The sequence below is a fragment of the Nuphar pumila genome, chromosome 2, assembly GCF_984573655.1.
Source record: "Nuphar pumila chromosome 2, dmNupPumi1.hap1.1, whole genome shotgun sequence".
NCBI lineage: Eukaryota > Viridiplantae > Streptophyta > Magnoliopsida > Nymphaeales > Nymphaeaceae > Nuphar > Nuphar pumila.
This window is the reverse complement of record NC_143250.1, coordinates 10787990-10929089: the sequence shown is the minus strand read 5'-3', so window position 1 is coordinate 10929089 and position 141100 is coordinate 10787990. Positions and strand designations below refer to the sequence as shown.

At 38.5% G+C, this 141100-nt stretch overlaps 5 protein-coding genes and 1 long non-coding RNA gene across 7 annotated transcripts; 4 read left to right on the top strand and 2 right to left on the bottom strand.

Moving 5' to 3' along the window:
* The first annotated feature begins 5118 nt into the window (after positions 1-5118).
* On the top strand, positions 5119-5526 carry LOC149844737 (calcium-transporting ATPase 1, endoplasmic reticulum-type-like). The gene has a single exon (XM_089986124.1). The coding sequence runs from the start codon at positions 5119-5121 to the stop codon at positions 5524-5526; it is 408 nt and encodes a 135-aa protein (XP_089842250.1).
* A 3334-nt stretch (positions 5527-8860) lies between these two features.
* Positions 8861-52581, top strand: LOC149844736 (uncharacterized). Its single transcript, XM_089995241.1, has 7 exons — positions 8861-10143; positions 10239-10304; positions 47176-47320; positions 47438-47656; positions 51423-51630; positions 51728-51923; positions 52057-52581. The coding sequence occupies exons 1-7, from the start codon at positions 8990-8992 to the stop codon at positions 52169-52171; spliced, it is 2103 nt and encodes a 700-aa protein (XP_089851367.1). The 5' UTR covers positions 8861-8989; the 3' UTR covers positions 52172-52581.
* A 7949-nt stretch (positions 52582-60530) lies between these two features.
* On the top strand, positions 60531-89173 carry LOC149844735 (Phospholipid/glycerol acyltransferase family protein). 2 transcript variants are annotated; one of them, XM_089997315.1, is made up of 7 exons: positions 60531-60906; positions 62216-62340; positions 62424-62489; positions 84618-84815; positions 86779-86897; positions 88212-88305; positions 88441-89173. In XM_089997315.1, exons 1-7 carry the CDS (start codon positions 60669-60671, stop codon positions 88990-88992), a joined length of 1392 nt encoding a protein of 463 aa, XP_089853441.1. In that variant the 5' UTR covers positions 60531-60668; the 3' UTR covers positions 88993-89173. The 2 variants fall into 2 exon arrangements, with proteins under 2 accessions (XP_089853441.1, XP_089853440.1); XM_089997314.1 differs by having other exon boundaries at positions 88212-88317.
* Positions 89174-90887: 1714 nt separating this feature from the next.
* On the bottom strand, positions 90888-104999 carry LOC149844734 (uncharacterized). Its single transcript, XR_016430410.1, has 4 exons — positions 104918-104999; positions 104019-104168; positions 91282-91444; positions 90888-91153 (listed from the first exon to the last, which is right to left on the bottom strand). It is a non-coding gene; the product is annotated as an uncharacterized LOC149844734 (long non-coding RNA).
* A 12754-nt stretch (positions 105000-117753) lies between these two features.
* LOC149844733 (uncharacterized) lies at positions 117754-118731 on the bottom strand. The gene has a single exon (XM_089986116.1). The coding sequence runs from the start codon at positions 118729-118731 to the stop codon at positions 117754-117756; it is 978 nt and encodes a 325-aa protein (XP_089842242.1).
* A 16582-nt stretch (positions 118732-135313) lies between these two features.
* Positions 135314-138068, top strand: LOC149844732 (putative pentatricopeptide repeat-containing protein At3g01580). The gene has a single exon (XM_089986107.1). It carries the CDS (start codon positions 135314-135316, stop codon positions 137492-137494), a length of 2181 nt encoding a protein of 726 aa, XP_089842233.1. The 3' UTR covers positions 137495-138068.
* The last annotated feature ends 3032 nt before the right edge of the window (positions 138069-141100 follow it).

Below are 141100 nucleotides of genomic sequence, written 5' to 3'. Positions count from 1 at the left end.
ATGATGGAGGAAGTACCTGACCAAGAGGCTGAGGTTAATGTGGACCCTCCTCTGGAAGTAGATGTAAGTGAGGGTCATGTGGTTGGGTCGGATACGAACACCGCTTAGGAGTCCGATGTTGTTCTCCTTACGCAGGAGAAAGTGCATGCTTCAACGAAGAGGTTGCAATGGGAAAAAATATTTGATGCCCGTGGACAGATAATATATATATATATATATATATATTGCTATTATACATGAATGCAATTGATTAGTTTGTCATGTATGTGTATAAAATGTAGAAATTTATCATAATTGTTTGAATTCATTGATTAAATTGATATATATATATATATCAATTTAAATTGCTACTATAAATCAATGCAAATGATTAGTGTGTCATATGTGTGTGCAAAATATAAAAATTCATGGAAATTGACTGATTTGAGTAAAATTAATTTGGATTACAGGATTCTGAGCCAATTGATTCAAAGGAGCCAACATCTTGCATGCACCAATTTTACTGGAACCAAGTACATCAATAGTTTTTAACACTAATAGAGGAAGCGAAGGAGTTGTTGGATCAAATGCATTTTCGTAAATTCTTGAAGATCACACCATGAAATATCAGTTATCCCCAATTAGAGGCCGTTGTCCAGTTTTAGAATCTGGCAACCAACACGTTTCAGTTCGAAGATCTTGAGATAACAATGACGTTGGAGGACGTGATATGAATAACTAGACTAAAAATTTCAAGCAGTTGTGTAATATTTATTTGCAAGCAGATGATGATGTGTTTGAAACAGATAAGCTGAAGTTTTCACGACTTAAGAGCAATTATGACTCTAACAAGGCGAGGAGAATAAAGGCAAAACTACTATGTGTTGGAGGGAAGGACGATAGTAGGGTTGACGATGGTGAAGACATTCTTGATATACTTCTTTGGCTCATGCTTATTCATCGATATTGGTGGAAAGTCGATCCATGTATTATGCATCAAATTGTTGAAAGACCTGGATCGTGTCGATTAAAACGCATAGAGAGCAACCACACTTGCATACCTGTATGCAAGTTTGAATAGCACAAGGATCAGAAGAAAAAACCTTGTCGGGATGTTGGTGTTGTTAGAGGTATTTATTCCTTTATTGTACTTAAACTTTTGATTTATAGTTATTTTTGTACTTACTTACTGTGTATTAATCTTTGTTAATCATTGTTATACGTGTTTGGATGCGAGAGTACATATCCATTGAAAGGCCCTAGATGCATACGTTGCTCATGAATTTTCTTGTGCCATAATGTGGAGTTGTCCATACAACAAAGAGGGTCATGATCGAAGATTGGTGGGTCATCGCATGTCATGTGTTGATTGTGTTGCATCGCTTCACATGCTTACTAAGGAAACATAAGTATTGTTGTTAATATTTCATATGTTTTTTAAATGAATGCATGTCTGTGGGCCCAACCATAAAGAAAATATAGGTAAATTGGTGTTCTATGAAGAGACATTAGAGGACGAGGAGAATGTCGATGTGGTTATGAGGGCGAAGGATATCGCCAGAAAGGATATTTGAATGCACAACATGAATGAAGTTGAACGCCAAATGGCTAGCCGAGTCATTCAACAATTTGGGTTTGTTTAGCAACCAATCAGTCACCTTCACGCAATTAACAAATTTCTATTGCATGCCATAAATTATTAGACGAAGGATTACCCTACGGTATTTCTCTCTGAACTTCAAAATTGGTGTGAGGGTGGCGAAAACATCGGCTTGTCATCGATGGAACATGCCACTTATGACGATTTTATTGCCGACCAGCAAGATACATGTTCTTCAATAACAAAGAGGGCTTTTCAATGGAGAAGAAAGTTGGAGAGAAGCCGAGAAAGACCGTAAGTGTATCAGAGGAAAAGTTGACTCTTGCATTTGAAGAAATTTGTATGCTTAAGAATATGGTAAATACTCAAGAGGATATAATACATACTCAAGTTGGTCTTCTGGAGAACGCAAATAAGGTTATTGAGGAGTTACGATCGTGACAATCACAACATTTTCAACCATAAAAATTTATTTGATTATTTTTTATTTTTTTTTGTATATATTTGAAGACCAACATTGTAACTCATTGATTTGTATATAATATCATTTGAATGTTTCTATGAATATATTTTTGTATAAAGTCGTTTGTTTGTCATTCAATTATATATTATGTCATTAATTGAATTTTTAAATTATTTAAATGTACAACTCAAACCATTGTTGAATGTTTAAATGATTTCAATGTAAAAGTAAAACCACTATTGAATGTTTAAATAATTTGAATGTTCAAACTAAAAGCGCTCTTGAATGATTTGCATATAACATCATTGTTTATATATTTTCAAATCATTTGAATGTTTAAATCGTTTGAATACCTATTTGCTTATATTCATTATTATTTAGTTTGTTATATTTAAAAATTTACATCGGATTTATATATGATTTGAGAAATTCGCAAAAAATAAATTTTTTCACATATTTATCATAATTTCGTAAATATGTAAGTATAATATTTCCGATATCTAGAGATTCACAAATAAGTTCATGCAAGAGCATTCTATATATGCAAAAAATAAGCTATTTACGAAATCAGAGTTAGGAGTTTCACAAATATATTTATGTGAAATATAAAATATATGTGAAAGATTATGATATTTGCGATTTTAGTGGTTTCAATTTCACCCAGATTTAACAAATAAATTTATGCAAGCGAGTTTATAAGGTCTAAATTCACATAAAAAACCTTCGATTCTGGATTTAAGTGGGTGTTGGACATAATCGATGGGCGGTACAATTTTATCACAAAAATGCCTAATTTTGTAGTTGCAAAAGGTAAAAGAATTCTAACGATGTTGGATATTTGTGATATTGAATAACAAAAGAATATAAAAAATTATAGAGTTTTTAGGAAATCACATCAAATTAATGGTCATTTTCTGTGACTTTTTCTCGTCCAACTCAATTGCAAATTAAAAATCTAGTTGTACATGGGGGTGAAGGTGTTGTCTCTCCCATCGGGTGTACAAGTGTCTTTTAACTATTGAGCTCTGGAAGGACCTGAGTGTTGGTGACTCCACCTAGGGTTTAACGCGCAAAGCGGTGGGCCCATGAAGTGATCTGTTTCTTGGTGAGGGTCTCTCGTCATAAAAAAAAATCTAGTTGTATGACTCTCTCTCTCTCAACACAGTTGCTGCTTGAGGCTATAAACTGGATTGGATCGATGTCACAAATATGGATGATAATTGGTAAATATTCTCATTTTCAAAGGCCGATACATTTAAAGAAAAACAGAAATTTTTGAGGTATCGTTTGTGTTTTTCATCCTGACTATATTTGATTAATGAGTTTTTATTATTGCATATTATATTTTTTTTAGATATACTGAGATTTTGCATTTTGCACCCACCGGATGAGCCTCTGCCTAGATTGGACTTGACATTGTGCTTGGAGACCAGATCCAAACTAGGGGTGGCAAAATCTGACACGACCCGCCAACCCGCTTCTTAGCCGGGTTCGGGTTTGGCTTAAACGGGTTTGTGTCGTAAACGGGTCGACCCACCTAACTCGTTTATTAAACTGGTCGGGTTCGTGTTAGGGGTATGCCAACCCGCCAACCCGGCTAACCTGTTTAATAAACGGGTTAGGCGGGCGGGTCAACCCGTTTACCCGACCCGCCAACCAGCCCTCCAACCTAGGGGTGGCAAAATCTGACACGACCCGCATACCCGACCTGCCAACCCGCTTCTTAGGCGGGTTCGGGTTTGGCTTAAATGAGTTCGTGTCATAAATGGGTCGACCCGCCTAACCCGTTTATTAAATGGGCCAGGTTCGTGTTAGGGGTATGCCATCCCGCCAACTCGGCTGACCTGTTTAATAAACAGGTTAGGTGGGCGGGTCAACCCGTTTACTCGAACCCGACCTGCCAACCCGTTTACCCGACCCCGACCCGATCGCCAACCCGTTTATCCGACCCAACCCGTTTATTAAATGGGTTAACCGTGTTGTGTCAGATTACCCGTTTAATAAATGGGTCGGGTTCGTGTTGAGGTATGTTGACCCGCCAACTCGACCCGATTGCCACCCCTACTCCAACCTGACCTGCCAACCCGTTTACCCGACCCCGACCCGCCAACCCGTTTACCCGACCCAACCCGTTTATTAAACGTGTTAACCGTGTCGTGTCGGGTTACCCATTTAATAAATGGGTCGGGTTCGTGTTTGCCACAGCCGACCCGTTTAATAAACGGGTTGGGTTCATGTTGATGTATGCTGACCTGCCAACCCGCCGACCCAAACTGATTGTCACCCCTAATCCAAACCATTGTGTGCCCATGGACCACCCATCAACCCAAGATCGAGGAGCATTGAGACAATGGTACGGGACAGACAGGAATCAATCGAATTTGAAAAAAAATATAGTCAGGTCTATTCAGATCTGCGTCAGAAATGGATAGGCAAATATGGTGGATCTAGACTAGAACAGGGTATATCCAGCTTGTTTTATGCTTTTCAGTTCTAGGTGAACAGATTTTTACCCGTTTTCAGCAGATCTGGTACCACACATGTTCTTGTCTCGGGCAACCCTGTGGTGGTTTCCCCCAAACATTATTTTGTTATCATCTTACAGTAGGTGCACGTTTGGAAGCAAGAAATTTTTTTATAGGAAAGGAAGTGTTGATACCAGAAGTTTTCCAAAAGAAAATTTTTAGCTTGTTTGTGTAGCGTGATCATAGCGACAAACGTTAAAAATGGCAAAATCTCATTTTTCAAAAGCTCAGGAGAATTTGAATTTTTTTCATAAACCTCCTATTTTTTTGGCAAAATCTCAAAAATAAAAAAAAATTTAAAAATGTAAAAATTATTTTTATAATAAAATATTAATAAAATTTATTTAAAAATAAAAATACACAGTTTTTCATGATAAATAGCCGTTTAAAACATAAATATCATGTTTAAATTGCGATATTTATGTTTTTTCATAAATCTTGCGATATTTTAAAAATCTTGCAAGAAATTGTCGTTTTAAACTTTTAGGCAAATTCTTGTGATATTTGTCACTATGAGCGTGATAAAAACAAAGTGGGAAAATCATGACAAAATGAGAGAGAGAAGGGTGGTGGTGGTGGAGTTTCTTGGAGGCGACCCCTTCTCGATGTGGGCGAGGGACGAGGCCAAGAGTGAGGCACACTACAAGGTGAGTGCTGAGCGGGGGCTATCCTGGGAGGAGGCAGACCACCGTCGGGCGATCTATGGCCCCAATGAGCTTGAGCGCCACAGTGAGCTTTTGGTGTGGCGCTTGATCCTGGACCAGTTCGAGGACACGTTGGTGTGGATCTTGCTGGTCGCCACTGTCGCTTTGTTCATGCTGACATGGTACGTCGAAGAGAGGGGAGAGATGGACATCACAACCTTAGTGAAGCAGCTGGTCATCTTCCTCGTCCTCATCGACGAGAGCATCACTAAGAATAAGATGCACCACCTGTGGGTGGTCAGTGGCCTCCCATGACAGACACTACAAGAAAAATGCTAATTAGCGACGAAACTTTGAGACGAATTTTTTTCATCGTAAAGTTGCGATAGATTAGGGAGAGAAAATCATCCATCGTAAACACTAAAAATATTTCCGAACTTAGCGACGAAAAAAAATTCGTTGCCAAATCCGTCGCTAATTAGCGACGACAAATTATGTCGCGAAACCCATCAGAATTTTTTGAGTGTTTACGACAGATGTAGCGACAGAATTTTTCCGTCGCTAGTTAGCAATGGCGTTTGCGATGGAAATATTTCGTCGCTAATTGCGCTCGCTAGGTAGCGACAGAATGTTTCTGTCACCTATCTGTCGCTAAATGTCGATGTAAAATGCCCATCTAGGGCACAAAATCGATCTTTTCCTCTCTCACCCGCGTCGCTCTTCGTCGATCGCCCCCTCCCTCTCTCTGGCTAGCGCCCCTCCCTCCTGCTCTTTGGCGACTGCCCCTCTCCTGCTCTCCGTCGACCACCCCCTCCCTCTCTCTGGCTGCTGCCCCCTCCCTCCCTCTCTCCGGCCGTCGACCACCGCCTCCTCTGCTCCCCCTCTCGTCTCTGGCCCCCTTCCTTGCGGAAGCCGGCCACTGAAGCCGCCAGTAGCCTCCCAGCTCGGCGACCCATCGCCTCCTCCCCTGTCCCCTCCCTCTCTCCGACGACCGCCCCCTTCCTCTCTGGCGTTCTTGTGCACGCCGACAGGAGCGCCTTTCGCCTTTTTTTTAACTGCAACAGGCCCGGTGAGAGCTCCTTTCACCGTTTCTCTCTGGTATTTTTTCTGACATAAATGTTGCTGCTTTTACATGGATGAGAAGGTCATGTAACAGAACCTTGCGTGTGTTTTGATTCTTGGATTGTGAATTTGGGTTCTTCCAATTTTGTTGTTTGGTTGGTTTGAAAAGGTGTTCACTTGAAATATTTGATTTTTGGGCTTCTTAGTCTTAAAAAGAGAAAATAGCATTCCTACACATTCGATGTTTGATGCTTGATGATTGTTATTTGATATTCGATACATTTTTTATCAAAATTGCTGCTCTCAAACAGTAGAATATAATGAACACTCAAATGTTATTAGCTTTAATTAGTTTTCATTTAATTACTAGCTTAAATTAGAAACCGGTAGTAGAAATCTTTATTTATTTTAATTCTTTTAATTCAGCTGAATAGATTAGAGTTATTTATTGTTCTTATTAGTTGGTTAAAATTAATATTGATTTCCAGAAATTACTTTTTATCAATCAGACAATTGTCGCTAAACATGTTAACGCCGGAATTTGCGACGGATAGCGGCCGTTGCTAATACACATTTTCTTGTAGTGAGACCTATGGTGGTGAGATGGATGGACGGTGGCGAAATGAGTGGTGGAGAGTAAAAATAAAATTTCTCTTGGTAGAAAACATTCCTCTAACCTTAATGTTTTCTATCAAAAAGTATACTTTTTAGGAAAACTCTCTTAGATAAAAAGTTTCTCTCGTGTGGAACGCATTTTTCATTTTGCGTCACTTTTCTTACATCTTTCTAGCTTCCATACGCGACCTTAAGGTGTAGTATTAGCCAAGTTCTTTGGCCTCCGAAGGGCTTTACTTAACTATTTAAATAAAGTTATCAGTAAGTGTGTAGAAATATATAAACATTTAATAATATTTCTTTTATGTATAGCGGTTTACTAAGACATCAATTTACTTTTCCAGTATCACCCGTTCGTAAGGACGGTCTGTTTCCAAATAATCTTAATATACTATGGATGGAGGGCATCATTGTGCAAAAGATTAACATAGTTATATCTTTTTTTTAATGACATGCAATGTATTAGGGTATACAGTGCACCCAGGTGATATCCCATGTGTGGTAAGCGGGGTCCTGTGTCAAGCCGAAGGCTCAGGATCGAATCCCTCTGCCACATGGGGCAGCTGTTCTTCGGTAGGGGGCCACCTAACCCCATCTTGCCTTTTAAAAATAAAAAAATACATTGCATTTACAATTTTTTTCAAAATGTTTTTTATTGAAGGGGAGATTAGGTTGTGTAGATATATGAAAGAGTTAGGTAGTTTAAAAAGTTATAAATATGTAGATATTAAATTATCAAAAAATAGAGAGAAAAGAAGACATGAAAATATATCAATAATAAAATTCAGTGAAATTATAAATAATTTTTAAGTTAAAGAGTGGGTCTTATGTGTATGTGTGTGACCCGTCTTTAGAATACACCTTTTCTCTCTCTCTCTCTCTCTCTATATATATATATATATATATATATATATATATATATAAAGAGAACATTCACCATAAGGTAAGACAGTCACAAACTAGAGAGAGAGAGAGCAAAAAGGTGCATCATTCGTCACATAGACCTAAAAAATCTGATTTTGGTTGGATGCAACGCGCAGGGGCACACATTTATTTAACGATGTTTTGCCTTTTAGAGGCGGTATCAGACCGCCACTAAAGGATCCAAAACTAAAAAAAAAAAGACATGCTGTCAACGACCGCGCCTCCAATTTCGACCAACTAAAGGATCCGATGATACCTCAGTGTATATATATATATATATATATATATATATATTTATATATATATTCACATCTCTTTTCTTGTTTTAGTTTTCCAACTTGTTTGTCATTTCTATTTTTCTTCTTGGCAACCTTGTAACGACGCATCATGCCAGTTCAAAATTTCTGAGAACAAGGACTTCAAAGCAAATATTTTTTAAATTTTAATTAAAAAAATATCTTTTGATATTTGAATATGTGAAACTATCAAAACACAATACTATTTATTTGTTTTAAATCTCGTTATTGGTTTTTTCTCAACCAAGGAAAATCTAATGATTAAAATTATTGTTTCTCTCGAAAAAAAATCTTAGGAAAATGCCATATAATTAAATTTAAAAAATATATAAAAAACATATAAAATACAAGAAAAATCATTAACAATAAAAAAATATAAAATATATAAATATTGCATTGATAACGTGATAAATGACGATACAAACACGATACTTAAAAAAAGAAGCTTTAATTTGGAAATATCGCATTTTTTAGGTTATCGGTCGCTGCGAATCTCGCGATTAAAACGGGAGATTCTAAAAAAGTAGCCGATATTTGTGACTATGCTTTGTCTTCCCCCAACCCGCGCGGTTCATTCGCATTTCTTTCTCTCTCTTGTGTTACCCGCCACCTGAGCTCCCCTCCTCTTTCCCCACCCCTGCGATAGTATAGTCGAGGAAATCTACGGGTTACATCTCTCCGCAGCACCTCTGCATCAGAATTTCCGCCCAAATTTCCGCTGGAGAATTAGGGCTTTCTGGTGGTTTTAGAGTTTTTCTTGGTCGTCTCAGTGTCTCTCAGTGAGCTAGGGTTTTCGTTCGGCGGATTAGCCCCTTTTTGGTGGTGCCGGTGTATTTTGCCGTTTCCGTGTCTGTGATAGTGGTAGGGTTTTTCGTCACGCGATGGCGATGAAGGAGGCCGACCCTTCGTTGGGTTACCTGACGAAGAAGGAGACGGAGGTGAAGCTGCCGAGGCCGACAAGGGTCAAGAACAAGACCCCCGCAACCATCCAGATCACCGCCGAGCAGATCCTCCGGGAGGCGCGGGAGCGGCAGGAGGCGGAGATTCGCCCGCCCAAGCAGAAGATCACCGACGCCTCCGAGCTCGCGGACTACCGCCTCCGGAAACGCAAGGAGTTCGAGGACCTCATCCGCCGGGTGCGATGGAACACCAGCGTCTGGGTCAAGTACGCCCAGTGGGAGGAAAGCCAGAAGGACTTCGCCCGCGCCCGCTCGGTATGGGAGCGTGCGCTCGAGGTCGATTACCGGAGCCCGACGCTCTGGCTCAAGTACGCCGAGGTTGAGATGAAGAATCGCTTCATCAACCACGCTAGGAATGTCTGGGATCGCGCGGTTTCGTTGCTACCCCGAATCGATCAGCTGTGGTATAAGTATATCCACATGGAGGAAATGCTCGGGAATGTGGCCGGAGCGAGGCAGGTTTTCGAGCGATGGATGGCTTGGGAGCCGGATCATCATGGGTGGGCAGCGTATATCAAGTTTGAATTGCGGTACAATGAGGTCGGTCGCGCGAGGGAAATCTACGAGAGGTATGTTCGGTGTCATCCGACCGTCAAGGCATGGGTGAGATTCGCGAAGTTTGAGATGAAGAATGGGGAGATTGGTAGGGCGAGGAATTGCTACGAGCGCGCGATTGAACGGTTGGGAGAGGATGGGCAGACGGAGGAACTGTTCGTGGCTTTTGCGGAGTTTGAGGAGCGATGCAAGGAGATGGAGAGAGCGAGGGTTATCTACAAGTACGCCCTCGATCACATCCCAAAGGGTCAGGCTGAAGAATTGTATCGGAAGTTTGTTACGTTCGAGAAGCAGTATGGGGATCGTGAGGGGATAGAGGACGTGATCGTGGGGAAACGGAGGTTTCAGTATGAGGAGGAGATTGCAAAGAATCCACTCAATTATGATTCGTGGTTTGATTACATACGCTTGGAAGAGAATGCTGACAATAAGGAAAGGATCAGGGAAGTATATGAACGAGCGATAGCAAATGTGCCTCCAGCTGAGGAGAAAAGATACTGGCAAAGATACATTTATTTGTGGTAAGCCTTTAGGATGCTGTTTTAAAGTATGATTGTATCGCGTTTTGTTAGTTATAGTCACTCATATATCTTTGTTTTTTTCGGTCTAAAAACAGGATTTACTATGCTGTTTATGAAGAACTTGATGCTCAAGATGTGGACCGGACACGAGAGGTTTACAGGTATTTTTTTTCAAATTCACTTAAATTTCCATAGTTATATTCCAGTTGAATGCTGTGTACATCTTATGCTGTTAGCAAGCGATGCAGATTTGTGATTTTTTATCTCTGATTCTTAAAACGGCACCATTTATCTCTAATTTAATATGCTATAATGCCACTTGCGATCTGGATTTGGAATTTAGCGCTATTTTCAAGGTCGAGAACAACTATGCATTGCAGGAGTGTCATATGGAGTAAGTCACGAACATGTGCACGTAAGAATAAGAAAAACCAAGAGATCAATACTTTATTTCTTTTGTGATGCCCGAGTACTTAAGGTTCTTGCCTGCTTATGTTGCTTTAGAAAAATATATTGATCGACCAAAAAGAGAGATAAGTGACAAGAAACTAATGTGAAGTTGGTTACTTTTAGCAACTTGACTTCTTATTTGATGCAATTGCAAAAACATGTGAAAATGATTTGTCCCAACTTACAAGATGTAAGCAGAGTAAAATTCAATGGATAAGTTGCTGCAGAAATGTTTAGGCGGAGTTTGAATCTGATGGTGCACGACTATGGGGGGTGGTCGTTGGCAAATGCACTCTAAACGTATGGTTTGAATGCGGAAGCGACTACTGTGTATGCACGATTCAAGACACTCAAAAACTTTCAACACCGGGATGCTGAAATAATATCAAAGAATGAGTGTTTCTGGCAAAAAAACAGTCATCGAAATGACTGTTTCTCACTGTTCAGGTCTGTTTTCAGAGGCTGTAGAGACAAAATCTGAAGATGGACTGAACATGTGAATTGTGGCTGTACTTGTATGCTTTCCAATGAACCTAAAAACGTGAGAAACAAAAGGAGATACAACTCTGTCACTGTGGCATGGTCTGACAGGACAAAAAACAGTCCGTCACAACGGTTTAACGATTTTCAGATTTTGTTTTGTTGGGTTTGAAACACAACTGCACAGGTTCAGTTTAACCACACAATGCTATACAAAATCTCTGAACACAAAACATCACTTAAATATCAATCTGATTCAAAATGAAGCACAATCCAAAACATCTCAAGATTCACAACAAAATCAAATTCAGTTCAAGAGAGAGAGAGAGAGACTGATTCGGGGATTAGCTCCTGCGGATCCGCCGGTCAAATCGTCCCAAACGTGTCCTCGGGTTTCTTAGCTCACACACGGTTAATCTTACTCTTACGGCTCAGCTGGGTCACACGGATCAGGCGTAGCAACTCCAACACGTCTTGGGTTCGACACCAAGAACAAGAAAATGGTGAAGGTGACGTCCTTCACTCTCTCACACTCCTTGAGCTCACTCCACTCACAAGGTTCATTCCATCATTGTTCCTTCCAGATTTTTTCTCAAATTTTCAGAAAAGTAGCAAAAGACCTCCACCACATTTTTTGAGATGTCTTTTAAAGGGAGATGAAAGAGCCTTGTCTTCTCATTGGCTCTCATGGGAGGTCACCTCTCTTGAGGGCCAATGAGAAGCAAGACTTCAAACTTTTTTTTGCCTTACTCTCTTCCTTTCTAGACCAATAAGGGACTTCTAGAAATGTAGGGAGTGACTCACTCAAGAGACGACCTCTCGCTTGGTCAATGAGAAGCCAATGAGTTGGCTTCTCTTGGATTGACTACTCCAAGAGGCTACATCTACCTTGGCCAATGTGAAGGATCCAATCTTGGGTGACTCATGAAATTGAAATCCAAGGTCTAGATCCATTGCTGGACCACAAAATAAAATTTATCCAAAATACCCTTATACGTTCTAGTACTGATAGTGGATCTTAACAAGTACTAGAACTATTCGGATCTGTAGAACCTGACACCTAAATAACAAAATACTAAAAATGTTTTTGTAGTTACAAAAATTTTCAAAATTGAAATTAAATTAGCTAAAGGGATTTATAAGATATTAACGTCAAAAAATCTCAGAAATGCAAAAAAGTAAAATGACAAAAATGCCCTTACACCCCAATTTGGTCCGAATGGGTCGTTTTGACTTGGGTATGCACGGGTATGATTTACCAGAAGGGGTCTTCAATGGTGGATCGTTCGGATCGACCTTCAGGTCCCTTTACATGTCAGATTGGTCCAGATGCACTGCATCAGAATCTATGTCACATGGGTGCGGGGGTGCGGCACTTTCAAAAAACTTAGGTGCGGGGGTGCAACAAAAATATAAAAAATTATATATATATAATTTTTAAGTTTTAACAATTAACAACAATAACACTAATGAAATAAAAAACAATTATCATAATATCATCAAATCAATTCATCATCATGCATGCATGCAATAAATCAAATTAACAATCTACAATTCTATTCTACATCATAAAAACCAACACCACAATTATAAAAACAATCAAATAAGTAAAGTAGAAAAGAAGTAAATTATATAGTATACTAACAAAAGAAGCAAAAAATGCATAATTATATATCAAAAGTATATCCTAGATAACGTATATGACGATGAGGTAATGTATCCTAATAATTTTCTTCTTCATCATCAAATGCATCATAAGAAAGAAGACTGAGCTCAGATAAATCCATGTGTGTAATGTTGAAATCATGCTCTCCCTCTAAGTCACACTCTTCTGGGTTTACATCACAAAATTTGGATGGTCCTTGTCTGCATTATAAACCCAATTTGAAAATGTTAAATGCAAGTATATTTAAATGAAAAAACTAAGAAATAGTCAAATAACTAAGAGAGTAAATTAGTACCTGTATTCATGGTTCGCGAAATTAGTTAAAGATTTGAATGGACATATACTAAATCCTCTGCACGCTTGCTGGTGAGTTTGTTTCTCTTTATGTTGTTGATTGGAGAATATGTGCTCTACTTTTTTGCATAATATTTTGGATTAAGAGAATGTGTCATGCAATGCAAATGAGTATTGCTCTTATCCCATCTTCTGACTAAAACTGAATGAATATGGTTAAAGAAATTTGAATCATCCAATGCAGGATTTTTTTCTTTCATGCTTGAAAGCTACAACTTGTATTTTTTCAATCATATTATCCCACATTTCATAAACTTTGTGAAGCATGAGCTCATCCTTATCAACTTCTCTCAACATTTCTCAAATAGGTTGCTTAAATTCAAGAAAATATACAACTCTGTCTCAAAACTCATCATCAACAATAAATTTCTTAATTTCTTGAGCCTTGACATCATCATTAGCATGATAGAACAATCACCATGCTAACCAAAGCATTATTCACTTCCTTAATCCTCTTCACCATCACAATGATGTACACAAAATGTGTTTCAGCGACCTTCAACAATTTCAGGTCAGAATGCGTATTAAATATAGCATTAGAATGATGATGGTTGACAACAAAATTCCTAATGCTTTTGATATTTTTTTCTAATTCTTCAATCCATGAATATAGAGCATATGCTGGTGAATTTTTTTCTTCTTTGGGGTTGCAGATGCTCATGAGGGTCAGATTCAAGCCCTGTGTGTAATGAAAAGAGGCGGAAGCACCAATAGAGCAAAAGGCACTCTTTAAGAGTGACCACTAGAGCCAAGAACACAAACACCAAATGTGCACACACAAAACTCTCAAAAATAGAAAATGACTTAAAGTCATAAGTTGGATATTATTGAAGAAAGGAAGAGAAGGGTGAAAAACTCATGCTTACAAGAGGAGAATACCTCCTCTATTTATAGAGGAGGGAGGCTCAAAGAAGGGACCACAAGGGGGCTCCCTTGTAGTCGTTGGGAGCCCCAACGGTCAGAAATCTGACCGTTGGGGCCCCAACGACTACAAGTGTGGGGCCCCTTGTGGTCTTACAAAATGGAAAAAATAAAAAGAAAAAAAGGTAAAAAGGAAAAAGGAAAAAAGTAAAAACAAAAAAATACATTGGTTGTTTTACAAGAATACCCCTATCGGGTATTTCACTAAAAGAGAAACAGTATATATATACATATATGTATATATATACTTATATATACGGATGTATATATATATATATATATGTATATATATATACATATTTTAACACGCCCCCTCAAACTTTACGGGGAGAAGACCGAAAGTTTGCTAAGGACAAACATAAATCGTGGAGTTGGGAGCGCCTTGGTGAAGAAGTCAACTAGTTGATACTCTGAAGTAACATATGGTAATGAGATAGTTCCTCTGAGGTATTCGTCTCAAACATAATGACAATCCATTTCGATATGCTTGGTCCGCTCATGAAAGGTGTGATTGCTGTCAATGTATATCGCACTTTTGTTATCACAGTAGAGCTTGGTGGGAGTGGAAATGGGGGCGCCCATGTCACCAAGGAGACTCCTAATGTCACCAAGGAGACTCCTGAGCCATACGATTTCCATAGTTGTCATTGCCATGGCCCGATATTCAGCTTCAGTGGATGACAGTGAAACCTTCTGCTGCTTCTTGCATCTCCACGAAATGAGGGATTCACCTAAAAAAATACAAAGACCCGTTATTGAGATACGATCATTGGGATTTCCTCCCTAGTCAGCATCAGTAAAAGCAGTTAAGTAAAGAGATGAGGAAGAGGATAAGAAGAGTCCCTTGGATATAGTATTTTTGATATATCGCACAATTCTCATTACGGCTGCCATATGAACCGAAGTAGGTGAATGCTGAAACTGGCTTGCTGCATGAACCACATGAGCTATATCTGGACGTGTGATGGATAGATAGGTGAGGGATCCGATTAATTGACGGTAGGGGGTTGGATCCTCAAGAAGAACACCATCTCCAAGTCTCAGTTTTGCATTAATAACTTCGAGAGTCTCAACTTTCTTTTCATCAGATATTCCTGATTTGGTACAAATTTCTGCAGCTAATTTCATTTGAGATAGGATGTATCCTCGCGGGGAATAAGCCACTTCAATCCCTAAAAAATATCTCAAATAACCAAGGTCAGACATATCAAAAGTTTCTTTTAACATAGACTTTACATCATTTACTCCCTTTTTGTCATTCCCGGTGATGATCATATCATCAACATACAGTAGAAGCATAATAATGGAGTCACCTGTCCTTTTAACAAAAAGAGCAATGTCAGTATAACAAGAAGAAAATCCTAAATTGATTAATACATTACTAAACCTATCATCACAAGTTTTAGGAGCTTGCTTAAGTCCATATAAATCCTTTTTTAATTTCAAAATTTTTCCATTTAAATTCATACCTGGAGGCGGTTCCATATAAACTTCTTCATTTAAATTACCATTCAAAAAGGCATTTTTGACATCAAGTTGAAAGATTGGCCATTTTTTAACAGAGGCTATAGCAATAAGAGCTCGAACACTAGTCATTCGAGCTATTGGGGCAAAAGTTTTATCATAATCTACCCCATACTCTTGGGCATATCTCTTGGCTACCAACCTAGCCTTATATCTTTCCAATGAACCATCACTCTTAGTTTTTACTTTAAAAACCCATCTACATCCAATGGGTTTCTTGCCATTGGGAGGATCAATGATTTCCCAAGTTTGTGCCTTTTTAAGAGCATTAAGTTCTAGTTCCATAGCTTCATTCCAATGAGCATATTGTTTAGCATCATTGTAATGAGATGGTTCATGAAAGGAGTGAAGAGCAAGTAGGCATGCTCGAAAGTTAGGAGAAAAAGAATCATAAGAAACAAATCTATTTGGTATTTTGGAAATCCGATTTGATTTTCTTTGAGAGGTCTCTTCGATTGACTCACTTTGGGAAAATTTTTCAAGGGCACAAGGATGATTTGTTTCATTCCTTCTAGAGTAGACTTGTATTTGTCTTGAAACATTTTCTTCTAAGTTTTGATCATCACTTGGATGTTCAAAATGATCTTCGCTAAGGGATTCACTAGGATCAATATGATCATCTATGATGTTTTCTTGAGGCAACAAGTCAAATAGAAAGGAATAATCAATATTTTCATTTGGTTGGTGCAAAAAACCATTTTCCTCTTCAAGGAATGTGACATCTTTTGAGATATAAAGTTTGTTCTTAAGTATGTCAAAACACCGATAACCTTTTTGTTTTTCGCCATATCTCAAAAAGATACATTCAATAGCCCTAGGAGAAAGTTTATCATTTTTGTGAGTTAGAACAAAACATTTACATCCAAAAATTCTTAGTCTTTTATAATCGGGAGACATATTGTAAAGTTTTTCAAATGGAGAAAGATTTTTCAAAGAGGATGAAGGAGTTCTATTGATAAGATATGTTGAGGTTAGAATCGCTTCGGCCCAAAAGGATTTTGGGATATTTTTTGAAATTAATAACGTTCTTGTAGTTTCTATTATGTGTCTATACTTTCTTTCCGCAAGACCATTTTGTTGCGGAGTGTTGGGACAAGAGCGTTGGTGACAAATTCCATTTTCTTTTAAATAGCTTTGAAAATCATTGGACATATATTCGCCTCCCGAATCAGACCTAAGAATAGATAGATTTCCCAAAATTTGTTTTTTAACCATTGCATGAAATTCTTTAAAGAAGGAGAAAACTTCGGATTTGCGACTTAGGAATTAAATCCATGTAAATCGAGTGAAGTCATCAATAAAGACCACGTAATACGAAAATCCTCCTTTAGACAAAATAGAGGAAGGTCCCCACACATCGGAATGAACAAGTTCAAATGGCCGAGTGGTAAAGTAACTTATTTGAGGAAATGGAGTAACTTTAGATTTCCCAAAAATGCAATCTTTACAAGTCATGTGATTGCCTTTACAAGTATTGTTCAAAAACGGAAAAAGAGACATTTTTACAAAATTTGGATGGCCAAGTCTCTCATGCCAAATTTCAATACTTTTGTCTTTTACAAGATTGCAAGATGACTTAGATGGAAGAGTCAAAAAGTCCATAAAATAGAGATCACCCCTTCTATGGCCTTGCCCATTCAACTTCCCTGACTGGAGATCCTGCACGGTGCAATCTTTAGGTGAGAAAGAGACTTGGCATCCATGATCGGTGATTTGAGAAACGGAAAAAAGGTTTAAATTAATTTTAAGAACGATTCTTACTTTAGGAACAAAAAAGTTTTTAAAATCAAGTGTTCCAATACTTTCAATTTTCAATGATGTTCCATCGGCCGTTGAAACACAAGAGGATATGGGTTCGGAAAAAACATTTGAAAGAGAGTTTTTATGAGATATCATATCCTCATACCTGGAGGTGATGAAGAATAGGCGATGGCGGCTCCGGAAGTTGAAGAAGAAGTCTTGAGAAGATGTTAGAGAACTTTGGAGATATGATTAAGAGTTTCTTTGATATCTCCCTCTTTGGCACTTTCTTCTTCCTTCTTTGGAGAATTTTCTCCAACCGCGGCTACTTTTTCCTTAAGTTTGGGACAAACCGGTCTAATGTGCCCCGGTTCATTACAATAATGGCATATTATTCCCTTTCTAGGCCCATTGCTATTTTTGTTAAAGTGAGGGGGTCTATATACTTTAACATTTGATCCGGGCCTAGTAACGGCCAAAACTTCATCAGTCTTAACACTTAAGCCAAGTCGAGTTTCCTCTTGGCATATTTCGGCAAGGGCGTCTTCAATAGGTAGAGCTTTGCTTCTATGGAGAAGTGATGCCCTAACTTGTTCAAATTCCGGGCGAAGACCATGAAGAAATTGAAAAAAATGCTCCTTTTCAATTTGTTCCCTTCTTAATTCAATATCTTCCGGAGCCACCCACTTAGGCTCAAGAAGAGCAAGTTCATCCCAAAGAGGGGTTAGAGAGCTAAAATAGTCCCGGACACTCATATCCATTTGTTTGGTGGAACGGATTTTTTCTTGACAAAAAAATTGTCGAGCAAGATCCTTTTGGGTATACATACCCTTAAGGAAAAACCAAGCCTCATTGGCCCTTCTAAATTTGGCAATATTAGCACAATTTTTAAGGTCTACATTGTTCATAAACCATGCCAAAATTTTGGCATGGTTACTTTCCCAATCCTCAATTTTGGATTGATGGTCATTAATAGCTTTGATGGGCTCATCGCCATCTAAAGCTTTTTCAACCTCATTTTCGATTTTGGTGAGAACAAGAGAGGGTTCGGGAGTAGTTCCCATAACAAAACCCCAAAGTTTCTTACCTCTTAGATGATTTTCCATAGCGGAGGCCTACATGAGATAGTTGGACCCATTTAGCTTAAAAGAAAGCTCCACTTTAGAGTCACGTTCCATCGACACCAAATATCCTTTCTTTTTTCAAAAATTTGAGAGGCACACGTTCCAAGATAACAAAGAAAAGCCCAATCACCAACCGAGCTCTAATACCATGTAATGAAAAGAGGCGGAAGCACCAATAGAGCAAAAGGCACTCTTTAAGAGTGACCACTAGAGCCAAGAACACAAACACCAAATGTGCACACACAAAACTCTGAAAAGTAGAAAATGACTTAAAGTCATAAGTTGAATATTATTGAAGAAAGGAAGAGAAGGGTGAAAAACCCATGCTTACAAGAGGAGAATACCTCCTCTATTTATAGAGGAGGGAGGCTCAAAGAAGGGACCACAAGGGGGCTCCCTTGTAGTCGTTGGGAGCCCCAACGGTCAGAAACCTGTCCGTTGGGGCCCCAATGACTACAAGTGTGGGGCCTCTTGTGGTCTTACAAAAGGGAAAAAATAAAAAAAAAGGTAAAAAGGAAAAAGGAAAAAGAAAAAAGGAAAAAAGTAAAAACAAAAAAATACATTGGTTGTTTTACAAGAATACCGCTATCGGGTATTTCACTAAAAGAGAAACAGTATATATATATATATATATATGTATATATATACTTATATATATACAGATGTATATATATATATATATATATATATATATATAAGTATATGTTTATATATATATATACATATTTTAACACTGTGCTACATAGGGAGTCCAAAAAATATGAGGATACTCACTCTCCAAACTCAATGCTGCACTTTTACAAACTGGAGCATTGTCTATGATGATTTGTACTACTTTCTGATCACCCACTTCTTTTATTACTTCTATAAACAACTCCTTCAAATACTTAACATTTTTATATTCCCTAGATGCATCAATTGCTTTCAAGAATATTAAACCATTAAGCGAAGAAGTAATGAAATTGATTAGTGGACGCTTTTGAATATCTATCCACCCATCAAAAACAATGGAAACTCCATTTTGCTGCCATGAATATTTTTTAATCTTTAGCAATTTCTCAACATTTGCTCTCTCTTCTGCAAGAAGTGTGATTCGTAGTTTTTCTGAGCTTCGAGGTACATAGCCACTCAAATTACAATTTGCCAAAGAAGTAACTAAATCCTTCCAATAAAGATTTCTAGCTGTATTAAATGAGAGTGAACTAGAATAAAAATACTTCGCTACTTTTCTATCCATCTCCTCCCTTTCATATGTATTGAATGATGCTTGTATAGTTCATCTTCCTTTACCTTCTACATTCACTTTTTTTTAGCATCTTTTTGGTGGCTTAAAAATGACGTACTAATTGCACAAGAATCACTCATTGTCTTCCTCTTCATACTATTCTTGTATTTTCTTGTATTGTTTTCGCATTGTCTCATCAACTCTTCTGCATCCTGAAATACCATGCCCTGGTATCTTCAACAAATGAGCCTTAACTCTTGTGTAAGACCCAACAAAATCTCTTTCACAAAGCTTGCATCAAAATCTCTTGTTTCCACCACCTCCTCTTTCAGTTTTTGCAAGCTTATCTACATGTACCCATAGTGACCTCACATCATCACTCCCACTACAACTATCAGCAATACTAGCAGCAGAACTCACATGTGGGGATGGGTATGGGGATGATGATGAGGATGACGTAAGTCCTTTCCCTTTATCAGTCATTTTGGTCCTGAAAACACAAAAAAAAATTATATTAAAATCAATTATATACACAATCAAGATTTATAATATTGAGTGCAAGGTCAATTACTTATATAATAAGTTCTAAAAAATATAGTAGTAGTACGTATAAATAAATACCGAAATGTTTGAGAAAAATATATAACAATAACATTAACGATAATCATTAATGCAAAGTGAACACTCCTAAGCATTGGATTATAAAAGATATGATGATCCTCTAAGTGGATTATAAAAACAGCAGTAGCATAAATATCTAATTGGATACACTTCTACACATGATCAAGAGTCTATTGGTTTTAAATTCAAGTGTGAAGCTTCAACATGAATTCAAATCTAATTGCTAATTGGATGCTCCTCACTTTATCAAATCCGAGTACACAGATTCGGGTTTGGTTTGGATATTTGACCCAAATCCAAACCATTGACATGCATACTCTCAAGTATGATAACTATTCATCTTGATGAATGGCATCCAATGAGTACAACAACAACAACAACAACAACAACTACGCCTTCATCCCAAAACAATTGGGGTCAGCGATATGAACCAAAAAAAGAAATTCATTTTGGGTCTTCCACATGAATCCTTTTCCTCCAATCATTTCTATCCAATGCCATGTCCTCGGTGAGGTTCAAAGCATTCATATCCTTTCCTATCATCTCCATCCAAGTCTTCCTAGGCCTACCCCGACCTCTTTTAACTAATATATTTTCCTATTTCTCCAACCTTCTAACTGGAGCATCATTAGGCCTTCGCCGAATATGTCCAAACCACCGTAAACGATTCTCTCGCATCTTATTTTCAATGGGTGCAACACCTACCTTCTTACGTATCTCCTCGTTTCGAATCTTATCTTTTATTGTATTTCCACACATCCATCTAAACATCCGCATCTCAGCTACACTCATTTTTTGAATATGATGTCTCTTGGCAGCCCAACATTCCGTACCATATAGTAAAGCGGGCCTTATAGTCGTCCTATAAAACTTTCCCTTCAACCGCAATGGCATTCTACGATCGCACAACACTCCAGTTGCACTTTTCCATTTCATCCACCCAACCTTTATCCTATGATTTACATCTCCATCAATTTCTCCATACTTTTGAATGATGGATCCCAAATATTTGAAATAATCATTCACCGGTATTTCTTGCTCACCAAGCTTCACTACACTCCCATCACTACTTCGTTGCTTACTAAACCGACATTCCATATATTCAGTCTACTTTTACTCAACTTAAAACCTCTAGCTTCCAATGTCTGTCTCCATAATTCTAACTTAGCATTAACCCCAGCTCTAGACTCATCAATCAAAACAATATCATCAGCAAACAACATACACCACGGTACATTTTCTTGAATTGATCTCGTAAGCTCATCCATCACTATCGCAAATAGAAAAGGGCTTAAAGCAGATCCTTGATGTAACCCAACCGTTATCGGAAAATTGGTTGTCACCCCTCCACAAGTGCGGACATTGGTTACTACTCCTTCATACATATCTTTAATTATACTAATGTACTTGAGAGAAACACCTTTCTTCATCATTGTCCACCAGAGAACGTCCCTAGGTACTCTATTGTATGCCTTCTCTAAATCAATAAAAACCATATGCAAATCTTTGTTCCTCTCTTTATATCTTTCAATAAGTTGTCTAAGAAGATGTATAGCTTCCATAGTTGATCTTCTAGGCATAAAACCAAATTGATTCTCCGATATCATGGCAACCTTCCTCAACCTAGACTCAATCACCCTCTCCCAAAGTTTCATAGTATGACTCATGAGTTTTATACCATGATAGTTTGTGCAATCTTGTATATCACCCTTATTCTTATATAAAGGCACCAAAGTACTCTTTCTCCACTCATTAGGCATCTTATTTGTTCGCCAAATCAAGTTAAAAAGATTTGTCAACCATTCTAAACCTTTCTCTCCCAAGCATTTCCAAGCCTCTATAGGTATACCATCTGGGCCAACTACCCTTCTTGATTTCATTTTCTTCAAAGCCTCTGCAATTTCTTTCTTTTGAATCTTGCGCATGAAGTCACGGTTTATCTCATGAAAAGGAATGGAGAAGTCTCCAAGATCTTGACCATGACTATCATTAAATAGCTAATCAAAATAATCTTTCCATCTCTCCTTAATCTCCTCATCTTTGACTAAAACCCTTTGCGTTTCATCTTTGATATATCTAACCATACCCAAATCCCTCGATTTCCTATCTCTCATCTTTGCAAGCCTATAAATATCCTTCTCGCCTTCTTTGGTATCCAACTTGTCATAAACCTCCTTATATACCTTAGCCCTCGCGTTTTGAACTACTTTTTTAGCTTCCTTCTTTGCTATTATATACTTCTCCATATTCTCATTATCACGACTCTTACTTAGATTTCTATAACACTCTCTTTTAACCTTAATAGCTAATTTGACATCCTCGTTCCACCATGATGTATCCTTACCTAGTGGTGCACCGCCTTTAGACTCACCCAATACCTCCTTAGCCACTTTTCTCATGCCACCCGCTATCTTATTCCACATTGATTCTGAATCCTCCTCGCGACACCAATCAACTTCCTTAACTACCTGCTCTACAAACATTCCTTGTTTAGCTCCTTTCAGTGCCCACCACCTAATTCTAGGATCTATCCTATGTCTATCCCTTGTGCGGCATTGTCTAATTCTAAGATCTAAAATTAAGACTCTATGTTGTGTAGCTACACTTTCTCCCGGTATAACCTTACAATCGATGCAACAACCACTATCTCTCTTTCTAAGTAGGAAAAAATCTATCTGACTCGTATTAACCCCACTTTTAAATGTTACTAGGTGAGACTCCCTCTTCCTAAACCAAGTGTTTGCTAAGATCATATCATAGGACAAACAAAAATCTAAAATCCTTTCTCCACTTTCATTTCTTTCTCCTATACCATAGCCTCCATGGATACTCTCAAATCCATCCCTACTAATGCCTACATGTCCATTAAGGTCACCGCCGATGAAAAGCTTTTCTCCATAAGATATCCCTTGTATTACTCCATCTAAATCTTCCCAAAATTGATGCTTAATGAAATCATCTAAACCTACTTGAGGTGCATAAACACTAATAATATTAATAATATTCGTACCTAATACTAATTTAATAAGTAAAGTTCTATCACCCTTCCTACGGACCTCAACTACATTATCTATAAACTGACGACTCATAACAATCCCTACTCCATTTCTATTCCTATTTATTCCTGTATACCAAATCTTATATCCCCAAGGTTCTATCACTTTTGCTTTCTCACCTACCCATTTGGTCTCTTGTAGACATAAAATATCAATCTTTCTCCTACACGTAACATCTATTAACTCTACCAACTTACCAGTTAAAGACCCTATGTTCTAAGTGGCTAACCTAATTTTATGGTCTTGGACTAACTTCTTTACCCCCACTCGTCCAACAAAGTGAGGGAACCCTTGCCTATTTGACACCACACCCGGGCGCCGGTGTGACGCGTCGCTTCTGGGCGACGACCTAGCAACCCTTGCCCATTTATCATTGCCTCTGGGCCTAGAGAGTACAACGCGTCGCTCAGTAGGGAACGCCCCAACGAAATTCTCATATTGGTTCATTGTCATAGGGTATGACTAAGTTTTTATGCTGGCTGTCACAGGCCTACCGCAACCCTCCTCCTTTATCCGGGCTTGGGACCGGCAGTGTATAACTAAACAATTATACACAGGCGGAGTTTGAATGGCATCCAATGAGTGCTTACTATTAATAAGTTAAAAATCTTTAATAGGTTCTTTAATTTTTCCTGTAATTCCAATGCTAGGAAGAAGGTAGGATTTATTTTTGCTCTATTTTCCTCCAAGTGCTCACAACATATGTGACCGTATGTGCCTATGCAAATAGAGCAAGATTTTGGTTACTAAATTATCTTAAGGAACTTCCCAATAGACAAGGGAGAGTACTCGTGGAGTTTGAACACACAAACAGGGCACGGTCAATGTGGCACCTTTTAGCAACTCAACAAATCGAAGGTTTCTCTGACATTTAAAAAAGAAGAAGAAAAGTCTACACTGAGGAACTACCATGGCCTTAACTTTTAGTGCATACTAAGAAATTAACTGTAGTGCCACTTTTTTTTAAATAGTAAGAGTTGTGCCTACATTGATGTAATATATAAAATCATAAAAAATGAAAATTAATAGCTTTGACAAATTCTCAATATATTGAAATGGATGATCTTTGAAGCTTGTTAAAATGGTGTCATGATTTTATCATTTTGGAAACTTTGTCATGATAATAAGCATGCATTGAGTTTTTTTTTTTTATTTACAAGGAGAAACCACTCTCAGGATCAGAGACCTCACCGCGCAGGCTTTGCCTGCCATACTTACACTTGCTGTCCTTAAAACTCTGTGGGCTTACCCCTTTCCCCCACGGTGAGACCCAGGCTGGAACGAAGGGGTCAACACCTTCTCCCCAGGCCGGTTGCCACTCAGGCTGACTGCGAGAGACAAAGAGATTGAGAATGAGAGAAGAGATAGAGATGGAGCGAGAGACAGAGTGAGAAGAGAGATGGAGAGATAGAGAGAGCGAGTGAGAGTAAGTGAGAGATGGAGAGAGCGAGAGAAGAGAGAGACGGAGAGAAGAGAGACAGAGCGAGTGAGAGAGATTACCTGAGGAGGATAGGTCCGGTGGAGTGGTCTTCGTCGGTGTCGGGGTCCGACGGAGAGGTCGTCGCCGGCTTCGGCTTCAGAAGGAGAGGAAGGGAGGATTAGGGCAAAAAAAATTTGCCCTAATCCTCCTCCCCGCAGCTCATTTCATGCATATTTTTTTTTAAGGTCCAAAAATTGGACAGAAATGACCCTGGGTGCGTTGATCGCACCCAGGGTCGGGTTGACTGCACCGGGTGCTGCACCCGCAGGCGCACCCACGTTGCATCGCGTCAACGCGGGTGCGACACCTGGTTGGCCGAATCCCTGTGACTTAGATCAGAATCATTTAATTACTTGACTCAATAGCTCTGTTAAAATTCTGTCTGATGATGACGAACAATGATCTAAAGTCTAAACATTATTGATGCCATTCATTTAGGTAACTAATCATTTCCTGCTGAGGTATATATGAATAATGTAACTGGCTGATGCTAATATCTGGTAGAAAACAGATCAGGAGCATTGCCTCGTGGGCATTATATGGAAATAACTCATATTTTTTAATGGGCTTAGACTTGTTTACGTACACTGGAAATCAGTTGGCTGTGCCGAGTTTTGTTTGATGCATGACATCGACACTTTATATTTTTCAGCACTTGCTATGTCTCATAGAAAAGTGAATTTCAGACTGCTATATGACTGGTTTCCGGACTGCAACATGACTGTTTCTTTAGGACTGCTTATATAACTATTCACATGACCTGAAACCCAATGATGAAGACGTCTGCTATTGGAGGCTTATGAGGCTGCATGACTACTTTCTGGCATTTTCTTTGTGACAGTGTGGTTTCATTATTATTGACATTTATTTGATTATGTTCTTAAATTCTAATTATTGATGAATAAAGTTAATTAGTTGATTGTTGGGTTAATATAAGATCCCTTGTGGTTTGGATTGTGCATTGTCTGTAAGGCAGGCCCTGGATCTCTGGGTATGGTTTCCACAATTGTTTAAAAAAAAATTCACTTTTCAATGGGGATAAGTTGGGGTCATTATAATAATGACACACAACAATAGCTAAAAAATGAGCAAGGATCACATGCAAAATTTTTCTACATATATATCACTGATAATTATAAAAGACCATAACAAAATTAGAGGTAAAGAATTATTCAACAAGTCTGTCTATGCATGCTTTCACAGAAAAATTAACTATGCATACAATAAAAGATAAGATTCGGAACGAGGAGATACGTAAGAAGGTAGGTGTTGCACCCATTGAAAATAAGATGCGAGAGAATCGTTTACGGTGGTTTGGACATATTCGGCGAAGGCCTAATGATGCTCCAGTTAGAAGGTTGAAGAAGTGGGAAAATATATTAGTTAAAAGAGGTCGGGGTAGGCCTAGGAAGACTTGGATGGAGATGATAGAAAAGGATATGAATGCTTTGAACCTCACCGAGGACATGGCATTGGATAGAAATGATTGGAGGAAAAGGATTCATGTGGAAGACCCAAAATGAATTTCTTTTTTGGTTCATATCGCTGACCCCAATTGTTTTGGGATGAAGGCGTAGTTGTTGTTGTTGTATGCTTTCAAAGAATTATTCAACAAAAATGAAGAGGGGAGAAAGAAGAAAGGAGAGGAAGAAGAGGGAGGAGGTGAGCTGAAGGTTGGAAGAACAGAAGAAGAAGAAGAAGAAGAAGAAGAAGAAGAAGAAGAAGAAGAAGAAACAATGGGGAAATAAGAGGCAGAGAAAGAAGGAGAAGAGAAAAATGAAGAGGGGGTGAAAGAAGGGATAGGAAGAAGAAGAGGTGTGGTGTGCCTTCTTTTTCTTCTGCTTTTTCCTTTTCTTCAGATGCTTCTTCTTCTTAGAGGCGAGGCACGAGAGAGAGGGAGAGAGAGAGAGAGTCGAGTAGCGATAGAGGAGGGAGAGACGAGAGAGAGGGATGATTGAGCAGCGAGAGAAGAGGGAGAGACGAGAGACGAGAAATGAGAGGAGTGAGAAAAAGATGAGAGGCCCGACCCTAATAAGGGTCAGGCTCGCCCTCAAATTTGGGTCAAATGGGGGCTTTGATCCCCATTTGACTTGAATTGAATGAGGCGCACCTCACCTTGAGGTTGTTAAAATATTATGTCTCTTTTAACTGTAATCTGAAATACCCATCAAGGGTATTTCAGTCCTTTTACTCAATAGGTGTCAGCCACCCTAATGGGCTAACATTTTTACTTTTTCTTTTTTTCTTTACTTTTGCCTTTTACACTTTTTTCTTTTTACACTTTTTTTCTTTTTGACTGTTGTGAAAGAGACAACTCCATATAGCTGTTGGAGCTGCACCCAACGGTCACAAAATGTGACCGTTGGGTGCAGCTCCAACAGTCATATTGAGCTGCACCTTGTGGCTTCTTTTTGCATTATAAATAGGCCTTAGTGGCCCTTGTAACCATATCCTTTTTTGTGAGTGCATATGTAATAACAATGCTTTTGTAAAGCCCCTCTTGGGAACTTATGAATTGAAGTTCATTTTGTTTCATGCTTTTGTGCATGTGTATTCGTGCCTTCGTGCACTTGTGAGTGTTCTCTTTTGTGCCTTTGGACACTCCTTGTATTTCTTGTATTGTGGTGTTACACACAATCTCTTTTTGTAGAGATTTTCACATGGTATCAGAGCAAGGTTGTTTGGAGAAAGAAATTGGTGTGATTCTTCTCAATATCAAGTGCCTTGAAAAACGTGCCTTCAACTTTTTGGTGATTGGAGTGAAGACTCTTCTTCATTCAATTTTTTAGAAGATTGCTACAACAAGAAAGATTTATAATCTTATTGTGGTACGTATTCTTTTCTTTCTTCTTTCCTCTTTAATGGGTGAGAAAGACTCTCATTTTTCTCTTGGTTTTAAGCTAACTGACTCAAATTATCACGTGTGGGCCGAAAATATGGAAGCTCACATCAAAGGGAAAGGACTTTGGGGTTACATTCAAGGCTCAATTGCGGAACCAGAGCCTAAAATTACTTTGGTTAAAGAAGGGGAAATCAAAATCCTTGAGGGAGATGAAAGAACTAATGCTCTTGAGGAATATAGTAGGAAACATGAGGAATGAAAAATGAAGAATTCCAAGATCTTGTCTTGGATTTTCTCTTCCGTTTAGACAAGGATTAATGCCAACATTATAAAGTTTAAAAAGGCTTCTCAAGCGTGGGAGTATCTTGAGAAGATGTATACTTCTAGGGACTTGTCCCATAAGTATTATCTTCAAAAGAGAGCGTTAACTCTTGTTCAAGGTGATATGTCTATAAGAGAGTATTTTGCGGAACTCTCTTCAATTTGGGATGAGCCTGCCATGCTTGAACTCAAGTGGAGTGGAGAAGCCATAGAGCTTCGTCATAAGCAATTAGAAGAAGACCGATTCTTCAATTTTTTGAATGGGCTAAGGCCCGAGTTTGTGCAAATAAGATATTCTCTCCTATCCTCTTTTACCTCTCCCTCTCTTGAAGATGTCTTAACTAAATTAAGTGGAGAGGAAACCCGTATGGGCATTAGCAAGCAAAATCCTAGTGTGCTTGCAATGTCCATAAATCAAGAAGAATGTGATGGTGTTAATGCCGTTTCTAGACCCGGTAACAATTTAAGAACATATAGACCTCCTCATTTTAAGAATCAAAATCAAGGAGGAAGAAGAGATTATAGCAAAATCTCGTGTCACTTTTGCAAAGAACCGGGTCATATCAAACCGGTTTGCCCAAAATGGAAGAAACTTTTAGCAATGGCAACTACATCTAAACCATCCAAAAGTCACCTTCTTTTGTTTCGACCACGGATGGTACTTCTCTCGAAATTATGGGAATTTGAAATTTTAAAACCCAAAACTTCTTTATTCCAAAAATTAGACTTATACCAAAATTAAATTTAAACTTGTTTTCCGTTTCTCAACTCACGGACCTTGGGTGTAACATTCAATTCTTATCTAATAAATGTTTAATACAGGATCACCAGTCCGGGAGATTGATTGGAGAAGGCTCTAGGAAAGGAGACTTGTACTATGTAGACTTTCTTCAAATTCCTAAAAACACCTTTTGTAATGTGGCCCAACATAAAGATATAAATGTTTGGCACAAGAGACTTGGTCATCCCAACATTACCAAGTTATCCTATCTACATTTTGTTAAAGATCTTTGTAAAAATACTTTCTCTTGTAATGATTGTATTCTTGGAAAAATGAGAAGTATACCTTTTGAACCAAGAACTATGTTTAGTAATAAACCTTTTGAAATTATTCACTCAAATGTTTGGGGACCGACACTTGTCATATCCAAAGGTGGTTTTGCTTACTATGTGATTTTTGTTGATGATTTCTCACGATATTGTTGGATATATTTTCTCAAACATAAGCATAAAGTTTTTTCATGTTTTAAAACATATCATATGATGATAAAAAATCAATTTAATAATAATTTAAAGATATTTAGGACCGATTTCAGAGGTGAATATCTCTCTAATGAGTTTTAGAAATATCTTGAGGATTGTGGCATTGTCCATCAAAGATCGTGTCCTAAGACCCCACAAAAAAATGGTTTGGCCGAAAGAAAGCATAGACATATCATTGAAACCACTAGAACCCTTCTCATTTCCCAAAATATTCCTAATTTTTGGGCCGAAGCGGCTCTTGCTTCAGTCTATCTTATCAACCGACTTCCATCCAAAAATTTAGATAAAATTTCTCCCTTTGAGATTCTATATGAAAAAGAACCCGATTATAATAGGTTGAGAGTTTTTGGTTGTAAGTGCTTTGTTCTTACCGATAAAAATGATAAACTCTCACAAAAAACCATTCCTTGTGCTTTCCTTGGCTATTCGAAAACTCAAAAAGGATTTCGATGTTATGACTCTAAGAATGATAAATTATATGTTTCAAGGAATGTAACTTTTTTGGAAAATGATAGTGGTTTTGAAAAAAATGAATCTCATTTACAAAATGCCGATTACTCCTTTCTTTTTTACTTTTTATCTAAGGATGATGATATCTCTAGTGATGATGAATCAATATATAATAGTGAAATTTAAATGGTTGTCATCAACAATAACTCTAACCCTTCTACCCCTCAAGAAGAAAATGTATCTAGAGAACCCATCACTTATTCTCATAGAGATAGAAGCACCTTTAGGAGTGCTATTGAACTATATAGTGAACCTAGTGAGACTATTTCCACTCATGATTCTCATCTTAGGAGAACTGAAAGAACTAGAAGGACTCCCTCTAGATTCGTATCTTTTGATTCTTTCTCTCCTAAATATCGAGCTTGTTTGAGTGCCATTCACTCTTATTTTGAACCAAAATTTTTTGGAGAAGCCAAACAATGTACTGAATGGAGAGAAGCCATGGAGAGTGAACTCAAAGTTCTTAAGAAAGCTAACACTTGGGAATTTCAATCTCTTCCTAATGGCAAAAAAACTATAGGATGTCGATGGGTGTTCAAGGTCAAGACTAAGAGTGATGATTCTCTTGAAAGGTATAAGACTCGTCTTGTAGCTAAAGGGTACAGTCAAGAATATGGGATTGACTATGAAGAGATATTTGCAGAGATTGTTATATGTTGATGATATGTTAATAACAGGTGATGATATCAAAGGAATCAAGAGCATTAAATCTATTTTGACTTCAAGATTTGAAATGTCAGACTTAAGATTTCTGACATATTTTTTGGGAATTGAGGTTGCCAATTCTCAGAGAGGCTATTTTTTGTCTCAAACTAAACTTGCTTGTGAGATTCTTGATAGATCAGGAATCACAGATGACAAGGTCTGCAAAACTCCTGAAATAGTAGGTTCAAAGATGAAGATTGTTGATGGGATTCTCGTAAAAGATCCCATACCTTACCGGCAACTGGTTGGATCCCTAACGTATCTCAGCATTACCAGGCCTGATATTTCTCATGCAGTACATGTTGCTAGTCAATTTCAACATGCACCTACTACAGTCCATATGAGCGCCATCCTTCGCATTATCAGATACATAAAGGGTACAGTAAACAAGGGAGTATTTCTATCTTCTACGTCTGAATTAAGTTTAATTGCTTCTACTGACTCTGATTGGAGAGGTGACACAAATAACCGTCACTCCACCACTGGTTTCTGTATTTTTTTAGGTGAATCATTAATCTCTTGGAGATGCAAGAAGCAACAAAAAATATCGCTTTCATCCACCGAAGCTGAGTATAGAGCCATGACATCTACTACCATGGAGATTGTTTGGATTCACAACTTGTTGGAAGATATGAATATTCAAGTTCAAGGGCCCACAAAATTATGTTGTGATAATAAAAGTGTAATCTACATTGCCAAAAATCACACATTTCATGAGTGCACGAAGCATATCGAGATGGACTGCCACTATGTTCGTGAAGAATATTTAAGAAAAACCATTGACCTTCCTTATGTTACATCAGAATATCAACTAACAGACTTCTTCACCAAGGCGTTGTGTTCTCCAAGATTTAACTTCCTTCTTGACAAACTTTCGGCCGTGACACCCTAAGTTTGAGGGGGAGTGTTAAAATATTATGTCTCTTTTAACTGTAAACTGAAATACCCATCAGGGGTATTTCAGTCTCTTTACTCAATAGGTGTCAGCCACCCTAATGGGCTAACATTTTTACTTTTTTTATTTACTTTTGCCTTTTACACCTTTTTCTTTTTACACTTTTTTTCTTTTTGACTGTTGTGAAAGGGACAACTCCATATAGCTGTTGGAGCTGCCCCAACAGTCACAAATGTGACCGTTGGGTGCAGTCATATTGAGCTGCACCATGCGGCTTCTTTTTGCATTATAAATAGGCCTTAGTGGCCCTTGTAAACATATCCTTTTTTGTAAGTGCATATGCAATAACAATGCTTTTGTAAAGCCCCTCTTGGGAACTTATGAATTGAAGTTCATTTTGTTTCATGCTTTTGTGCATGTGTCTCCGTGCCTTCGTGCACTTGTGAGTGTTCTCCTTTGTGCCTTTGTGCACTCTTTGTATTTCTTGTATTGTGGTGTTACACACAATCTCTTTTTGTAGAGATTTTCACAGAGGTGTACGTCTCATAACTCATGAGGCATGCACCTCAGCCTATGTTAGTGCGCATCAAGGCCCAGAGAGTTGTGCTTCAATGCTAGGCACGCCTTTTGCACCTTGAGACACGTTTTCAACAATACTGGTATGGAGTATAAATTTGCTACATATGTTTACACATGCAATCTAATAGAAAACATTACATTTTTCCACAAATTTTTCATTTTTTTGTAAATTGAACCTTACAAATGTGATCTATATAGTTTTTTTAGTAAAAAAATTCATTTTTTTGCAAAACTTAAGTTGGTTCTTCAAGGGCCTTAAAAAAATCAATAGCTCATAATGTACCAAAATCTCATGATTAGAGAAGGCAGTGGACCCGATGGAAACGGGGCTCGCCTCACCTCGCCTCGTTTGGACCAGGGATGAAGGACATAAAACGAGGACATGAAACAGGATTGGAGGCGGTGGTGGAGGTTAAAATCCAAACCCATGCGGGGATGGAGGTCTAGATTTTAAGACGGGGCGAGGGTGGAGACCTTGTCCCCCGCCCCATTCCCGGTCCATTGCCATCCCTACTCATGATTTATAAAATCTTATTTTTTTCATAAAAAAATGATCCATAGTGTGATGCCGAGCAAACAAACCATGCTAAACACATCTATGAGGTCAGATTATAAACATAGTAGTAGTAATATATATATATATATATATATATAGGCACCTGTATTGTTAAGGGTAATTTCTCAATGAGGGTATTTCTTGGGAGAGATTTTCAAAAGTTAATAAATCTTCGAAATATCTCGAAAATATCTCAGGAGTTTAAAAAATAAAAAATATATAAATAACAACAAAAAAGCTAAGAAAATAATAAGGTTTGCATTATTTTTCTTCCAAAGATATAAAGAAACATGTTTTAAAGGTTTTAAAATATAAAAGAAACAAAAGAATAGGAAATGCAAACTTAAAATAAAAAAGGAGTTTTTTCTCAAAAATAACATGAGATATTACCTTTAATATCGGCTAAAATATCGGTATTTCTTGCGAGATATCGGTGCCAGTGATATATGTATATATATATATATATACATACATGCTAAACACATCTATGAGGTCAGATTAAGTTGATGTTGTAATAACCACAATTTTTTAGGCATTTATTTAAATATATTATAATATAAATTTCATAACATTGTGATTTGGGCCTGGAATCCAAGTCTCGGATCCGGGACCCATAAAGGGATCTTTACGAATAAATTTATCTTGTATAATCTTATATGTATATATAAGCGCAATAATTTTAATTAATTAAATAATTCACGTGATAACAAATTAAGATGGTGCGTAGATGGGTTCGGGGTCCACCTTATGGATCCATATAAATATATAGTAATATGTATATATAAAATCATAATGAAATAAAGAAATGAACAATTAATATTAGTTATAAAATTAAAATTTCTGGTATAAAGGGGGACAAATCCATAGTTGGACCTAAATGGATCCAACCGAGGATCCGCTATTCAGGGGCGATCAGGATCTATTTTTAAAATGGACTCAATATCGCGGGGCTCGGACCCAGACCCGTGTAACTGTTTTTAAAAGAAAACAGAAATCGGAATCGTGCCTTATGCACGATTCTTGCAGGCAAAATCAAGAAAAGGAAAGAGGGGGGTACGCCCGGCGTAACCAACCCTTCTGATTTTCCGGAAGGAGGGGGAGCAGCGTCTTGCCATAAAAGGGGGAAAACCCCCTTCCCAACACTTTCTTCTCTCTCTCTCTCTCGATGTGCGCACACCGGAGGGCAGAACACCATCGTCAGACAACGTGGGCTACCAGCTGCCATTGAAGGCCACAGCGAAGCTTCGACCATCCACAACCGTCAAGGGCTCCTCGAGCATCTCCCTTCACGACAGTAGGGAGGAGCGTCACCAGTCTGCATCCCTCAGTGACGGCAGTCTCCGGCCACCGGAAAACCACCGTAAGAGGTACGGATCTTTTTGGAAATGGGGTGAGGGATCGAACAAGGGTTTGATTCCGTGTGTGTGATTTGAGGTAGTGTCCATAGAAAACCCCTATCGGCGAATGTGTTTCGTTTTCAAAAGGTGAAAAAGGGGGTTTCCAGTGGTCTTGGCACCCGATTTGGGAGTTCCCTGGTTGGGAACCCATGAATATGCATAGGATGAGAAAAAGAAAGGGGGAATCTGAATCTGAAGGTTCTTGAATGATTTTTTTTATATATAACCCTATTTGGTAGTAGGTTCGTAGAAAGATACATGAGTCTTTCCTGTGTGTTTCTGTTTTCTCTACCAAATGTTCTATCCTTGGATATAACATGGTAACGATAATTTAAAATCATGAATCCAGTTGATCTTGTGTGTGGATTTAGGTCTTGATACCGTTACTTACCGAAAATATGCTGAATTTGAATCTGAGTACTTGTAATCTTGAAAACCGAGTACATAAAGATTGTTTGGGGACTTGTAGTTGCTGTTGATAATGGGGTAAATAGGCCTTAGAAATTTACTGCAAAATCTTGACTTGCTATTTCCATAATGGAGCATTGTATTCTGGACTGAATGTTGGATTTCTAGAATTTGAAGTCATATTTTCGGTTTGCATTTGGTTATTGTGATATCAAAGGGGATGTCTATGCCTGTAATTTGAAAGGGGAGGAAAAGGGACTGTCCGATGATCTGCATATAGGCAATTTCTTGTTAATTGATTTCCTTTATTTTTGAAATCTTTCTATCCTCAAAATGGAACACTGCCCTGTATACCGAAACATGGGGTAGATGTGTTTGATGATGCAACACCATACGATGTTTTGAATTAGACTTAAAGTCAGTATGTGTTCCAATATATATATATGTCTTGGTTACTTTTGTCAGGGCTGATTTCCATACATTTTCGTAGTCAGCTGAATGATGTTAATTTGATTTCCTATTTTCATAAATGGATATACACAATCCTAAACCGTTAAAGCATGAATAGTGTGATACACTTCTGCTAGGTAAATGAATTATTAAGGTCTGACAGGATCTTGCATGTGTTACCTAATGTTTGGCTTTAGGATGTCTATTGGCATAAGTTGGTGCTTGAGTGTGGTTTAAGCTCAAAATTGTAAGATGCAACGTGGGATTATTGAAACATAACCTGAAATTTTCAGCTGTGTATAATAGTGTTCATGTTACACTGTTTAAGGAGGATGGACACATAAAACTGAAATTTTATACGTAATGTGTCTTGCTTTGTTGTCTCTAGCTGAACATTATACTCCTGTCTAGAGTTCCATGTGTTATTTAAAAGCTTGTCTATTGGATTGCATGAAAACACTGGCACATGGATGGCACATGCATATGGTTGTGATAACTCATGCACATTGTTAAGTGTGTTTGAATGGATGTGCATTTGGAGGCATTGATGACCTTATTGCATAAATTGCAAGTTGAGAGGATTTTTACATATGATGCATCGATGGTCTAAATGAACCATCATCGGCCTGGAGAGCCGTGGGATGGTTTTCGTCTCACATATAATTTAACTGCATTACTTAAACCACATAAGTTGGTATTGCACACTACTGCACTGTTCTAGTTGTCCTCACTGGTTGGAGTTCTGTAAGGGTTCTCGCAAGGGATGATGCGGGTTTTCATTTTATTTTTTCATAGGGTGTTGCAAACTTAAAGAATTGAGGTAAATTAAAAACATAATAAAGAACAATGTAACTTATGTTCTAGGATCTTCCATCTGGAGAATGAAGATCTTAGAGATACAGTCTTGGAGAGATTGTGAGGATGCAAAAACTTCGTGTGCTGTAATTTTGTCCCCTGAATCCGATATTGAGGTTTCTTCTCCTGGCCACGGTTTTAGGGAGAGTCCGCCACTTTACTTGGGGGTGGTGTGTTGGTCACAACTGTGATTGTTTTGGTACCAAGGAAGTGACACTTGTGGGCGTGTGGTGTCTTTTGTGTCTCCGACATTAGATGTGGAGGTCTAATGTTCCGAAGGTGATTCGGTCGAGGGCTAAGTTGGAACCCAGTAATAAAATATAGATTGTGTGCTAAGCTACTCTGAGAATCTACTTAACCTCGGAGATTGTACCCGTTTGGTGTATCCGCAGGCAACAATAATTAAAAAGAGGAACTTAAAAGTTGTGTGCATTTAATAGGGCATGCATATGTAAAGGAAAAAAGAAACTTAAAGGTAAGATAATAAAAGGACTTATGCATTGAAAAGAAATCATGCATCTTCTTGTTATTGCATTAGATCATGCATATTTGAGTTGTTCTATATATCATGACATGATATGGTAGTGGTATGTAATTTACTTCCTGAAAACATGCTGCAAGGTTTGGTTATTTAGTTCTTGATATATGGTACTGTTTTACTGTTCTCGATTAGTGAGTATATACAATCTGTTGCATGTATGAATTGTTAGACACTGCAAATTGTTATATCTGCACTCATTCAAATCGTTATATGAAATCTTATCCATGTTTTTTGTCTCACATGGTTTCTTTAGAAGTAGCTGTGTTCAGAATTTCGGTTCTAAGACCCTACTTTGTTGGTTTTTCAAAGGAAATGGTGAATAGTGAGGTTGAACTGGCTACTGGGAACGAATGAGAGTCATACTTGGGCTTGACGGCTTCAGCAGGGTACAAAGTAACTCTTTCTTTTATTTCAGTCATTCTTGCTTTTTCAGTTGTTGCTTTATTTTCAGTCGAATAAAACATTGTCTCTGAATTTCACTCTTATTCATCAATAAAGAAATTGTTTTGGTTTTTATAGATGATGGTTGTAAGTTCGTTTATGGTGTTTGACTATCCATTTGGAATTGGAACTGTGAGGACCCCTGGTCTTTGAGAAGTTTTCCGCATTGTTATAAAAAAAAATATTCCGCATTTTCAAAGGGTATGAGTTAGGGTCGTTACAGATGTAACTTTTATCTATGATTTTCCAACTATATTGTAAACACAATATTAGTGGCATATGTATTTATATATATAGGAAATATTGGCTACCCACAGATATTATGTATATAGTTTGCTTAGTCAAAGGCATGCTTTAGATCGTCCAAATGTGTTGTTTAAGCAAATTTTCTATGCGCTACAAAATTCAACGGTCTACAATGCCACACATTTACAATATTATGAAAATTAGAGTTTTACATTGAAACCACCCAATCCTTAGTGCATTTCCTAGTAAATGGACCATGCTAAACTTATTCTTGGGGTCAAGTTGGCCAAATAAAGTTTGCACCTATGTCACATGGGTGCGGGTGCGACACGGGTGCGGCGTAATTTCAAAAAATTCGGACACGGGGACTCGGTTATATATATATTAAAAAAATATATATTTTGAATATATATCATTATATATATAACAATAAATTAACACATAAAGATTGTAAATTTTAAAGCAAAAATAAAAAAGCAATTCTTAACAACACAAACTTACCAAAATATAACACATAAAGAAGCTTGCGAGTGTGATAAACAACAAAACTTATCATAAATTTGCCTCATCGTCTAAATTTGAGGGAAGAACAAGATCGATGTAGTCCATGTTGAGAGTATGCAAATTATGTTTTTCCTCCAAGTCAAAATCTTCTGGATTTACATCCCAATTCTTGGATGGTCTATAACTGCATAAAAAAATGACTATATTAGTATCTAACTTAAAACTTTGAATACAAATATTTAAATACAAACTTTGAATACAAAGAAAAAAAAGTACCTATAATCTTCTTTGGTGCGACGAGAAATTAATCGTAGATTTGAGTGAACATAAACCAAATCCTCTGCTCTTTTACTAGTGAGTTTGTTTCTTTTAATGTTGTGAATTTGAGCATATGTACTCAAATTTCTTTTACAACAAGATGATGTAGCAGATTCGGATAACAACTTCATTGCAAGACGTTGCAGATTTGGTGTCTCTGATCCATATGTTGCCCACCAATTAAGGGGATCTTCTTCGTCCCTTGCCACGAGTGCTGCTAAAGAATCAAATCTCCCAGTATAAAACTTGTCAAACTCGCTATTTACAACCTTAAACATGTGAGGATCATTAAAAAATCTTCCCAAACATATCATTCTATTTCTTGATATCTCAGGATCTTCATTTGGAGAAACACGATCAACACCTGTTGTCAACCATTTTTTTGCATAGTATTTTGGATTGAGAGAGTGTGTCATGCAATACAAAGGTGTATTGCTTTTATCCCATCTTCTCACTAAAACTGAATGTACATGATTGTAAAATTCTGAATCATCAAGTGCTCATGTTTAAAAATGATACTTTGAACTTTTTCAATCATATTGTCCCACATTTCATAAATTCTATGAAGCATGGGTACATCTCTGTCAAATAGGCTCTGTAAATTCAACAAAATGTGTAATTTTATCCCACCAAAAATCATGACAGATGCATTTTTTGATAGCTTGAGCCTTGACATCATCTTTAGTACGATAAAAATCTCAATCTTGATCAGTCACCATCATCATCAATGCATTCTTGAGTTGCTTAATTCTTTTCATCATAACAATGAGAGAAGTAAAACGAGTTTCAGCAACTGTCAGTAACTTGAGATCAGAATGCCTATTAAATATAAAAAGGGCATGTTGATGGTTTACAACAAAATTTCTAATATTTCGAACATCATGCTCTATTTTCTCAATCCATAAGCACATTTCATGTGCATGTGCATAATCTTTTGATGAATTGCATATACTCTTAAGTGTCAAATTTAAACTGTGTGCTGCACAAGGAGTCCAAAAAATATGTGAATATGTATCTTCACTTGCCAAATTCATTCCTGCACGACTTCAAACTGGAGCATTGTCGGTAATGATTTGCACCGCACTTTCTTCACCCACTTCTTTTATCACTTCAACAAATAATCTCTTTAAATATTCAACATTTTTATACTCTCCAGATGCATCAACAGTCTTTAAAAAGATTGGCCCATTAAGTGAGTAAGCAATGATGTTTATCAGTGGTCGCCTTTGTATATCAGTCCACCCATCAGAAACAATCGACACTCCATGTCGTTTTCATGCAAATTTTTGGGTCTCTAACAAGTCTTCAATTCTATTTTTTTTCCTCTGCAAGAATGACTGTTCTTAGTTTTTCTGAACTAGGAGGCACATAACTACTCATATTACAATTAGCCAAAGATGTAATCATATCTTTCCAGTATGAACTTCTAGCTACATTAAAAGGAATTGAGCTTGAGTAAAAGAATCGACCAATCTTTTTATCAATTTCTGCTCTTCCATGTTTTTGAATGACACTTGTATTGTTTTATTGTTTTTTATCTTTCTTTTCTTTAAAAGCACTTCTTGTATATCACTAGCAATAGAAAAAGACAAATTAATCGAATCATTTCCGATCTCTATAATTTTCTTCTTTTCAGCTTCCTCTTGTTCTTTTTTTAATTGCTTTAACATGTCTTTGTCAACCCCAGAATATGCCCTAATTTCTCGACCACGAATATGCAAAAGATGTGCTTTCACACGCGTATAAGAACCTGTGAAAGCAGTATTATATAGATTACAATGAAACTGCATATTCCCACCACCACCACCAACTTTTATCCCTTTTGTCACAAGCCTCCAAAGTGGTTGAGAATCTTTTAATTCAGGGTTAAAACTTGAACCAAATGTATTGACACTACCGCTAGAACTTGCCATTATATCTGAAAAGTGAAAACTGAAAAGAAAATAAGTAAATAAAATAGAATATTCTAATTCAAGCCCCTGCTGAACCTTGCCGAGCCCCTCTTCTGCGAGGAGAGGGTGTAGAGAGAGGGGGGGGGGCTGTCGAAAAATAAGAACGAGGCAAGGGCAGAGCCCGCTGCCTCGTTATTTTTTCTGGCAGGGGTGCTCGACAGGTGTAAGGAGTGGGGGAAGGAGGGGGCTCGGCTGACAGGCCGAGTCAAGCCTTGCCCCGCCGGACAAAAGGGAAACGAGGAGGGGCCGAGCCCCTCCTTTGTGAATCGAAGGCACAGGGACCCCTCTTTTGTGAGCAGAGGGTGCAGGGAGGGGGGGGGGCTGCCGAAAAATGAGAACGAGGCAGGGGCGGAGCACCCTACCTCGTTTTTTTTTTCGGCAGGGGGCGGAGGCAAGAGGCTCCGCCACTTGGCGGAAAATGAGGAAGGGGGAGCCCCCTGCTGGACGAAGAGGAGAGAGTGGAAATGGGGGGCATACCCCTTGACGGAGGAAAGGGGGAGACTGTGGCTGGCGTCGCCTGCGGCTATGGTCGTCGGAGTGGATCACCGGCGTGAGGAAGCTGCAGGGGATAGGGGGGGGGGCAAAATCGACAGGGTAAGCCCCTCCCTTTGTCGTAAACCCCTTTTAGGGTTCGAAAAAAAATTGGATCTGGGTCGGGTCCAGATCCGGACCCGACCCTGATCCAAAACATATTTCAAAAATGGACATTTTTGGACTTGGTCAACGTTGACTGAATCCAAAACGAGGACGGACTCAGCCTCGACTCGTTGACTGAGTCCGACTCAACGTTGACCGAGTCCGGGCCGTGTCCTAAGCCGCACCCGTGTCGGGGTGTGTCGACTCGGGTGCGGCACCTCCCTAGCCGAGTCCGTGTGACATAGGTTTGCACCTATGAGATTCAGCTACAGATTACTGTACTCTAGAGTGTAGCCAATATTTTCCCTATGTATATAATGTGCTTGTGTGTATGTGTATATCCCCAAGTAATATTTACAATCCAACAATGAAATCATAATAAAAAGTCAACTAACTAAAACAGAATTTACTAATTTCATCAGTTCATGTTTATAATTTCCCTTTCCAGTGTCCTCTTACATATGAATGCTGGTGATATCGTATCTTCTATGCTCATCTTTAAAATGAACAGGGTTCTATGTAGGAAGTGACTGTCCTTGTACAATGATTGACTCAAAACTACAAATGGTACCTGTTTCACTAAGAGGGGGAAATGGAAGGTAATCTTATCTTTCCTTCTATTTCATGTGGAGTTGGCTATTCTGCTGCATGTTGATTGAAGAGGGAAGGGCAGATTTTACTGTTATAAGTGGGTACCATTGTCATGTAACTGAAAATCAGAAGAATGGGGGCATTCTTGTCTTTTTCCTTGCAATTCTAAACTGCGGTAAGAATGCCAGCTGTGGACCATGTAAAATGTGAACGTGTTTACTTTTTACACCTCTTATCTAATACCAAAGGCATCTTGGCGACAGGCGGTTTCCGGTGTTATTTAGAAAGAGCAGGAGCAACTGAATCTCGGGTTAGGCTTGGTCTTTCCCATGTGACCTGAGATGGAACATGCTCGATTTTGACTTGGATGGTTTGTTCTCCGCTTGCGCATGTGTTTTCCAAGCTGGTTTCTCTTCTTGATTCATCTGTTTTGCGCCTGCATTCATTTATCCTGTGGGATAACTCTGAATCACCAAGGACATCTAACTTGGGGCTGATAGAATTTGATCTGCACCTGCTATAAGAGAGAAAACAGAGAAAGAGAGGGAGAGAGAGAGAGAGACGAGAAGAGAAAACTCAAAGGGACCTCTACCGGCACACAGAAATTGTGACCTAATGCATGGTATAAAACACTTAAGTGTACATGGGTCGGGTCGGGTCTAATATAATATCCGAACCCAACCCAAAAGAAAAGAAATACATTTAAGACATTACAATGAACTCGGGTCTGGTATAAGATCCAGACCCAAACCCGAAACAATATACACTTTTTCACCCCCCCCCTCAAGTTGAGCATGGTTGTGAACCATGCACAACTTGCCTTTGAGCGTCCAAAAACGATCCTTTGTTAATCCTTTCGTAAATAGGTCCGCAACTTGTTGTTCAGTATGGACGAACTCAGGCTCAATCTCTTTTTCTTCAACTTTCTGTCTCACAAAGTGTTGGTCAATCTCAATGTGTTTAGCACGATTGTGATGTACTGGATTGAATGACATGTTAATAGCACTTTGGTTGTCACATAGCAAGGTAGTGTGGGAGATCTTTTCTCCTACTTCAGTCAGTAGATGTCTGATCCATGTGACTTCGGCAGTGCCAGCAGCCATAGATCTGTATTCAGCCTCAGTACTTGATCTAGCGATAGCTTTTTGTTTTCTACTGCTCCAAGAGACTAAATTTCTTCTAATGAAGACACAATATCCTGATGTGGATCTTCGTTCATCTGGATCCCCAGCCCAGTCTGCATCACAATATACAGTGAGTTCATGCTTATCTTTTCCATATGACTGTGGTGAGTATGTCAATCCATCCCCAATAGTCCCTTTCAGATATCTAAGGATCCTCTTGACAACTTCCATATGTCCAGTACGTGGCGCATGCATAAATTGAGATACTTGATTAACTGAATAAACAATATATGGTCTAGTGAAGGTCAGATACTGTAACATTCCTATTATGCTTCGATACCTGGTGGGATCATCACACTCGGAGTTCCCAGAGGTTTGCAGTCTTTCATACCTGCCTTGCGAAGAACATCTACGGTGTACTTGTGCTGTGTGAGTGTCAAGCCATGAGTTTGATTATCAACTTCTACACCAAGAAAATAGCGTAGAGTTCCAAGATCTTTCATTTTGAACCTCTGACCTAGTAAGTTTTTCACTTCTTGGATGTGAACCACAGAGTTTCCTGTGATAACAATATCATCAACATAAATTAATAACAGAGTGGTCACAGTCTGGCTTCTAAAAAAGAACAATGAGTGGTCCAGCATGGAACGCGAAAAACCATGTTTCTGAATCTCTTGTGAGAAGCTATCAAACCAAGAGCGAGATGCTTGTTTCAAACCATAGATAGCTCTCTTTAACCTGCACACATGGGTTTTACAATTTTGTTCTTGATATCCAGGGGGTTGCTCCATATACACTTCCTCCTTCAAGTCCCCATGCAAGAAGGCATTCTTTACATCAAGCTGGCTCAACTTCCACCCATGTTCAACAGCCAGAGAGATAATAATCCGAATTGTTCCCATTCTTACAACCGGACTAAAAGTCTCATCATAGTCTTGCCCTGCTTCTTGAGTGAATCCTTTTGCTACGAGCCTTGCCTTGTATCGCTCAATAGTTCCATCTGGCTTGTACTTTATCTTGTAGACCCATTTGCATCCAACAACATTTTTGTCAGGCGGTCTGGGAACAACTTCCCAAGTTCCACATTCATGCAAAGCTTGCATTTCATCATTCATAGCTTCTACCCACTTGATAGAGGTGGCTGCCTGGTAGTACATAGTGGGTTCATCTTCTTTATTGAGAGCAGTTAAAAACAGCTGAAGATCCAAGGAGAAGTTGTTATAGCTGACCCACCTGTCAATGGGGTGTCGTATGCGGCTTGATTTTCTAATCTCAGGAGTGTGAGAAGGAGTCAGATTGTTGACTGAAGCATGATCTGAATGGCTTGATGTCATCGGTCTGTGTCTGGAATAAACAATGCCTTTATATCTACCAGGTATTTTTTCTAAATTCTGTGACCCCGACGTCTCAGTGTTTTCAGACATCTCTTCTTCTTGTTGCACGCAATCTGGTGAACATGCTTCGCTGGCGCTAGCAAAAAGTTCTGAACTCAACCAAGGATAGTAAACTTCAGTTGGTATATTGGTTGTATCAGCTTTGTCATCGAAATTTTGCTCATCAAAGACAACATTTCTTGAGATTCTGATGCGTTTGTTGGTGGGATCATAGCACCTATATCCTTTGTAGTCATCTGCGTATCCCACAAACCTACACTTTTGGGCCTTGTCTTGAAACTTGTTTCTCAGGGACCGATCAACATGCACATAGCAAACACATCCAAAAACACGCAGATCATGATAACTAGGATGAGTTCCAAAGAGACAGTGATAAGGAGACTTGTTTTTCAGAATGACCATTGGCAATCTATTTATCACATGCACGGCAGAATGAAAAGCTTCTGTCCATAGGTTGGTGGGAAGATTGCTGTCATGAAGCATACTCATGGCACTTTCAACGATATGTCTATGTTTTCGTTCAGCAATCCCATTTTGTTGAGGAGTGTGAGGGCAGGACACCCTTCTTCCTATTCCGTTATTTCGAAGAAAAGAAATAAAATCATGGGATGAAAATTCCCCACCTCCATCACATTGGAAAAACTGAATGGACTCAGAAAATTGGTTTTTGACCAAGGAAAAGAAGTTTTGAAACAAAGAGAAGACTTCTGACTTATTTTTTATGAAATATATCCAAGTGTATCGAGAATAGCTATCAACAAAGATTAGATAATATCTGCATCCAGATCCAGAGACAATTGGGGCGGGTCCCCACACATCAGAACAAATGATCTCAAAAAGTTTTGAAGCTCTCTTATTAATTGAATTGAAAGGCAATACATGACTCTTGCACAAAAGGCAACTGGAACATTTATGACTACTCTCATCCCCTTTAAGACTTTCTTTTGGAATGAGATTATTAGAAACAAGTTTCTCAATAAAATGACTCCCACAATGTCCTAACCTACTATGCCATAAGGATGGCTTATTGCATTCAGAGATACTAAAAACACTAGCAGAAGAGGAAGAACATGACTCTGATGAAGACTTCGAAACCAGGTGGGAAGGGCGAACATCACGACATGGAGCTTCTTCAAAAACATACATGTTGCCTCGTCTCTTTCCTTCAGCGAATGTTTCCCTCGTGCGTAGGTCCTTGACCTGCACAGAGAAGGGAGTGAATTCAACTGAAGCATTATTATCATCAATAAGTTTAGAGACGGAGACAATATTTTTCTTAATGTCAGGAGCATGAAGAACGTCAGAAAGAGTAAGAGTGGAATGTGACATGGGAATAACAGTCTTTCCAACATGGAAAACAGGATGGTGGGATCCATCTCCAGTGACAATCTTACTTTTTCCAAAATAAGGAATAGGATTAGAAATTTTACCTGCATCGCCTGTCACATGAGTCGCTGCCTCGGAATCGACAAACCAAGTGCCTTCATCATTCTGCTTCAATTTTAACTCTGACAAGGCAGATATCAACAAATCTTTAATCTCTCCACTGTCTCTGGTATTTGTGAACCTTTTCTTGATTTCTATCTGTGGATTCTTTCCTTTATTCTCTGGATTATGCCAACAGTTCGCCTTGATATGTCCCTTTTTGTTACACAAGAAGCAAGTAGGGATGGATCTTGTTCCCTGCGCATGAGTAAACGTGTTTGGAGTGGGAAGCAAACCACGCCCTCCGTGTCCACTTCGCCCTTGTCCTCTACCATAGGTCACTCCTGTAGCAAAAACTTCTTGAGAATTTGAATGATTATGAGTTTCTTCAGAGAATCCCTTCAGAGTCATTTCATATTGGATCAATTTGGCTCGTAGCTCATCAAAGGTAGGAAGAACAGGGAGACACAATAGTGAAGTAACTATCATGTTGTAGTCAGATCCCAATCCACTCAGGGTTTGTTGCACCATGTCACTGTCACTAACGGCACACCCTATAACTGCAAGTTGATCTGTAATGGTCTTCATCTTGTTCAAATATTCCATGATGGTCATGGAATCTTTCATTAACAACTGAAATTCTCTTTTTAAAAAAACTACTCTTGCTTGAGAAACCTGTGAATACGTCTGAACCAGTCGTTCCCAGAGTTGAAGAGCTGTACAATTGTCAGGAATGGCAAGTAGGATCTCTTGAGACAGGGTGGATGTGATGTATGCAACAACTGACTGGTCTTTTCTTTCCCAATTGAGGAATTCAGCATTTTTGACATACACGATTGAACTCACCCCTTTGTCATCTTTTTCTTCTCTCGGGCTAAATTCTGGTGGAACTAAAGTGGTTCCATCCAGGTGACCTAAGAGGCCTTGACTCCTTATGAAAGGAATAATCTGCCTCTTCCAGATCAAGAAATTTGAGGTATTCAACTTCTCAGAAACAAGTTGGTTAAGAAAACTTGAAGAAAGATTTTATTGAGGATGGTAGGGATCCATAGAGAATAGGAATCAACAGACAAAAAATCAACCTTCTCCCAACCCCTTTTTTTTTTTTTTTTGGAGATCACGTCAAATCTGGTGGCGTCAAGTCTAGTTGTAATGTCTCCCCCCCTTTTTTTTGTAACCAGATCAGATTCAACCCCCCCTTTTTTTTTTCAAAATGTTCAAGAAAGGAAGTCTGAAACAAAAAGGGCGATTCAGAAGAAGAAATTTCATAAGGTAATGTCAGAAAAATAGCGTCAGATCTGATCTCAGTTGCAGATCTGATCAGAAACAATACAATAAATTTTGAATATGATTTTTGGCTGAAAATGGGTTTGGTAACGAAAGGAGCATAGGGAACGATAGAAGTAGATGTTGAAATCGATTGGAGACTGATCTCAGATCTGATTAGAGATCGGTCGACAGAACAGTCGTCAGTAGCAGACCCTTATCCTGACGATCTGATAAAGACCAAAGGAGTGGAGTGAAATGGAGAGGGGCAGATCCGTTGCCCAAATTTAGGGCACAGCAGAGTCTGATCAGATCTGCCCTAAGGTGAAGAGACTTCAAGATAGAAGAAAGAAGAAGAGGGATGAGGAGGAGAGGTGATGACCCAACAAGAGAAGATCTCACAAGACACACCTTTTGGAATCGATTCGTTGAGCAGAAACCATGATCAGATTTTCGCCCGCTCTGATACCATGATAGAATTTGATCTGCACCTGCATTAAGAGAGAAAACAGAGAAAGAGAGGGAGAGAGAGAGAGAGACGAGAAGAGAAAACCCTAAAGGGACCTCTACCGGCTGTCACGATTTCTGTCACACAGAAATTGTGACCTAATGCATGGTATAAAACACTTAAGTGTACATGGGTCGGGTCGGGTCTAATATAATATCCGAACCCAACCCAAAAGAAAAGAAATACATTTAAGACATTACAATGAACTCGGGTCTGGTATAAGATCCAGACCCGAACCCGAAACAATATACACTTTTTCAGGGGCCAGTACCATTGAATGCATTGTTCATATGGGAAAGCATTGACAGTGTTTGTTGACCGCCAACAGTTTGCTTCAGTACCATTGATTAGTCATAGGATAACAGAACCATGAGCTATCTATGTACGTTCTCAAACTTTGTAAGCTTAGAGATCTCTGTGTTGTGCCAAACATTTTAAAGCTTCATAGCATTGACTGATGCTGTTTGGTTACTAGGTACTTTATGTTTGAGTTGCTTGACATATGATAAGTTGAAGCCATCAGCTTATACTTGTTTCCTTCTTCTTCTTTTTTCTCTTTGCTCTTTATAATTTGTATTCTATATTGTTTTCTTGTTAGTTTTCCTTAGTTTGAAGTATGGTAGTTTAGCTGACAAAGTTCCAATGTACCTTCTGCACAACACAGGGAATGTCTCAAATTAATTCCTCACAAGAAATTTTCATTTGCAAAGATTTGGCTGATGGCTGCACAGTTCGAAATACGACAGAAGAATCTGAAGGCTGCACGCCAGGTGTTGGGAAATGCGATTGGGATGGCACCAAAAGATAAAGTACTGTAAAATTCTTGTTTCAGTTCTGTTCGGTCTGAAAAACAGATCCTCATTTTTCTTTTTAATATTTTCAAAGTTTTATATTTTGTGATGACACTTACAATTCCCATGCCTCAGATTTTCAAGAAGTACATAGAAATTGAATTACAGCTTGGAAACTTCAACCGCTGCCGAACACTATATGAAAAGTATCTTGAATGGGCTCCTGCAAATTGCTATGCTTGGAGCAAGTTTGCTGAACTGGAGAGATCATTAGGTGAGACAGAAAGGGCCAGGGAAATTTTTGAGCTTGCAATAGCTCAACCTGCATTGGACATGCCAGAATTGTTGTGGAAGGTTTGTTTCTTGCCTTTTTTTGTTGCATTTGTTCAGTGTATTATTTACTGATTGAAACAGTCGGTAGCTCCTTGACTAGCCTGTTCTCGGTTCTACTCTATTCATTCAACTAATGTTCCAATGCTCGACAGTCCCTTGACTAGCTTGTTCATGGTTCTAATTCATTCAACTATTCATGTGTAATATGTGAATACTTCTTTATCTTGTGATCGCAGTTATGCTCCCTCTTTTCAAAAGTTGTTACTTTACTGGAGAGAATATTGTGTCACCGATTATATGTTTTCTTTGTGGTACAAAGTCTAATCTCTTAGTTAAAACACAATTCTAAAGATCTGTGCTGTCATGTTGCACTTTTTTTGTGTTTTAATATCTATCACATAGGTATCAGTGCAGGGTGTGACACGGGTACAATAGGTATGACACAAAAGTTCCAAAAAGATGGGTATGGGGTTCGGCCATAATTATATAACTATGACATGTTCAGTCCATAACTCCTTATGTAGAGCGTTCTGTGAAATGTAGCATAATTGTGTACTTTTGCATGTTTGTGTGTGTGTGTGGTGTTTTAGGCTCCGTTTGGGAGTCAGACGCTGGGGTTGCAGCTATGGATTCCACATTTGAAATAAAAAATATGGATTTTGGCACTTCTCATGGAGTTTGTTTGGGATAGTTTAGTCATTCGACTCATTCCTTTCCCATTTCCAATGAAAAGTGTTTGGGAAGTGGGCCGGTCAATAAATGCACCTTTCAAACTGAACTAGGTGGTGGCTGACATTGGAGTGGACATCGGTGATACGTTTGTGAATTACCACCTCTCCATGGTGGTAGTTGATTTAAGGATTTGGAGGTGGCATTTCCTATGCCAACACCAGAGAACCTTAAGGGTGTGTTTGAATAGCTGGTCAAACGTTACCTGGGCACACCAGGTGGTGTTTGTCCATGACCTGAGTCGCACCACCAGGTGGCGTTTGTCCAGGACCCGTGAGTTGCACCCACCGGGGTGCAACTCATAGGTCCCACCACACCATTTAAATTATGAATCAGGGAAAGCAAAGCTGGCCCTGCTGGGACCGCTTTGTCACTGCATATCGAACGCGGGGCAGCACCTGGGCAGGGACTGGTCAGTCCCCGCTTGTGTGCGTCCCGTGATTCAATAGTAGTGTCCACTGTCTGTGCAATGCGTGGGCCCACGGGCACCCACGCTAATGGTGAGCCACTTTTGAAAAGTGTCCCTCGGGGATGCTTTTTTGTGTCCGGGGGAGTTCCGCCTTCCCCCTTGGAACAGGGGACAGGACACCCTGGACACTTTTGAAAAAGTGGTGTCTGCCATCCTTGTCCAGGGCTGTCGTCGGACATGACATGACATGACAGGGTGTCCTTGTCCAGGCCTGTCCCCGAATCAAACACACCCTATTATCTACAACATGGGTAAGGGTGTGACAACGGGTACAATGAGTATGACCAGTGTTATTAAAAACACGCCTCAAGGCGCAAAAGCGCGCCTCGCCTCAAGGCGAGGGCCTTTGTGCCTTGAGGCGCAGGTATAAAGCGCAATACCCTTGAGGCGTGCGCCTCATAGGCCTTGAGGCGCACGCCTCGGACTGAGGCGCGCACGCCTTGATTTATTTGGTCAAATGAGGGTCAAAACCCTGATTCGACCAAAAATTTAGGGCTTAAACAAAGCCCTACTGACCCCTTTATGTGTTTTTAGTTTTTTTTCTCACCTCCTATCTCCCTCTGCCTCCCATCTCCCTCTCATTTTCGTGCGCGACAGCAGGACCACCGCCGTCGGTGATCTCCTCACAAGAACAACAGCCCCAAACGCCGGTTAAGGTAGGATCTCTGTATAGTCTTCTTCCTCGTGTTCACACATAATGCATTTGCTGGCCACATGAATGTCTCTCTTTTTAAGGTTAAACTGGGTTGTCAAGAGAGACCAACCATGAAAACATGCGAGCTCTAGGGGAAGTCTCAGCACTTAATAAGGCATGTTTCGAAACCACTCCATGCCAGATCTTGTCTCCAGTGCATCACACCCAGATCTTGTCTTCAGTGCATCACACCCACCCCTAGTCTGCCAGCAGGGCTCTGATCAAGACATCTAACTTGGTGATGCCTAGTCCACCTCTGTCTATTGGGGAGGTGACTAGTACTCATTCAACTATCTGCCTTTCCTGGCTTCAGTAACACCATACCAAATGAAGGCCTGCATCAATTCAGAATTACAAATTCCAGTGACATGGGTATTGTTGTATTTCTGAGCAATGTATATAGAAAGAGATCCCCAGCCACACCCAATATCCAGAATTGTCTGCCCATCTTTTACGTCTGCTCTCTCACAATGTCTCCAGCATTGCTCTCTCAGCTTCCTCTAATGTGTCAGACTTATTTTTGAAGTAATAGCAGCTGCAAAATACAGTTCATAATATTTAAATTTGTTTAAACTGGGTCAGAAAGACCTGGTATAAGAAAGAACCAAGAGTAGCACACTTCAACAAACAGTTCTCGTGCATTCTTATATTTGGCATTCTTGGGTCCCAGCAAACGAAGTGTTCTATGTTGATTACATAGGATTTCATTTTTCAACTTAGATTTATTTGATTGATTGCATGTTTTCGGTTTTGATGAATTTTTGTATTAAGGATATTGACAGAAATTTATTTATGTTAAGTTCCATAACAGGGTATAGATGTATTAAGCCTAATGACAGTTTTGAATTTCTGTATTAAGCACATTGACAGAAGGTGATCTATGTGTTAAGTTCCAGGGCAGTTTTGATTCTTTTTAGAAAAGAATAATTCGTTTGTTTTTTGTGCACAAGGATGCTTACTGATATTCCATGCTGCGGTTCATGCGCAGATGTACGATGTTTATCTTTTTTTAAATTTTCCTATTTTTTTTTTAATTCAAGAAAGCATGCAGCTGTAGAAAGTGAAACGATTTTTAATTTAATGAATGCCCATGTTTTATTTTTTAGATACTTACATAGATTAAGTTGCATTAATGTTACTTTTACTGTTTTACATGTTAATCTCATATTTTTTTCAGTATTTTTTTGAGATTTTTTATTTCCTGTTGGTTGTTGCTTCATCAATAAAGATTTTTTTTTATTTTTTTTATAATTTTAGATATTTTTTATAGTTTTTTCAAGTTTTTTTTAAAAAAACTTTGAGGCTTACGCTTTACGCCTCGAGGCTTACGCCTTGCCTCAAATTTTGGTGGAGCGCGTCGCTACGCCTCAACGCTTTTCACAACACTGAATATGACACAGAAGTTCTAAAAGGTGGGTATGGGGTGCAGCCATGATTATATAACTTCAACATGTTTTAGGCTTTTAGTTCATAGCTCTATATGTATTCTGTAAAACATAGCATAAATTTGTGTACTTTTGCATGTATAGGTGTGTGTGTCTGGTGTATGGACTACATTTAAAAAAATGCTCTATGTTATGGACTGACAATCATGAACCAAAACTCTAAAATATGTCAAAAATATATAGTTAACTGACTAAATAATCAATGAATATATATAGTTAACACTGGAAACCTTTGATTCTGAACTGCATGTTTGAGCTTACATTGACTGTAGTAAACTGAGTAAGATGGGGCTGGGACAGGTCTGAAACCCAGTTGAACAGTACCTAGGAGTATCCTGTACCAGTAGTAGTGTTATACTCTGCCAGCAAGGTTATGCAGCCCTTATGTAAGTACCCATGTTAAATGATAAGTTTGATGATTGGCAATGCCATGTTGATGGATTGATGCAGGCATACATAGACTTTGAGATAGCTGAGGGTGAACATGATAGAACTAGGCAACTTTATGAAAGGTTGCTGGATCGCACAAAGCATTTGAAGGTGTGGCTAAGTTATGCCATGTTTGAGTCTTCTGCTGATCTGGAAGAGGAAAATGAAATGGAGGCACAGGATGAATCATCTGCTCAGCAGAAGATGCAGCGGCTCTTGTTTTCTCGTGGTGAGTTAGGATCATAGAACTGTATTTAAATGTTTGTTGTTTTGTGTCAAAGTGATAGCTATAAATCTTTTTCTTTTTAAAATTCCATATGCAACAGGCGTATTTGAGCGGGCCTTCAACTACTTCAGAACAGCAGCTCCTGAACAGAAGGAAGAGAGAGCTATGCTGCTAGAAGAATGGCTCAACATGGAGAGCAAATTTGGCAGCCTTGGTGATGTCAGTTTGGTCCAGAAGCTACCAAGGAAGGTCAAACGGAAGAGGGCCATTGTAACAGAAGACAATGCTCCTTCTGGGTATGATCTATTATTCATTACAACTCTGTGTGATGGTGCTCATTTTTATTTCCTTTTGTTTTTTCATCCTGGTATTGCATTTTACTAGTATTTGAATGCTAGAACTGAGGAATCAACAATCTAACTTGTGCAGGTATGAAGAGTATTATGATTATATATTTCCCGACGAAGTGGCGATGGTGCCAAACCTTAAAATTTTGGAAGCTGCTTACAAGTGGAAAAAACTGAAGGCTGATGAAGAAAATTGACATGTTCTTCCTCTTATTTGTTTCTCATCGAGTTTGCGGTCCAGCTGGGGGTCTGCAGTGCGTTCATATTTGGCTGAAGAATCTTGTGTGCAGCTTTAGTGCAAAGAGCAACTCCTCCCCTTACTGATGGTTGGCTCAAGCTCTTCAACTGGCTCAGGAACGGTGCTGCTGAGCCTGATTTCAGGGTAACAGACAGCATGAGGTGAAGTTCTAAGTGTGCTTATGTACGATCTAGAACTTGCGGCAGGTCTCGAAGTGGGCTCCATGTATAGGTATAACTTCTGGATCAGTAAAATTGTTTTGATAATGGAAAAATGTGTAGATTGGATTCTTCATGAAAGAAGGTGGTTAATTTAAATTTTGGGAACGTTCTCTTTATCCGATCTAACAATGCAGTAGCTATATTTTCAGTGTGGTCTCTCTCTCTCTCTCTCTCTCTCTCTCTCTCTATATATATATATATATATATATATATATATATATATATATATATATATAATGTCTAGGTTGCGATTTTGTATTCACACATATTTCTACTGCATTCTCTACTGTTTGTTTGGGGAAATCTTGGTTTGTGAAACGAAAGCTATTTCCAGCAATGATTTTTTTTATTGTTTTACATATATTTTATATCATAGAGTAAAGATGGTTAAGGTGTTGTTTGGTTTGCAAGCAATAAGTTTAGAGTTCAAATTCTATTGCTTGCAAGTTTGAAACAATTGTTTTGTAAATGGGTCACTTCCAGCTTGGCTTAGCAAGTTTAGGGTCTAAATTTAATTATTTTCAATAACAAATATATTTTTTTTATAAATGAGGTAGCTCCTGCTTGGCTTGTTTTGTTGGGCTTTCATGAGCTCTAGCTCGTCTCGACACAAGTAAAATGCCGAGTACGATGACCCTTTGTTCAGTTTGTTCGGCTCGTTTATAAATGAAACGAGCTGCTTGTTTGAACTCATAAAATGTTTAACACACATGAACAGGCACATTTCGGCTCTGGTTATTGTATTTGTTATGTGAAGCGAAAATCTAGTGCCACTCCTGTGTGTAACTGGATTGGCTAGCGTTGGGTGTTATTGGACCTGTCTTTTAAGTGGATCTAAAAATTGGATCCAGACCAGACCCAATATTACTTGGGTTCGAGATTGAGTTTGGGCATGGCTAAAATTAAGAATTTCCTTATGGGTTTTTGGGTAATGATATAAATTGGGTCAGGTATAAAAGGGTTAGGTTTTAATGAGACCCGTTTTTCAATCAGGTCTATATGTTGGACACAAACCCGAGCCGGTACAAAATGGGTTCAGATTTTGGTTTTGGGTATAAACTGGGTTGGGTCTTTATGAGTACCGGTATGAGATGGGCCAAGTCCATAACCGTTTGGGTATAAATTAGCTCCACCAGATTAGATTGGGATTGGGTTAATCCGATACGAAACAAATTTAGTTCAAACTTGACATACAAGTTCGATAAGCAACTGAAGTTTAAAAATCTTGAAGCTTATATATAAGGATAGGTGGCAAATACGGTCTAACCAAGGTTTGTTGAACTGGGTTGGGTACAATTAGTTTAGGCATGAACTGATTTGGTTCTCTGAAGGGCTAGGCATGAAACCAGTTTGTGAGGATCGGGTTTTCGGTCGAACCAACTGGGTCAGCTCTAAAATGGTTGAAGTCTGATATGGGTTCGTGAATAAAATAGGTTCAGTTCTGGGTCTGGTTTGGATACATATAGCATGGAATCAATTGGATCAGGTACAAAAACGAGTTTAATCAGAATGGGTTTGGGCTTACAGTTTCTTCACCCAAGAACCAACCCATTTTAGAAATGGGTCTATGTTTTCTTTTAAAGGAAAAAAAAACAAACATAAATATTTTACCAGACCTGGCCGAATGAATCTATGAGAATCAGGTCAAATCGGGTATGTATATACCCGACCTGGTTACATACCCCAGTCAATCCTATGTATAATCAACCTTTACGAGAATCCGCGGCCTGGCCATATGGATAAGGGCAGAGTTTTGCTAGCTAATTCATTAGAAAAGAAAGTGAGAGAGAGAGAGAGATTCATCGGATTGTTCTCTTATTTGAGTTATTTTCATATGCTGCAAAATCGTAGAGAGAGAGAGAAATTCATTAGATTTTTTTTTTCAATTTATAACCCGAAGAAACTACACCGACACAAAGACTTGATTGCACTGGCTCAGCCAGCTGCCATACCTATGATCGTCATGCCAGGGGCATAAAACTCCGAGGCTAGGACCCCTGGCCTATGATGGGCGTCGCTTGTGGAGAGGGGTTATGCCCATGTGAAGCAAACCTTGATAGGTCGTCTAGCGGCAAAAGGCCACACCTCACTACGCCAACCCTCCCTCCCCTGCGGCTGAGATATTCATTAGATTGTTTTCTCATTTGGGTTATAGTGAAAATTTGGTGTGAGAGAGAGTGTGTAAAACCCACATCTTAATGGGAGTCTCTTCAGTACGTGGGAGATAATGGGAGTCTCTCCCTCTCCCCCACGTATGAAGAAGTGGGCCTTAAAGGAGGGTACTCATGGATTATGTATAAATCCATGAGCCCTCTCTCATCTCCTTTCATTTAACAAAGAGAGAAGGAGAGGGCTGTTGGTGTTTCCTGCAAAATCAAATACAAACACAGAAAACATACCTGTAGTCGCCATAGAGTGCACGTGCAGAGTATTCGGCGTTCTCCTCAGTCGATCGACGCCCACGATGAGCCCATGCCTTAGGTCGACGGTGAGTAGGACCCTTTACCACGTAAGCCTTATGTGGTATTTGGGGTAGGCTAATTGCTATGAATCTCTCATCATTTTCATGGCAACCTACCCCTTATATAATGGGAGAAATAGACAATTACGTGAATGTGGCCTCTCCACATTCACGTAACTCCCACCCACTAACCCCATTATGTGGCTCACTAATGTGGCCTACTAATGGTGTCAAACCGGGTCACCCTGTGGGTTGAACCCAAACCCATTATATCCAACATTCTCCCACTTGACCCATTGACACAAAAAATGCACTAAATCGAGGTTTATGTTATCTCGATTTAATTCTTTATGTGAGTTCACATGCTACCCTTTATCACAAGGATGAATCATATGAGTCATGGAGATGAACACTATTTTATGAAATATCATATTCTCATATACTACACTATAATTCACCTTCAGTTCTTAAGCATGTTGAAATTACCTTTATGAATAGGTTGATCTCTTACCTATTCTATTGATACTTTAATATTGTTATTTTGTTATTCTATCCAACCCATATGAGAGATTCTTTATGCAAAATCAATAATACACAAAGTCATACATAATCAAATTCATATACACAAATATGATCATATAATGTATTGTCATACATCAGAAGGAATAAAAATGACCCATCCCCTTTACATGTTAGGAATACAATCTTGGTGATAATCCTTTAGTAAGGGGATCTCCAATCATTTCCTTCATTCTAATTGTATCAATACATACAAGATGATTTTCAGTCATTTCTTTAACAACAAAATATTTTAACTCCATGTGTCGACACGATGTTGAGTTCTTGTTGTTATTTGAAAAGGACACGTTTGCTTTATTATCACAAAAGATCTTTAGTGGTCTCTCAATATAGTTCACAATACTAAGACCTATAATAAAGTTTCTTATACAAATGGCCCTCGTATAAAATCAATAATTTCTGTTCCAATGGATTTCAGAAATTCTTTCACTGTCCTGCAGTGAGAGATGACACCTCGAATATTCTAAGTCACTTACAATTGCAAAAACAACAAGCTAAGAATATTCAAACACTCACTTCTCATGGACATTATTTTAAGCACTCCCACTTCTTATAGAAAGCCTTCAGAATTGTTGTTCTATTCTTCGTATGAGTGAATGATAAATTGCTCTATACGAGATTTATATTGAAAAGGTAAATATGAGACCCCTTATTATTCACCTTTTCTAAGACAAGTGTAGTTGAGCCGTTATCGTTCCACTTTGGTGAAAATGACAATACTCATAGTTGCAACGTCTCTTCAATTTATAAGAAATTGACTTCAGTTGGTGAAACCAAGGTTGTTAAATGCGATGAGGCGAAGCGAGGCGTTGAGCCTGCGCTTCGCCTCTGAGGCGTACACCTCAGGTACTGAGGCGTACGCCTCTCACAACTGGCATGGAAGTGAAGCGATGGGAGGGGAGGCAGTAAGAGAAGGACCACACGCCCAGCTGGTACGGAAGCGATGGATATGCCGGTCGTCCGGTGGTCAGAGAAGACTGAGCAGCAGCTGCAGCACAACAACTTCGGTGGTCGGTGGTCACAACTGGTCGGAGGTTGATGAGGGGCGCATCACAGCAACGCCTCAGTACCTTGAGCGTGCGCCTCGCCTGTGAGGCGTACGCTTCAGGTACTAAGGCGTACGCCTCTCACAACACTGGGTGAAACTAGCAAATCATATAACCAGAAGCAATTCAGCATTGTACCTTTGGGTGCGAACATGCTTCATGGGCTGGAATACACATCTACTATCACACTCTCTATAAATTTGAAACACAACGACCTACCTTTAGGTAGAATTGATGTTTCATAAATTTACACACAAACATAATAATGAATCTTAATACGGTCCAAAGAATCCTTAATCAACACGACTCAGATCACTTTGGTGATAACATGAATCAATCAATCAAGATCTTTTACCAAAAATATATTCGTATTATGGAGCATGCCCATGCGCACATGTAAATGCATGTATATTCATGACAAAATACAAGTTCATGCTTTAACTAATATGCATAAACTAATTATCATGAATTTAATCATAATTCATGCTTAAAAACATCATGCATAACTTAACTAACATGAAACACATAAATTAATATGCATAAATCATGTTTTTAATAATAAACACTTTATAAAGCATGAAAAATGATAAAAGCAAGCTTATATGGGTAAAAACTCGAGGTACTCAAGCAGGAACCAGTCTGAAAATACCTCGAATCGGTCATCTAAGGGTCCAAACCGGTTTTAAACCTTGTGAACCAGTATAAAATATGTATAAAAGTTCATAAAACCCTATAATTGTATGCCAAAATCCTTGTATCTTCATATATTTATGAAAACAGGGTCTTAACATATCAGAACCAATGGAAAACTAGAATGAACCGATCAAAAATAACTCTAAACCGATCCCAAAAAGGGTCGTATCGATGCCTGATCCAGTTCAGGCCAAAAAGTGTCTTGATTCTACAAAAGCATGGGTCTGACCCGGTTCAAACAGGATCTGGGTCTAACCTGATCTGAACTAACCCAATGTTGGTGTTTCCTGCAAAATCCAATACAAACACAGAAAACATACTATAGTCACCATAGAGTGCACATGCAGAGTATTCAGCGTTCTCCTCAATCAGTCGATGCCCACGATGAGCCCAAGCCTTAGGTTGACGGTGAGTAGGACCCTTTACCTCGTAAGCCTTACGTGGTATTTATGGTAGGCTAATTGCTATGAATCTCTCATCATTTTCATGGCAACCTACTCCTTATATAATGGGAGAAACAGACAGTTACGTGAATGTGGTCTCTCCACATTCACGTAACTCTCACCCACTAACCCCATTATGTGGCCCACTAATGGTGTCAAACTGGGTCACCCTGTGGGTTGGACTCGAACCATTATGTCCAACAAGGGAAATTGAGAGATTGAGGAGAATAGGACACTATAAGACAAAAGGAGAGCCGACCAGCAGGTAACCACCCTCCTTCCTTGCTTGTTTTATGAATAAGAGAGAGACCACTGACAACCAAGGTAATCGTCAACGTCAGTCGGACAAAAAGAGAGAAAGATGAGATAGAGAGGGGCAACCTTTGTCTCGATCAACAACCATGGTGGTTGCCGGCACTGTTGAACGTGGGAAAGAGAGGGTGAGACAGAGGGTGGTCTAAACCATCGACAACCAGTGGTTGTCAACGAAGGAATTATAGGGTGAGATAGAAGGTGGGCACCTCTGTCTCAGTCGCAAACAACCACCTTGGTTGTCAGCGTCACTCAATTGGGAGAGAGAGCAGCAAGATAGAGGTCACCCTCCATCTTGGTTGTTTTCAAAGTCATAGACCGACTCGATTTGAAGTTGGACCAAACAGAGTCGGCCATACTCGATTGATCCAGGTGTGAACACAAATTGAGTTTGGTTGGGGTCGAACCAACTCAGCCTGGCTACAACCCAGACCAAGTGTGGTCAGGAAAAAAAAAGTGTGTCGGGGGGGGGGGGGGAATAAGATAGAGACCAAATCTCTGTCTTAGCTTTCGGTCATGAATCAAACCCATACCAGATCAAGTCATGGTTCGGTTTCAAATATCTTGAGAAAGAGATAGAGACTCGACTCTCTGTCTCAGGTTTAGTTATAACCAAACCCAGACCATGCTAGTTCTGGGTTGGGTTAAGTAAAGTCAGAAAATGGGTTGATTTTAAACCAAACACACTAGGTTCGAGCTGAACCCAAACCAAGTCGGTCAAGAAAGAGAGAGAGATTGAAACTTATGTTGGGTTAGTTCAAAACCTAACTCACATAGTCTCGGTGTGAGCCCAAACCAAGTTGGTTGAACCTTGTTCGAATACATAAAAAAAAAAAATATATATATATATATATATATATATATATATAAAATCAAAAAATCTCATCGTCGATGAAGTGTCATCGATGCTTTTACCAAAAAACACACCGTCAATAAAGTATCACATATGCTTTTACCAGAAAAACTCATCGCCGATGAAGTGGCACCCATGCATTTGGGGTTTACCATCGCTGGTGAATTGTTGTCGATAAAACACCACCGATGAAGGATTTTTGTTAAGCATAAATATCATCAAAATGTCATTGAAAGGATTGGGGACCATCAGTTGAGGACAAAATAACTTTAGGGTTGCAAAAATAGGGCATTCAGATGCAAATAAGTGAATAGTGGCAAACGTTTTTATCGGCAATTTCTTATTTTTTAAAAACTTGCGAGAAATTGAAAAAATTTCATAAATTTTGTGTTTTTTGGCAAAATCTTGGTAATAAAAAAACAAATTTAAAAAAATAAAATTTATTTTTTATAATAAAATATTAATAAAATTTATGTAAAAATAAAAATACATAAAATTTTCATGATAAATAGCCATTTAAAACATAAATATCACATTTAAATCATGGTATTTATGTTTTTTTCATAAATCTCGTGATATTTTAAAATTCTCGTGAGAAATTACCGTTTTAAACTTTCAGGTAATTTCTTGCGATATTATTGCGAGATTTTCATAAATCTCGCGATATTTGTCACTATGACAAGAGGTTGAGAAACAAGAAGTCATTTATAAAGAACAAAATTTCCCAAGAAAAAGGAATTTTATAATACCCCTGCAAAAATCGTTTGAAAGTTCGCAAGGTACAAACTTTCGCAACACTTAAAGAATTTTTACAAGTGTTTTGAAATTGTGCAATTTTTTTGAAATATTGCAATCTCTGATGCGATTTTGTTGATGAGTTTCGTAGGTCCATCCACTTTTAGCGGCATGACTATGAAAATCGGAAATTCGCAGCTGCAAGGGATAACAATGTAAAAAAAAGTAGAAACTAATATAATTATCCATTTAACTAATTTAATAAATTGAGGCATTTTTTAAAACATATCATTTTTGTCGTACAATACCATCATTTTATGAAAAAAAAGATTGGCTAGTAGAAGCTCGGGTTTAAAGAGCTTGTTTGTTTACAAAAAGTAAAAAAGAATACAAATTCTAGAATTGAAAAATAATAAGATTTGAATTTTAAACCTTTTGAGCAAAGCTCAATCTGACTCATTTACAAAATAAGTGCGGTGTTTTAAAGTTGTAAGCAATAAAATTTGAATTTTAAACTTTTGCAAACCAAATACTTCAACCATCTACACTCTATGATATAAAATGTATTTGTTTAACAGCCTATACGAGTCGAGCAGGGCTGAACACTTGTCTGAGCCTATTTCATCAGTTGGAATGAGCTTTTTATGAGCGGAAGGGGAGTGGTTTGTCTTGTTTCCCAGCCCTATTCTCAAGTGAGAATCACAGTCACTTTCTCATGTTTGACTAAACTTGAGAAAGTGCTGTGATTGTGATTTGCAACCAAGAGAAGCTAATAAAATCCAAGTCTCCCGTGAACCCATGGACCCATATTAGATCCGAACCGAATCCACTCAATGCACAACCAGAGGACGTGAGGTGGTGATCAAGGCATGCCTTGGGTCAATAGTATTATGACCTGACCCCGCAGTAACCTGCTTTTTGTGAAAATATCAACTCTATGTATACCCATAGACGCCCCTCTCTCTCTCTACTGTTGTTGCGGTGTGTGTTCTGGATTCTCCTCTGAACTCTCTCTCTCTCTCTCTGGTTTGCGTTCTTTTTATCAATCACGGAGCTCTAAAGAGTAGATTTTGGGTGGTTTCAATAGCGTCACTGGAGGGATTAAGCACTGTGATGGCGGCCGAACGGGACGAAGAGGGAAGGGTTTGGATCTCCAACTTGAAATCGTTGCAGCTCAGGATCAGGGACCGTTTCCGCGTCGCCGTCGATCGGCAGAGGCACCGGGAGTGGCTCGCCGATCGCCGCTACGCTTATTCCTCCTATTCAGCCATCATAAGGAGATGGGTATCTCGGATTCCCAGTCTCTATGCCAAGCCTTCACCCCATTTGGCAATCCGTTTCCGTCGTCGCGGTAGGTGTTTGTTCTTTTGGGTGTGTTTGTTGTGGCGATGATCTTTGTCTAATCTTAGATGGGCGGTGCTTCGTTTTAAGGAATTCTGCTGGTGTTTTTTTGTTCCAGTGCAATGGTTGTTGGTTATTTTGTTTTGTGTTTCTTTTATTGATTTGCCATCTTGGAGAAGTCTCTTGGTTATTTTGTTTTGTGTTTCTTTTATTGATTTGCCATCTTGGAGAAGTCTCCTTTGGTGATTGTAACATGCTTAATCGAGATCACCCAATTTGTCTGATCAGATCATTACTGTGTGAGAAAGTCATTGTCTGAGGTGGGTAATAAATGGTGGCCATCATGCTTCAAATTTACTTTAAACATTGGGTGGCACTTTTGGTCTCATTGATAAAGGAATTCTTCATATCTAGAGGTTCGGGTTGCGTTAAATCATTTCTTCCTTTCGTCATATCTCTGTTGCTGTAGAAAATTTTACATTGTAGGGATGTGATACTTCACTTATTGTATGTTATGAGGAAGCGAATCTTTTCTTTTTTTACTTATATCACAACCATTTAGCTAAGAAAAATAAAATGAGAAAGCATTAGATTACAAGTAGGTACTTGTATTTCTTGAAGACTTGATGGCATGCTTATTTGAATAATGTGGCACCCACATGTTTCATCTTAAACTAGCAAACATGGTGGGATGAAAGATGAATATTTGGCAATAGGAGCTAATCTTTAAGTAGCAAATTTTAATCAATATTTAAGAATGATAAACCAAGTCAAATGTTATTGTTCAAAAGCTTTTTTTTTTCATTCAAACGTCCTTCGAACTCTTCTCCTAGCTAGGTGCATTCGCAAGGGGGGGGGGGGGGCTTAAGATGGTAGATATTATGGAGATGGTGGATTATCCTAACATAGTGGTTTATATGGCTGGAATGAAATTATCGCATTTTAGATGGGAAGAGTTCAAAGGTGAAACTCATTCATCTATGGCTGCAATGGGAAGTGATATTTTGGGCTTAAGATGAGATGGCCAGACTCAAACCTCCAGTGGCTGGGACAAGGCCGCCTCACAGCATATGCATGATGTTTTTTCAATATTTTTATGTTTTCTATGTGTTCTGTTTTTTCCTTTTGATTTCTATATTTAAATGATGCCTTATCATTGGGTACTGTTTGGTGTTCTTTGACTACTTGATTATTAATACAACACTGCTCTTCATCTCAAAAATTAATTTCATGCTAACATGGGCTTGATTGTTTTTGCATGTTATTACCTATACAAAAGGCTGAGCTTACTTCTGTTGATTTGCTTTTCTTTCATGAAGTTGGTGTCAGTGAGGAAGTAAATGAAATGGATGAGTCAATCATCATGCGCATGCTTCGTGCAGTGGCTGTTCCGATTATTGGAAATGCTTGTCATGTCTTCATGCATGGGTTCAATCACGTCCGTGTATGTATTATTAAACTTTATGTGTTGTCTAAATTGCTGGGATTCATCTTTAGTCTGTTAAGAGTGGTTCCTTTTTATGCCAGGTATATGGAGTGGAGAAACTACATCAAGCCTTATTACATAGACCTGAAGGCAAACCTCTCTTAACAGTATGTGAAAGCTGTTTGCAATCTGAGGATTGATTTATGTATACTGAGAGTGTAGCATTCATGTTCATGTTGCTTGCATGACTGAAGCCTTAGTAGCTGTAACTTTTTTTTTTGGTGGATTTGAATTTACATGCTTTGTGTTTTCCATGTTATGTCATGCCTTTTAATCACAAGTTGAAACCAATCAGTGGTAGTTGAATAATCATTGAGGAGATTGTCTAAGTGCTATCTTCTGCTTGTAAGAAGAAACATGAAATTGTTGCCAGCCAGGTCATAGATTAAGCGATCTTCTGCATGTAATTCCAGTTGCAATTTAATAGTGAGCACATGAACTCTTATATTTCAGAAATCAAATCCAAATATTCTGTTGTTTAAAAGAAAACTGTTTCCAACTGACCTAGGTTCAGATTGGATGAATAGAAATTTGATCAGTGATTAAGTGCTCATGAATAGGTTTTAAATCTGCTTGGCTTACCAGTTGAAGTACAAAGCAGAGTTACCTGAAGCTTCTTAGATAGGTGGGAAGCTCGCTTCCCGGAAACTCACTTCGGAAGCGCGATACTCCTTGCTTCCGAAACTTGATGAGAACCTCGATTCTTCCACGCTTCTCATATGCTTTCCACACGCTTCATTTATTCTTTTTATATGTTCTCTTACTCAACTTGTCTTGTTTTTTATGTGCTATCTCACTTTTTTCACTCACTTCCATGTGATTTCTCTAAATTGGTAGTCATTATTTTTAGATTTTGCTAAAAATTTAATTTTTACACTAAAAAACATGAAATATAATATTTTTCACTTTTATTTGTGTTTCATTTTGATTCCCATTCAATTCTTATATTTATTTATTTTTTTCATTCCTCGCTTCCCGCTTCCTATACATTTTAAAATGCATCGCTTCTCGCTTCCGCTTCCTAGTCTGGCAACCTTGGTACAAAGCATGAAAAAAGAGTAGAACGTGTGGCTACTGGGATTTAGAATCAATGTCGACAAGAATAATAACCTACAGAGCCCTAGAACCTCTGTATTTGTGATAATGGAGTGCCAAGCTTTGCCTCTTGACAGGATTAGACCCTCTCAACCTGAAGGTGACTGGCCTAGGTTCTCATGTAATAATATACATGATTTACCTCCAAAACTAAATAGTTTTCCTCGGCTTGAACCAAGCATATTGAGTCCTAGACAAATCAACTCATGTCTTAAAGCTTTCTCTGCAACTTAACTTGCATGCATCAAAATACACATCTTCACAACGGCTGCAGTCACCAATGCATTTATAAAAATATACAATTTAGTTAAATCAGTAAAATTTCAATCTTTAATAATACAAAACATCTTAAAAAGATAGTAATTTGTATAATCAACTTGGCTCAATTGTTTTTGAGTTCAGATCCATTAAATCTTTCTCAATTGGTATTTCATGAAACCACGGAGAATATTATAGTGTTGTCAAGAATTATGAATTTAAGAATTCAATCTAGCTCAATTGGGTTTGGTCCAAATTAATTAAAAGTTACAAATTGATGCTCCTGAGATTTATGAAAAGAAAATAAAGGTAATATAAATATGTTGTGTGTGGCTAGTCATGTTCTGTTTCCCATTGCTTAATGAAATTTTGGCAATCTAAGTACATGCTTTTGTTAAAATATGTGTACTCGTACACATATATGTATGTTGAAATATAATCCTTAAATGTACGAGTATATATTTATATATATATATATATATATATATATATATATATATATATATATATATATAAAGACACATATACATATATATATATATATATGTATACGTATCTCTATTTATATATATATATATAAATATATATATTTTCTCTTCCTAAAATACCCTCAAGGGTATTCTTGTAATTTGTCATTTTACGCATATTCCAATTGGAATATGCATGTAATTTTTCTTTTATTTTTTAGTTTCTTTTTTATTATTTTTTTGGTTTGCGCCACCTAAGGAGGCTCCCCAAAGAGTCGTTGGGGAGCCCCCAACGACTCCTTTGGGAGCCCCCTATGTGCCTCCTCTCTTGTGTTATAAATAGGGGTCTCCCCCTTTGTATTCTTCACTCCTTGGAGGAGCTTATGCTCCATTGTATAGGGTTTTTACCCTCTTCTTCCTATTTCTTCAATAATATTCAACTTATGATATATTTATCCCTTTTTTGGGTTTATGTATTAGCACTTGATGTGCTTGTGTTGTTCCCTTAAGTGGGTATATTCGCACTTAATGTGCATGTGTATGGGTTCATTATCGAACCTAAAATATTCAAAGTCACTTTCTAACATGGTATCACAGCCCGGTTACGATGAGGTTGTCTCTTGGCGCAACGGAAAGCGTGGTGCTCAAGAAATGGTGAAGTATTCCTTGTTCCTTCTCTTTTTTTAGAAGTTTTTCGGTATGTATCTCTTTTCTTAACATATTATGCATTATGAAACTATTTTTTGCACATTTAGTGTTTTTTGATAGTTGAATCATTTCCTTTTAATATATTTTAAAAATATCTCTTTTTAATTTTGGTAAACATGTTTATTGTTCAAATATATAATTCTTGTTTATATAAGTTATCGATTCCTCATTACATATTATAGTAATTTATGTTTTTCCAAATTGAAATTACATATAATAGTAATTTATGTTTTTTAAAATTGTTTTCAATTATGTGAGATTTATGATTCTTCCGTAAGAATTTCGTGATTAACCTATAAATTAACTTTTTTTTCTTGCTAAATTAATGATCTTTGCTTAAAACTCTTGTGTATGTTTTTTAGTGCTTTTTTGTGAAAAACAAACAAAAAAATTATATATATATATATATATTTTGATATAATGAGAATTTCTCGCATTTAAATATTTGTTGTTTATTTTAAAAATCTTCTCACACTCTATAGAGTGCATAGTGTATCTATTGCATCCTTTGGTATAAAAGATTTTCATTATTTTGATTTTTCCTCTAAGGATGCCTACATTGGCCATAATATGGTCTTTCTTGTCTTAAATTGCATATGATTGCATAATTAAAGCTTGAGAGTCTCAAGCATTTGCTTCTTTTTATGAAATACATGCTTTATTGCATGTTTTCCTTTATTACGCTTTTTGCATATTTTGTTTAAGTGATTGTGAAAGTCTCTTTGTACACTTCTTTTATAAAATATTTATGCTTGTATGCGTATTGTCTATCCATAGACATTTTCAGATAGTACTCTCTTTTCAATAAAGAGATGTTTTTATTGCCTTCTTTAGGGCTTGTGTTTGTTTTTATCCCTAAATGGCCTTGTAAGATTGTTTTTTTTATCATTATAAATGCTTCTGTAATATCTTAGTACATGTTGTCCTAAATTTGCACGTTTAAGATTATTGCCATTTTGCATCTTGGTATACATATAAATTGCTAATTATAAAGGCTTGATTTGTTTCTTGGATTATTCCAAATCCTTTTTCCCACATGACATAGCTTAAATATTTCATGTTGTGTTGATTAAGTCTTTTTATAATGATCATGTTTAAACATAATTTCGTATATATACAACATTATTGTCATATGACATATTGTTGTGATTAATTATGTTGGACCTTTGATTCAATTTTTAATCGGTCCTCTTTTCTTTGAAAAATGATTCCTAAAGTGTTTATTGCCTTTTTGTGGCATTTGTATTTGTCCATCACATGTTATTTAATGCATCATTTGTTTGACCTTATTATTGTTTTATTAGAGATGTTTGTTGAGGTGAGTTATGGGCGCCTCGTGTTATATCATTCTAGATTGTCCACTTGCCATATTATAGATGGTTGTTGAGGTAAGTTATGGGCACATTGGGACTCTAAAATGATTTGTTATATGATCTCTAATTATGAGTGTGTCACTCATTTTTTTTCTCTTTTGGCCATTGATCTAATGGATGCTCTCATTTATATGTAAATGTGATGGATATATGGTGTTTAAAACCTTAAGTGTTTTAAGGTATATTAAAGGTTTTGGGGATTATTGCCCAACCTTTTATTGTTTATGAATCATATGAGTGCATTTGCACATTTATGTTTTGTGCTTTTGTGCACAAGTGTTCTTGGTGTGTGTATATTCACACATTTATTCCAAAATGATATTGTTATGGGTATTCTTTTTAAAGAATATTGTTTCAAGGTTTTATTTATATGTTTGTCATTACAAGTTTTATTGCCTCAAAAGTCTTCTCCTTTTATGCCCCTTATCTAAGTGTCATCATATGTAGACAAGAATTTTATTACACCTTCGTGTGTTGATAGCCCTTTGTTGGCTTTTGCTCTCTTGGTCTAGTAGCTGAACACACTTGTCTTGAGTGTTATTATATGTAGACAAGGCACGTTGATTCACACCATGGTGTGTGATTTTAGCCTATGTTGGCATTTGTGTCCTTGTTCTAGTCGCTGAGATGTATGCCCATGGTTGGCTTATTTCACTCATTTCAAGTGCCATCTTATGTAGACAAGAGATGTATTGTGTTTTAGCCCATGGTTGGCTTGTTACTTTTGTTCTAGTAGCTGAACATACTTGGTTTTGAGTGTATTTTTACGTAGACAAGAGATGCTTTTGGTCCATGTTGGCGTGCATTCTCTTGTTCTTGTCGTAGATACACTCATTTCAAGTATTATTATATCTAGACAAGAGGTTCTTTTGCACACCTTTGTGTGTGTTATTTGGCCTTTAATGGCTTTATATTTATATTCTTGATCTAGTAGCTTCTACACTTGATTTGTGGGTTTTGGAGGACTAATGAGGTAGTTGCTTGTAGTGGATGAACTACTATTGAAAATTACAAAAATTTCATTAATAACTTAGGTTTTTAAGTAAATCATATCCATGATATGTTTTTTCATTGTAGCATTTAATCTATATATTAAGTGCTTTCAGTTTTTCGGTGACTTTTTGATACTCACAATGAGTCTTTTGTCTCAAATGATATTCATTTTTGAATCTAGGGTGAACATTTTAATATATTTAGTAAAATCATGCTTCTTATATATGACATTTGTTTGACATAGATCTTCTCCCTAAAGATGTGAAAAACTCTATTGTTGATCTATGCGTGTTAAAATTATAAAGCCCCTTAAAGTTCATATTCATCATGCTTTTGAACATTTGCATCTGTGTTCATTTTGACTAAAGTATGTTTGGAGTATGTTCATTAATGATTTTATTTAAGTGTTAATTCATTTCATGATAGTATATGCATATGCTCATTATGGCCTTTTAGGCCCTCATTCAATAAAGCATATGTAGCTTATGCCTCTTCGTAGGCTTAATGTGGTGTCCCTTAGGGGACCATTGTGTTTTTCCCCATTATGGGGTTATGTTTGTCCAATGTTGGATCTTATGAATGCATTATGCATTCTTGCAATTCATTTCCGCATATTTTGCTTCCGCTCACTCTTTAACATGATGTATGATTTTGAAACTTTGGTTTTCTAAATTTACTTTTTATGCTAAAATAATTATCCTATCATGTGCTTCAAATTTCTATGCATAAGTTATATTTTTGCACCATTGTTTTGCGGATGTGTCATCCGATATGGTTTCAATTAATCTTGTTAGAAATGTTCCATTTGAGTAAAGTGCAAAGATATGTTTTACTTGTTTCTTTGTTGTTATTCTACAGGATCTTGGAGATAGGATAAAAGGAAGTACCATGGATGGATCAGAACATATATTCACCATCAGAAGGCAATTGGAAGAAGGCATTTTTCAATAGCATCCTTACGGAAGCCTCTTGGAGTCTTGCGCCTTTTTTCAATCTTTTCGTTTCCCTGCAAAGATTGAGGGGGGGGGTGTTAAAATATGTGTACTCGTACACATATATGTATGTTGAAATATAATCCTTAAATGTACGAGTATATATATATATATATATATATATATATATAAATATATATATTTTCTCTTCCTAAAATACCCTCAAGGCTATTCTTGTAATTTGTCATTTTACGCATATTCCAATTGGAATATGCATGTAATTTTTTTTTTTTTTTATTGTTTTTTTGGTTTGCGCCACCTAAGGAGGCTCCCCAAAGAGTCGTTGGGGAGCCCCAACGGTCACAAATGTGACCGTTGGGGGCTTCCAACGACTCCTTTGGGAGCCCCCTATGTGGCTCCTCTCTTGTGTTATAAATAGGGGTCTCCCCATTTGTATTCTTCACTCCTTGGAGGAGCTTATGCTCCATTGTATAGGGTTTTTACCCTCTTCTTCCTATTTCTTCAATAATATTCAACTTATGACTTTAAGTCATATTTATCCCTTTTTTGGGTTTATGTATTAGCACTTGATGTGCTTGTGTTGTTCCCTTAAGTGGGTATATTCGCACTTAATGTGCATGTGTATGGGTTCATTATCGAACTTAAAATATTCAAAGTCACTTTCTAACAGCTTTAACATCTTAGAGCGATGTATGATATATTTATTACAAAATTGAGGTGAAACTCCAGACCCTTGATAAAATGGAACTTGGGTTAAATTCACTTATTCCACAGTTTCCATTAAGAACCTGAATCAGCCCTAAGGGCCTTGGATGTGAATCAGAGGTTGGCCTTGGTGTCTGTTTCTATATTTACTGCAAATGATGATGACGGTAGAGGGTCCTCTTTTACAGGCCAATGTGGGTCCTCAACCTTTTTCAATATTGCAATCCTATCGCCTTTTGTGATCTCAAGTTTCCAATACAAATTCAGCCTCAGCTGGTTCTTGCTTATCCTGAATTGCAATTTCAATGTGGTTTTTACTGAATAGCACTATATTTTACTGGTCATGGCAGTTCTTACCTTTTAGTATGTGCAGAATTCGTCCAAACATGATTGCTGACATGTTCTCACTGCATTTAATGTATAGACAATCTTCTCTGAGCACATTCCTTGGCAGCCTTGAGAGACTTCCACTACTTGTTTCTCTATTCTACTCACCCCAAGTGTATTCTGTAGTAACCCTGATAGCCATATCTCTTGGTTGGCTACATCATGTCTGGATGGACAATTTATTTTCCAACTACATGATCATTAATTTAAACAACCAACTCAAGTCTTTGATGTTGATTCTTTTCTGAACTATGTGATGATTGGATCAACTTATCCAAACTTGACCTTTCCTTGCCTTCAACGACAAGGTAGAATGCTAGCAGTCTTGATGCATTTATCACAGATGAATACAACTGAAGGAACAAAATGTATTCCAATAGAGATTGGCTTAGGGATAGATTTTTAGTCCTTATTAGCTTTCTGATGCTGTTGTGTTGTACTTATTTGCTATCATTTGGTTATCTTGAATGGGGACTTTCTATCTTGCCCTTTCTTGTGGGATACATCCTTAATGAAGTAAAGCAGGTGTTTGGTGGTTTATCAGGTTCTCTTAAGGTTGAAAGGATTTCCTTGGGACAACACCTGTATAAAATTGTTTTCCTCATTTGCACAATAAAATTAGCTCTGTTATTTTTTCTTTCATGACATTTCTCCGCAATGGTTTAACTTAATCATGGGACAGTACAGTGAAAATACACCAAGGCCACCAATACTCAGCTGGAAAGAGGAGGAAAAGGAATTTTGATGCCTCAAGTGGTATGGGAACAAGTGACAGAAACCAAACATTAACTATGTCATAACATGGCATATGTTAAGAGCCATGTAAACCTATAAATCACAAGTGGTTGATTTGTGGTTTAGGTCAAGGTTGTAAATAGCGTATTGTTACCCCTATCGGTTGGGCTAATAGTAACACCGTATCATAAATTAAAAGAAAAATTCAAAAAAATAAGAAAAATAAGAAAATTTCTAAAAAAATCATATCACATGAAATAATGATGAATTGCACAAAATAATATGAAGCATTTATGTCTCTATGAGCCGCATAAGACAACATCGAACATCAACTAATATAGAATCATAGATAATGTTGCATGCATATCTCACAAGAACAATTTAAAATATTAAATATTGCAAATTAAGAATATACCACAAGACTCATACTTTCATATTACATAAACAAAAACAAAATAACCAAATTTTTGAACAATTAAGTATTAAATAATCAAGTTTTTTAATAAAACATGATACATCATTAATCATAATCATCTTTATCATCAATATCTTCTTCTCCTCCTCCTTTGACATCTACACTGTCTCCAAGATACGTGGGGTTTTCATCATCTACTTCTTGTGCTCCTTCCATGTTAATCCACTGAATATCCTTAATTCAAAAGAGTCTCTGCTTCTTCTTCAAGCCATGCATCCAATTCATCAAAATATTTCAAACTGATGGGATCAAATTGCTCTTTGTGCTTCGTTGCTGATAACTTTTCGATTTGCCTAAAAAGATGACATGAAAAAATAAAATTAGTTGGGTTTTGAATGAAAATGATAAATAAACTTTATAATTTTATATATCTCTACCTCAATCATAAGTTATAGTGAATGTAGACGAGGTCATTGAGCCTTTTGTGCTCCAATCTATTTTTTCTTTTGGTATAGATTTTTTCAAAGACACTCCAGTTTCTCTCACATTCACTTGCACTACATGTTTGGCTAAGAATACGAATGACAAAAGCTCTAAAATTTGAAACATCACTTTCAAACCTGGCCCACCACATGTCTAAAAAAAACAATAAAATGAAAAATCAATAAGACAATAACATATAATCATACAAAACATCATAACTAAATGACAATTTGAAATTAAAATTAAAATAAATAAAATAAATTACTGTATGCATTGTGGCACAATTTCACACTATTGAAGGTCTCCCTATATCATACAATGCATTATCATAAGTTTTCATTTTCTTATGAATTTGATCTTAAACCCTATAATCAGGGTTCAACCTTTCGATGCAGTCCAAAAGTCCCTTGTTGACTTTTCTGTCCATTTTAAATATAAGGGAGTATTTAAATGCAAGATTTAAATAATATGCTCTAATATGAAGAAGTTGATGAAGTTGCCCAGTACCTATGATCAATGATGTTCTATATAGGTAGTACAACTTTTTCTTCTCCCTTCAAATTATCTCTGTTGGCTTCGTTTGCCTTATCCATGGCCTCATAGAGATAACCCATAATTAGTTTGTCTTCACAGTCAACCAATCGAAGCACCTTCATCAAAGGTATAGTTATTCTCAACAACTTAATCCATGAATCTCAAAATTCACTTTTGAATATAATATCTACAATTTATCTGAACTTTCTTTTTTGAGCATGGGGATATGCATTCCACTCATCTGATGAAAACTTTTTTAGTGCAACTCTATTCTTTACTAGACTTTGCACTATCAAAAATTTCGTAACAAATCTAGTAAGTGCACTACGAATCAACTCATCCCTACTAGTGTACTTTCTCCTTAGGCTCAAAACCATGTATGATTGCAAATAAATTTAGTAATTTCTTGGCAGCATTCAACTGTTTGATGTACCTCATCCACGCTGCTGACTTCGCATGAGGTCTATTCCATGGGCAACACACGGGGTTCAAAAGAATGACCCAAAATTTTCTGCCAATTCTTTACCTATTTCCCTATAATTTGTTGCATTATTAGTAATGAATTGCACAATGTTTTAAGGCTGAACCTCTTTCACAACCTGGTAAAAAACCTTTAGCAATACATCTGCTGTCTTGGGCGTATCAGATTAATCAATTGATTTAAAAAACGTGGTTCTTGTGGGGCAATAGACAAGAAAATTTATCAAGGTCCTCGACTTTATGTCTGTTTACCCATCTGCCATGATGCTACACCTAGTTTCTCTTCATGACTGCCTCATCCCATCACAATATGCTTTTACTTCTTTCACATTATCATCTAAAACTTTTCCTCTCAAAGCATGATATGAAGGCATTTTATATCCAAGCTCGATACTGGTTATGACATCTGTCATAACCTAAAAATAAAAGGAATTTACTACATTGAAAAGAATGTAGGCATCATAGAACCATTTCCCAACCGTGACATTCGCTTACTCGACTAAATGTTGATGAGTTATCACAGTATGAATGTCGGGTTGCGCCCTAGGGGAAGTCCTAGAAGGGAAAAAGCTCCTAATAGAGCCTCTAGCTCTATCTTCTGGTCCTCTCGAAGAACTCCCTCTTCCTCTTCTTATTTCTTCTCCTCTTTTTGTGCTTGTGAAGGCAATCATGGTACTTACTACTGACACCAACCACATATTTTTCCTTTGCTATAGAAGTTCCTACTTCTGATCCTATCCCATGGGCTGTAGGATCAGAAGTAGGGAACTCATCTTCGTAATACACATCCTCTCAGGGCTCCGCATACCCCATTTGTGCCTCATTCATCTCTTTTTCTTGTCTTTTTTCTCTCAGATCATCAAGTATTTGTTGATATTGCCATTTATGGCATCCGACAATTTCCTTGACATGCATGCTTGCACATTATGATGTCCTGGCTAAATGCTGCTTCAACCGAGGGATACCACCCTAAAAACCATTTTGGCAATAATTCTATTTGATTTTTAATCGGTTTTCACTCGTTACTTGAGTGCGTCATTGCCATGTCGGATCTTCCGATGCCATCTTCCCCAAAAAACACTCAATATAAAGCAAAGTACAAAGATTTTCTACCTTAACCCACTTCCTTGAGTGAAAAAAAGATGGAAATGCACTCTTAAGAAAATCACAAAATCCCTCTCTCTTGTGTACAAATCGATGCCCAAATCGATCTCACGACTCCTAGGGTGTATGGGTTCCCTTCTAACAACCTCTTGATAAATGGAGAAGTTGGCCCTCAAGAGGCTTTTAAAACCCAAAATTTAAAAATCGAATTCCGGGTCCTTTTAAAATACGCCAAACTCGTATCTTACGATGCAATATGATAGAGGGGTGTATCTTACGATACACCCGATACTAAACCTCAAAAGTAACGATACATATCGTACCGCATCGTACAATACAACACGACATATACAACCTTGGTTTATGTTTTAAGGGATAAACATATTCATGGGAGAGTAGTTGGATCTGGGGCGGAAAGGTTTTGTGTTTTCTGTGTTAGGCCTTTTGCTTCATGAATACCTATTGGCAATCAATCTTATTTTTGGTGTTTTCTTTTGCATGCTATATGGTGCCCATCCTAATGTGCGTCTTAAAAGCATCATCTAGTTATTAAGTTGTACATATATATATTATAATATTTATATTCTTGTAATAAGAAATACCCACTAGGGGTATTTTACTCTTTTCATAGTATTGTAATAGGCCATGCCCATAAGGGGTACAATAGTCTTTTATATTTTTTTTCTTTATTTTTGTAACTTAATATTTAAGTTTTAGCTTGAGGGCATTTAGGTAAATGCCCAATAGAGTCGTTGGGACCCCCCCAATGATTCTATTTCTAGCCGTTGGGGAGGTCCCAATGGCTGTAGTTGTATATAAATAGGGATGTTTTCCCTCTTGTATATTCAATGCTTTCTCAAGCATTTTAACTCCAATAAACATATTTTTTACTTGTGCTCTTGGTCCGTAAGAGGCCCATGTGCTTTTGTTGACCCATAAGTGGTCCTTGTTATTTATGTTGCACCTACTTGTATTGTTTTTCTTCTTTTATTTCATGGTATCAAAGCCTTTTTGCTCTTTGATTAGAATTTGTACTTGAAGATAATGTGGTGGACCATGAAGATCAAAGGAGCATTAGTTCGTTGCTTTGGGAAGCATGCCATCAACCTTCTTCAACTCTTTTCTTTCTCCATCTTCTTTTTTCTCTTTCTCTCTTATTTTCTCTTTGCTTCTATGACCAACAAGGAAGTTGTAACCATTCCCATAAAATTTGATAGGACCAACTAGAACATGTGGGCCACCGCGGTCAAGTGATTCTTAGTTGGGAAAAAATTGTGGCACTTGGTTAATGGTTCTACTCTGAAACCCCAACGAAGGTTGTGGGAGGAGATGGTATAACTAAAGAGGAGACCCTTAAAGGAAACGAGAAAGATAACGCTCTATTGGATTACAAAAATACCTATAAAGCATGAGAATTAGGCCATGCCTTTCTCTCTTCATGAGGAGCATGTGTAAGGAGCCTATGTGAGAATATTTTAGAATTTGAAAGAGCGGATAAGGCTTGGACTTTTATCATGCAAACATGTACCCAAAGAGATGCCGCTCATAAATGGGAAATACGCAACAAGTTCCATAAGTGTACACAAGGTGACAAAAGTGTCCAAGAATACTATGGATCATGGTTTTAAAATCCAGTGACTCATTATTCGGTTCGTCCTTGAGTGACTCGTGACTCGGTCGGGTCATGTTAACTTTATATTTTATATAAAATATATAAATATATGTATGTACTATCTATATCTTATATTATATATAATATGCATTATATGATATTTTTATATATATAATTTTATTAATACAAATATAACCACATATATATAATATAGTATTTATATTATATTTTATGTAATATATGTAATTATATATAAAATATATTATATATGTATGTATATGCATTACTCACCCATGACTTGGTTGACTCACCTAGACTTGATCGAGTCAACCTATGACTCGGTCGAGTTTTGTAAAAAATGAGTTAAACCTGTTTTTTGACCCAGTGAGTGGGCGATCCAGGTTGAGTGAACCGAGTCACTGGGTTGACCCGATGAGTGTTCAAACTATTCTATGGATCTTTAAAAAAACTTTGAGACCAAATGACTAAGTTAGAGCCTATTTGAGACACACCTAATGATGCTCGTCTAAGGGAAAAACAAATCTTGGAAGAGCAATTCTTTCAATTTATGCAAGGCCTTAGACTTGAATTCGAATATGTGAGGGTCACCATCACTCATCATGATCTAAAAATTTAAACAGTAAAGGAAATAGCATAAATCAATTCATGCGTAACTTTCAGAGGAATATTACAAGCTATGTCACATGGGTGCAGGTGCGGGCGCGGGTGCGGGGATTCGGCACTTTCAAAAAAACCGGGTGCGGCAGGGGCAAAAATGTAATATATATCATGTATAGTGTATATGTATGAATGCATGGTAGCTGTTAAGGTCCATGACATTTATGCCCAACTTTTTACCATTTTTTTATCTTATATGGTTGTCCCCAAAGATGAAAGCGATGAGTTGTGGAGCCTGATTCATTGTTTTTTTCCTTGCAGGAAGGGGGGTTCGGGGGCTCCCCCCGGCTTGGGTCCTGCTGCGCGGTCAGCGGGCGGGGGTCCAGGGGGGGCCGCCCCTAGCAGGGGGTTATAGGGGGGCAGCGCCCCCCCAAAGATTTTTTTTTAAAAGATTCTGCATCCCATTTCATAGGGCATTTTTTTAAAAAAAATAGACAAAAATGACCCTGGGTGCGGTCAACGCAACCAGGATCGGGTTGACCGCACCCGGTGCCGCACCCGCACCCGCGTCGAGTCGCGTTGACGCGGGTGCGGCACCCTGCTAGCCGAATCCCTGTGACATAGATTACAAGCAATAACTTATCACAACTATCTAACCATTCAAGCATTCAACAAAATATCATGCAAAACCAAATATGCATGAATGTATGAACTAACACTGAACAATAAAATATGTATGATTCAATGTACATGCATGAATAACTTATTAAGTTATTTATCAGAGTTGACTAATTAAATTTTCACTTTTCCTTAAATCTGCAGAAACTCAAAACGGGCATAGATTCCTGAAGTTCAAGTTAGGTTCCCAGTTGTAACTTAACATGCAATTTGTATTTTATTAGTGGGCTTCACACTTGTTAATCGGCTGATATCAGGAATCAACACCATCAATCAGAACATTAGAAATTAACATATAGACCTGTACACACATGTATACCGTATGCTGGTTGATCCATGTACCTGTACAAGTTGATCCATGTAGGTCTGCCTGAAAAAATATGTATACAACATGTACATGGTCAAAATCATGTACATGGGTCGGCTAGACTAAAATCAACGTGTATACAACTGCATAAATGAATAAAAAATCAGTCCTAAGGTATAATCAACAAGCTAAAAACATACATACATATATATATATATATTGTTGAACAATGATCTCAACCACATATTTATTTCCAGAAACAAGCTTAAAGAAATCGCTGAGCATAAACTACATGCATATATATTTTTCAGCAGCATTAACAAGAAGGATCGATTTAGTTGGGTTGCATATATACATATGTATATATTTAGCATGCGTGAATACCAAACTTAACAAGTCTGGAACACAACATATTATTCAGATGCATGATAAATCTGAAACACAAAATTTTATTCAGATGCATGAGTACCAACTCGACAAATCTGAATTACGTGCATGATTTCAGATGCATGAATATTTAATTCAACAAGTTTGAACTACATGCATATTTTTTTGAGGCATTATCAAGAAAAATCGACAATAAAAAACATGTGTATGATTATTTTCGAGGCCATATTGCATCGCTCTATCGGCCGTCTGTAAAGTCCTACTTGTCACCTGACCATGAAATGAGTTACTTTCATAACAAACTGGTAGGTGCACAAATAGACAATGTAGAATAAATAAAGCAAAACATTTATAAGATAAGCAATTTATTTCATTAAAGATACTAGTAGCATGTATAATTGAATTGCGAGAAATTACATCTATTCTGACATGAGCAACATAAGCAAAGAACAACTAAACTGAAGAGAATGTATAACACAAGGTGTAAGCATCATTATAAGCAGTTAGCTAGCCTGAGTAGCTAATTATTACAAGTAAAGAACGACGTTAGTAGTTTAACTAACAAGTATAATGTCATAACATGCATAAACAATTCGACTAGCAATGAAAACATATTAATTTTATGTTTCGATATTAGCTGGCCTTTCCGGTACGCACAAGGCACGAATCGTAGAAACAACTGAGACTAGTTTGGGGGTCTATTATGCCATGTGTTTTCAATATCCCGAATAGCTAGTTGAGTCCGCTTCTAAGGGGACGGTCGGTGACCGAGATAGAATTTCTCAAAGGCCACTTGTTCCACTTGTTCCATTTGTTCCAAAGGATGCATCCAACTTCTGCAAAAGTGTCTAAAGCTACCTTTTGTAGCCTATTTTTCCTAACTTCGATGATTGGGGAATCCAAGTCTTTTACCCGTAACTGCCATTAAAGGACCTATCCATCAGAGTTTTGTACCTTTCTGTCATCTCTTTTGACGGGAGTCAGCGGTTTGAATGAGTGTGTTAGGTGTTAGTTAATTGAAGACCCATTCTGCATGTTCTGGTCTTTCAACCAACTCGAGCGTCTTGCCTGTGAATGCGAATCATCACTATTTATGTGATCTCAACATTTTGCTATTTGCACGTTTTGAGGTTGCCACAAACCCATCATCCAATCATCGTAACACAAACAAGACGTACCTGTTCAAAGGTATGGTCGTACCTGTTCAAAGGTATGGTCGTACCTGTCTAAAGGTACGACTACGATGAAAGGATAACATTTAATATGTTGCAATTTATTTAATTCAAACTTGACATGCGTTGCTCTTTGAGCAATTGGCCTGTAAAGGCGAACATCATTATCTTTATTTATTTCAACAGAGTGTTTATTGCATAGCTCGAGGTGTCGAATGATCTCTCATACTACTCATTGTAGTGAACATACCGTTCCTGTAAAAAAAAAGGTCCGACGATGACAGTAGGTCATGGGTTTCACGAAGGATAACCCCAACATTGTGTTTCGTATGACATAAAATCAATAATATAACTTGGCATGCACAATACTACGAAACATGGAAATCTCAACCAAGTCTTGGGATCGTCATGGATCCAATCCTTCCTTCTGAGTAATCGACTCAGGGTACTGTTAGTTGCGTTTAACCACACACTAGCTTTATCAGCATGATTTCGTGCTCGAGAAGTAGGGCCTTGCACAAGGAAGATCCCCTTCTCGAGACTACAGAGCCCGAACACAATTTTGCACCTTTTTCAAAGAGCGCAAAACATAGTATGCGCACCTGCACGCCCCACAAGGCTTGCCTGAGGGCGACAACTAGAACAAAATGTAATAGCCAATCTAATCACATGTGGTGCAACAACAACAAGATGCAAGTGAAGGAAATTAACGACAAGAACTAACTGCAGAACTAAATAAGCATGCAGGACATGGCGGCCACAAGAAACATGTAATTTCAAAGAAATAAAGACAAAGAACAAGCCCTCACAAGTCATAATCATCTATATGTACACATGCATGAAGATATTAGTTATTCTTATCTCAAGATTCAACTACTTTATTTAATTCATCCAAAGTCCCTCGTGCAACTTTCCCCTACCTCGGGAGGTTGCGTCGCTGTGAGCGCTTACGAGTGTAGGTGATGTAGGACTCGGGTCGCGGGGCACGAGCGTGACCCATCGTGTAATCTGCGTAAATGAGAAACACTTAGTATGCTATCAAACGAAAAAAGAAAAGGTAGGGCACCACTCTTGCCTGCCAGTCCCCAAGGAGAGGAGCAGGGTTGCACCCCTGCCTGCTGAAAATAAGCGCAAGAAGGGCCTACCCCTACCTTACGGTAGGTCACATCGACAGGTTGGGTTAGGCTAAACCTAACCAGAGAAGCAACCATACCATTGGGATTTGAACTTGCAATGTCCCAACACGAGGTGGCGTACACTAGCTGCTCCAACCAAACAACCAGAGCTCCCTTTGGTGACTGAAAAAGACGAAGGCAGGGGCTTCACCCCTACCTGCCTATTGAAGAACAAAAAGGTAGGGGCATCGCCCCTGTCGGAAATGGAAGGAGAGGGCTCGACCCCTCTCCTACCAAAAGAGGGCGCAGGGAGAGGGCTTGACCCCTCCTCTGCCAACAACGAGTGCAGGGAGGGGGCTCAGCTCCTCCCCTGTACAAAGAGGGCGTAGGGAAGGGGCTCGACCCCTCTCCTGCCAACAGAGAGTGCAGGGAGGGGGCTCATCCCCTTCCCCTGCACAAAGAGGGCGCAAGGAGGGGCTCAACCCCTCCCCTGCACAAAGAGGGAGCACAGGGAGGGGGCTCGACCCCTCCCTTGCACACAGAGAGCGCAAGGAGGGGTTCGCTCCCTTCCCTGCCCAAAGAGAGCACCGAAAGAGAAGGGAAAGGCACGACAGGGGGCTGCCGGCCTCCTACCAGCCTTTCGGCGAACACAGAGAGAAAGGGGGAGAGCGCAACAAGAGCCGTCGGCCTCCTGGCGGCTCTCCGACATCCAAAGAGAGAGAGAGAGAGAGAGAGAGAGAGAGAGAGAGAGAGAGAGGCGGCAGTGGGCCGCCGGCCTCCCAGTGAACCTAGAGAAAGAAGAAGTAGAAGTAGAAACATAAAAAGAAGAAGATGAAGACACATGAGAAAGAGAGAGGAGGTGTCTGGATTTACCAGAGGAGAGCGAGGCCGCCAGCACTGGGCGGGCTCCTGTGAGGTTGAGGGAGCAACAGATGTCGGTCAAGGCTGTTTGTCGGTGTACGTAGGGGAAAGTAGAGGGAGGCGGAGTCGAGAGGGAGGAGGAGGGAAGTGCATGTCGTGAGGACCCTCCCTCCCCTTTGTGCTTCTTAAAGGGAACAGGGACAAGGGGAAACACAACTGGGGGTGGGGGGGTGGGGGGGGGGGGGGGGTGAGGGTTTTTTTTTTAAAAACCCTCGTGCCCTATGTGTTTTAACCCTAACGGCCCCGGTCGTGTTTGGATCCGACCCGTGTTCGATGTTTTTTTTAATTTCGTGGGTTTTACATAAAGTCATGCGCAAATCAATTTATACATATTCCTTTCCCGTACGAATTAAGAGAGAAACCCATACCTTGATTTGTAGTGTGAAGAACTTAGACAAATCAATAGAAGCTGGATATATTTTCTTTTTTTCTTCTTCTTCTCTTCTCTTCTCTTTTTTTTTTCTTTTTTTCCTCCTGACATGATTTTCACAGTGTTTTTTTCTCAACTCTTCTCTCTCTTTTTCTCTCTCTATCCCACTATCTCTCTCTAGAACACGAGTTCTAGAGAGAGAGATCCAACTCCTTTTATATGTTTTTAAGGTCTTCTAGAAGGGGGGTGGCGTCTGTTAAATTATGTTGTTTTGATATGCATATATATGTATATGTATATATGTATACATATACATATGCTGTAAACCGAAATACCCATCAAGGGTATTTCAGTACTTTCACTATAATAGGCGTCAGCCCAATAGGGGCTGGCAACCCTTTTTTATCCTCTTTTTATTTTCTTTCATTCTTTTTTGTATTTTTTAAAGTTACTTTTTGGGTCATTGGGAGCAACTCCAATATGACTGTTGGAGCTGCTCCCAACCGTCAGAATTCTGACCGTTGGAATTCTGACTGTTTGGAGCAGCCCAACAGTCACATTGGGCTGCCCCAACAGCCCTTTCTTGTTCTATAAATTGGCCTTGAAGGCCTTGTATTTTACTATCACTCTCTTGAGAGATTATATGCAATATTAATTTTGCTAGACCCTTGTGTGGGTGGTTCGGTGATTCAATCAAGCATTCCACTTGATTGAAAGTGTGTTCTTACATGTTCTTGCATGTGTATCGGATTCAATCCACTTCATTACATGGTATCAGAGCTTTGGTGTTCTAAAAGACGCTTGTTAGAAAGGTCATGATCAAAAGGAGGATCTTGGACTTGGGAAAATTTTGAGTCGCATCGGGAAGCGGACCATCTCCAAAAAGGCCTTGTATCACTTTTTTCTTCTCTCTTCCACTCTTCCCCATCTTCTCTTGTTTTTTTATTCCCGCTTGTTGTATATGGAGAATGAAAGGGAAATGATTGTCTCCATTCCCATACGCCTAAATGACACCAACTATGTGATGTGGGCATCCATAGTTAAACATAAGATATGAGAAAAAGGGATTTGGGGGTTAGTTGATGGCACCGACAAGGAGCCTAAACTCATCCTTACAAAGTTGGAGAATGGAAAAGAAATTGCGCTTCAAGGAGAGGAAATGGCTAAAGTCGTTTTCGAATATGAAAAAAAATGGAAAGAATGGAGGATGGGTCACTCCAAAGTTATTGGATGACTCATCAATAGTGTGGACATTCACAAATGTTCTAGTTTGGCGAAGTTTGACTTCGCTAGTGATGATTGGAAATACCTTAAAGACATGTATAGTCTTAAGGATATTGCGCATATATATAATGTCCAAAATAAAGTAAGAACCATGATTTAAGGAGATATGCACATAAGAGAGTACTACAATGCTCTCTCTCCTTTGGGATGAATTGGCTCTTCTTGAGCCAAAGTGGCATTGCCCACAAGATGTTGAGCTCCGTGAAAATCAAATCAAAGCGGAGCATTTTTATCAATTCATAAATGGGCTTAGGCCCGAATTTGAAGGAACTAAGTCCCCTCTTTTTCATAGAGGAGGGGTCCCTTCCATAGTTGAGACACTTGAAGAATTAACTGTGGAAGAGAATAAGTTGAAAAGGCCATCCACTTTTAAGGATGAAGAATCCGTGCTTGCTATGTCAAAGCCCGAAAACCATACGAAGAGTTATAAACCACCTCATTTTGTAAGAAATGAGAATGGAAGGAACCCCAACAACTATGAAAAGATGGGTGATCATGAGTGGGTAGAGTTTTACTTAGTGTAGAACTCTACTCTCCTTACCTCTTTCTAGATTTTATCTAGGATTTATTAAATTTTATTATTTTTAATTATTTAATATTCCTAAAGAATATTCCAGAGGGGATGCCTCTTCTGAAAGATCCTCATGCGGTAGGGTTCTTCCTCGAGTAGAATTCTACCTCGAGTAGAATTCTACCTCATCCTTACTTTAATTTAAAAGTTGTTTAAATTTAAAACTTTAAATTCAAAGTAGTTTTAAAATTGTCATGATTGATTTCGGATCCAAGATCCAAATCCATATGAATCCCAACCTAGATCAAATCTTAATCAATATGGATCTTTGATTGGGTCCAGATCCATACTAACTTAGATCAAATGGAATTCAGTCCGATCCAACCCACAAAAAGTTCCAAAATAGAGGTCGTTTATTTTTGAAAAACGCATTTTTTCGGGCCAACCGTAATCCTATTTCGAAAAAACAGGTCACCTACGCGATCTACATTCTGAGGCGGATCTAATGCTGGTCATACCTAAATTTCGCTTTCGAACTTTCCCTAAAATTAACTTGAATTTCGCTCGAATTTGAAGGTTAAAACTAAAATTTTCTTAAATTATACTTAGCTCAATTAGCTCATGTCAGTGGGCTCTGGGCCACGTTCAGACCCTGATGATGTCACCTCAATTTAAATTATTTTTCCATGATTTTAAATATAAATATATAATACAAAAAATTATATTTTATACTTTAAAAATCATGAAAATATATGAGATATTACATTAGAAGACATGAGGGTGTATATGCTGTCACCTTCAAGGTTATGCTGTGATAATAAAAGCGCCATCTACATTGCTGGCAATCATACATTTCGTGAAATGACCAAACATATTGAGATGAATTGCCACTGTTCGTGAAAAATATCTTAAGAAGACTATCATCCTGCCATATGTAGCATCAAAATTTCAACTAGCTGACTTCTTCATTAAGGCATTTCCTTCTCCTTGGTTTTACTTCTTACTTAACAAACTTTCAGTGATCCAACCGTAAGTTTGAGGGGGAGTGTTCCTATACATATATATATATATATATTTATTTCATATTGTACATATATATTTTATAATATTTATAGCTTTGTAATAGGAAATACCCATTAGGGGTATTTTAGTTTTTTCATAATACTGTAATAGGCTGTGCCCATTAGGGTTACAATAGTCTTTTATATTTGTTCCTTTATTTTTGTAACTTAGTATTTAAGTTTTAGCTTGAGGTCATTTAGGCAAATGGCCCATAGAGTCGATGGGACCTGAATGGCCCATATTCAGTGCTTTCTCAAGCATTTTAACTCCAATAAACATATATTTTTTACTTGTGTTCTTGGCCCCTAAGAGGCCCTTGTGCATGTGACCTTTGATTGTGACCCTGGTTTTGGACTGATTTGGCATCAGTATGGCCTTGATTGTCCAGTTGACCTAGGTCCGGTCCAGTTTGGTTTGGCCTTTGAACATTCTTTCTAGAACTTGAGACGATTTTAACCCCTGAGTCTAAAACCGACCCTTGACCAACCCATTTATGAACATTGTGGGCATATCAATTTGAATTTTGAAATTTAGACCTTGGATCTTAAACCTTTAACTTTGGACTTTGGAATTTGGATTGTTATTTATGTTCTTGTGTTGTAAGCCATAAGAGGCACCTACTTGTGTTGTTTTTCTTCTTTCATTACAGTTATTTCATTTGTTTATGATTTTTTTATCTTCTGGAGGTCTCTTTTGTAAAGGTGTGTGTATATTGTTAACCCCAACACTAAGCTTTGTAATGACATGTTCCAAGTACATGCATTGTATCCACAACTGTCTTTTCTTTGGGGAAATTGATCACATTCTTAAAGTTTTCTCCCAAAACTCTATAATGTCTGATAAATTTAAAAAAAAATCCAAAATAAAGATATACAGCTACTTTTTTATAGTAAAATATGGCAATACTTCATTAAAAAACTCTTGAACATGTCATTTCCAAAAAAATTTAGAAATTTTCATTTTACTTAAAAAACCTGAGCTTTTGCAAAGAAAAACTGCTTGCCTTTGATTTCCTTCAGAAAAACCTTTCTAATATTGTTGTGAAAGTTGCAGGCATTCCATGCATTAACGTTTTGTCTTTCCCTTCTGTTGCTTGGCACCTGCTATGGCCTATTAGTTAGTATTTGCACCTGTAAAGTTTTACCACTTTTTAGATAGTGACTACTACATCAGATAATGGATGGCATAAAAGTTTCTTTCTGTAAGCTTCTTAATATACGAGTCCTTTAGCTTTATATTGGTTTGTTAATGAGTTGGTAAACGCTGTCTGTTGTTTTGTTGTTCTGATTTGTTTTCTGGAAGTAGTCTATTCTTCATTGATTATCTGTGATTTATTGCAGCTATACTTGTGCATGGCAATAGTCTCTGAGAATGGCTGTCTTTAATCTGTATTTTGAAGTTGATGCATAAGTTTATTACTTTTTGTGCTAAATTTATTTAACTATTTATTTGACATTCATATATCCATGGATGTGTATATATAATTGTTTGTAAGCTGTGGATTTCAGGTCAGCAACCATGTAGCATCAATAGATGATCCATTTGTCATTGCATCCCTGTTACCTCCAAATGTTCTATTGGATGCAAAGAATCTTAGATGGACACTTTGTGCTACTGATCGGTGTTTCAGAAATTCATTGATGTCTGCATTTTTCCAATGTGTCAAAGTTTTACCTGTATCACGTGGTGATGGGGTCTACCAGAAGGTATTTGTACTTACGGGTCCATTCAATTTCCTCAAGATGACTTTTATGACCTTTGCTTTTCATGTTTTTAATAAATTTGTACCTATCATCAGAATGTGGCATATCAGTCCTCAACTGGTACTTTTCTGCTTGATGTTTCAAATGGAATTTTAGAGATTATTGCTCTTAGCCTTCTTGCTGAATCTTTGATATAATATTCTAGAGATATAAAGCAGTACTGTCTAATTTATGTGATAGGTACAAATGGTGTTACACAAAAAAGGAGGTGCATGTGGTCTTAAGTCATAATCCTTGTTGCCAATAATTCAGCATGCTTAAAGGCTAATAGTACTGACTTTCTTCTTAAAAAAAAAGAACAGGCTTTCTTGTTCTTTAGCATGTTGTTTTGAGGGACAATTATGGTTTAATCCTTGGTGCAGTTTATATTGATTTCCTGTTCGGTGCTTTGGAGCACAGGTTTCTCAGACCTCAGCTTTAGCCAAGAAAAAGCCTAGTGTGAGCCCTTGTGGCTTCCACTATTTTAAGTTCAATGAAGAAAGAAAGCAAATGCGTCTTTATTACCTAATACCAATTATGAGAACCATAATTGCTGTTGATCAAAACCTTGTGCAAGCGATGATGAATGCAATTTCTTCTGAGAAATCTGGAATTGAATGTTGACTGTAGATCTTGGTATTTAACGAAGCCTCTCTAAACAATTTTATAATGCTGTGGAAAAATACATTTTTCTGATAACAAAACAGAATGTCATATGGTAGATCACAATACTGCCACCAATCATACACCACATGCTGAAATAATGATTATGCCCCCTTCTCTGCTGAAATCACTAATCTTCCCCTGATGTCATCTCTCAACAGTGATCTATAGGAAAACTCAATATTTTTTTTTTGCAAAGGTTTAAGTGTTGGCACATGGTTACAGGTTTTTCAAAAAGATGGATCCAAGGATGTGGCTAGATTGTACATTGTACATGTTACGAACACACACACGCCCACAATACACATACATAAATTGATGCATATATATATATATATATATATATATATATATATATATATATATATATATAGAGAGAGAGAGAGAGAGAGAGAGAGAGTATCATCAAACACTCAAAGTGTTTGATGATACTCGGACGCTTTTCTGCTGCTGATCGTGCAAGATCAGCGGTGGAAATGCCTTTTTCTGCCCAGACATTTAGCGGTCGTGACCGCCGCTAAAGGTCTAATACACTGAAAAAAAAGTATACGCGGACACGCTGGATGCATCCAACCGCGTCTGATGTTACCCTCATCTCATCCAGCCCATCTTGGTCATTATATAATCAAATAGGTTTGTAACTGCAAGCCAAGTGAGCAACATTACTCAGCTGAGCCAAGGCACTATCTACCAAGCGGGATGATCTACCATATTAACAGGGTCAACCGCCATGAAACCTTTTACTGGTTATTTGTGCATCAAATCCATTTTTTTAAACAAATAAAGGATGCAAGAAATTAGATATATAGTTTTATCTCCTTTGTTGTCAGATTTAGTAATGTCATCAACAGGTTATTGAGCTGTGAATGACACCTTGATGAAAAAAGTCTGCCCTAGACTGCAGAGCTATAGTTTCATGGTAATGTGAAAGTTCACTGCAGATTTGGAATGGTCTTGATGAAAGATATTGAGGTGACATGCAGACGTTTTTTCTTTTTATTGGGGATGGGCAACATACATTTGCATAAAATAGGCCATACACGTATGAAAACTAATTTGCAGTCTGGTATGCTGGTGACTTGTTTATTATTTTGAATTATCATATATGTAGGGTACATACTTTTACTGATACCTCTCAAACATGCTATTTTCCTTCAGTAGTTGCACTCTGTTTTTGCTGGATTTCTTGAATTCATAGTGATCTTGTGATTGCTTTACACTGTTCCTCATAATTAACATTTTAATTTCTTTGAGCCTTTTATAGGGGATGGACATGGCACTTTCAAAACTTAATAAAGGTGGTTGGGTTCATATTTTCCCAGAAGGAACTCGTTCTAGTGATGGTGGCAGAACTTTGGGGCAGCCTAAGAGAGGGATTGGGAGGTAAGAAACAGCACACACCTCCTACAGTATATGTTTGTTTTTCTTTTGAAGCTGATCTTATTGGAAACTGTTATTTGAAAATGTACAAGAATGCCAGTAAGTCTTATTTTCAGTGGAAAAAATTTAGTATTTATTCTACATTCTCAGAATCATAAAAGCTGCCTAAATACTTTAGATTTCTTTTACCATAGTTAATGTTGATAAACCCAGTGTGATCGTGCTTGTATTTTATGATATGAGCTTCCGTAAACCTGGAGTCATCTAGCTAATACTAAACACATTGCTAATTCACATTTTTGAATTGTGAACCTTTTATTGTATGATGTGACCTTCCATAGACCTGGAGTCATCTGGTCAACACTTTGTACATTGCTACCTTCCATCAACCTGGAGTCATCTGGCCAATACTAAACATTGCTAATTCAAATTTGGGAATAAAGCATGTCACACCTGTAGTGGTAATCATATTGAGCCGTTCTGAATAAATAAACACAGTCTACAGTCATAGAGCCATAAATATTACCTGTCCTACAAGATTTTGGTACTGGTAGAATAATGTATTCGTATTCTTACCCTGAAAAGAGATTTTGAGTAGAAACATGTATTTTCATTGATGTTTCCAAATTAATGTAGTTGTCATAAGTGGATATTTCTGGGAAAAATGATGCTATGTTCTCGAATCTATTCTCAAAATCCATCTCTGTTTTTTCTTTTCCTTTTTAAGTTGAACCCAATTCATTACTTTTAAAAACAGAAACAGTAAAAAGGAGCTTTTCGATGTTAGAACCACGGGCTTGGACCTGAATTCTTTGTTCTCTTTTTGTTCAGTGATTTTATTCATTGATTACCTGTTTTGATTTTTTTTCACTGCTCTTAACCATAATAGGATATTTTTCCATGTTTGAACATGTTGGCCATCAATACATATGTATTCTTTTGATCGTCAAGCTGGGGTTGATCCCTACACATTTCGGCCCAGGGCCCCTCGGTTATGATAGTGGAACCTAACCATCCATATCTCATTCAACTCCAATATTTATTAAGTTGTAACCATGAAAAAGAAAACAAAAGACAATGGATGTGCGTTCAGATTCTTCAGAACCATCACAGGCCTATGTGTCATTTCCTGCGGAATATGCTGTGCTGAGGATCCGGTGTTTTGAATGTCACTACTTGCAGTCCAGGATCAACCTATCAGACCCTGTTATCCTTGACCATTAAGTAACCATATCATGATTTATACAATTCTGTTAAGTATCCTTGTGTGCTGAGGATCTGGTGCTTTATACTAACATTAAGTTGTGTGTTCTTCAGGTTGGTTATGGATGCAGATGATATCCCCCTTGTGGTTCCTTTTGTGCACTCTGGAATGCAGGAAGTAATGCCCATAGGAAGCAGCTTCCCCAAGGTTGGTAAGCAGGTAGGAATTCCAGCTATGTTGGCAACAGAACTAGGGTCTGAATGCCATCTGATTACAAGTTAAACAGGAAAATACACAACTACTATTTCCGATTTGATTCTTATGCATGCTCATATGTTACAGGTTACAATCCTTATTGGCAACCCCATCTGGTTTGATGATTTGCTTCTCACTGTGGATGATTTACAAAATCCAAGGTCAACACTGTATGATGCTGTATCACAGAGGATTGGTGACCATCTGAATGAATTAAAAGCTGAAGCGGACAGACTTGTTCTGGAACAATCATTGGAGCTTGACGATCATTTCATCAGAAACTCAGACCGGGCGAATGTGATTTTGCATCAGCTTGACTGGGAAGCTTTTGGGATGGAGAGTTTCATGCTGCCAGAAGAAGAATACACCTTGGAGCCTCAACCACAATCTAGCTTACTTGACCGTTCGCATGATCAAAACTCTGCTAACTATTACGTGAGAACGAATTTTCCAAGTGGAGGTGGTATCATGTCCAGGATTCACGGTTTTATGGATCCAACCGATCTTATGGGCTTTGCTGCCAAGGGTTTGCTGGACACAAGAAAACAAAGATATTCAAACATTGAAGAAGTTGGGCCCGTTAAAGTTTGGAAACTATACCTGGAAGAGAACATTTTTGGAAGATGGTATTGCATGTAGAGAACGATTTTGCTTCTGCACTTGGCCTGTCAAATTGGGCCAAACATTGTATCATAGTAATTTTGGAAAACTAGTGCTCTGTGAAGTAAGAAATTACTTGGATCTTGGTTCATAGAAATTATGCCTGTTAAGCTTTGAGAACAGAACTTTCTAATTGCAAGTAAAGAGCAAGACAGGGCTGTTATGATTTCCTGTTGACCCATTTTTTTTGGAACTCAGGAAAGTTGTAGGGTTGGATACGTAGAAGGGCATTGCTTATTCAACATGAGCATCATAGTAAGCAGAGGATCTGTAAGGATGCTGCCTCTAGGTGTGTTGATGTAGTGAGGTGGGTCCTTGGCTGCTAGACGGGTAATCAAGGTTTGATTCCCATGGCCATAGGTTTCACCCCTATGTGGAAGCTAACGTGCAGCATAGGCCCTGGGGCCTTTGCTGCCAGCATGATGGCCGTAGGTATGTTAGGCTGAGCCAGTGTGACCAGGTCTTTGTGCGGGGTGCAGTTTTTTCGGGTTATAAATCGAAAAAATATGTGAAGATGCTTAAACACATGATTACAGTGAAATATATGAGTTTAATGCAGCACATAATGTATCGAGACTGTATTTTTCTGAGTTAACCTTAAAATGCATTCTATACATGTAAATCATGATTATATCACGTAAATTAGTTGCACTATTGTCTCCATAATCCACTACTGTTACACACTTGGTTCAGTTAGGTGGACTGACCCACCAGACCTTGCAATCCAAACTTGTGTTTGTGGAATTTATGCTATTAAAATCACCAGGGGAGATTAAAACGAGCCAACTGTTGATTGGGACAAGCCACGAATGGTTCAATGCCCATTGAAACACAGAGGAACAGTTGGTCTCATTGTTTGGAAATTGAAAACCTTCTATTTCAGGCCTAAGAAAGTACTGCTGCATCTTTGGCTGGGTTTGACCTGATACCAACTTGGACTACATAATATATGTGCATCCAATTTTGATGTGTCCGAGTAGGGCCAACATTATCTGTTCTGGATCTGACATAGATTTAGGTGTATACTAGATTCATAATTTGGGTCAGATCCATGTCAGAACTATGATCCATTTCCATCACTACTTAGATAACCCACGTTGCTATAGTGGAGAGCACGGTTACTAATTTAAGTTTAAAGTATTCCCAGCCCAAATCTAACTCGAACTTGACCCATCTTGAAACCAGCGCAGAACAGACCCACTCTACAAAAAGAGTCGCGTGATTTTATATAATATCTGCTTATTTATTTATATGTGATGTTAAAGGGTATCCTTAGTGGCATTAGAAAATGCCACTAAAGACCTAATAAATCGCAGCTAATTGCAGAGTGACAATCACACATTCACCACTGCAGGTCTGCTCGCTATAGGTAATGGCAATTCAAAGGGATATAGCGGCAATTCAAGCAACCTTTAGTGGCAATTTAATAATGCCACTAAACCTGTAAGTATGGGTGGTCCGTCCAGATTAATAGTGGCACTAGAAAATTACTATTACATATTTAGTGGCATATCTAAATGCCACTAGTGGCATATCTAAATGCCACTAAATATTGTTTCGCATTGAAAACAATTGTTAGACTATAGTGGCAGTTGACAATTAATGGCACTATAGTTTTAGTAATTTTTGTATTGTTTTACTGTACATTTTCGATGGGATTATAAACCCTGCACACATAATAAAACATGCAAAACATGCATTTTATATTGATTGTGTCATTCCATGTAAACCTGGATAATTTCAATGTTCAAAATCAAACTTTCATAACATAAACAGATTTGTACAAACATAATTTCAGTTCTTCAAATGAACTAAATTACATCATACATAAATTGTAGCCCACCAAGTCTCTCTCTCTCTCTTAAACATTAAACTTTTAAACAATATCAACTGTGTAGAGATGCCAAAAAGCAACAAACAAGCAAGATCTAATAGTGGACATACACTCTTAATGCTGAATCAATTTGTGACATGTACTCTCTTATGGTAACCCCTTCTAGTATGAAATCAAGATCTAATACTGGACATTCACCGAGACATCTGTAAAACTCGTTTTTCATCTCTGGGTCTCTCTCAACAGTGCACTCAAAATCTTCAGATGTACTGGCCTCACCGTCCTTAGAAGAACTGGCACCTTCCCCTGTTTGAGGCACAACTTCAATACAACGGAATGAAGAAAACACAAACTTCTCATATTTTAAGCTTAATTATAAGGTGTTCAAACTTGAAAGAAAGGAAACAATGAATTAAACTAAGTTGTCGTAGCACCATTCTCACTTTGAAGGGCCATCCACTCAAGCATCATGTTTATCTGATCCGATGACAGGAGGTAAGGCATTTCCGTGAATAACTGAATATTGGATCAAGTAAAGCTCAATCAATATCATTTTCATTTGCATGAAGGGCTTCACATGCGATCCATGGATTTATTCTGTCAACAACAGGTGATTAATCGGTGTCAAAGCAAAATGTTTGGTCTGTAAAGAATGAAGACTCCAGCAACCTGAACACCCTCACAATAAAAATCATATTGTATTGGACAGGCATGCAAGGGCTAATACAAGTGCATGGAAAATTGGGCATAAACAGGTCAAGCGTGTAATATCGCATATTTTCACACTTAGTTAAATATGAGATTTTCGAAATTTTGGCCAAGTCTGAGAGAAAAATCGTTTGAACCTCAATTTTAGATTGATATTTTTGAGTCTGGGATTGACCCAGGTCTCATCACCTAGGTCTAAACGAGCCAATCGAAACGTGAGAACAAGTTTTATTTTTGACCTTTAAATTCAAGCAAAATTCGAGCAAATTTCAGGTTATTTTTGGGTGAAATTCGGAATTTGATATTCGTGTAATATGTCGTTGGATGCGTCTTGAAATTCTGAGCGCAACAATATTTTATTTTTCTCAATTCAAGCTACGGTTGGGCCAAAAATTGTATTTTAAAAAAAATTGAGTAGTTAGTCGGTACAGATCCTGAGTTGGATCGGGTTGGATCCAAGGCGTACGATCTGAACTAATATGGATTTGGGTCTTATTTAAGTCCTACTTAAATATGGATTTAATCCGATCTTGATCCATTTTTATTTTGAGTATGGGTTTGGATTTTGGACCCGGATCTGGATCTAAATCCAAGCCCAACGTTTCCAGCTTTAAATTCAATATAAAACCTTAATTTGAAGTCTACTAAGGTTGAGAAGCCTTTTGGGTTAGTTTGGTAATTTTTGAAAGTTTTTAGATAATTTTAATTAATTAATATCAATTAATTAATTAATTAATTAATATTAATTTCAAATTTTATTTTTGGAGTTGAGTAAGACTCTTTGAAAGAGTCCTTATTCCAGCTTAAGAGAGGTTAGGAAAGTATTTTAAAAGAATTGAAAGTTTTTGTTTTGAAAAGTCAACATTTGGTAGTATTTCCAAAAAAATAGGAAACTAGAGGGAGAGTTCTACCCAAGGTTGCCAAACTAGGAAGCGGAAGCGGGAAACCATACGGGAAGCGGAAGCGAGAAGCGAAGCATTTTAAAATTTATAGGAAGCGGGAAGCGAAGTATCAATTTAAAAGCAAAATATTAAAAAAAATGAAGCAATATGGTAATTGAATAGGAATCGAACAAGAAACAAATAAAAACTAAAATAAAATTGATCATTCTTGTATTTCATGATTTTTCAGTAAAAGAGTTAAATTTTTGTTAAAATCTAACAAAGATGGTTACTAATTTAAAGAAAGTACATGGAAAGTGAATAAAAGCGTGAGAGAAAATACATGAAAAACATGAAAAGAAACGTGAGAAAAGCATATAGGAAGCATAGACCATGTGTGTGAGAAGCATAGAAGAAGCGTGGGGGAATCGAGATTCCCATGAAGTTTCGGAAGCGAGGAGTATCGCGCTTCCGAAGCGAGTTTCCGGGAAGCGAGCTTCCCACCTACCTAAGAAGCTTCCGGTAACTCTGGTTCTACCTTTTGGGAACTCTCTCTTACAGAGAGCTGGAGAAAAAAGGGGGGAGGGGGGGCGTCATCCGCTCTCCCACTCTTTATTTAGAAAAAAAGAGAGATAGAGAAAAAGAAAAAGAGAAGAAGAAAGAGGGAAAAGAGGAGAGGGAGAGAGAGAGAGAGAAGAAGAAGAAGTAGAAGAAGGGATTACCTTCTTCTCCAACGGTCCAGCCACCTTTTCCACCATTGATTTTCTCTATTTTTCAATTTCTATCAAAGGTATGGGTTCTTCTTTTGACATAAGTGATAAATCGAATACCGATTCGATTCTTATGCTACACCATGGTTAAAAATCATGGTGAAAGAGTAGATCTATGTGATCACTCTATGATATACAAAATAGGATCTATGGATCCCTTTCCATGCATGTGTTTTTGACTTTTTCACCTTTCAAAAACTAAATTTCTGTGTATACTTATTTATGTGTTAAAAACAGATTTTTTCAATGATGTATATGCATCCGTTTAATGCCTAGTCTTTGTGGAAACCGATCTCTAAGGGTGAATCATGTCATGGACTGAACAAATGCATGAAGCTGTGTTGAAATCGTGGTGTACGCATGGTTTTTTCAGAAAACCTGTAAGGAAAAGCATGCTGGTACAAATCTAATGTTGTCTAAAATTTGCTTTTCATGCCTATGATTTTGTATAGTGCTTATGATTTTGTATAGTGCTTGCATAGTTTTCCTTTTTAAAAAAAAAAACAAGGTATATTGTTGTCTAGGGTTACTGCTGGGCCAGCCGACCTATAGTTGGCTGAGTCCCTGAAGCAGTCAGCCCAGCCGACTGGGTTGACTGGGCTGAGGGAATGGCCCAGCCGACTGGGTCGGCTGGGTGGATTGGCTGCAGACCAGACCCAGTCGATTGGGTCATGGTAACAAAAAAAAAAGTGTTTTTGGGGCATAGGCCGGCTTGCAGACAGCCGAGTGATACTCAGCCGACTGCCAGACTCTAGCAGGTGATGCGCAGGCTCAGCCTGCACTCTGTTGTGCCTTGCCAGGCCCAGCTGACTCAGTCGGCTGGATTGGATCAGAGCCCAGCCAGTTGACTGGGTGCTGACAGTGCCTTACAAAAAAAAAGAGTTTTTTTCTAAGGACATGACCCACATAGCTAGTCTGACAGGACGAGCTATGTGGGTCATGTCCTTAGAAAAAAAGGGAGAGTTAATATATATATATATATATATATATATATATATATATATATATATATATATATATATATATATATATATATATATATATATATATATTATTTTTTGGGGCTGTCAGCATGCCCTGACAGTATGTGCACACAAGCCCGAATTGGGACTGTGCACGGGCTGACTCAGCCAACCTGGTTTGGCAAAGAGTAAATTTTCAGATTTTTGTATTATGTGCTGTGCAACTGGAGTGTTGTGCGATCGTAGAATGCCATTGCGGTTGAAGGGAAAGTTTTATAGGACGACTATTAGACCCACTTTACTATATGGTACGGAATGTTGGGCTGCCAAGAGACATTATATTCAAAAAATGAGTGTAGCTGAGATGCGGATGCTTAGATGGATGTGTGGAAATACAATAAAAGATAAGATTCGGAACAAGGAGATACGTAAGATGGATGTGTTGCACCCATTGAAAATAAGATGCGAGAGAATCGTTTACGGTGGTTTGGACATATTCGGCGAAGGCCAAATGATGCTCCAGTTAGAAGGTTGGAGAAATGGGAAAATATATTAGTTAAAAGAGGTCGGGGTAGGCTTAGGAAGACTTGGATGGAGATGATAGGAAAGGATATGAATGCTTTGAACCTCACCGACGACATGGCATTGGATAGAAATGATTGGAGGAAAAGGATTCTTGTGGAAGACCCAAAATGAATTTCTTTTTTGGTTTATATCGCTGACCCCAATTGTTTTGGGATGAAGGCGTAGTTGTTGTTGTTGTTGTTGTGCTGTCTTGGTATGTTTTCAGATCTTTGCCATTATGAAGGTTTAGCTGTGTGCATGCTAGAATTGAATTTTTCACATGCCTGTGATTAACTAATGATGCATGATCAATGTCCTAATGTAGTGCTAACTACATAGGTATCTTGTGAATATGTACAAATCTGAAATGTAGTTGCACAAGTAGTTACTTGTGTGAAAAGATTCATGAATGAAAGTTTTGCATGTGATGTAAGTATGTGAATGGAAAACATGTATTCGCCATGAGTAAATGCATTAAATAAAAATATGTATTTCTCATATTTATGCATGGTGAATGAAAGCATACAATGGACTGAATATGTGCATTACATGAAAGTGTGCATGTGTCACTATCATGTGAATTGAATATGAGAATACTTTTAAATATTCTTGCCTCTCGCGCATAGTTAAAACATACAATTATAGATGTGTACTTAGAAAGCATGTGATGTATTTTTGGATATGGCATGTTGTTATGGTTTTTGCGTATGGTGCATTGATGATCGAAATGAATCATCGTGGGCTTGGTAAGTCTGAGCTTTTGATTGCTCTTTCTTTAATCATCTCAAGTTTTGCATCGCAAAAATCATATTTATTTTTATTGTATTATGTTCACACTGTTCTATGTGTTTTCACGGGCGGGAGTCCCGTGATGACTCTCGCAGGGGTAGATGCAAGTTGTTGCCTTGCTTTTGCATACTAAATTGCAGAACTTAATAATTGGCTTTTAATAAAAATAGAATAAATAAGAATAGTGTAATATATGAACTGAGATCTTCCATCGAAAGAATGAGCATCTTAGAGGTTCGGTTTTGGGGGACCACGAGGATACAAAAACTCTGTGTGTTTTACTTTGACCTCTGAACCCGATATTGAGATTATTTTTCTTAGCCACGGTTTTAGGGAGAGTCCACCACTTTACTTGGGGGTGGTGTATTCAATACAACTGTTGTTTTGGTATAACAAGAAAGTGACACTATTGGATGTGGAGGTCCTTAGTGTCCCGACATTAGATGTGAAGGTCTAATAATTCGAAAGTGATTCGATCAAGGGCCAAGTTTGGAACCCAGTAATAAAATACAACTTGTGTGTTAAGCTACCTTGGAAACCTAACTTGACCTCGAGAAATTGTACCCGTGTGGTGTATCCGCGGGCAACGGTAATTAAAAAGAGGAACTTGAATTGCATGCATTTAATAGGGCATGCATATGGAAAAAAAAACTTTAATGAAATATAATAAAATATTCATGCATTGCACATAAATCATGCATATTCCTGTTATGCATTAGATCATGCATATTTACTTATTCCCTTACCTGTTGAATGTTGGTGGATGCATAATTTGTTCCCTAAAGCATATTAAATGTTCTGCTTACTTAAATTGTGATTTTTGTTATTAATTAATACTGCTTACTTAAATTGTGATTCCTGTTATTAATTAATGTTCTTTTATGCTTAATAAATGCTCCATGTTGTATGAATGCTTATTTGAATTATGTAATTGTCATAGTTGCATTCATCTTAATTATTGCATGAAATCTTATCTGTGTTCTTTATGCTCATTTATTTCATTAGAGGGATTCGTACGCAGAATTCTTCGAATTTCTGACACCCTCTTTCTGTGGTTTTTCGCAACCACAGGTGATCAGTGAAGCGACTGACTTCTGGGGAAGTTACGAGTGTCACACACTTGCTAGACAGATCACAAATGAAGAGCGTGACTCAGTCTTCTTTTATTTCCTTTTCGTTTCATTTAGTTGTTATTGCACACTCAATTTCATTTATGCAATTGTCTCGAGACTTATCACTTATTATTTCTGATGCAGGGCAGGCGGTACTAGTACCAGTACCAGTACCATGTGACCTTGACACGGCCAGGGTACTCGACCCACCAGTTGGAATGGACGATCGGACCCAGCAGTAGGGTCTGACCCCAGGTGAGTTAACTCGATGCAGGAAGATAACGCGCACCTACTCCAGAAAAGGGAAGACCCGGCTCAGCACCGATCCAGTCCCGAATTGAAGCCTTCTCGGGTCTGGGTCCGGGTCCGGGTCCGGGTCCGGGTCCAGTGACCATCTTTAAAAAAGCACGACTTAGGGCTGCAGAGGGCAGGCTTTGGAGAATCACTACAGTTTATTTTTCTTTTCTCAGCAGCCTTGTTTTCCTTTTCCCTGTCATTCGTTCTTTTTCCATTACAGTTAGTTGTTTATATTTTTTATTCAACTTGTTTATCAGCAATCTGCCAATGACATTGGGTATTTAATAAAATAAGTTTCAACTCACCATTTGGGTGAGATTTATTGCTTTTAAGCCTGTTCAGCATCCGACTATACACAGTCGTGCCTGCCCAGCCTTCATTAAGGTTACGCGGGAACTGGAGTGCACATCGACAAGCCGTGTCTTCACTGCTCTTATCACAGCCCTTTGAAGGCTGCATCAACTTGGTATCAGAGCCCAGGCCTCCTCCTTCAGCAGCCGCATGGCTCAAGAGGCGAGGGACGACCCGACACGCGGCAAGGAACGAGAAGAAGTCGCTACCGAGGACCCAATGATGCGCATGATGGAGATGATGACAAAGATGCAGGAAAATATGCTGCGCATGAACAAAGAGATGGCTGAAATCACAAAAAAGATGGATGGGATTGACTGTCGACTCGTCGCCATCGAATCGACCGCAGGATCGAACCCAGCGACGACCCAACCAGTGGATACCACCGTGGGCGACGCTGGTATCCTCACGGCTGCAATGATCGACCCAGCCCAAGTGGGTCCTCAGCCTGCGGTATCTCAGGAGGGTTTTGGGGAAGGCCTGCGCCGGACTGTCTGTCGAGAGGCGCGTCAGCAAGGTACGCCCCCCCGAACTATGGTGCGCCTGCGATGCAGCCGACCCCCGAGCCTTTTGGAGATCCTCCCCTCACTGGCGCAAACCCGCAGGCCTGGCATCGACCCACACACTTGGGAATGCAGGCTGGACCTGACCTGCATGACCCGAGTTTGACGCCGAATCAGGCAGTGGGTGTGCCAGCGTCAGCTCGTGCAGGGAGGGGTCTGTCAACCCTCCCGGCACCTGCGCGCGAAGTTGTGGTTGCCGGCAGCTCGAAGACTAAGGGGACCGATCCCCTGTGGTCCGGACCTGAACCCTCAGGGATCGGTCAGGAGATTATTTTATTCGGGTCCGGACCCGATTACCGAGGACCACCCTTTGGGTTCTCAGGAGCGGGTCCGGGTCTAGCAGCCCCATACCCAACCTACCCAGTTGGGTTTGGTTCGCAGTTCGCTCCGAACCCGACCCAACCCGTGATTTTTGAACCCCAAAATAGATCCCATACCGACCCGAACTTGTATCGGACCCGGACGGAACTCTAGCTTGATCTTGAGTCGGGTCAAAACTAGACCCATACTCATATGGACCGTGGATCGAGTTCGAACAAAACCTTTTATCCCCACAACTCGATCCCCGATCCGACCTACCCAAATCTGGGTCCGACAAGTAGTTTAGGATTAGGCCCGATCCATATCCAGTTGAGTGAACCATCCCAGTCCTACCCCAACCCAACTAGATACCCGAACTCTAACCAACCCAATAACCCCTTCCCGATCCAAAACCCAGTACCTCGCCCGACCCTACACCCTTATCATAACCCAAACCCTTACTACCCCTTTCCTACCCACTTAGAGCCAGAGACCCAACACAACCCCCCACCTTTAGTAGGACCCCCTTACATACCAGTGCCTGCCACAACGACAACCACAAACGGCCCCCGCCCGTAGGCAAACCCGGCCGCAACAATTTCAGCAGGGAGCGGCGCGACCTGAGCGTCGACCACCCCTCGGTGGAGTTCGTCAGCACCAGCATCCAGGCGAGCAGTACCACATAGAGGACAATGAAGCAGCATGGGACGACGATGCGTTCTGGAGCGAGTATCCTGCAGGAATGGTAGAGGCTCGTCAACAAAGAGCAGTGGAGCATCCCTCCACTTATGGGGTGAAACTGGACCTCCCGGAGTTTGCAGGGTGGTTCGACGCAGAGCAGTTCTTCGACTGGTCTTATGCCGTGCAGTTTTTCTTTGACTACCACACCGTAGCCGAGCACCGTCGTGTCTCTTTAGCGTCTACTCAGTTGAGAGGATTAGCACAGACATGGTGGGTGGAGCTGCAACGATCGAGGGAGCGGCAGGGGCTAGAGCGTGTACAGTCGTGGGAGGAGATGCAAAGATTGATGCAATCAAAATTCGTGCTGAGAGAGCCTACAAGGAGTATCTAACCCTGCGTCAAGGCACTCGTACTGTGGCAGAGTATACTGCCGAGTTCCATCGTCTTTCTCTACGGGTGCAAATCGAGGAAACTGCCCGCCAACAGGTCACGAGGTACATCTCTGGTCTCCGTCCTGTTATTTCTGACGACTTTAGTTGTATCACGGTTGAGACATTAGATCAGGCCAGCAGTTATGCCATGAACGTCGAGGAAAAGTTGAAACAGAGGCAGGAATATAGAACCTCCCGTAGTGAACAGTCCAGTCGACCCAAGTCGAGTTTTCCAACCAGGGGAGCGAGCTCCCCTAGGAAGGACTCAAAGTCTACCCCTAGAGCAGAAGTTAGTAGACCTGACCCATCCGAACCCGCATTCAATACCCGGTCTAAAACCAAACCTAGTGAGTCTACCATCCGTTGTTTTAGGTGTCAGGAGCTAGGGCATGTCGCGTCTAGGTGCCCCACTGTGGGCAAAAACACCCATCTCGTCGAAGGTATTGTGGAGTCAACATCCGAGAGTGAGAGTGAGTCTTTGGTCGATGAGGAGGATGAGAGGAAAGTCGTAGAGTTCGACGGCAATGTCGACAACCTATTATCCATCCGCCATGTCTTGACCGCACCCCGAGAGTCGACCCCTGCCGAATGGCTACGGAACAATATCTTTAGAACCTGATGCAACTGTGAGGGTCATGCATGTGATGTTATTATCGACACCGGTGCTTGTGAGAACATGGTGTCCGAGAGTGTTGTGTCTACCTTGAATCTGAGAACCGAGAAACTGTCTCACCCCTACAAGATGGCGTGGTTCAAGAAAGGAAATGAGCTTCCCATCACCCAACGTTGTTTAGTCCGATTCTCCATGGAGGAGCACTACCACAACGAGGTGTGGTGTGATATAGCCCCTATGAGTGCGTGTCACATCCTGTTGGGACGTCCTTGGCAGTTTGATCGCAAAACCATTCATGATGGTCGTAGGAACACGTACTCGTTCATCTTTAAGGGTCATAAGATAATCCTTCTCCCCATCAAGGAGATGGGGTTTCCCATGGTAGATAAGCCTGAGCGAGTTCCCCGGCTGGCCGGACTATCCTACCGATCTTTCTTGAACCAGTGTCAGGAGGATGGTTATTGTTATGCTGTGGTGGCTAAACCCTCAGTGAGTACGTCGTTACCAGTTCCTACGGACATCAAACCCCTTATTGATGAGTTTAGCGACATTATGCCAGATGACCTTCCAGATGGTCTTCCTTCCATGCGTGTCGTGCAGCATGCTATTGATTTTGTGCCAGGGTCGAGTCTCCCCAATCTCCCCGCATATCGTATGAACCCCTCCGAGCATGCCGAGTTGTTGAGACAAGTCCAGGAGTTACTGCAAAAGGGCTTTATTCGTGAAAGCGTGAGCCCTTGCGCGGTACCCGCCTTGCTCACCCCTAAGAAAGATGGGTCCATGCGCATGTGTGTAGATAGTCAAGCCATAAACCGTATCACTGTCAAATACCGTTTTCCCATCCCTCGTTTGGATGATATGTTCGATATGTTGGCTGGTGCTTCCATTTTCTCCAAAATTGATTTAAAAAGTGGGTATCACCAGATTCGTATCCGAGAGGGGGATGAGTGGAAGACGACATTCAAGACACGTGATGGGTTGTATGAGTGGTTAGTCATGCCATTTGGACTATCCAATGCCCCAAGTACTTTCATGAATATGATGACCCAAGTGCTACGCCCTTGTATAGGGAAGTTTGTCGTGGTATATTTTGATGATATTTTGATTTATAGTTCATCTTTGTCTGACCATTTGAGTCACCTGCGTCAGGTCTTAGAAATTTTAAGGAGAGAAAAATTGTATGTCAATGCGAAGAAGTGTGAGTTCATGACGTCCAGTGTCATATTCCTAGGCTTTATTGTGTCATCTAATGGAGTTAAGGTAGACCCCGCGAAAGTTCGTGCGATTGTCGATTGGCCTATCCCAAAGACTATTGGAGAGATCCGTAGTTTTCACGAATTAGCCACTTTTTACCGACGTTTCGTGAGAAACTTCAGCACCCTCATGGCCCCCATCACGGAGTGCCTCAAGGGTACTAGTTTTCAATGGACGCCTGCTGCGGGAAAAGCCTTTACGATCATCAAAGAGAAAATGACCAGTGCCCCTGTCTTATCCCTTCCTGATTTTAGTGCAGTCTTTGAGGTTGAGTGTGATGCCTCCAAGGTGGGAATTGGCGCAGTCTTTAGTCAAAATCGCAGACCTGTTGCCTTCTTTAGTGAGAAGCTGACGCATGCCAGGTGTCAGTATTCCACTTACGATGTTGAGTTTTATGCCGTTGTACAAGCCCTTCGTTATTGGAGACATTATCTCATTTATAAGGAATTTGTCTTGTACACGGACCATGAGGCATTGAAGTATCTGAATAGTCAAAAGAAGTTGAGTGCTCGTCATGCTAAGTGGGTCAGCTTCTTGCAAGAGTATACATTTTCAATTCGCCATCAATCTGGTACCCTGAACAAGGTGGCTGACGCTCTTAGTAGGAAGAACAACCTCCTGATGACCATGTCAGTGCAGGTTGTTGGGTTCGGACAGTGCAAAGAATTATATCCCACGGACCCGGATTTTCAACAAGTCTGGGAGGGGTGCATCTCTTCAGATCGCACCCTCGACCCCCGTTTTAGTATTCATAATGGTTACCTCTTCTGTGGGAACAAATTATGTGTGCCTGATGTCTCTCTTAGGCTTCAGTTGATTTCTGAATTACATGAAGGAGGGTTAGCAGGGCATTTCGGGCATGATAAGACATTCACTCTGTTAGATGAACAATACTTTTGGCCCAAAATGCGCAAAGATGTTGTCAAGTTCATCCAAGGGTGTCATGTGTGTCAAGTGTCCAAGGGTCATCGTCAGAACAGTGGTCTGTATACTCCGTTACCCATTCCTGAACGGCCGTGGGAGCACGTATCCATGGATTTTATCGTGGGCCTCCCAAGAACGCCACATCGTTTTGATTCAATTTTAGTCGTTGTTGATCGGTTCTCCAAAATGGCTATTTTTGTCCCGTGTAAGCGAACCACCGATGCCTCTTTAATAGCGTCCTATTATTTCAAGGACGTCGCTCGCTTCCATGGTCTACCCCACACAATCACCTCTGATCGTGACACGCGTTTTATGAGCCACTTTTGGAAATCGTTGTGGGCTTTATTGAAGACCAAGCTTCAGTTCAGTAGTGCGTACCACCCCCAGACCGATGGCCAAACCGAAGTTGTGAACCGCACCTTAGGAAACTTGTTACGGAGCCTAGTAGGGGAAAATGTTAAAACCTGGGATCTAGTCTTGCCTCAAGCTGAGTTTGCGTATAATAGTTCCATCAATAGGTCCACGGGCAAGTCTCCTTTTCAAGTGGTTTATGGTCGGTCACCCACTCATGTCGTCGATCTAGCTCCAGTGTCCAATCTCCCTGACCCCGCCCCAGACGCCTTTGATGCCGTTGAATACATGCGTGATATACATAGGCAAGTCCGAGCCAAACTCATTGAGAGTTACGAAGCGTACAAAGCCTTCGTTGACAAAGGTCGTCGCGACATTCAGTTTCAACTTGGTCAGTTTGTTTGGGTTTACCTGCGTCCTGAGCGTTTTCCCGTGGGCACTTATAATAAACTGAGTCCTAAGAAATATGGTCCCTTCCAGGTCCTACGACGTTTAGGTTCGAATGCCTACCTTATAGAACTGCCTCACGATTGGAACATTTCCCCGATTTTCAATGTGTCTGATCTATATGCTTACTGTGGAAACAAGTCATCGGAGCCGACTTCTTCCCAACTAGGGGAGAATGATGCAGGGCAGGCGGTACCAGTACCAGTACCATGTGACCCTGGCACGGCCAGGGTACCCGACCCACCAGTTGGAATAGACGATCGGACCCAGCAGCAGGGTCCGACCCCAGGTGAGTTGACTCGATGCAGGAAGATAACGCGCACCTACTCCAGAAAAGGGAAGACCCGACTCAGCACCGATCCAGTCCCGAATTGAAGCCTTCTCGGGTCTGGGTCCGGGTCCGGACCCGGATCCAGTGACCATCTTTAAAAAAGCACGACATAGGGCTGCGAAGGGCAGTCTTTGGAGAATCACTACAGTTTATTTTTCTTTTCTCAGCAGCCTTGTTTTCCTTTTCCCTGTCATTCGTTCTTTTTCCATTACAGTTAGTTGTTTACATTTTTTATTCAACTTGTTTATCAGCAATCTGCCAGTGACATTGGGTATTTAATAAAATAAGTTTCAACTCACCATTTGGGTGAGATTTATTGCTTTTAAGCCTGTTCAGCATCCGACTATACACAGTCGTGCCTGTCTAGCCTTCATCAAGGTTACACGGGAACTGGAGTGCACATCGACAAGCCGTGTCTTCATTGCTCTTATCACAACCCTTTGAAGGCTGCATCAATTTCAATAAAGGATTGGTTTGGTATGGATGATAATTGTAAGCTCTATTGTGGTTGGTTGTTTTATCTAATTGGGAGTGAAACTGTAAAGGCCTTGGGTTTCTGGGAAGGTTTCCGCAATTGATTTAAAAAAAAATCCGCGTTTTGAAGGGGTATGAGTTGGAGTCGTTACAAAGCGTGCCAATGTGAACAAAAAAAGAAAACTACAAGCAGGAGTTGAGATGCCTAATTGTACATCATTTCTAGAAATGCATGGGAAAAGAAAATGTTCATCATCATTAAATACAACACATAAAAGCTTCTTTTTCTCTCTTGAACTCCATTTGTTCATTTCACTAATCCAGAAACAAGAAAACTAAACAAAGGGTGCTGTTGAAAGACAAAATACCTGCAGTCTGTGGTTGCTTACTTGCCTCCCAGTGTGAGAAACTGACCAGGATCTTCAATAGAGGGGGCTGCCGGACTGTTTGTTTCACTTGGTGGACAGACACCATGGGAAACTGACCAGAATCTTCAAGAACTCATTTATGCTAAGAAACTTCCACAGGGAGAAAGATGATTTTGGCCAATAAAGTGAACTGTTAAAAACTTGAGAATGAAAAATACACAATTCAATTTGCAAGAAATTCAAAAGATGAAACAAATGCATTTGTTGAAATATGGAAAATTTGTAATCTTTGGTCAGGTAAACAATAATAAAGGCAGCCTGCAGACTGACAATTTCAGCCTACAAATAGAAACCAATTAATTCAGATAGCTTGTGCAGATGTTCACTAGCACTTGATCACACAGCCTTTTATGGATCGTGTGCTTACTAGAACTACCAGACACTCAGACAGAAACAGGCAATACAGGATATTGATAAATTCGCAAGTATTGTACTAAAAATTTCTCTTTAAGGGTGGTTTGGAAGAAGTGCAACACCTCAAACCTCAGAAACTTGCATTTAATATTGATCCATGTTTAACATGGATTTTGGGAGTATCCACAACAGAATACTCGTTCATTTAGTGCTGCTTTAGGGAAAAAGAATTCACAGATACTAATCTTGCATTCAAATGCCAAGCAATTTAATGATGCTGATTTGTTACAATTGCTGGCATATAAACACCTTGATCATATTCAAAACACACCGTCAAAGCGGGGATTCCATACAACATTTTTGCAATTGCTGATTGAGCAAAAACATGTGATCAGTAACAAAGAAATTATTGAATTATATACTAAGAGAAGAAAACAAAAGACTATTACTTCGAGATATTGTAAGAGGGAGGCACATGTTCACACCTTTTTTCACATTTTAGTCCTCAGAAATCTCTTTTTGCCTTTCCAGGTCCTTATCAGAGTGCTGTTAAGATGATGTTGAAAGTATAGATTTAACATCATACAGCATCAGTGTTGTATAACAATAAATTGGAACCTGAATTGGAAAATGTGGTTTCAGGGTAAAGAAACTAGCAATGTCACCAGTTGGATAAAAACATCAATGCTTACCCAAGAGAGGTGAGCACAGTCAACTTGTCTACATTGGCTATTGCTTTGGGGGTCAACCTGTGAATTATTTGTTTCCTAAAGATGTGGTTCAGAGGAACAGAAAAGAAAACATACCAATGAATGGGAAAAAAGGGAAATAGGAATGCAGGCCTTGCCTTGAGTCTTCACCTTGTTTCATACTTGGCCCCACTCAGAGCTGTTTTCATACTTTCTGTTCTACCAAAAGATTGAGCGCAATGCCAACATCTTGACCAGCAAGCATTAGAGCCTTTTTTGCTGCTTGGGCTTCAAAGTCCATGCTTGTGACATGTGACAGTGTCTCATCATGCACTTGAAGCTGAAGAAATTGTGCATAAGCATAAGCAGTGATACATAGCAGATCAGTAAGTTTTGATGAGATTAATCGAACTTTTAATGAAGAAAGTGCATCAAGTACAACAACTATTAAAATTCTTAGTGAAGGACAGATGAGAGCACGCTAAACTCATATAATCTATATATTTGCATTTAGACGAAAATCATTTGACCACTTTCAGGTAAGGTAAGGCAAGTTCAGTTCAGGAATCAATAGGTTATATCCTTGACCAAAACTCTCAACAGCTACCCCTGACAATACCTACTCATCATTGTCTGTCTTGTTCTCTATGACCTTGGCTCTACTATCAAATTTTCTGAGCATTACAGGTACACATACAGGAAACAACATAAGGCAAGAAATGCATGCACGTAATGAAATAGTATTGAATTATTTTGAGCAACCACCATCTTCATCGCCACCACACCTCGTTCATTACCCTCACCTTGACCACCATCATCACCACACAAGACACCACCACCTCCATCACCACACAAGACAAAAATAAATAAATAAATAAATAAATAAATAAATCATAAAAAAAAGGCCACAAGCACCATACAATTATCTTCATCACACAACCATCACCACACAAGTCTCCTTCCTGTGTTTGCTGCCTTTGGCTTTGATTCTGATGCTGCTTTTAGTTTTTGAAGTGTTTGAGAAGCAGGGAAATACGAGCCTATGGTAAGATTTGGCCAAATGGGGCTTTCACTAAGTTGGGGTTTTGATGAAGGAGGTGGTGGAGATGGGGGTTTATGTTGCCCCACTGGATGCAAATGCCAAAAAATCCCCAGTTTTAAGTGTTTGGTGGAATACCATTGAAACCATATGAATAGCAATATGATGGAACTTGACTCATTTGCATCTTCAATATAGTCAAAGTTAGAGCACCATTGAGTAGTGACCAGTGAGTGCTTCAGTGACCATATTGTGATGATTAAATTATTAGTCATCAAATATTAAATGGACCAGTTGGTTGCTTGTTTCAGCTTCCAGCTAAACCCTTCACTCCCCCAACTTAACCTTCAATTGACTTCTCATGCATGGGGGGCTCAAAAAAAAAAATCTACCAAGCCAATGGAGCCCCCCCCCCCCCCCCTGCCTTCCCTCTCTCAAAACTTCTCCTGATCATTTCTGATTTGCTGCATCAATGGAAAATCTATTAAAGTATCCCAACAATGTTCTGCAGATATGCAAACAAACCGACTCCATTCAAAGTTTAAACATGCTAATGATGAAGGAGATGCCACAACTACCATAGTTATGATATGAAAACAATAATAAAAAAAATTTCATTCAATGCTCACTGGTGCTCACTGAGTTCTATTAGAGAATAAATGGATTAAAAAAGCTGTATATCCCCATTCTTAAACCATGTTCGAAAAAGAAAACGAGAGGAATCAATTTGAGAAATGAGCGAGAAACGGTCTTCCCACTAAAGAGAAACAGGTTTCTCATATTTCGGAAGCCATTTTCTCAAATCTTTCCTTTCTTTCAGGGAAACAAGGAGTTTCCTGAAGTGCGCTTTTGAGAAAGCGAGCTTCCCCCATATAGCATCCTAGCTTCCAATAACTATGAGTTAGACACTAGTACTTGATCATGACTATGTTAGTTAGTAGTACAAGAGTCATTTAGGCTTAACCCCATACTCTAAAAGTAGGCTGAGGCTAAGTCTACAAACCATGTACATGCCCAACCGCTAGACACTGTGCTAAGGGTAACTGGTCCTCTAGGTTGATCAAAGACACATGAAGGTGGTAATTCACCACGTCCACATCCTTCTCCCCCATATATATAGTAACCCGCATCTTCAAACATAAAGTGTTTGAAGATAAGTGGAGGAAGCCTGGCCGTTTGCCGTTGATCGCGCACGATCAAATGGCGACACTGCATCGTTTTCTTTGTGACCGCCGCTAAATCTCTGGATGGAGAACAGAGATTTAGCAAAACCACCTCTAAATCTTGTTTTTTCGAAAAAAAAAAGAATGCGCGGCGTTACACCGCGTGTTCGAAAGAGTTCAAAGGAAAACCCGTTGGAAGATACGGGTTTCTCTCTCTCTCTCTCTCTATATATATATATATATATATATATATATATAAATTATGATTTTTAAGGAGCCCAACAGGGCAGAACGAGCACATATGAATATATATATATATATATATATATATATATATATATATATATATATATATATATATATATATATTCATATGTGCTCGTTCTGCCCTGTTGGGCTCCTTAAAAATCATAATTTTTGATATTTTTCTTGTGATCTATAGGTTTTGTTTAATGGGAACCGGATTTTGGATGACTGAAATGTAACCTGTATACAAGTTTTTCCAGTGATCCAAAATCAATGGCTATGAAGGCATCAATTTTTCCCGGCTCATAAAAATACATTTTTCCTCCAAAAAACATGTTCCAAGACTAAATTCCCACTAAATCGAGCATGCTGAACACATCTAACGGTTTTTCCCGGCTCTTTAACTGTTTGCTGAATTCACTGTATTAGCTATTGGTGGTGAAACAAAGTTAACACTGGAAAGAAGCAACAGACAGTTCAGAAAGTCATTAACAGCAAGATGTTTTCTTTGCATTTCTCTCTCTGGTGCCCAATTTGAAGGGAAAACACTTCGTATAAGCCGATAAGAATCAAACTTTTGGGATTCAACTGTTTGATGCAGAATAGTCTCCCCTTGGAAAATTCCCCTGCATTACCTAAAATCAAACAAATATACACAATCCCAGCGGCATCACAACTAAGAAATCAATAAGCAGACCCAAAATAAAAGGAAAACAAGTAAAATGCAGTCTACCAACAGGAAGCAAAATCACTACCTTGATCATTCCTTCAACCTCTAGGCCGACGCTCGACCCTTCTACATGGTTGGAAACTGCCAGTCAGTGGCAGCTAAGGATGCAGTTATGGAATCCCTAAAATTTGTGGTTTTAGCAAATCCACATGGTTGTTTGGAATAAGTAGAAAGGTTCAGCTGGGAATTTATAGCTTCCACTTGTGCAGCTGAAAAGCTGAAATTAAAACTGGAAGAGCATTGGGAAGGTCGTCGGAGCAGTCATCAGTGTGGGAACTGGTGTAGTATTTGGTAATTACCACCTCATCTAGGTGGGATGTGAAACTGGAGGTGTCAAATACCACCCCAGTTCCATCATTTCCTATAACTGCATCCATCCCAAACAACTTTGGCGCCCCACTTCCCACTCCGGCTACCTCCGACGCCTAGTTTCCAAACAGGGCCTTAGTATTGCCGGAACCCTCCGAAATTGGAACCACTATGACCGCATAGACCAAATCCTTCACAAAGAACCCACCTTTCCTTCAAGCTCAGAGTCCTCCCCAACGCCTTATTCAAACCCGTGGCGATCCCTCCCTTCTTTCCCCATCTTCCCCAGATTTTTCGCCCTCTCCGCTGGAACCACACTTATTTGGCCGGCCTTGGCACTCCGGTAGGCTCTTTGTCGTCCGGCGGTATCCCCCTTTTCCCAGGCCCCATTGTCTGCGAAACCACTAGCGGAGGAGATACCGCCCGGAAAACTGCCATCCCCTCAATGTCGAGAGAGGTTTCTTCCCCGATCCTCCTCCTCCTCCGTTTCGTCCTCCGTCGCCGGCCACCTGAAAATGGCAGTGGTGGCGGCAGAGGGCGGCAGAGGGAGACGAGGGAGGGACGAACGTCCGATGGTGGTGATGATGAAAGCTGAGCCGTCCGATGTAGAAGGGAGTCTTTTTGAGGGGAGGCTCAGTTCGGGTAATTATTTTTTTCCGGTTCGGGTCTGGACCCTGGGTTTGCACAGGGTCGAGCATGGTGGTATCACAAATCTCAACGTCATTTGGGAGTGCAAGCAGGAACGACTCGGTCATATATCCAACCCGAAACTGGCATTATTTCCATATTTGAATCCGAATGTGCATTCTGATTAGAGCCGGATTCAGTTAATCGAGTCACCGTTGGGATCTAGCTCTGATTTGGATCAAAATTGATCTGAAAGCATTTTTAAATTGTTCAACTCAAAAATTCCAAAGCATCATCGTTGATTTCAGAGATCAAGGTCAAGACAACATCAGCAAAAATGTCATTATCATGATTCAGAAAATAAAGACGATCGATTTGCCAAAATTAAATTATGATTCAAAGTTAGGCTCTGTTTGGGAACCCTAGTTGGGAGCGGTGACTAGGGATTCACCAAATCCAAAGAGGGCGTTTGCGTGTCACGGCACCCTTTTCGATGGAAACCCTTGCCGCGGAAATGAAATCGGACCCCTTCACGGGAACCGTTTTCACGGAAAATCTACCTCGAGCGTGTATTTTTGTCCCGCCCATCGAGGGTTTTCTGCAAAAACAGCTGTTTCTGTTGTTTGTGTTGTCATGGTGGGACCACGAAAACCCATGCCAGTCGATGCATTTCCGTGGAAAGCAGCCATTTTCCATGACACATGAACTTACTCTAAAGGCTTTGTTTGTTTTCCTCATTTTACACATGAAAAATGGAGGGTTTACGTATGAAACCCTCTATTTTTGATCGCAGGTGAAACAAACATGCCAACCTTGTTTTCCTGTAAAGCCCACAGTCCATAAGAGTTTCTTTTAACATTGACCATATATTTTACACAAGAATCCATTCCTCCCCCCTCCCCCCCCCCCCCCTTACGAAACACAAGGAACTTTTCACACATGGGAGGGCCTTTCCATCATGGGGATGCTTTTCTTATTGGTGGGAATGAAACAAACCACACCTAATAGAAGGGAAAGTAGGCAGATTCTGCAGAAATGCATAGGTGCACATGCCATTTCTGCAGGCTACGATGCAATGCAATCATGGGAGTTGCTTTCCTTGAGTAAAGCAGCGCCCATTTTACATGCTGAACCCCCCCTTTCCACGGATTCATTTCCCATGGGGGTTGGTCCGATCTGCAGCACCTTCTTTCATGGGATGAAAACACACCCCAAGTGTCTCTGTTGATTGGAGACACCTTTTTGGGAGGGGTGACCCAGATGGGAGTGGTCTTGAGAGGAGAGATGGTGTTATAAATGGGTGGATTTCAAAAACCTCCTCACGAGGACGTTGTTGCCAAATCCATTACCATTTCACAAACAATATACCAGCATTATTATCCCTTTGGGAAAAAACCTCTGGAAAAATATTAGCATTATTATCAGCAAATGAAGTTGATCTCTGCAGCCACCACGTTCCCCACTTCAAGTAGTTAGCATCAACTGCAACGTCCCCCAAGTTAACTGTGAGGCAAATGGATCACACATCTTTTCAGCCAAGTTATTCAAGCATTACAGAATCTGAAAACTTTAATTTGGAACCAATGGTCAATTTAACAGGTTACATGGATCAATAGTTTTTATTGGCTCAGGATTTGTCCGTCTCGGCGAAGTTGACCCAGATTGAGCCCAAGAGACACCGCCATTTGGGATCTCACTGTAGAATCAGCTGGCTCGCCAAGTCTAAGGTGAGTCCCACAGTTTACTACATATTATATAATGAGCAGCAAACTCAGAATCTTGACTTGGTTGACCTCCTTTTTCTCTTTAGCTGAGAATATCTAAGTGAAGGGATTGGGAGTAAAACCATCAAGAATCTCACCAACGGGAGGGCCACTTATGGTAGGAGCAGCTAGTGCACATCACCTTGCGTTGGGACGTTGCAGGTTCAAAACCCAATGGTATAGTTGTATAACTGGTAGGGGTCTGCCTAACCCCAGCTTGCCTTTCAAAAAAATAAACATCAAGAATCTCAACTGGATCTTCTACAGACTTGGAGACTGCAGCATTATCTAATACAATTGAAAACCTTGTCTTTATGGGTTCATGTCGTATAAGTAGGAGCTGGACAAGATATGATACAGGTAGGGATGCAAACAGGTTGGGTTTTGGATCCCAAAATACATTGGGGTCAGGTCGGATCCAGGACAGCCAAATTTTGCAAATTCCTCTTCCAGGATCCGACTCATTTGCAACCCTAGAGACAGGAAACCTCATCATCAAGTGCAACAAATCAAGATAAGAAATCTAGGCTTCTCTTGCATGTACACTCAGACAAATATGAAGCTTTGGAAAAGCTCATAGATCACTGCAGTGCCAGTAAACTGAGGGACAAAGCACACTATATGGAACAGGCTAACATTAAATCTCAAACGGCCATATCTGTTTTCAATTTATTTTGCTTAGAATAGATTTATAATCCAGATCCCAGTGATTTCAACTTAGATATATCAACCAAGCCACCTTAGTTTGCTAAGATGCATCCTGATCTAATGCATGCCAAACACCTATTGCCTGTCTGTCTTTGGTCTAGGAGGGATGCTATGTTGTCCCATAAAACTAAGAGCCTCATCCTTAAGATTCACAGCATATTGATAAAATTGAGGAAAAGTGACTTCAGTGACTCATATTTTGGGATCAAAGAACTACAGGTTCCAAATAAGAACTTCAGGAATCCTTTCCAGAAAGGGAATCAGAAGATTTGGTACAGTGTTTGCAATCATCAAGTTGAAACAAATGCTGCAAACAGAAACATGTCGCATTTGCATCTCAAACGGCTCAAATTTACAGTACATAGAAAATCAGCAGGAGAACCTTATATAGATAAGGAAACTACCACAGGGTCTAACACTGAAGGAGGCAAGATATGAGAATCCCCACAGAAAACCAAGGTTGTCACAGCTGATTTTCCATGAATCATTGGTAGACATTGCGTTAGCAGCCCAGACACGATAAATTAATGAACTCAATTCCAAATAAGATCACCAATAGACTTTTCCTAGTAAAGCTTCTGCAATCGGAAAAAACTCTTGGATTAAAGGTGAGACAAACAGAAGTAAAACAAGGAACATATTGGAAAGTGAAGAAATTAGACTGTTTTTCACCAAAAATAATAAGCATTCTTCATGCAAAAGAAGTTAAATATATAAAACAAAGACATATACAGCAAAACAATATATTTGATCATTTTAAACAAATTATTTGCACATGACATATGGATATATTGCGAGATGAAGAAAAAATAATTTATTTGCATGTCTTTCAAGGAGCTCAATCATGACCTACTTGAATTGTTTGAAAACTCATCAAGTCAACTCGATGACTCAGTTGACTCGGCTCGATTCGGCCAATCACTGGTTCAAATTATTGAATAACTTGGAACTTAACAAAACTCGGCCAAGTCAGCCAAGACTTGAACTGCTATTAAGTAGAAAACAAGGGCTCTGGTTTCCAGCCGTAGGTGTAGAAGAAAGCAAAAAAGTGAGTTTTTTGCATTTTCTGGATCACTCGGATAGATGCACTAACCTGCGAGAATGGGGTACCCTAAAGTTGATCAGAACAAAAGAAATTCATTATTTAGACCAACAGACTTATTATGCAGAAATGATTAGAAATCAAGAAACAAAAAATTAAATTTAAATAATTTTCTGCAGAGAAAAGAGAAGCCTAAAATGATATTTCAATTGAACAATACAGAGGGAGAGAGAGAGAAGGAAATGGGAGCAACAAGATTGGTTGGTTCTCGAGATTGAGGAGGAAAGAGTTTACACACACACACACATTATATATATATATATATATATATATATATAGAGAGAGAGAGAGAGAGAGTAATGGGTCGGTGTTAAACCCATTTGGTGCTAAACCACGTGTTAAATAGCTTTTTCAGGCTTTTTTCATTTTATTTTTAAATTCTGACCGTACAGATGTGATCTATGGACTTGATTTTATAGGGATCAGCTCTTCAAGCATTTGATTCCAACACATGGGTGGGTTTTTATAAAGTTCAAAAAATCAACGGTCCAAAATCTTTGTAAATTTTTTAGGCTCCAAAGATCATATTTTCATCAAAAACACATGATCCAAGTGTGGATTCTTAGTAAATCGACCATGCCCAACACATTTATAGGGCCAGAACCACATAAAAAGCACCGGAGAAGCTGAAAACCCCATTTAGCACGCAGTTTAGCACCAAATGGGTTTAGCACAGACCCATTACTCTCTCTCTCTCTCTCTCTCTATCTATCTATATATATATAATTTAAGTAATAGGAAATAACTATCAGGGATATTTTAGTCATTTCCAGTGATAATAGGGTTGGCCTAGTGGAGGCTATTTTGTAAAACTTCTTTTCTTATTTTTTACTTTTTGTATTAGCTAGATAAGGGACAGCTCAACTAGCCGTTGGGGCTAGTCCAACAACTAGTTGGACTAGCTCCTTGTGTCTTCTCCTTTGTCTATGTAAGGGGTCATCCCCCATTGAGTTTGTAATGCTTTCTAGGCATATTATTGTTAATACAATTTTATATTTTTTACATTGTTGCTCACTAAAAGTGTGTGCGTGGTATTTCCATTGTGTGAGTGTATTAGGTCCATAAGGGGTTGTTTGATGGTGCATCGTGCGGGACGAAAAATAAAAAAGAACATGGGTAGTAACAAATGTTAGACGCGGTGGATGCACGGAACGGGGTCCGCCGTGTCCATAATATGGGAAAAACACCGGCCCACACTCTCTCTCTCTCTCTTTGATTAGGGCTCTAGGGCTTTGATTAGAGTTTTTCTTTGATTTTATTAGGGTTTTTTCTTTGATTTTATTTTATTAGAGCTTTGAATCAAATTTCTTAAATTAAGGCTTTTTATAGTTAATTTGATTAGGGTTTTTTTATTTTATTTTATTATTAAAGTTTTGAATCAATTTTTTTAAATTAGGGCTTTTTATACTTAATTTGATTAGATTTTTTCTTAGATTTTCTTTGATTAGGGTTTTGAATCAAATTTTTGTAATTAAGGCTTTTTATAGCTAATTTGATTAGGGTTTTTCTTGTATTTTATTAGGTTATTTTTTTTCTTTGATTAAGGTGTGAATTAGGGTTTTTTAATTTAATTTTATGGTTTGTTTTTCTTGTAGTTTAAGATTTTTTGGTTTATTTATGATTTATTTTCTTGCATTTTAAGGTTTTATGATTTATTTATGGGTTTTTACATTTGTAAATAAAAACTATGAATTCTTATTTTTTCTCAAATTACCCAAAATTTAAACATGTTTTGGTACTTGGATCCAGTTTGAGATCCATATTCGGGGCTAAAATCCATAATGTTTTGATAAATTTTTATAATTAGATCTAATATGACATTGATTAAAGCATTTATATATTAAAAAAATATCAATTATTAATTTTTCTCAAGTTACTCAAATTTTAAAAAAATGATATTTAGATCCAATTCGAGATCCATATCCTAAGTTAAAATCCATAATAAACATATTAAAACACAGTGGATCGAGTTGTACGATTTAAAACGAAGTTATCCGACCCATTATCCATGTGTGTCCATGCAGCCCGCACAATGGATCTAACAAACGTTAGACTTTGGAACACAACTTCTGTGTACAATCGAAACAAACATTGGACTTGGTACAATTGTTACTGAACATACTAAACCTGTGTTCTGTCTGTTTTGTTCTTTCATTTCGTCCAATCTTGGACAAACCATCAAACAAGCCCTAAGTAACCCTTTTGATTGTGCTTGTATATCTCTTTTGAGAGATTGGTCTCTTTGTGTTTGTGCATTCTTATAGCCCTTAGAGGCAATCTTTGTATTATTTTTGGTTTCATTGCAGAAAGAACATGACCTAAAAAGTCATAAAGATCTAGGAAATACAAGGTTGCAATGAATCTCCATGGGACCCAAAACCTTCTCAACTAGGCTCATGGTGGCTTCCTTGAATATCCTTCACTCTTTCTCTCCCCTCTCATCCCTTTTCAAATAAGATAGAACCAACCCTCTCTTTTCAAATACCAGAAATATTAAAAAAAGTATTTCTAATTTCCTAATTAATTTAATGTATTAATCTAAACAGCATAAGTTTACCATTCTAATGTATAACACTTTATCGATATGTGCAAGCATGTATAACAAGGCCATAAAAGATTTCACATGATATGCATACAAATTTTAAATATAGTACTATCCACCAAATTTAACATCCAATTCTAAAACGGAGATAGATCAGGTCAGCATGCCATTAACTTGGCATGAATCTGGTTATATACCACCCAACAAAGTCACAGCTGAATCCTATCTGTCAGGCCAAACTACAATCAGGCCTCCGACCTGGATTCATTCTGTTTACATGCCAAAGGCTATGAAATATTTATTGTAAATATTGCAATACTGACATCATAGTCACCTGAATCGTTAAAGGTAATTTCTCGGAGAGATTTTCAAAAGTTGATAAATCTCAGAAAAATTTTGAGAGTTTAAAAAATTGAAAAAATATAAATAACAACAAAAAACCTAAGAAAATAATAAGTTTTGTATTATTTTTCTTTCAAAAATATAACAAAACATGTTTTAAAGGTTTTAAAATATAAAAAAAAAAAAAAGAAATGCAAATTTAAAATAAAAAAACTCAAAAATATCACAATATTTTTATTTTCTGATATTATGAAAATATTGTGATATATTCCCAATATTATCAGAAACCTTGAAATTGCCGATAATATCGCAATATTTTCAAAATATCGGCGATATCGGTGACAGTGAGTGACATAGAAACCTGACTAAGTAGACCTTTTTGCGCACATCAATGCATCACCTGAATCATCAGCGATACCAAGATCCAACTTGTGTCAGAACTGCTTTTCACTTTGCTTCCATACTAAAGAGAGCATTGAAAATTGTCAACAGTTGCCAAATGATAATTAAGTAAAGGCTAACAACATTAAACATTAGAAACTCAAGGTACCATATAAACTACATCACATGGTTACAGGTGCTGGTGTGCGATAAGACTTATACCACTGGAACAATACCGTTTCTTCCCAAGCAAAGGATGTGAGAATGCTATCACAGTGTACACTTAAAACATATTGATTGGAGAACACCACTGAGAACACAACCTAGAAATAAAAGCACATAAAGTACCATACATAACAGCCATGTCCCATGGATATGGCTAAAAGGTGAAACACATTATTGTCTAGTTTCCAGTAAGAATGGCATATGAGACAGCATACTGGAGCAAAGTAGGGTACACTGTGACACAGCATATCATATAATATGTCTATTTATGGCAGCATTGATACGGGCATGGTGGGCTTTTTTTAATTCTTGTTCGTGAAAATATCTTTCATGAAGAGAAAATCAAAAAATAAAAAATAAAAGGGAAAAAGAAGTGCAAGGGCAGCCAGGGTTAACCCAGAAGAATCAAATAAAAGTATTTGTTGAGCATCTTAAAATTCTTAGGATGAAATTTCATGTAGGATCATCAGGACTCATGCATGTAAAAGCATGTATACTTCTATATTCAGTTGAATAATTACAACTTTCTGACAGAGATCATTGCAAAGGTAAATGACAAGAGAATTGAAGCTAAAACATAAATGATAGTTGACAATTAGTATTGGTGATGTTGCTATTATTTAGTAGCAGTGGTGGAGCAGCAGAAACAGCAACAATCATGGTGGCATGGCGTTTAAGGAGATTGTGAAGTGAAAGGAGGTAGCATCAAAGAAAACTCAATCGCAATAGAATATGGGAAAGGGGGCAAAAGATGATGACCCAGGAATCACCTTTGGCTACATTTTCAAATCCTTTTCTGGTCAAATTCCCACATTCTCTTTGTTATTAACTTCCTCTCTTTCATTGTTGAGCCAGTTTAATTGCTGTCAGATTAATGAAAAAAAGTTGCATATCCAGCATCTGGTAAATTCACTTACTCAGACCAACTCTTTTACATAAAATTAGCTGTTCTATTAATGATTTAAAGCATTAAAATGCTCGTGCAGTACACTCACTTCTCTCAATACCATTTCTTCTATCTTTCTCAGCATTTTTCATCATTGTTATGTCTTATTCTGCATCTATTCATGGTGGTCCAATATGAATCAACGAAAGAAGTCCCTTTGGAGTTGAAACAGAATGGCATATAAACTAATAAAGGAAACAAACTATTCAACAATGTAATGAAAAAGTTTGAAAACCTACAATCCTTCCCACCCATTCAGAACCCCCATATGCACACAGAACCATCCCAATTAGTTCTTTCCAATAGATAATGGATAACATAACATACACCATTTCACCGATTACAAATTCCTCATTATCTATAGAACATACACCATTAATCATCCATTCGAATTCGCCCACAGAAAGAAAGAACAAAAAGGTAGAAAGAACAATTGCACAAACACCACCCACCAGAAGATAAAACAAAGAACAGGGATAGTGTGCCATTACAACATCCGTTGTTGGTTGCTACTCCAAACTCTCCATCTGAATGCTGCTCTTCAGGGGCACATACTCGCCAAGATAACCCCCAAGATGGTCATACAACGCAGATTTATCAATTCCCTGATGATGGTAAGCCTTGCACACATAGTAAAACACACTCTGGACCAGCAACCCTACCAAATTCACCAGAACAAGAAGGCCCACAAGCACAAACCCCACCAGAAACTTCGCCCCGAAGCTCAAATCGCCCCTCCCGCGCACGACGACGTTGCTGAACGCCGCCCCGATCGCTGCACAGGCCAGCAGGTAGACGAACACCAGCATTCCGGCCAGACCCATCTTCCCCCTCAACAATTCCCTGCTCTTCCTCATGGCCGCCAACCCGTAGGCGTCCTCGAGGACGGAAACAACGCTGGCGAGGTGCCAAATCGCGGAGATGTAGATGTGGAGAAACCCGAAGACGATGCCGAGGAGGAAGACGACGAGGACGAGGGCGAGGGAGGCGCTGTCATCGTCGTCGGCGTCGGAGCCGGTGGATGTAAAGATGAGGGCCAGGAGGAGGGAGAGGAGGAAGGCGGCGTAGTAGAGGAACATGAAGAAGAAGACCCAGAGGAAGGTGTGGAAGAGGGGTTTGAGGAGGCGTGGGATCGCGGAGAGGAGGGCGGAGAAGGAGATTGACTTGGAGGTGTAGATGCAGGCGACGCTGTAGACGACGGCGCCTGTGGAGAGGAGGGAGAAGGAGAAGAGGAAGAGGAGGTAGAGGGATTGGAAGACGAGGAGGGCGGCGAGGGGGGAGGAGGAGGAGGAGTTGTTGTAGCGGTGGAGCTGGACGACGAGGGGGTGGGTGATAAGGGAGTGGGCGAGGATGGCGAAGGAGAGGGGGAAGACGAGGACGAGCGTGATGGCGGAGAAGTGCTTGGGGGAGGAGCGGCCGATGGCTACGGCCTGGGTTAGGATGGCTAGGGGGCCGAGGTACCCCAGCTCCTCTGGTTCTAGATCCATTGGCTGAGAGAGAGAGAGAGAGAGAGAGAGAGAGAGAGAGAGATTTGCAGAACTGAGAAGCTCACCTCCCTTGTAATTTTCCCTTTTTTATTTGTTATAGATTTGGAGTGCTCATAGTTAAATTGTTAGAGAGAGAAGGAAAATGTTTGGCAGATATGAGTGAAAATGGCATCTTATGAGCAGCAGCAGCAACAGCAATGGACTCATATTGCAATTTGCTCTTGTCCTGTGCAGATGCTAGCATCTGGGTTGGTCTTCAGGATAGACTCCTATTCCAATTTGCTCTTGTCCTGTGCAAATTCTAGCATCTGGGTTGGTGGTCTTTTCATATGAAACCGTTGGATCTTGGATCCTAAGGGATTGATCCTTGGACGTTTCTTTGTGGGTGTTAAAATCTTGGTCCCACTGTGCATTTTAGGGTCTGTCTGGTGTTGCTTTGGAGGGCATAGATTTATTTGCAGGATGAGGAAAGAATTGTGTTTACTTGTTAGAGAGAGAGAGAGAGAGAGAGAAAAGGGAAATGTTTGTCAGATATAAGTGAAAATGGTATCTTATGAACAGCAGCAGCAACACAGGATAGACTTATTCCAATTTGCTCTTGTCCTGTCCAGATGCTAGCATCTGGGTTGGTGGTCTTTTCATATGAAACCGTTGGATCTTGGATCCTAAGGGATTGACCCTTGGACGTTTCCTTGTGGGTGTTAAAATCTTGGTCCCACTGTGTATTTTAGGATCCCATTCCTTAATTTTTTAAATTGTAATTCATTAATTGCTTAATCAACTTTTAATGTACCAATGTGTTTGGTCTTTTAGTTCCCCTGGTTCAACATAACTCCCTCCCTTTTCACTCTTACAATGAGAACCTGCCTCTGGCTAAAATGCAACAGTTCTTTATTCTTTTGTTCTGTTTAAAAAAGACTTGTCCAGACTAGATGGGAACCTGGGCCATGGGTGACCCATTTTGAAGGGGCTGCTTGTGAATGTCACCAAGTTGACTAGACGTCATGAGTTGAAAACCTACACGCCGTGCCGTTTCTTGCCGCAAGATTGAAGCTGGTTGTACAGTTGTACTCTTCCACGAAAAGAAGAGGCCTGCCCATGTGTGGCGGGTGACAGGGCACATTACTCTTTACCAACTGGGACTCAGCTTGTCTGGCAGGAGCAGTTAGTGCAAGTCACCCTGAGTTGGGACGATGCAAGTTCGAATCCTAATGGTATTAGTTGTATAACTGGTAGAAGTCCGTCTAACCTCAGCTTTCTCTCTAAAAGAGAGAAAATGAAAGTTCTTAGCATTTTATTGACCACCCAAAGGGTTTGGTTGAGTGGGATGGGGCTTAGGCTGCTAGGCAGGTGGTCTAGGTTAAGATCCCATGAATGTCACCTCCTACGCAAGCCGAAACATGGTGGCTTCTAAGTGGCAAGGGGCAAGCCTTCAGAGTTTTACGTTGTTAGGACCATAGAGATGTTTAGATTTAGATTCAAAAAATCCCAATTATTGGAGAAATGAATTCAACCTTTCAAACCATGCCATCAAGGCTTGTTTGAGTCTATAAATAGCCTTTTTAAGCTTATAAACATATGATAGATGTTTAATACGGCTTGTTTGAGTTCATAAATAGCTTTTTTAAGCTTGCAAACATAAGATAAATGTTAAATGTAATATCCAAGAAACCTGAGGTTGTGACATGTAAATAGTCTCTTGTAGATGACCATGTGTGAAGGCATTATATAGTTCAAGTTTTTTTTATGATACCTGAAGTCAATCTTAGAGAATACTTTCGCTTTTCGGAGTTGATCGAATAGATCTTCAATTCAAAGCAACGAATATTTATTTTTTATGGTTGCCTGATTGAGCATCCTATAGTCGATGCACAACCATAATGATTCATCTTTCTTCTTTACAAATAAAATGAGTGCTCTCCATGATGACACACTTGGTTGGATGAATCCTTGTTGCATCAATTCTTCTAATAGACTCTTCAACTTTATAAGCATAGCCTCATATTTTGTACAAGGCTTTCATTTTTCTTCTTCCAAAGATTGTCATAATAGGTTTGGTTTCATAGACCAGCCTATGAACAAGGGTAGCAGAAAAGGAATGTTTCATGGAGAAGGGAAGTCTTGGTTTGAGAGTCCCATCCACGGATCTGGTAACCAAATGCTGGGTTCGTTTAACGGGTTGAATGGGTAAAAGATTTAATTTTTGGAGAGGGCTCAAAATTGGAGATTTGATCATTTAGAATGAAGGTGTGATGAGTTTGGTTAGGCTGTTATAAATTGACGTGATCAGTATTTGAGGAGCTGATAACACTATGAGTCGATCTTGAGGTGGTGAGGCTGGTAGCACTGTAGGCATGTCATAAGATGATTGTAATGGTGGGAAGGGGAGTCTCACTATTGGGTTTTGCCTTGTTTGAACTTGATTAATCCTCACACTTATTGATTCATTTAGTAACTTGTTCATCAGAAGGGTGTTTGTCTCCCACCAAAAAAGAAATGCCAATTCATCGAACTTCACATGTCATGGAATAAAAGTTTTTCTTGTCAAGGGTTCATAACAGATATATCCCTTATATTGGCTTCTGTAGCCAAGGAACACATGCCCTTTAGCCCTGGGTTGCAGCTTATGATCTCTATAAGGTAGCATATACAGATAGCATGTGCAGCCAAATGTGTGAAAAAATGTATAATTTGGTACCCGATCAACAAATATTTCATATGGGGATTTAAACTTTAGATTTTTTGATAGCATTCTGTTAATTAAATAAACTGCAACGTGAAATGCATCACCCCAGAAATACAGTGGTAAAGAGGCAAGAATCATTATGGTCATACTGGTTTCTACAATATGCTGGCATTTTTGCTCTACAAATCTGAACATCCAAAGCATTCAGATTTTATTAAGGAGCAGGCGAGTGATCCGTCTTTGAAGACATGATCCGGAAAATCTTATCCCAAAAGATCCAAGCCTAATTTAACCCGTTTGGGTCCAAATGGATCTTAAAAAAAAATTGGTCATTTTATATGATTTATTTTTTTGAGATTTTTGTTTCATCCATCTTAGAAAATTAATTTTGATATGTGGTTCCATTTTTATGACTTTTGGAATTACTAAAAAAAAACATTTTGTATTTTTTTGTTTTGTTTTATTTGTTTTATTTTATTTTTTATAGGTGCCAGATTCTATGGATCCGAATAGGTCTAGTATATGTTAAGCTTAACTTTGGGTATGTAATGCCCCAAAATTTTCAACTCTTAAACCTTTGAAAATGTTTAGAGAAAATCTTTCAAAACTCAAAGTTTTCGGTTTCAAAAGTCAGCGAAAGCAAATTTTTTGTTGAAAGAAGAACAAGTTGACAAATTCTGAGCACGTTAGCGTGAAAACCAGCAAAAACACATTAGCAAACGGTTGGTGGGCCAAAAAGTTTGTATATATTTGTTTGAATTTTTTAGTTTGTATAAATTAAGGAGGGGTTCACCCCCATGAGAAAAAGTACAAGAAAAAAAAGTCAAAAGAGAGCTGGTAGAAAGTGTGTGAGATTTCAAGCTATGCTGCATCGTGCCATCGATCGTCAGAAGCACCTATTCGTTACCTGCCCATAAAATGGATCAGTTTCACGAAAAACTGATAGGTGCGCAAAGAAAGATAGTAAAGAACAAAAGCTGAAACAAAGCATACACATGATAAGCAATTGTAGAACTTAGTGGTAAATCAACTACGCATGCAATTGTCTATGAACAAGTAATTCTACAAGCAGAGAGTAGCTAAGCAAAGCAGAGTAACTGTCAAAGGTAACATTAAACACTGCAAGCAATATATGCATCTCCAAGTGTACAACCAAGCAGTAGTGTGAACAAAATATTCTTAGTTTCGATATTATCTGGCTTGTAGGTACGCACAGACGCAAAACGTAGACACAGCTAAGACCAGTCTGAGGGTTTATTATGCTATGTATTTTATTATACCTCGGATAGCTGACTGAGTCCGCTCCTAAGAGGACAGCCTGTGGCCAAGAGAGAATTCCTCAAAGGCATTCGTGGCTTATGGATGCATCCAACTTTTGCAGAAGTGCCTAGAAACTACCACCTAAGATAATTATAGTAGTCCCTTTCCCCTAACTCCGATGACTGGAGAAGCCAAGTCATTTGCCTGTGGGGTGGTCGTTACTGACTTGTCCATCAGAGTTTTTGTACCATCTATCATCTCTCTTAATGAACCGTAGGAGGCGAATGAGCATGACAGGGGGTTTCTTTACCGTCACCCCATTCTACATGCTCTGGTCTGTTAGACACAACATCACTTTTTTGTGTTTCAGCAAATGGGCTAAGTGCATGCTTCGAGGTTTCATCGACCTCTTGAGCTACACATTGTAGTACACTATAATGTCCCTGTCAAAGGGCACAACTATGATGGTAAGCATGGGTTTCTCAAAAGATTACCCAACACAAAATTCGCATAAGTAAATCCATGTTGAGTCTTTACAACAAACGTAATGTACAAACTCAGGATCACTGCGGATCCACACATTTTGCCCCAAGCAACTCGACTCGGGCGAAGCTAGCTGTGTCCAGTAGAATACAGAGAAAAGGCTAGCATAACTATGCCACTGTCCACTCAAGAAGGCTGGAAACCTGTACAGAGGAAAAACTCCTTCTCGAGATTGATGCATTGATACTCAATTTTGTGTCTTTTCGAAAAGAGCAAAAATCAATACGCGCAACCGCATACTCTGCAAGGCTTGCCTAAGCAGAGTCTCAAGGGGCAAGGCTTCACCCCAGGCGTGACAACACAGAAAGAAGCAAGGGAACATGGATACAAAAGTGCGGAAAGTAAATGCATGAAGTATATGCAGAAAAGTAAAGATAGACAAACATGAAATGGATAATTATAATGCGGATAGTAAGTGTGGAATGTAAAGACAAAAAATAAGTGTTAAAAAGTAAACACAAAAGTACGTCTAGGCATTTAAAGCATGACAACAACAGGAAAGTAAATGCAGAGGAGTAACTGTCCTTGGATTTTCCATATTTATTCATTTTGTTCGTTTAGAGTCTTTTTGCACAACTTGCCCCTACCTTAGAGGTTTGCGAGGCTGTGAGCACCTACGAGTGTAGGTGACGACGGACTTGAGCCGCGGGGCATGAGCGTGCTCCGTTGCACAAGTTGTGAAGAATAATTGTTATATTAAAAGTTAAGATTCAAAAGAAAAATAAACAAGTAATAGAACCTGGACTTGCCCGCAGGCAACAGGGAGGCAAGGGAATCCTGCTGCCGGACCCAGCCCGCCCCTGCACGAATACCCCAAAAAGAGGTAGAGGCAGGGGCTTCCCCTACCTGCGCACTGGAAATGCTGAGGGCGGCAGGAGCTTGGCCCTTGTCGACCCATCGGGCAGGTCGAAAGTGGCAGGGGCCTGGCAGCCGTTGACCTGCAGGGGCTTAGCCCCTGCTGATCGGCCAAAAGACAGACAGGGGTAAGGGCTTGGCCCCTGCTGACTTGCCAATAAGGAGAAACGGGAGGCGACAGGGGCTAGGCCTCTGTCGGCCCATAAGAGCCTAGGCAATAGTGTTTGGCCTCTGCCGGAAAACATCGAGGCAAAGGGGAGAGGAAAAGTGCCCTCCCTTGCCTGTGCAAAAGATCACAGAGGCAGGGGCGGAGCCCCCCTGCCTGACAGAGACATACAAAGGCAGGGGCAGAGCCCCCTTGCATGACAGAAATTCACAGAAGCAGGGGGCTCCGCCCCCTACCTGACGAAAACAAAGAGGCAGAGGACAGAGTCCCCCTAGCTGCCAGAAGATCACAGAGACAGGGGGCTTCGCCCCCTACCTACCAAAAAAACCCGAGCAACAGGGGCCGAGCCCTTGTCGGAGGAGACGAAGAGGAAGAAGACAGAGGACAAAGAAGGAGAAGAAGACGAGGGGGGTATGACCGTCAGGTCGGACCCCACCGCGCTTGCCGGACAAAAAGGAAAATGAGGAGGAAGAAGAAGAAAGCGAGGGTGAGTGAGAGAAAGAGAGAGAAATTTACCTGAGAGGGCCGGTGGGGCTGTATCGCCGGGGAAGAAGGTAACAGAGAGGGAGCGTCGGTGGCGCTATCGTCGCTGACTGAGGTAGCCAATGGTGACGGTCGCTGACATTAGAAACTTGAAGCTTATTTGCTTCAAGCTCATTAATGAACCATTGGGTGTGTGTTATTGTTGTTGTTCGAGTGTATCATCGCTACTCTTCATGACCCATAGTTCTCTGGTGACAAGTTTAGACTGCACTTCTTATCTTGTGATGATTGAAATTGCAGGAGCGTGTTTGTTGTCTGAATTGGACAATTTTCATCTTCATCTGTTTGGCTAGAACCCGATTGCTTTATTAAACTTGTGTTGTAGATGTGATTGCTTTTTGAATTTGTCATATCATTAGTGGAGTTTGGATTGTGTTTGCACAATATTTGAAACTTGTATGCCTTTTGAAAGAATTCTGATTTGTGAAGTTATTTTCTTGAAAGCTTGTGTGGTTGATTATCTTTTCTATTGGAATTGAGCATTGTCTAACCAGATTTGGGTTTTAGAGAAAGGACTGTTGAAAATTGTAGAAATCACAATTAGAAGTGTATTTTTTGTGCACGTCAAAATTTAATCACCAAAAAATTAAAAATTAAAAATCAAAAATATAATCGTGTGTTCATGTTTGTTGTGTGTTTTTGCATTCTGATCCGTCTGAGCCAGTTCTAGAAATCAGAGTGTATCTCCTAAGATACTAGTTTGTTTTGTGCGTGCTTAGATTTGTTGAAAAGCTGACAAACTCCTCAATATTTTCAATGTTCGATCTACTGATAGATTCTGTCTTTATAGTCACTGAAAATAGATCCGAACAAAGAGTACAATCATTCGGGTGACCATATTTTTGGTACGTCAGTCTGACCTGTTATTCGTATCATATCTTGGCACCCTAATGCTAAAAAATTACAAATTTTGAAGCATTGGAAAGATATTTCTGTTGTCTATGTTTTATTTGTTCATCATTTTTTTCAAATTTAGTGAACTACTGAGGTGAATTTTAGTAGTGTCAGTCACTATCATATTTCTAAAATTTCACTTTGACTGTTTCCACAATAGAATTTAGTTTCAGTGACTTGGTGCCGGACCGACTCGTGGTCGGTCTTCATCATTGTTTGTATCATAACTAGTGTATGGTCTTTGTTGATTCTAGTGTGTTCGTGGCTGCATTTTCTATGTTGAGTGAATGGGAGGTCATGGTCGAGACAACTACAACTTTGACAATGAAGCACATGATCTTAGATGCAAAAATTGTGACTTGCAACATCAAGTTGAATAGTTAACCTGAAGAATCTTAGAGAGAGTATCGATCCAATCATAGTTCTCATAAATCCCAAGGTCTTATGATGCGAGTCAGTATAATTTTGATAGCGAGTTTGATCCTCACATGTGTTTGCATTTAGTTAGGAACATGGATCTGCCTAGGAGATCCAATTGAGATTCTGGTTAAGTTTAAAATCCCTGAATTTAAGAGATCAAGCACTCTTGAGGAGTTCTTGGACTGGTTAGGTGAGGTTAGGGAGGTCCTTAAGTTAAAGGAGGTTTTCGAAGAAAAGATAGTGAGATTTGTCGCCCGTAGGTTGAAGGGTTGGGCTGTCGCTTAGTGGAGGTAACTCAAGTAGACCTGTATGCATCAAGAAATAACGCATATCGAGAGTTGAGAGCATATGGAACAAAAGCTTTGAGCTTAGTTCATACCTCTTAATTACCATAGAGAGTTATACCAGAGGTACCAGAACCTCAAACAGGGTACAAAGTCTGTCAATCAATATAAAGATGAGTTTCATGATTTAGTAGCTAGAAATGATATTCATAAGAGTGAAGAACAATTGACGTCTAAGTATATTGGTGGTTTGAGCTTTCATTTACAAGATATGTTTAATTTTTTTGAATGTTGGTTGGTGTAGGAAGCTCATAAATGAGCTAAAAAGTGGGAGAAGTCTTCACAAAGGAAGACTTTGGCTAGAGTCGATCAGCTCATGAAGACCACTAGTCGTCATCTACTACACCGGCTAGCAAGTTTGTTGCCTAATATAGTCATTCTAATGTCAGTTCTCAGCCTATGATAGTGAGTCAGGGCGCTTTAGGTTCATCACAGTCTAGACTGGCTAATTCGGGTGCCTCCATTAAGTGTTATACTTGTGGAAAGCTAAGTCATAAGTCGACGGAGTGTAAGGGTAAGGCCTTATTCACTGAGGGTATACATGAGGATGATGACTCAGGCTTTGATCCAGATTCTGAGCCTTGTTATGATATGAAGGATGAGAAAGTCGAAGAGGAAGTTGAGGTTGAGAATCCATTGTTACATGATAGAGGAGAGGTGCTCATTTCTAGGGGAGTGTGTTTAACATATCGATATAATACGAGTGATAGATGGTTGAGTATCCATATTTTTTAGTCTGTATGTACTGATGAGGGTGAAGTTTGTAAGTTCATCATATATTCGATTTATTGTGAGAACATTATTTCTGTTGAAGTAGTGTCTAAGTTAAAGTTGAACATTAGGTCTCATCCTCGAGCATTAATATCTATAACGACCTGCAGTGACTGGTCAAGTTTTCTATAAAGAATACATATTTTAATCAGGTGTGGTGCGACATGCTTCCCATGGATGTGAGCCATATGATCTTAGGAAGACCTTGGCAATATAATAGGTCTCATTCACATATGAGGCCAAGAAGATCCATTTATTGTCTTATAAGAATTTGCCACTATTATCATTATCATCTTCTGGATCATCTTCTTCTATATTTGCATATCTATCTACAAACCCCAAACCCCACCATACTTCATCTAAGACTGCAGTTTTTTAAGGCTAAATTATCTAATGCATTCATCGTGAGACATGAGCTTTAGGAAGCATTAGAACATACCAAGGTATGTTATTTCTTATTGTCTATACCCCTTCGAGTGAGTCTAATTTTCTACCGGTCGATCTTAGAGTCCTACTATTGTTGAAAGAATTCAAGGACATCATCCCTTAAGAGCTTCAAGCTAGCTTACCCCCACTTAGAGATGTGCAACACCATATAAATTTTCATCCAGGCGCAACATTGTCACATGCCCAACATTATAGGATGAGTCCTATAGAGTATAAAGAACTTTGTAGATAGGTAAAAAAGCTTTTACCAAAGGGTCATATTAGAGAGTCTTAGCCCTTGTGTGGTTCTTGCATTACTTGTACTAAAGAAAAATAGTACTTGATATGAATATGCATTGATAGTCGTGCTATTAACAAAATCACTGTTAAATATAGGTTCTCCATCCCTAGGTTAGATGACCTACTAGATTAGTTGAGAAGGTCAATTTTTTTTTCTAAATTTGATTTGGGGAGTGGATATCACTAGATTAGGGTTAGTCTAGGTGATGAGTAGAAGCCTGCATTTAAGACTCGTGATGGACTTTATGAGTGGCTTGTGATGCCCTTTGGGTTATTCAATGCCCCATCTACTTTTATGAAGATCATAAACCAATTTTTTAAACCATATATAGGAAAATTTTTTGTTGTCTATTTTGATGATATACTCATTTATAGCAAGAGTGAGCATGAGCATTTGCATAATTTGAGATTAGTTTTTGACATGCTTAAAAAAGAACAATTTTATGTTTATGATAAGTGCTTGATCTTGGCTATTGAGGTTTTGTTTTTAGGGTATGTTGTGTCCACAATAGGAATTTTTATTGATCCGTCAAAGGTAAAGTCCATTAGAGATTGACCCATGCCAAACTCTATTACGGTTGTTAGGAGCTTTCATGAGTTAACATTATTTTATAAAAGGTTTATTCTGCATTTTAGTAGCATTATTGCCCATTGATTGATTGCATAAAGGGAAAAACTTTTCAGTGGAACATTGAGACTCAAAAGTCTTTTAAATTATTAAAAGCACATTTGTGTTCTACCTCTGTTTTGGCTTTGCCTGCCTTTGATCTTGAATTTGATTTGTCATGTGATGCATCTGGTGTTGGTATAGGTGCCATCTTAAGTCAAGAAGATAAACGCATTGTCTACTTAAGTGAAAAGATGAATGAAGGCAAATTAAAATACAATATTTACGATAAAGAGTTTTATACTATTGTTAAAGCTTTCATGAATTGATGTCATTATCTTGTGCATAGGGAATTTATTTTGCATACTAATCATGAGGCATTAAAATATATTAATTAAATTAAATGCATGTAGAGCTAAATAGGTTGAATATTTACAAGAGTTTAGTTTTGTTTTGAAACATAAAATTGGTAAAGACAATGTTATGACTAATGCATTAAGTAGGAAAAGTTCTTTACTTTCTACCATGAAAATGTTTGTTTTGGGTTTTGAAGGGTTTGCTTCTTTATATGCTAGTGATAGTTATTTTTCAAAAATTGTTAATAAAGTGAATGAGAATAAGCATGTTGATTTTTTTTAGTTGATAGATTTTTGTTTAAGTAAAATTTGCTTTGTATACCTGATTGTTTGTTCGGTTAGAATCAGGCTCATTTATGATTTGCATAATGAAGGCATTTTGGTAGAGATAAAACCATGTAGTGTCTTCCATATATTTTTGGTCACATATGAGAAGAGATGTGACTAGAATTGTAGAGAAATGTCATACATGTCACATAGCTAAGGGTAGTGTCACTAATGTTGAATTATATTTACCCTTACTCATTCTTGAAAAACCATGGCAAGACATCACAATAAATTTTGTATTAGGTCTACCTAAAATATCTCATGGACTAGGTTCAATTTTTGTTGTGGTGGATAGATATATAAAGAAGACTAGATTTATATCCTGTAGGAAAACTATGGATGTGTCTCACATAGCTGATTTGTTTTTCAAAGAAGTCTATAAATTGCATGATATTCATAAAACTACAACTTCATATATGGATGCTAAATTTGTAGAGCATATTTGGAGACATTTATGGAAGAAATTAGGAACTTCATTTCATTTTAGTATTGTTTATCATTCACAAACTGATGGGCAAACAAAAGTTGTGAATAGATCCTTATGTAACCTATTGAGAGCATTAGTTGGTGATAAACTTAAATCTTGACCCTATATACTTGCCTAAGCTGAATTTGTGTGTAACTAGTCTGTCAATAGATCCATCGATTTCAATCCATTTTCTATTTTGTAGAGATCTAACCCATATTCTTCTGCAGATTTTGCTCTTATTCCTATTGTTGGTCCTGCTTTAAATTCTGTCTAGGATCGTGTTTTTTCTTTCATAATATTCATGAACATGTACATCAAAAATTGCAAGAGAGTATTGGTAAGTACAAAGCTAATTATGATAAGAAGCCTTGCAAGGTAATTTTTTAAACTGATGATATTGTTTGGGTTACTTTAACCAAGGAAAGAATGCCTCAAGATATGCATGAAAAATTAGCATTCTGGCGCATTGGTCCTTATGAGGTTACTAATGTTATTAATAAAAATGCTTACAGGGTTAAACAAACAAATTATTTCAAGACTTTGAATGTATTTAATGTCAAGCATTTGTAGCGGTACCATGGAGAATTACTTGAGGAGGACTTGGCTCTGAGAATGAAGCCTTTTAAATGTAGGGGATGATGTAGAGTATCTTGTTTACTTCAAGATCATTCGTAGATAATTGGACATGCATTATTGCTGTTGTTCGAGTGTACCATCGTTGTTGTTCATGAACCATAATACTGCTTGTGTTCCCTGGTAGTAGTTTTAGACTACACTTCTTATCTTGTGACCATTGAAATTGAAGGAGCGTATTTGTTGCTTGAATCAGACAATTTCTGTCTTCATCGGTTTGGCTAGAATGTGATTGCTTTATTAAACTTGTGTTGTGGATGATGTGATTGCTTTGTTAATCTGTCATGTCATTATTAGAGTTTGGATTGTGTTTGCATAATATTTAAAACTTGTATGCTTTTTGAAAGAATTCAGATTTGTAAAGTTATTTTCTTGAAATCTTGTGTGGTTGATTATCTTTTGTGTTTTAGTTTAGCATTGTCTAACTGGAGTTGGGTTTCAGAGGAAGGGATTTTGAAAATTAGAGAAATCACCATCAGAAGTGCATTTTCAGTGCACATCGCACTTTAATCACCAAAAAATTAAAAATTGAAAATAAAATCTTGTGTGTTCGTGTTTATTGTGCGTTTCTGCATTTTGGTCCGTCTGACCCAGTCCCAGTAATCGAAGTGCATCTCCTTAGATACTGGTCTATTTTGTGTGTGCTTAGATTCATTGGTAAGCTAACAAACTCGCCGGTATTTTACATGTACAGTTTGCTAACATATTCTGTCTTTACGAATATGTCTTTACGATCACAGAAAATGGACTCAAACATAGAGTACAGCCATTTGGGTGATTGTATTTCTAGTGCATCAGTCAGACCTATTATTCGTATCATATCTTGGCAGCCTGATATAAAAAAATTATGACTTTTGAAGCATTGAAAAGATATTTTTGTTGTCAATGTTTTCTCTGTTGATCATTTTTTCAAATTTAGTGAAATACTGAGGCGAATTCCAGTAGTATCAGTCACTATCATATTTCTGAAATTTCACTTTGACTGCTTCCTCAATAGAATTTAGTTTAGGTGTCTTGGTCGTGGACCGACTTGTGGTCAGTCTTCACCAAAGTCCATTTTGTTGAGGTGTATGCAGACATGAGAGACGATGAATTATGCCTTGTTGTTTCAAAAAAACTATAAATTGAACACTTATAAATTCCTCCTCAACATCGCTTTGAAAAGTCTTAATAAAAAAACCAAAGTTGCTTTTCAACAATCTGCTGAAAATTTTTAAAGCAATCTAAAGCATCTTATTTTCGAGACAATAAGAATATCTAAGAGAATCGAGAAAACTCATCAACGAGTAGGAAATAATAGTGATTTCCTTCTCTAGAGAGAATCGATGTTGGTCCCCACAAATCAGTGGGAACAATCTTAAATGGAGCACAAGTTTTTTTGTCAAAGACTTATTGAACGAAAGTTTATGACACTTTCCTAACAAACAATTGGAACACTGAAACCTACTAGTCACCATTCACCTTCATATAATTATTTTTTTTCTGAAAATTTAAAACTTTTTGATGTGGATAACCAAGACGCCTATGTTATTCCTTCATTGTCATGTGCTTACTAAGGAAAATGACTGGAGCTTTATTTGAACTTATCTTGACTTGATCCTTATTCTCTATTCTTAAAGTGAACGAGTAAAACCCATCACACATCGATTGTTAATGCAATATTTGACAGATCCTTAATAATAAAACCAAATTTAGTAAAAACAAAGGCATAATCATCATCTCTGGTGAACTTTTCTACATAAATGAGATTATGTGCTATGTTTGGAGCATGTAAAACATCATGTAAGATAAATTTATTTTTGTTGGAGGATGAGTGTACTAGTGTTCGATATCAGAAGCTGAGCACCATTTCCAACCATTACCATCTCAAGTCCTCCATATTCAGTCCATCGAACCATATCCTAATCATTGAAAGTAATGTGGTGGATTGCGCCTGTATCTGCATGCCACACCTGATTTGTTTGGGATGACACAGCTAAGGCAGAGAATGTCCTTGCAGTGTTATAACACTAGCGAGCAATGTGGGTTCAACGATCACAATACTGACACCAACTCTCCCAGATGACTTATTGTTCTGTTGGTTATGATTGAACTGATTATTTTGAGAACCTCTTCGGTGTCCTTATAAATGATTGTTAGAGAACTGATTATTCTCTTGAGATCAGCCACCACCTCATTCATTATAATAGCCTTTTTCTTTTCTTTTTTGATAATCCACGAAAGTTGTCAATAAAATCACATCTTAAGTTGTGATATTCCACAAAAGATTGCAAAATTTTAAAACACTTGCAAAACTCATGACAAGTATCGCAAGAAATGTTACAAAAATTCTTTAAGTGTTGCGGTTTCAAAAGAGTATCTCACTAGATATTAATTGTAAAATTATAAAAAAATTATAAAAGTTCAATATTACGAAATTACGGTGAGTATCACATGGGTATTGCAAAATTCATTTTTCTTATGATTTTTTTATATAAATGACGCTTTGTTTCTCAACCCCTTATTTGCATCTCAATGTCTTATTTTCTCCACCATAGGGTTCTTTTGGTTTCTAATCTTTCTGATATTCATGCTTTATGAAAACTCCTCATCGGTGGCGGTTCATCGACGTAAACCTCGAAAGCATGTATGACACCTCATCGACAATGGGTTTTCTGGTAAAAGCATGAGTGACACTTCATCAAGAGTGAGTTTTTTTAATAAAAGCATCGGTGGTGTAAACATTAACGACATTTCATCGATGTTGAGTTTTTTCGATAAAAGCATCGATGGTAAAAGATTAGCAGTACTTCATCGGTGGTGAGTTTTTTTGAAAAAATCATCGACGGTGAAAAGATCAATGACTTTTTATCGATGATGAGTTTTTCGATAACAACATTGGTCAGTGGTAAAATCTTATGGTATGAGTAGAATAGGAAACCAAAAGTTTGTGAGTGCTGCATTCTCACCATAGAGAACATGAATGATGATGATGCAAAAGGCATCTGCTCTAATGAACTGTGATAGCCGAAAAAATGTATTGGACAATGATGATGTAAAGTCAATGTATCTCACAATTAGCGTTTGTTCGATCACATAGTATGGGTGGAATAGAAAAAATTAGGAGAACAACAAAGAGTGTATAATCAATGACGATATATTGTGTTTTATCCCCCATCAAAGATATGGTTTAATTTGGCATTCTTGAAGCTTAAGAAATAATAATACCTCTGCACATACTCTATTTTCTTTCCATTAAAGAGGTAGTGAGAATCAATATTCTTGTGAAAGAATAGAATGAATGCAATGTATGAGTAACTTTATTTTGTGAAAGAATGAAAAATTCACACTTATATATGTGTGTTCCCTTCAAAGATGTGTTGGACAAAGATGATGTAGAGTTAGTGTATCTCGCAGTCAGCGTTTGATTACATGGTATGGGTGGGATAGAAAAAATCATTTTGTTAAAGAATGACATGAATGCAAAATGTACGAGAGACTTTATTTTGTAAAAGAATATAATGAATGAAAAGTATGGGTGACTTCATTTTGTGAAAGAATGAAATAAATGTTATGTATGAGCAACTTCATTTTGTGAAATAATGAAATGAGTGTAAAATGTATGAGCGACTTCATTTTGTGAAAGAACAAGTTACACATATACATGCGGATTTTTATATACATTTGCATGTATATATATATATTTTAAATATGTGATTTTTTTACTTATTCGATATTTTTGCTTTAAATTTCACTCTTACAAAACAAATCTACTTTTTAATAGTTTAATAATACATATAAACAAAACTAAAATTTATAACTAAAATTCATCCAAAAACATAACAAAACAACTACAAATTCTATTAACCTTTCATTTAAAATTATAAAAAAGTTTTTAAATATAACCATGAATGAACTTTATAGCCAAATGACATTAAAGTTTTTATTCATTCTGTCAAAATTATATCCATGTAAGGCGTCCTGATGCAAATAAGGGGTTGAGTACCACAAGAACTATAGGGTTACAAAAATAAGACATCCATATGCAAAATAAAGGGTTAAGAAATAAAATATCATTTATTTAAAACAAAATTTTGCAAGATTCACAATACTCGTTACAATTTCTCAATATCGAACTTTAGCAAGTTTTTCGTAATGTTGCAATACCTCATATGATATTCTTTTAATATTTCGCAAGGTACAAACTTTCACAACACTTATGCAATAATCGTCATGAGTTTCACAAGTATTTTAAAATTTTATAATCTTTTTAAAATATCACAACCTTATATATCATTTTGTTGACGAATTTTGTAAGTCCATCCACTTTTAGCCTTGTAACCCGAGAATATCAAAAATTACCAATTGTGATTGGTAAAAGCATAAAAAAAAAGTAAGAACCGTATATTTGTCTGTTTTGACTGTACAGTACAAGCATTTCAGTTTTAAATATTTCCCTACGCTACTTTTGGTTTCTCTCATTTTCTTTCTAAATCATTTTCTTTTTTATAATTCAAGAGAAAACTCTCTATTGATTGGCTTGAAGTACACTCAGCTTCAACCTTGCATAGGAGACACCACTAGTGATTGGAACTTGTGACGTCCAATCAACAATAACTTGGGGACATTTACAAGTCACCCTATCACAGGGGAGGCAGATCAGGTGGACATGAGCGTTTTTGCTCATGCCGACATGGCCATCCGATTTGCATTTTCAAAAGCTCAAAAGTCAACAAAACCACGTGGCATTCATCCAAAATGCAAACAGACGGCCACGATGTCAGCATGAGAAAAAACGCTCATCATCCAAAATGCAAACAGACGGCCACGATGTCAGCATGAGAAAAAACGCTCATGTTCAGCATGACCTGATCTGCTTTCTATCACAGGCAGCCCTTGCATTCCAGTCAACTTTTGATTTCTCTCTCTCTCTCTCTCTCTCTCTCTCTCTCTCTCTCATGCGCTGCTGCACCAGCTAAAATGTACCAACCAACCCTAAAGAGATGCAAAGAGGGAAGACGTTGGCCACCCGAGCTTGTATCAATCACCACCTTGACGCCACCACTAGTGCTACCACGATCTTCCGCCTCCTGGAAGCAAGCACAGATGCACACTCACTCCGCCAACTTCATTCCCAGTTGCACAAGATCGGTCTCGCAGCATGCAGCGACTTCTGCCGCACCAAACTTGCGGCCCTCTACGCCAGTTTCGGCTCGCTGGAGTCTGCGCGCAAAGTGTTCGACGAAATGCCTAAGAGAAACGTCTACCTCTGGAACACCATACTCAGAGGCTATTGCAAGGAGAAACTGTGGGATGAAACTCTGCAGCTCTTTTACGAGATGAGGAGGCTAGGCACCGAGGTGGACAACTATACTGTCCCCATTGCTCTCAGAGCCTGCGGTGGGCTAGCCGCACTTGAGATGGGAAAGCAGATTCATGGTTCTATTGTCGGTACCGATATCGAGCTTGATATGTTTGTGGGTGCAGCTTTGATCGATATGTACTCGAAGTGTGGTGCCATGGAGGATGCCTACCGCGTGTTTACGAGATACCCACAACCAGATGTTGTTCTTTGGACTTCCATGGTCAGTGGGTACCAACAGAATTGTAGTGGAAAGGAGGCACTCGAATTCTTTTCTCGAATGCTTTTAGCGAAAATTTCGCCAGACACAATCACTTTGATTAGCGTTCTATCTGCTTGTACTCAACTGGGGAGCCTTGACAGCGGGAAGTGTTGCCATTGCTATGTAGTTAGACGGAGTCTTGATTCGAATTTATCTCTGAATAATGCGTTGTTGAATCTATATGCAAAGTTGGGTGTCATGGATCTCGCTACCAGGGTCTTTGATAGTATGCAGTTAAGAGATGTGATCTCATGGAGCACTGTGATCGGCGGCTATGTTCAGAATGAGCAAGCTAAAGAGGCAATGGATGCTTATAGAGAGATGCTTAAAGGACACTTTGAGCCCAATTATGTTACAGTTGTCAGTGCTCTGCAAGCATGTGCTGCTGCTTCTGCATTGGAAGAAGGCAAGAAAATTCACGAATTCGCTGTCCGCAAAGGTTTTGAGATGGAGACTTCTGTTTCCACTGCTCTGATGGATATGTATATGAAGTGTTCACATGTTGATGAAGCTCTCGAGCTGTTCTCTCGGATGCGTAACAAGGATGTTGTTGCTTGGGCTGCTCTGATCAGTGGTTATGCTCTAAATGGTCTTGCTCACAAGTCCTTGGGTGTGTTTTGTAGTATGTTATTGGCTGATATTTTGCCTGATGCAGTTACTGTTGTAAAAGTTCTCTCATCATGTGCACAATCAGGGAAGTTGCGGCAGGCTCTATGCCTCCATAGTTACTTGATTCGAAGTGGTTTTGAGCAGAAGGTTTTCGTAGGGGCATCCCTAATAGACTTGTATGCAAAATGTGGCAGCTTAGACAATGCCGTTGAAGTGTTTCACAGATTGGAAGAGAAAGATGTGGTTGCATGGAGTTCAATCATTGCAGGCTATGGAATTCATGGATTTGGATTAGAAGCTCTTCATCTGTTTGAACAGATGCTTGAGACTGGTTTGAAGCCGAACTGCATCACCTTTGTTTCAGTGTTGTCTGCTTGCAGTCATGGTGGTCTAATTGATGAGGCATGGAAACTTTTCAATAGCATGGTTCATGAACATGAATGCCCCCCCATGACAGAGCACTACGCTTGTATGGTTGATCTCCTTGGTCGCACTGGCCAATTGGACAAGGCTTTGGAGTTTATTAATAGTATGCCTATTAAAGCTGATTCTCAAGTGTGGGGTGCTTTGCTTGGTGCATGTAGAATTCATCAGAATATAGAACTAGGGGAGCTTGCTGCTAGTAAGTTGTTTTATTTAGATCCAAACCATAGAGGTTACTATGTGCTCCTGTCGAATATATATGCAGATGGAGCTAGATGGGATGGTGTGGCAAATGTGAGAACTATGATGAAAGGAAAAACCTTCATGCAGATACCTGGGATTAGTTCGATAGAAGTCGGAAACAAGGTTCACTCTTTTTTAGCTGGCTATAGATTGCATTCTGAGTCAAAGGAAATTTGCAACTTAATGAAGAGATTGACAGTGATGATGAAAGAAGAAGGCTACATCCCTGATGGAGATTTTTTATCAAATGATGAGGAAGAAAGTGAAGGCTGTGGACTAGTCTAAGCATCACAAACAAATCAATGGCTGACTAAAGTTAGAATTCATGAAATCACCTGTATGGGTTCATATGGTTGTTGATTGATTGTTATGAAGCAACCTGAGCATCTCAATCTGTGGAATGATTTGTGAAATTGAAATAATTGGTCTGCACCCAGAGAAGTCTCAAGTACAGTGGAAGTTCAGAAAAGGTTGATGCATGTAAATTAGCATGTTACACGAGCAACTCATTATTTATAATTTATTTCATGAGAAAGACTTGGGAAGATACATGTTGATACCAGATCTCTGGAGGTTTTGGGTTAGATGATGGAGACGGTAGAGAATTATGAGGGAAAATGATGCAAAGTTTCCAGTTTACAGATTTTTTTTTATCCAGCTACAAATTTATCTAGGAAAAACAGGAAATAGAACTGAAATTGTAAGAAATTAACTAGAACAGGAAATAACATAAGTAAACTGGAGAAACAAATATGAATTCTAACTAGTTATTTATGTTATTTCCCACTTGTGGGGCTTGTAACACATTTTCACTGGATTCAATTTGTATTGAACAGATGAATCCCACTTAGGGAAAGCTAATGTTTCTTGATTTTTCACCCTTTGATTCCTCTTTCTGTGGGCTTCTGCAACTTTTTAATGTTTGTGTTTTCTTTGTTAATCTTTTACATTCACTTGGATCAAAGAATCAAACATTTTTACTGGGAAAATCTCCCATCAATGCCTTGGACAAGCAAATAGCTAAGGGGGATCAAACCTGCAACCGGATAGATATAGTTAGACTATCTTACAGCAAGGGGTCTCAAAATGTGTCATAGAACGTTTGTCATAGGACTGCAGCAGAAACTTGCATTGGAAATGATGTATGCTTGGAAGGCAACATTGGTTGACACTGTATATGTAGTAGAGAGGGCTGGGAAACAAGATGAGCTGCTTGTGGCTCGGCTCATAACGAGCTTGTGAAATAGGCTTGACAAGATCGAACATGAACAACCAATGTTCGTTTTGGCTAGGTTCATATAGACTCGTTTATTAATAATAAATAGATTTTTAAAATGACCGCATTGTACTACAAAAATGATGCATTTTCCGAAATGCCTTACAATTTTTTAAATCTGCCCTATGTCTATATTCACAAATATCCGGCTTTAAAAAGCGCATTTTAACCTTCATACGAGCAAATTTCTTCGAGTTCATGAAATATATCGATACACTCTTTGGGTATTGCAGACTTTCACTAAAAGTTAGATTCACACATTTTTTGCAGGCCTCACGATGTTCGCATAACAAAATCTTCGAACTTCATTTAACTAAAATCCGTCGTAACTTTGCAAATATTTCACTACATTTGCATATATTGTACGAAGCTTGCATGACCAAATCGGCAAACTTCTTGTAACTGAAACCCCTTGAACTTTCGCAAACTAACTTCACATACATAGTATAAAGTTTGCACAATCAAATCTATGAATTTTTTAAAACTAAAATCTCTCAAAACTTAGTAAATATTCTACTATATTTTTAAATATAGTATAAAGTTTGCATAATTAAATCTATAAACTTTTTGTAATTGAAACTTGTAATTTCGCAAATATTTCACTAAATGTGTATATATAGTATAAAGTTCATATAACTAAATCTGTTAACTTATTATAATAGAAATCTATCATAACTTTACAAATATTGTACTAAATTCGCATATATGTGGATATTGTATCTCATTTAAGGAGTTTTTGAACATTCACACATTGGACATGAGATTTGCAAATTTTTTGAAGACTTAAATGTAAATCTTCTTATCTTTTTGTGAATGTTCATACTAGCATTAAATGTGATGCTTGATTTACATTTATGCATGCTTGTTTATCTTATACATTGCATTTTATTTCTTGATGCTACTTGATTTTACTTTTGATTGTAAATCTAATTCATTTTGTGGATCTTGATTTGGATTTTATGATAAAAAGTTTTTTCATTTCTCATATGCCTCTTAATTTGTTTTAAAGACAATAAGTACTAATCACCAATTGTTCATTTTGTTTTTGTAGAAAATTTGACAAATTAAGGGACTGTCATAGTGGCAATAGTACCTACACCAACACCTCTTGATAAAACATTGTAAAGAGAGCAATGTATACTTTATCCACTTACTGATCGGTTCGACTATGAAGTACAATTGAGGCTTGACATGTGGGCAGAGAAGGAATCTGCTCCATGGCCAAAAATATAGGTGACTGACATATTCCACTACAACATGAGTAAGAGGGGCCCTATAAAGTTGAGCTCAAATAAGAAGTCAGCCCTTCAGTGGCTAAAAGTATTATAAAAAAAAGGTTGAGAAGCCTATAGCAAAGACCTTGTCTCACATCCCAAAATCTTCTACAGAGGAAGATTCATGTGTGCAGTTAGTGGTGAAAAAGTTAAATGAGCTATTGATTGAGTTTAAGGCTATTGCAAACCTCAATGCCCATCTACAGGAAGCAGGAGATGTGACCACCTAAAATGACAGTGGTGAGGATGCCATGGCTGATGTGGTGAATGATGTTGATGATCTTCAGCCAAAGGAGAAGAAAAGTATAGATTCCTCTACAAAGGAGGTACCTCTGCAAAAGGAAAAGGCCTCACTTGTGAAAAGTATGAAAGTGTGCTTTGAAGAAGAGGTTGCAATAATAAAAAAGTTTTAATTCTTGTGGACATGTACTTTTTTTAGAAGTTATTGTGTATAATATATTTGTAAGATGTTTATAATCAATTTCAATGTTATATTCAATCATTCATTAAATTGTTATCTATATATATATATTTATTTATATATAGGTGTGTTTTTGTGTTGATTCTAGATTATATAATCATTCATTAATTTGTCATATCTATATTAAATTATCATTGTGTGTGTGTGTGTGTGTGGAGGGAGTTGAGGGTATTATTGCTTTACTTCTTGGGCACCTGTTTATTCATCAACAATGGGGAGAAGTCAATTCATGTATCATATGTGAAACTGCTGTAAGACTTGAATCACGTCAATGAATTTGTATGGAGAGCAACTATACTTGTATGAAACATTGAGTCAAGTGAATATTGGAGAAAAAAGCCTGACTGACATGTTAGTATTGTTGAAGATACAAATATTGATTTGATTTGATTGATATGAAAACATGATGTAGAAAATTTGGTCATGCAAACATCATGAGGTACGCAAAAAAAATGTGAATGTCCCTTTTAGTGAGAATTTGTGATACCCCAGAAGCGTACCTATATATCACTCGAACTTGAGAAAATTTGCTCATGTAAAGGTTAAAATGATCCTTTTAAAGTCAGATACTTGAGAATTTGGACATTAAACAAATTTTAAAAAGTATATGATATTTCAAAAAACACCTCATTTTTGCCATCAAGTACAACCATTTTTCATATATTTTATATTATAGAATGAAGAGGATTGAAATGTTTGGTCCGCAAGCAACAAGTTAGAGTTCAAATCTTATTAATTATATTTTTTATTCAGAAATTGACTTGACATGTTTTCCTAAAAACCCTACAATTTTTGCTATTCTCCTCATATCTAAAATCACAAATTCCCAACTTTGTTAGAACCTTTTTACCCTTCATAAT

What these genes read in the sequence shown, in the direction of transcription:
- LOC149844735 (XM_089997314.1), top strand. Translation starts at nt 60,669, where the DNA reads ATGGCGGCCGAACGGGACGAAGAGGGAAGGGTTTGGATCTCCAACTTG. An exon ending in AATCCGTTTCCGTCGTCGCG is followed by an intron (nt 60,907 to 62,215) that starts GTAGGTGTTTGT and finishes TCTTTCATGAAG; the next exon opens with TTGGTGTCAGTGAGGAAGTA. An exon ending in AAGGCAAACCTCTCTTAACA is followed by an intron (nt 62,490 to 84,617) that starts GTATGTGAAAGC and finishes TGTGGATTTCAG; the next exon opens with GTCAGCAACCATGTAGCATC.
- LOC149844733 (XM_089986116.1), bottom strand. Translation starts at nt 118,731, where the DNA reads ATGGATCTAGAACCAGAGGAGCTGGGGTACCTCGGCCCCCTAGCCATC.
- LOC149844732 (XM_089986107.1), top strand. Translation starts at nt 135,314, where the DNA reads ATGCAAAGAGGGAAGACGTTGGCCACCCGAGCTTGTATCAATCACCAC.
- LOC149844737 (XM_089986124.1), top strand. Translation starts at nt 5,119, where the DNA reads ATGAGAGAGAGAAGGGTGGTGGTGGTGGAGTTTCTTGGAGGCGACCCC.
- LOC149844736 (XM_089995241.1), top strand. Translation starts at nt 8,990, where the DNA reads ATGGCGATGAAGGAGGCCGACCCTTCGTTGGGTTACCTGACGAAGAAG. An exon ending in CAAAGATACATTTATTTGTG is followed by an intron (nt 10,144 to 10,238) that starts GTAAGCCTTTAG and finishes GTCTAAAAACAG; the next exon opens with GATTTACTATGCTGTTTATG. An exon ending in GGATGGCACCAAAAGATAAA is followed by an intron (nt 47,321 to 47,437) that starts GTACTGTAAAAT and finishes CCCATGCCTCAG; the next exon opens with ATTTTCAAGAAGTACATAGA.